We start from the raw sequence: 122500 nt of genomic DNA, 5'->3' as shown, positions 1-122500 counted from the left end.
ATCCAGCTGGTGTGGATAGATCAGTGAGCACCGCAGGCAACGGGTTAAGACAGAAACTGTGAACGCTGAACATAGTTCGGCTTTTTGCTTCAGCTACTCGCAGTGTGTGCTACAAACTCGCAGTCGGTACAAACGGTAGATACTGTAAAAGCTTAACTGTGTGCTCTTTGAGCTGTAAAAGTAATAAGGGTTGGGGACAAGACAGAACAGTGTGACTTAGCTTCATTGTGGATCATTAAAGGGTTAGCAGCTCTTCCACACTGTGTGGGTTGAGGCTGTAAGCACATCAGGGTCGAGGTTGTAAGCACTGACAGAGATGACTGGTGTCAGTTTTAACTCAGGACACAAGGGATTTCTCATGTGTCACTTGTGTGCTATGGAAAAAACTTCCGTCTGTCGTTATTTCTATGGAGGCAGAACACAATGTACCCTGCGAGTTTGTCAGAGTCGCAATGGCCAGCGTTAAAGCATGGTGGGTAAGGTGAAACTCAGTTAATGGGAAAAAAAAAATCATTGTGAAAGAGAAAAAAGTTGGAGAGCTGAGGCCTGAGATTACCACCGTTACAGCCGCTGGAGAGGAGCTATGTTATGGCCAAGCTACACTGTTCCCTGAGCTTTCACGGTTCATTATTATGAAGCCATGGTATTACACTACAGAGAACAGATACAGAACACACACAGGTACGATGAACCGCCAAGGTGGTAAACCACATCCATGTCCCTGCTAGCATGTACACAGTGTACACATATATACAAACACACACACACACACATACACACAGACACACACACACACACTGAAGTGGAAAACAGAAGAGAGGTAATGGTTTAGAGAATAAACACTTAAAGATTTGAGGGTAGAAGAAATTGAGAGATGACGAGGTGGAGAGGGTGGAAATGTACTGGAGTAGAATAAGAGATAGGGAGAATGTGGGTAGTAGAAAGAGAACAAAGAGAATAAGCAAGAGTAGGCAGAAGAGAGAGAGAGAGAGAGAGAGAGAGAGAGAGAGAGAATACATGCGGAGATTGATCCAAGAAAAAGTGGATTTCAAGAAAATAGTGGTGTGAAAGACCTTTACAATATACGCAGCATCAAGAGGAAAGAAGGAGCCAGAGAGACGAAAATTGACAGAAATGATAAAGAAAATCAAATGAATCCAATTACGTAAGGGGACGGGAGGGAGGGGGGATTAAAAGAGGGAATAAAGTGAGGCAAAAGCAGGCTACAAAAAAAAGAGACAGGCTGAAAGAGAGGTAGAGAAAGAGACAGAGAGAGGGAGAGAAAAAGAAAGCGGGAGAGGAAGATGATGGCAGTGATTCGTTGATGTTATCTTAGTGCAGGGAGATGTGTGTGACACAATCTCAAATTGGAAATCGCTGTTTCAATCTAGCCTCACTCTGTGGTTGCCTGCTCCACTGATAACGAGATAGGCTTAATTCTATTAAAAATAGCCCGGTGAGAGAGACAGCTGCAGCCCAGGCTGGGGCAACTCCAGGCTTACTCCTCACATGGTTACTGCTGGCCTCCTTACCAATCTCCCACCAGTAACCCTCCCGAATTAACTTTTATCTCCATCCCTACATCGCTATCTATCAACATCCATCTATCTATCTAATTATCCATCTGTCTTTCTATCACACCTCCCATCTGCTCAAATCTATCTTTCCCTCTCCTAGTTTAGACTTCTTCAGAAGAGTACTCAGAGGTGTTCTCCTTCTCACTATCCCTTGCTTTTTTTTTTTTTTTTTTCTTTTTTAATCTCAATTCCTTTCTACTGTTTGCTGTGCTGAGTTTTGTTTTTCTCTTATCCTATCTGTTTTCTTTTGTCATTTTGTCTTTCAGCATCTTTCATCCTGTCATCATCTCAGGGAACCTAGAGCTCCTCATCTGTCTCTGCATCTCCTTTTTTTTCTTTTTTTTTCTTTCTTTTTCTTTTTTTGCCGGTACCTCACTTCCTCTAAATGTTCCTCTCTCTTTCGTCTGCTTTGTCCAGGGCACATACTTGGGTCTAATTTCATCAGCCTCACAAAATTGAACTCCTAGACAGAAGCTTGACTGACAGGTCGTGTTATCTTACCTCACCAAATTGGACCCATGACATGGCAAAGAAGCTAAAACTTCCACCAATCAGATGAGAGTGGACAGCGAATGGCCAATCTGCACACGGATATGTATTCTCACTCTAGGGCACTGGAAGGAGGCTCATTAAATTAGCAGAGTGATGTTTCAGACACTGGCTTCCAACAGCAAACTCTTCCAGCTAGAAAATAAATAACACATGAAATGATAATGAGCTTTGATATTAGATTCCTAAGGAGATCCATAACTTGTCAGCGAACAGCCAAGAGAGATAAAGAATGAGAGACAAGGAGAGAGAACTTTCCACAAAATGGGGGGGGGGGTACAGGGCTGGGGAGGCAGGGAGGGTTGTGAAGGGGAGCCTGGGACATCTAATGTTTTGCTATCTCACACATTAGAGGATCGGGTTATTTCTCCCAGAAAGCTCTTCCATAAGAAGAGGTTGAAATGGGTAAGTGGGTTTACCCACATAAAAAAGTAAACACTGATGACTCCACAAGGGATGAAAGTGTCAGGCTAATGAATTAATCAGACAGTCATTAGTTTATATCTGCTGCAGAGGAGGCTAAGGCTGTTTTTATGGAGCGAACAGAGCGTGGAGACGGAGGACGATGCTCATTCAAGCGTTAGAGTGGTGCTGAGTGTGTGTGTGTGTGTGTGTGTGTGTGTGTCTCTAAGGGAGAGAGAGAGAGAGAGAGAGAGAGAGAGAGGAATGGGGGTGTGGACAGAGAAAAAAAGGGAAAGATAGTATATGTTGAGTGCTTGTTTCCATATTTTTTATTCCCCCTCACAAGCTGTGGTCATTTTTCATTATGTCAATACAGCTAGTATGCATTATCTGATGTAAGAGAATATGCGCTTAACAAAATATGAGAGAGTGACAGACAGACAGACCGACAAGTTGAGGACATGAGCTGGGTAATGCAGAACTGGACAAATAAGGGAGAGAAAGTTTAAGGGTAAGTTATGTAATCTCAGCTTTAATTCAAACCATTTCAGTCTAAGTCAGAGCCTTGGACAAGTCTTCTGAACGCTTGACTGAAGCCAAGGCAATGATTGGGAGGAAGATGACAATGAGAAAAACAGTGGGGGGGGGGGGGGGGGGCAGTTGGCATGCAGCCCTCTAACAAAGCGCTTCTCCCTTCTCTCTGCATGAGTCTCAAGTCCCCGAGGAGACAGCTGAACTGTTTCAAAGTTTTCACCAGGTGCATTTCCTCAAGTGACTTCACAACTTCTCCGACGGCTACTTCGATCTTTTTTCCCAAAGCGCATTGTCCTTTACCAAAAAAACAAAAACAAAAAACACCCACAGCTACCCACTACTCATCTTCTAGACCTATCCAAGCCCTGAATTTTCATAGCCATGCTGAGACTGTGACCAAGGTCACACCAAGCCAGGCTCTTTTCCAGCTTTACTCTTTAATTAGATGGAGCTCCATCAAACATGAGATCAAAATGGAGGGCAAAATCTCCTGTCCATGTAGCATTACAACATGATCTCATAAAAAAAAAAAACATGCACAAACATTTATTGTATAAGTCATCATGTGCTCACACTTATAACTGTATGAAATGTTGCTCAAATGGACATGTTATAAGTTACAATATTCAACCCTAATCCAGGCTCAAACCGTGATATTTCCTGACATTTTAACCCAACCTTACTTGGAGCATTTGCACTACAAAAAATACTTATGTTGGAAATAAAACCCTCAGAAAGGACCACGTTGCAGCTTTGACTGGAAAGATGATACAACTGCAACATTGTCAAAAACTGACATTTCCTCAAATATAAAATGGCTATTAACATTTGTTCACGTTTTTGTCATGCGTTTTATGAGGCCAGGAGGGTCAGTGGAGATACCCACTTTCTGCGCGATACTTACAGTAAAACGAAAGTATTCCAGCGTAAAACTGCTAGGGAATAGTGTATGAAATTAGATCTTGCTGAAATCATTTCCACATAAGACAGCAAAATTAATATCAACTCACTCTAACTCCACCAAACTCAGCAAACTGAAAAACAGCCGAGTCACAAAGTCAGAAACCCACAAAGCTCAAAAACAACCTCAGTCCAGTTCATTCTACTATTCAGATTTATGAAATTAGAGCCCAAAAGTGTTTCTTGATGAATGGGTTAACTGAAAAACTATGATCGACATTTTCCAAGTGTCTAATTTATCAGGTTAACCTGCTTCCAGGCGTCAGTGAAAACAGGCTACAATCAATACTTGGATTGATTGTAGTGGTGAGTTAGAGCATGCCCGCCTTTTATTCTCATTGTGGTGACATTCACTAACGATCAAGAGCACACATCTTACCCAAGACAGAAGACTACAAATTCCATTTACTTTTTGAAACACTATCAACTTTGTGTGTGTGTGTGTGTGTGTGTGTGTGTGTGTGTTTTCAAAGGTGAGATGCAAAGAACGCATACTTGAGAGAGGAAAGGGAGAGATGACAGACTGGAGTGAAGTGGCTAACCAGCAGCGCGACGTTCATGCGAGCCGAGAAGTTATTCTCAGGAAGCCAAGATGGAACACCGGTGGTTCAAAGTCAGTCGTTACAACGCTGAGGGGCCAGAGTTTAGGAGACATCAAACCGTGCAGCTGAATAAGGCTTTTGGCTTGGGTTATAGATAGTCCTATTTTTCACCACACGGGTTGCCTTTATTCCACTGACAGCGAAATGAATAGATTTGCGTAAAGACCCGAGAGATTTGCGAGTGAATTAATCCTCTCATTAAGAAAAGCGAAAAGTTAATTGCGGCGACAGCTGCGTTTCTCAGAGTTTACACGATTGACGTTTTAACGGCGTCCCTTTAAACGGAAAAAGCAATTATCAATAAATGCAGGGCAATCTTCACGCGATGAATTGAGTTGAAATGAGCTTTTATTCCTCTTTTCTTTTTGCTTGAAGCGTGTTGGCAGCACAGGCTTGTGAGTTGTCGTGTGAGGCATCACGAAACGAAAATAAACCACTCAACAGCACAGCGATCAAACGAAAGACACGAAGTTATTGGCAGATCAAAGCTGATATGACGCTTGGTGCTGATGGTTGATGAAGAACACGACGAGTTGAGCAAGGTAGACAGAGGCAGAAGCAATTACATAGGAAAGGGTTCAGCGATGCGCGGAAGAGGGCTAAGCAAGAACAGAAAAAAGGTGAGCTCATAACTATTCAGACATCATAAAATGGATTACGTTGTATCGCAGACATACTATACATTTCTGAAAGGGATGAGTTAGATGGACACAGAACGAGGGGAAATATGAGGGAAAGGAGAGTGAGGAAGAGGGATGGAGATTAATTGAGAGAGGGAGAGCCCAGTAGTGGGTAATAGGTACTGTTAGTGCCGATCAATTTCCCATCCGTCAATAATAGATGACGAGACTGGTGGGCTGATATTAGACGTGCCTGACAAACTGCAATACAAACTCCACAGGGATCACACAAACACACACAGTAACACACCCACCCATCCAACCACTCGCCTACACACACACAGTAACACACACAGACACACACACTCGAACGCACCAACAAACAACATTGATATCATCACGCAGTCATAAACACCAACAAACATAACACATTCATCTTCATTCTAATTCCCTTTCTCGCTTGCGCTCTCTCGCTCTCTCTCCCTCCCTCTCTCTCTCTCTCTCTCTCTCTCTCTCTCTCTCTCTTTCTCTCTCCCTAGAACTCTTGGAAGTCATACTCTTAACTCTTAAAAAAAGTTCCTCAAATAATCATAATGGTCATAAATTCTCTCTCTCTCTCTCTCTCTCTCTCTCTCTCTCTCTCATGCTGAGATTCACGCTCCACACATGGTGATGACAGCCCTGGCCTGGTGTCAGTGCTTTTAACAGTACAGCTGTAAATGTACCAGCAGGCATGTGGAAAAATCGCACAGTGACAGAACACGACAGAAACACTCCACTCTTTACCCGTATCCGTCAGGATCACCTCGCTCTTAAACCACATCTGTCACAAACACCTTTCTCCTTCACTTCCATCTGCCTGTATGTTTGCATATGTGTGGGAGTACGTGTATGGTCACATTAATGAGTGTGTGTGTGTGTGTGTGTGTGTGTGTGTGTGTGTGTGTGTGTGTGTGTGTGTGTGTGTGTGTTGTACGATGAGAAGACGTGTAAATATGAGATTCAACTTTGTGAAAGAAACCACTTTTGCCTTTCAGCCAGTGAATAGAACATCCATGACCAGAGGAATTAAAGAAGGGACCAATGATTTCATGTCTCACTGAAACTGTTCCTAGAAAAATACTTCAGAACAGTTGAAAGAACAAACTAACTACACCAGACTTCTCAATTTGGCCCAAAATTCATTTCAACAGTTAATTTAAAAAGTCAGTTTGCAAACAGGCTAACTAACTGTCCGTACTTCACCCTGCCTGTGTGTAAATATAAAATAAATGCAAGTGTTTGTGTACCAATAATGTAAGATCCATAGTAATTCACTATTACTCACTTACAGATATTGCTGTAACTAAATTACTATTTCTAAAAGTTATCAAGTCCTTCTTTACCTAGTAAGAGTTAAGGTTTCAAATTTAAATAATGCTGTTACAGGATTTAAAAAAACTGTAAACACAGTGGTTATTGCACAGCATCTCATTTCTGTAAATTAATAACTTCATTAATTAATATCATTACTTTATAATTACAGAGGGATTTGAATGCTGTGGTGTGAAATCCAGCTAGAATCTTGTGCAAATTCAGCTATGAAGTCTAACTAAAAGATTGATTCAATTTTTGACGGTATTTTAAAAGTCACAAGTTCCAAAAATAAGACTTAAAGCACAAAAACTCCCAAAACAGCAGAACTTTGTTAAGAATTAAAACCCAAAGACTAAACACAACAATAGAAATGTCAGTTGAGATAAAAAAAAAAAGAAAAAAAATCAAAAGCATCATTCCTGCAAATGGTGGAGAAAATCAAATCACTATTAAAATGATTTTTTTATGTCATCTTATAGTTTATGTCATGTTGTTCTCAGTCTTAAGTGAGATAAGAATTAAAATCTGTCCATAAATGAAGACTCACTAGTATTACTGTGCAACAGATTCATGTTATATAGAGTGCTATGAGTGGGTAAACTTTGCCACAGCTCCCAGTCTGAGCTCTACAGCACCGCAAATGCTGCCACTGTTTACACAGATGTTGCATTCAAATTGCACTACAGACACACACACACATATACCACACACACGCACGCGCACGCGCACAGGCGCACACACACACCCAAACAGAAACAGCACTAAGAGAGCTATATTTCAAAGAGAGCGATATCTTGTTCATGCTAGATCACTGAGTCACTGACTTGTGTGTAAACCCACACACACACACAGACACACACACACACACACACACTCACTCTCACACTCAGGCATGCGTGCACACACACACACACACACACACACACACACACACACACACACACACAAACACACACATACAAAAATTGAGCACAAACACACACATTTACTCTTGTGTAGTCAAACTATAAAACAATAAACCACTCAAAATATGTGCAATATCTCTCTGTTAAAGTCACCACCTATCAAAACATATCTATGGCTTTATAATCAATCCCTGTCAAAAAAAAAAAAAAAAACAGACTGTGAGACCAATAACAGGGTCAGGAGTAAAGCTACCAAACAATGTCCAAATACAAATCATGACAAATGTTTTCTAAAGCCTCTAAATACCACACAAGAACCTTCAGGCTCTTAATGTTTCCTGCAATCAGACATTCTGTGCACAACACACCACGGCCACCTCATCATCTAATCCAGTGGCCCTTCTTTTCTCACCACACGACATTTATTAGAATTTGGCCACCTGCCACCCTAATCACTAACACAATATCTGTTTCTCTAGATGTTTACATTAGATAAATGTAATAGCCAAGCACTCAAATCCGCTGGTCTCATTCTGCATCTGGTGGCTGGATATTCAGTGTCAGCTGGTTTGGTGCGACTTTGTGAATTGAGATGCATTGCCTGTGGAGTCTCCTACTGAACTGTATCTAGGAAGAACATCAGGAGGTCTGATCTTTCCTGGTGGGTGGTTTCTGTTTGCAGTGGTACCAGCTGGTTCCTTTTTTCTGCACAGTCTTTTCCACTTCTTTCAGTTCAAATAGTTCTTTCATTTGTTCCTTAAAATCAGTAACTACGACTACTGGTTCCCATTGAAGAGAAAATATTGTAGAGAGCAAACTGATTTCTCTTTCTTTGAACACTGGGGGCATACTTCTTTTTTTTTTAATTATTTCTGAGCTGTATCATTAACATGCATAAAGTAAAGTAAGACTTAACGAATAAATTGTCAAAAAAAAGAAAGAAAGAAAGAAAAAAAAGGAAAAACATGGCATGCAACAAGATTTGAGTGTGCCCTTTCATAAAATGATTCATTCCTGTCTCACTGAAGTATGCAACAAAGCTCTTCAAAAAAAAAGATCAAAAAATGAAAAGCTGAAATGAAATAAAAGATTATGAGATATGATTAATGCCTCACTGTTAGGAGAGAGTGAAATGACACCAAAGACAAAATTCTTGTGAAATTTACTTTGGCAAGAGGTGAGTGGAGAAGAACAAAAATCATACTCAAGTAAAAGTACTGTTAGTTTTTAAAAACATTGTAATTCCTTTGAAAGTTACTTTGACAAGCCGAGGTATGTTGGATCTGTAAGAGGTACGCAGACATCCAAAAAACTATTACATTTTGAAATAGAAGAATCAGATGGAAAATCCACCTTAGTAAATTACATCACTGATACAGTCTTGTGCAGTGGTCCCTAAAAAGTTGAATCATTTGTTACCGGCATGCACACACACACATACACACACACACACACACACATACACACATACACACAGAGCGAGAGAGAGAGAGAGAGAGAGAGAGTTTTCAACCGGCTATTACAATTAAAATCACCAGCTCAGCGTTCCCTGGACCTGAGTATTGATGATTCATTTTGCATTTTATCAAAGAAACAGGAGTGCCATTAAAAAGAGATCACTCAGCCACCAGGCACAAGGAGGCTCATTCTAATTGGCCATTCATCAAAAGGGTTCCTCAAGTAGATCCAGAGCTGAAATATCATGCATGACAACTGAACTGCAGTGCATTAATTACACAACTGATGAACCTGAAACACATATTGCCGTTCTCCTTATTAAACACACACACACACGCACACACACAAACACACACACACACACTCAAAATCCAATTCTTAGAAGAGAGGACACTTGAGGTGCACTCTTAGAGGTGCGGCAGTAAAGCTAAAACTCTTCTTCTCAGAATGATGCAAGTATGTAGACACAACCTGTTTTTTTTTTAAAAAAAGAAAGCAGATAACTCAAAAAGGCTGCAATGTATCTACAACCAGCAGATTTGAAAAAAAAAAAGATGGCCGGTGCATAGTTTTTCTTTTTCAAACATTTCCCGGAGTGTAACGCAAAGGTTACAAACAACGATGAGACTTGAGACTCTTCTATAGACTTGAAAGCCCGGTGCTTTAATCAACAAGGTCACTCAGTTGAGAATAAACCATCTTACGAATAACGAGACACAATGATTGGATTCACTCTGAAACGTTCGTGCTCTTTCATTTTAGGCAGCATGAGTACAATTTTGATTCTGAATGTTCCTCGCTGTTTCGGGAATTCCTGCTCCCTTCCGTTTCTGACACACTCTAACGAGGCAGTTTTCGGTCACATCCCCACAATCATGTTCGCCGCCATCTAGTTTTTCCCCTCCCAGGTGGCTGCTTCCGCTGACAATTCATTCGTCTTCCCAGGGCTCATTTTCTGTTAAAGCGCTTACGTGCAATCCTGTGCCTAAGGTTTTTTTTGTTTGTTTTTTTTTTCCCTCTGCACTCATCGTAAAAGCTCACGCCCTTGGCCACGGCCAGAGCACTGCGGTTTCCAAGGTTACACTACATTTCAAGGGTTAAAAACATGTGCAAACACACACATACTTATCTGGTGTCTCCTTCGGGCGCTAAATTGATGAGAAGTAAATCTTCAAAGTGGTAAACTGAAGCTTGCTTGGTGCTTTTGATGTGAGGATAATGATTTAGGTACGGCGAGAAACAACAATCCCATTCCAAATTGGAGTGCGCTTCCAGGTCTCAGATTGGAAAATTTCTGAGAAGAAATCCATGTTAGGGTTGGAGTTTTTTTTTTTTTTTTTTTTTTTTTTTTTTTATATAAGCTTGGTGTTCTGATTCAAGTTTAATGTAAGATACTAATTAGTGTCCCCAGTGGGGGTCTCCAAGGGGGTTATAAGTGATCTTCCTTTGAGAAAATTGAAGGCAAATTAGTGTGACTCACCTGCCAGCTGTTTGCCTTAGCAAGTGAAACAAGCAGGAAACTCAGAATTAGCATAATGATTTCTCTTTCAGCACAGTGTAGGGGGAAAAAATGCAAGCAGCAATTTGTGTCATGTTTACATCATCCAAATCAGGATATCATTTGAGCATGTCTCAGGATGATTTAGACGGAATCTCAGGCAGATGCAGTTTTGCCATTTTTTAAAATGAGGTAAAATGGTGACAAGTTGGAAAAGTCATTTCTTGTTTAAAATCTGACTTGACAGGTTTTTTGGGGGGGGGGCTGTTTAACAAATTCTGAAATCCTTGCGTTCTTCTGTGTGAAAATGGGTGTGTGTATGTGTCTGTCTAATAGCAAGAGACAGCATCTGTCATTCCGTTCGCCTTAGTGTGCTAGCCACTCTCTGCTAGCTCCTTTGGAGCTATCAGTCCATCACTGTCACCCAGTAATGCAGTGTGTAATACCAGTCTAAGTCTCCATGAAGCCAAAGAACTGACACATTGCACTGAGCATTTTAAAACCCACTCAACGTCCTGTAAGACACGCCAATTTAACACAGGAATAAGCCAATTATCTTTGTGGGGTAGGCAAATTTACAATAGGATTTTCACAATTCCTGTCGGACTCCTGTGTCAAGGGTTGAGCTTAGACACGTAAATCTCTCCCATGACCACACACACTCACACACACACACAGAGTCACAAACAAGAAGCACAACCAGCCACAGATTTCCACACAAATGCTGTGGTTACGTGTCATCTGGGCACCACATCCCTCCAACACTCACTGTAGTCTCTGGAGCAGGGCAGATTACTCTGCCATCAAGAGATCTCTCTAATGGAAGCAAGAGGGGTAAGTGTGAAGTGTGTGTGTGTGTGTGTGTGTGTGTGTGTGAGAGAGAGAGAGAGAGAAAGAAAGAGACAGAGAGAGGTGGGGGGAGAAGAAGAGGCATGTAAAACAAGCACCTACTGAGAGAGGCTCTGCCTTCGCCTACCGCACGCCATCCCACAATCCCCCATGCTCCCTTACCGTGGAGACCACTTCCCGAGTCTGGCGCTGATAGCCCTGCATCCCCCCACAGTGTGTTCAGACAAGGCAGAAAAACCAATCTGAATCACCTTATGATCATTAGACAGAGACACGCTCCTCCAACACACTGATTTTCCATTCAGCATCATAGCTCATGCACTGTAACTACTCTGTAATGGGATCTGCACCTCAGACTCACTTCTCTCGCACGAAGACTCCAGGGCTCTGTTGCTTTTCCACACAAAATTAGGGTGTTCAACGCAGCTACGTCTTTTTTGGGCACAATTTCATACATCCCTGTAGAACAAGACAATGCATGGGATGAGTCTCTACTTCTTCATTTTCTGTTATGGAAGGGCTTTGGCAAGGTAATCCTTTATTTGACACAAAAAATTCCCTAAATATGCTTAAAGAAGCCAATTGGCCTTTAATATCAAGAAAGAAAACAAGCTGTTCTATGATCTCAGAATGGAGACCCTTAGGGTAATAATGGTGTTTCTGATTCACTTTATTAAATGGGCTATCAAACAGGAGAGTATATGTTTATGTTAGGCTGTTCTTAAATGGATATCCATGGGGAGAGTGTATCTTAGAATGGAAGTCTTCTTTGTTTTACATAATTGTCTGCAATAAATGGCAGCTCTTTAGAGGAACTTATGTGGACAGAGGGACACTTAAGCTGCACTTCAGACCTGGGATTGTAATGACGTTACATAAGGGCACTTTTCTTAAATGAGAATCATAAACGTCTCAGCACTGCCAATCATGTAGCCCTCTCTCTCTCTCTCTGTCTATTTCTCTTTTTCTCTGTTTCTCTATTTGCCTCCGTCTCTCTCTTTCTCTCCCTCTCTCTCTCACTCTGTCTGTCCCCCCCCCCCCCCCCCCCCCCCCCAGTCTAAACTCTCTTTCTCCTGTCTACTCTCACGTCCTTATTCTCTCTCTTGGTGTTTCTCCTAATCTCTGTCGTTCTCCCTGCCTGTTGTTATTTACAGTAATGTCCAGTATTGTGAGTCTGTGTGTCTTGCCTGTCACAACACTAGCACCTCTTTATAGCTGCTTGTTCCACAGAACGGTTTTATCGCACATATAAGTCACTCAGTCAATGTGTTGTGTCTATTTCAACAAGGCATCCTCCATTTCAACCCCTCTCTCCTCTTTTCTCCCTCTCTCTTCCTTTATCTCTCTCTCTCTCTCTCTCTCTCTCTGTCCTATTTCTCCCAAGGTAAATACAAGCGCCCCTTGGTGTAAACAATTACAAGCTTATTGCTGACACAGACTGCTGTGCTCCGATTAAATAAAATCAGAGATCAGTTCTCATCCAGAGTGCGATCTCATCTCTTTTGTTTCGTTTTGTAGCACCAGACCTCCTCCACTGTGGTTCAGTGAAACCCTGAGTGGTGTTGTGTATATACGCATGCACATGCACACACATACACACACACACACACACACACACACACACACACACACACACACACAAATTTTAGATGAACACAACACATATGAAGTGAGCATTCCTGCAGTGTGTGTAAGAGAAATATTGTATGCATACTGATGCCCTCTCCTTTCTAAAACAAACACACACACACACACACAGGTAAACAGATGAACATGTCTATAAAAACACAAAGACAGGGAAGAGTATGGACGTCGTACACCCATAAAAATATACAGAGGTGTGCTGCGAGAATAGAGGCTGATGGAAATGCTTATGAAATGTATATTCAGCAACAAATACATGAAGAGTCACTCAAACAAACCTGCACAAACCTCTAGTGAAGGAAAAGAGAAGCAAAGTTTGAGTTGAAATGCATGGTTGTTTTAAAGCCCTTAAAGATTGTGTCTTTAGAGATTTGATGCACATCTGTAAAGGGGACCAGTGCTGTGTCCTCTGAGATTTAGACTGGCTTCCGAGATAGGCTGTGCAAAGCTTCAAAGAGACATCCAGTCTTACAAGTAAAAAACGGCTCTAACGCAAGCATATACACACATATAAAGATCCATGTGCTCGCACCATAGGAACACAAAGCAAATCTCTCCCCTCTCTCTCTCCCTCTCTCACACTAACTCTCACTCTCTTTCTCCCCCTCTAACACACAACAGTGCAGTCACAGATGTCAAAACACCCTTTGCCCACAATATGACACGCACAGTATTCACCGGAATGAACAGTCGCACATTTAAACCGTCAATACACACCACGGTACACACGGGATAAAATATTCGCCCCTTTACGACAAGCTATCGAAGCGACAAGCGCTGGGAACACTGGCAAGCGCGACCCTGTCATGTCATCGCACGTTCACGCAATCACCCTTCCCATCACACTTCACAGTTGTCATTAGCGATTTACAAACGAATACATTTAAACTGCGCTTCTGAGGTGATTCCGAGTGAATCATCACCATTAGAGGTTCACTGATCCACCGAGACATTGCGCATGCGGCAGGTAAAATATTTGCTTTGCACACACCGGAGTGCCAGTACGTGTCTGCCGCTACCCAGTGGTTCTCTTAACTGTGACAGACAGAAGTACGCGCACCATCTGCTCCAACTCAGTCATGTGGAAGACGCAGTGGCCCGTCTTTCCCCAGTGTGTCCGTCATCTTACTATGTTTTATGTGCAATACTTCAAGCGAATACAGTGCGCGTCACTTGGGACTCAGTAACTGACTTTCTCTGAGAGGCTGTCCTGATATCTAGAAGCAGACGATAGATAGGTTACCTCGTACACTTGGTAATACCGACACTTCGACAAGCTTCAATGGGAATTACCCGGTAAATGTAGACATACCCTTAGTTCTCTCAAAAACAACGTAAAACAGCCTGCTGTACACAGCCGTTGTGTCTGGAAGCATTCATGTGAAATTTGAACTAACGTCGCGTCGAGTCCCTCATTCATTCATATGCACGCAGACACACGAATACACATTTATCAACTATGAACATGCCAAAGAAACGTTAACCAACACGTTCAGTTAGAGAACCTACACATGGGTAACGAAAAGACTTGGTTTTAATGTTCGACATTGCAGGTAAATGTTTAAACCAAAGCTGAAAACATACCAGCAGGGATTGAAAATATTTTGCCCAGAATTTAAGCTCCGTGTTCAAGCGGTGCTTTGACGTCCCGCTTTAAATTCTGTCCCTGCCGTTAACGACCGCTTTGTGCGCGAGTGTGTATGTGTGAGCGCGTGTATGTGTGGTGCTCCTTTGAAATCGGTTTTAAAAAATAATACATTTTACCTTTTGATGGAGATCTGAGAGATAAGTGAGTGGAGTTGCTTGCCCTCGTTGGCTTTGGCAGTCTTCGGTGACACGAACAGAGTCAAATATGAACAAGAGAGACGCCGTTATCGCATCTCTCGCTCCCTCTCTTTCTCTCTCTCTCTCTCTCTTCCCAACTCACACACAAACACACACTCACTCTCTCACTCGCTCACGCTCTCCCCACCAATAATAAAACGACTGTCTTAAAATCCCTCATCACGTCTCATGCTCCGTGTCTCTCTAGCACTCTAGGAGTTCTCTGTCTCTTCGGAGCTTATCATAATGATCATGATGGCTTAACTGTAATAATAGCTCTTGTATAAAGACAGTGTAATAATTAGCTTATTATTATGATTCCAATACACCATATCATTATAGTGATTTGAGACTTTAGCTGGAGCAGCCTCCTCACTCAGTGAAATGGGGGCGAGAGAGAGAGGGAGCGAGAGAAAGAGAGAGATCTATGTACAACCATTAGAATAATAAGAGACTGTTCTTCCACCATTATATAAACACAGTCCGTGCAGGGCCAGCAAGACAACTAAGCTTGAAAGGACTGATTTATCCATCTGGGAGTGACTGTGTTGTGTGTGTGTGTTTGTGTCTGTGAGTCTGTCTGTGAGTCTGTCTGCGTGTGTGTGTGCGCGCGTGTGTGTGTGTATGTGTGTGAGTGAGTGTAATGCCTGAATGAGTACAGTAGCTGTGATTGTCTCCTATCTCTCTGACCCAGGTTGTCCTTGAACAGGGTCCCTCTCTTAAGATTGACATGGCCCTATCTGCACTCATTCCTAGCTAACTATAGCAACACTAGAACATGGAACGAGCAAATGCGGTCCTTGTTATACTCAATAACACACACACACACACACACACACACACACACACACACACACACACACACAGCCAAATCTGCAAGATCAGTTAATCTGTCAACACACAATAGCACACTGATACACAAAAAGCCAAGACAGACAGACGGGCATACGGGAGACGACTCACAGACGAGTAAATGAAAACAGAAACACAGATGTCCTCATCTTCTCTTCTCCTCGCCTGAAAAGCATGTCTCCCATCTCCACCTGTCTACCTGCGGCTGTCAGAGGCGACGGTGACTGTTTCCTCCCATAAGGCCTTCTGCCTTCATCTCCCATTGACATTTACCATTTGAAGTCCTGTCCTGAATTCTGCTTTCACCACATGTCAGACAAAAACACAAACACTATGACTTTCCAGAATGTTTGTGCAAGAGTGTGGGTGTGTGGATATGTTTGATCTACGGATGGTGAGCTGCTGAGAGGGTGACAAATTCAAGTTTTGTTTGTCTGTGTGCGTTTGAATGTGTGGGAGGGGTATGTATGATTTTTTTTTTCTTTTGGATGAGTGGGTATGTGAGAATTTTAACTTCCATCCGAAAATGCCCTTGTGTCACTGTCTTTCTCGAAAAGTCATCATCACACTTTCATGGTTCTCACAGCTTAAAGTTGAACTACTGACAGTGCGAGAGACTCAGGTGTTCAAAGAACAGAGACCTGACGGGAGATTTTGGGGAAACAGACAACGGTAGAGAGAGAGAGAGAGAGAGAGAGAGGGAGTGAGAGAGACTGCGAAAGAGAAAGAGAGAGAGAGAGAGAGAGAGAGAGAGAGAAACAAAGGCAGAGACAAAGAGAGAGACAGAGAGAGAGAGGTGAGATCTATCCAAGGTGTGAGAGAAGCATTCACCAGTTCTATATAGACCCACTAACCTGACAGTCACCTCTCTAGCACTCATTCATATAGCTTTTAAACCCAAAGGCCTGTGTACAGTCAGCTCCACGCGCTTCACTGTTGTGCCACTCTGCCAGGGCACAGAGTGTGAAATTAAAGAGGCACATTTCTGCACGCCAGAAAATAAATGGCACCCCATACTGTAGACTAATGAAGAGTATTTTCTGTTACAAAGGGACATTTTGCATGCTATCTATTACACTAACAATTCAGGGTAATGATGAAAATGATAATAATAATCATCATTAGCGTTGCCACAAGAACAATTCGAGACAAGATGACAAAGGATTTTACAGTTGTTAGCTAAATATTTGAAGAGACAGAACAAGACTAAATCTGCACAAAGAAAGACCAATGAATATGAGACACTGAAACAAGTGTCATATAGCCTTGCATTGGCATAACATTATAACTAAGCAATGGGATGTCTTGCTCATACAGTTTTAAGACAAATTTGTGACAGCGGAGTGGATCCCTCCGGGAGAGCTTGTTTTTATTTGGCTATATCAGATGCTTTGCTAATGCTCTCTATCTCACTGGCTGGCAGGGCCCAAAAGGGCTGTAATTTAAGGTGTATTCAAGGCCTCTGCTGCCTAGAATAAATTGCTATCTATTTTCCTGACATCTGGTCTTTTGGAAAGATCATTACTTTGATCTTTTAAAGGTTTACCAGAAAAGTGAGTCCTGTGTCTTGTTACCATTCCACTCTTTCTCATTCACTCACTCTCCCTTGTCTTCTTACTTCAAGTTTTTTTTTCTTTCTCTTGCTGAACACATCTTCTCAATACTCTTTTTTTTTTATTCTGCCCGTCTTCCTCGCGATCATTCCTCCGCCTGTCCTCCTGTCCCCTGTATCTCTATTCCTTTTTCCTCCCTACCATCTCTCCTCTCTCTCTCTCTCTCCTTTCTTTCTCTTTCTCTCTCTCTCTCTCTCTTTCTCTCGCTCTCACTCTGTGTCTCTATGTGTCTCTGTAAATTAACTGGGCCATTCTCCATTCTGTCATATAGCGTGGCTTAGCCTTGGGCCAAGTGGCTCTTTCTGTTCACTCAGAGAGGCAGAGTATGCGCAAGTATGGTTATGTTTATGTCTTTCTCACTGTGTATGTGGGCTTTTATGTGCATGTCACTGCAAGCTTAAGAATGAACATATGCATTGGTTTTGATATACTTGTATGCTTGTAAAAGCGTGTTTGTGTGGGAATAGGAAGTCAGCAGAAGGCTATGGCACATGAGTTAAGACCTCAGTTATATTCCCATGAACACATATTGTCTGGGTATGGTCAAGCACACACATATATAAACACACAGTCACATGCACTTCAGCACACCTATATTTCCCTTGTCTCCCTTATCTACCTCTCTCCAGCAGTCCAACCCTCCTCTTTTCATCTCCCTCGCTTTTCTCCTTCACCAGATGGCTGACCCATCTGCTCCCTCTCTCTCTGGTCCTCCCTCTACCTCTATCTCTCCTGCCACTCCACAGCTCTTGGAGTGGAGATCCTCTGTACACAGACACACACACACACACACACACACACACACTCAATATGTAGCTAATGAAACCTCTCCACATTGCCCCATGTCTAGGCATGTATTCACTTTCAGCATGTTTACTGTGTGTGTGTGTGCGCGCGTGTGTGTGCGCGCATGTTTGCGGTGTCCACATACCTCAACTACAACCTTTTTTCAACCTCTCGTTGAGTGGATTGTCATACTCTGAACACATTTAGAGCTAATATACTCTATGAGGTGAGGCTGACCTCCATTACTGTCAGTATGTGGATCCCAGTCTTCCTCTGAACACATTAGGCTTACATGTGTTTACAGGTAATTAGTGAGTGCAGGAGTTGCATGAAAGTAAGCATCAAAATACAACAAAACTGGCACGCATGCAGATACATATACTCAGAGTGCAAAGAAGTGAAGCAGAACGAACAGAGGAGGAATGACAAAAAGAGAGTGGTTGTTTGCGTGTGTGAGTGTGTGAGACAGAAGAAGGGTGTATTGCGGACTACAACATGCAGAAATATCTCTTTCTGAAAACTCTTTGCATTGAGGAGAAATCCTTGCCTTTTCTGAAGGTGAGATTTGTTTGAAATGTTTTCTTTAACTGGGTTGCCTGTGTTTGTCTCTCTCTTTATGTGTGTGTGTGTGTGTGTGTGCGCGCGCAGGTGCACGCACGTGTGTTTGTGAGTGTGTGTTACAGCTGCTAACAGGGATATACCTGAACACGGCACCTTGTACCTCAGGTGCAAATGATAGATACATGAAGGGACTCGTGGTGTTCCAGCCTTACTCATGTGGAATGAGGGCAGAAAAAAAAAAACCCAAAGCATCCACCGACGGAGTCACACAATAACTGGAATGGTACAGCAAGAGAATTTCTCACCAGACCACAATAGACCCCCCCCCCAAAACACACACACACACACACACACACACCACCCAGCCACCACCACCCCCCAATCTATACTATCCTGCACCTGAACACCAGCTGTGAGAAGCAGAGCAGAAGTAGAAAATGAGAAGGAGGGGGAAGGGGGGGGGGGAGTGCAGTGGAACTAGGGACCTCTTGCACCTTCATCTCTTTGAAGGTGTTGACACTACACTTAACCCTCCTCTGTCTGGACCGGCTCAGCTTGCCGTGCGGTGGCCCGCGCCGTATGGCGGTGCCAGCGAGATCCCAGCACAGGGGCAGATCTGCCAATTAATGAGATGAAAGCCAAGGCTGCACGGGCACGATCACAGCGAGGAATTACAAGACTCAGGTGAAACAAACACACCAATGAATTCATTAATCTAGAAATTAACCAGATGCGTGGGTGCCAGCGAGAGCTTCTGTGGTCGGCAAAAAGAGGAGGTAGCAAGATCAGTGTGAGAGATGGATAGAATTAGTGTGTGTGTCTGTGTGTGTGTGTGTGTGGGTAAGTGTGTGTGTGTGTGTGTCTGTTTGATTATTTGATTACACCAAATGGGAATAGTGACAGCAGCAACGAACCAGGGTTAGGAGCAACAGTAAACAACATATTAGGGCTTATTCTCTCCCTATTTAAAATCTGGCTGAGTGTGAAACATATTGCATACTCAACTGTGAAATACACCCACAGAAGGACGGCGCCGAGGACGATGGTAGGACCACGATGCCATTTTAGATCACTGCGTGTGAGCAATTAAAAAAACTTTTTGTGGGGAAAAAAAAAACGATACTTGAACTTAATATTCAGGAGAGTCATTAAAATAGGAGAGGATCGCGGTTTCAAACAAATTGACTTCAATATCATTTTTAGCCCCTTCTTTGAAGGAAAGCAGCTATTTGGAAGGGTGAGGCGAGCTTCTTCGATTTTGAGAGAGGTTTGGTATATTCTGTTCTGCGTTACAGATTTGCACATGTACAGTCTAAGACAATCTGACCACGGCACATTTCTGTGAGATAGCGCGCTTATGAAATCAGCTCAAGCCAATAATCATAAGTGTGGCTGAAGATAAAAGGTTCAGCGCTGGCCTGAGGACTTAGATCAAAATGAGCAGTAAAGGGCAAGAGTGGGAGTAACAAATTCAATCTTTTCACTGAAACTGAATTTGTGTTTGGTGTCTGGTCTGGGATTGCTGTTTAACATGTTTGTTGTTGTTGCTGCTGTTGTTTTTCCTTTTTTTTTTTTCTTTGACCTTAAAATGGAGAAGCAAAAAAAAAAGAAAAAAGAAAACCCACTTCTACAAGACGGTGACTTATGACTAGACGGTCTTGAAACAGAGTGGAATTGATTTATTCTTATTATTTTCTTAATTGTTACAACACATTTTATGTTACGTCTAAATATCAAAACATCTGTAAGGCGTCTGTAACATAATACCATGTGAAATAAAAAAACTTAATTCCTACACCTTTAGTCATATGAAATTTATGGCACTGTTCAAAGAAAAATGGCCAAAGGGATAAGTGAAAGGTTGAATTTACCATATATATGAAAGGGTAAAGTCAGGAATAAGTCTAGGTCATTTTAGCATTGTTCACTTAAGCACACTGGTAAACAGAAGCGGTGTGGTTAAACAGCATAGTAATTCTTAAGTAGCTATTAATCACCAATGTAATCAATACAAACTAGCTGTTGAAGTTTTCAAGAGGAAAATTCAGGTGAATCAAGGCATATTTTCATGCGTAGACAGTATGAAATTATTCCGACTTATAAATGACACGTGACATATGACAGTGATTTCACTGTCATATGTCACTGTTAATGAACTGTTAATGAACTGTTAATGAAATTTCACTGTTAATGAATATGCTCCTTGAGATTTTACCATTAATGAGTATTCTCCTTGGAATTTCACCACTATTAAACATTCTCCCTGGGATTTTACCATTAATGAATATTCTCTTTCGAAAACGGACAATCTGTGTCTTGAAGCCAACCAGAAAAATGAATAAAAAATTGCCCACAGACATGTTAAGGGTTTATGTGAGAACACTGTCACTCTGAGGTCCAGCCAAAGAGCTCATCAGTTTCAGAGGACTGTGTTATTACAGTTTAGACATGGTAGAGAGAGACGACAGAGAAAGGTACAAAAAATAACAAAGTGCAGGGTTCTATTTTTTTATCATTTAATATTTACATTAACCTTACTAAAAAAAAATGAAAAGTCAGGCTACTTAAGTAGCCTTGGAATTGATCACCAAATTAGAAAGTCATCCTCAAAGCATATCCGTTTTGGAAGCCAAATTAATTACTAGAGTACAGTTTTACAGCCAAATTACCATGACAACAGTAATGGCACAAAGCAGATGCAGCACTGATCAGAGGACAATGAGAGCAGTAAGGAGCAGAGGTTGCGGATGATGATTATAAACAGAGATGAAGACACACGACAGGATTTATATGATTATTAGGATAAAGATGTATGGATGAATATGTGGGCGATGTGGGGGTGCGGATGGGGAAAGAGGTCACTGCTTTAAAGGATCCGAGCAACCACCGAGTGTGCGTGCAGGACGGCTGGATTGAGAACCAGGCGTCACACAGTCACAGTGCCCTTGACAGAGAAAAAACACTCCATGAGCAGACTGCTGAAAAAGGCCTTGGAGAGGCGCTAGGGAAAGAGCACCAGTCAACTGAATCATCACCATCACAGTAATGAGCAGAGATTTGTCCTCAGCGACAGAGAGAGAGGCAGGGAGAGCAAAAGAGAGGGAGGAAGAGAGAGAGAGAGAAAGAAAGAAAGAAAGAAAGAAAGAAAGAAAGAAAGAAAGAAAGAAAGAAAGAAAGAAAGAAAGAAAGAAAGAAAGAAAGAAAGAAAGGACAAAGGAAGCATAAAGAGAACAAGAGGAGGTAAGTACACCAGACGGAAAATGTAAAAGGACCAAGGTAGGGAGAAAAAGGGTAAGGTAAGGACCCAGACAAGCACAGACAAAGAGATAGAGGCAAAATTGTAAGATAGCCCATAAGGAAAGCACGTGTACTTGTTTTAGATTCTGCTGCAATGCTGACAAGCAAGCATTAAAGTTTAGATCGCACCGGAGAAGGGACATGGGGGGAGGGGGGGGGGGGGGGGGGGGGGTTATAACACGGCTTGATGTTTGAGGGTCTTGTGTTCACAAACTGAAGGAAAGGGAGAGACAAGGGGAGTGTAAATACAAAGAAAGATAAAGAGAATGGATAAGTGGATGAGGCTCTTTGGCAAGGTGAGTAAGATGGGGTCAAATGAGTTCATGGCTGGAGGGACAGCAAAACGAGCTTTCAGGGTGAAAGACTAAAAAAAAAAAAGATGAGCCAAAATTAGGACTCCAATCCGCATAACACATTCCATTCACAACCATAACACAGGCAACTGTATCCGTAACAAGGTTAATTCATTACCCTAACGTGAGTTGCTTATTCTCATCCATCCAAAAGCAAAATCAAGGATAACAGGGAACCTTTTGCAGTCCAGTCTCATTGGTCGTGATCCGTTGACCTTGTCACTGTTATCTGCTCCTCTATCCCAGCCATAATAGTCGTCCATTACACTCACTCACAAGCCACCGGCATATCTGTCAGTCACGCCCAGCCCAGTGGAGTCACTGTCAATCATTGCCCTCACGTCCAGCCCACTGGATCGTTTGTCAGTGAGGCGGGGTCGGGCACATCCTTACTCATTACCCTCACGTCCCGGCTAAGTTGAATTACAAGTGCAGAGTCAGTGCTGAGGCCCAGTGCCGAGGGGGCTGGGCTTGAGTAACGAGCTCCGAGGCTTTAATTAATGCCTGGCCCTCCCCTCACTGACGGGAGGAAGATGGCATTGATCAGCCTGGGCCAGACCTGGAGGGAAGATGGGTGACGGGCCGAGGTCGCTGTGTGGGAGATTAAGTGGAAATCTACGGGAAGAGAGAGGACTACACGCCTCAGAGAGTCCAGTCCTGGCTGAGGCTGGTGTGCAGAGGCCTGGCTCTGAATGTCAAAAACCCCCACGGTTCTCCCAAAGACACTCCAAACAACATGGTCTTCAAAGAGAGAAGGAATAATGAAAGAGAGAGAGCGAGAGAGAGAGAGAGAGAGAGAGAGAGAGAGAGAGAGAGAGAGAGCGTTTCAATTCCATTTGCAAACATACATTACCATTGGGACCTACTGCTTTAAATGGTATGTCAGTGTATCAACAGCAGTCATGCAGTGGTGTAGCACAAAACTGGGAGTTGAGACCCCACAGCCCCATTGATCAACAAATGTGCCAGTCTCTTTGCCTTCGTACGCCATTACAGGTTCAGCACATCAAACGAAATATGTATACTTTACCTTACTTGCCTCTAACCTTGCTCACAATAATGTATGTCTTCAATTTAGAGAATTCCTCTACATTTTTTTTCACCTTCACTGATTCTGAGCCCTCAGTATTGCCAGTCCCAACAACCCTTCATCCACCGTTGAACCTTTAAAATAACTCTTCAAATTTACAATGGAAAATAATTTCTCAACATCTTTGTTAACACTCTTTGTTCTATCTTTGTTAACACTCACCTTAAAGGTAATTTATTTTGCATGACAATTATTGTTGAACTATTAAAATAATTGTGCCTGTCTGAGGTAATAAAAGCCACTGATATAGAAGTCATATTTGCATTTAAATTCTGTGTTTGTTCTTTAAGCCGAGAGAATTATCCAGAGTGACTTGTAATTGTCACTTTCCAAGTCAGTGGTCACACACCTTTAGGTCTCTGTGCCCAGCTCAGAACATCAGTGAACCATCCACCATTCACAAGCAAGCTTTTTAAGATAGGGTAATATGTTACTGTGAACAACCGATTTTCAACGTCCTGGTCCGCGATATTTTCATGATAACTCCTGAAAACTAAAGGGAGAGTACCGCAGGTGATAGTCAACAGACATGGGATTTTAAGTTGTCTTTAACTTCTCTTTGTAATGAGTAGGCCTATCTACACAGAAAAACGGTCACTGGTAATATAATTCCGAAGTGTCCTGTCCCTAATTCAGGACCATATAAACGCTCTGTGCATTCACTTAATTCCTGGGAATTTGCTGCGCCATTTTGCGCCACTTGTTTTGCCGTATAACTAAGAACCAAAGCATAAACGATGCCAGACGACATTACCGTGAGGTCGTGATCTTTGATTGTTCGTGGAAATACCTTGGCAGTCTTCAATTTAGATTGTCCACGCTTAATGGTGGAAAATCTGCTCTCTGTTCCCCAAAAGCCAGCACGACTTGCCATAAACAGTCCAATTTCTGTGAATAACACAGTCAATTATACGCTCCTCTTTGTCATTTATAATAATAATAACCGCAGCCACACCTTTTTAGCAGTCAGTGGGAAAGACCTTTGGGTTATCACAGTAATGAGTTATGGGTTTTTTTAACAATATCGGTCTTCACATGAGCATCATCAAAACAAGGAAACCCATCTCGCTTCTGCAGTTTCGCTGTTCTTCCACTGCTTTTCTGATTGGCCTGTGTCGTCACTGAAAACTGTACACTGAAGCTGCACGAAACCGTCTGAAGGGCACGAAATGCCACTGAAATTTTATCACAGCTGAGTCTGACCTGTAATTGAATCAGTTTTACTTTTACACTGTACCATTTTTTTTTTATTTTGCTACTTTATATCACAGCAACGCTAAGTCTTTCGTGACTACGTTTTCCTTATGACGATTAATACGCAAAATTAGGACGAGCAACTGCTACTGGACAAGATGCGCACACAGAACACAGATTACTTGTTTACTCTGCTTATTCAATCATTTGGATGGAAGTAATTACATTTTTTTTTTTACAGGCCGCAGATTATTGTTCATGGGGGGACTCCCCCTCTATCTCGGCATGTGCGCCTCCGTGGGCTCCACAAAACAACTATTTCATATGTCTGTTGTGATTATTTACATTCCATTATATGTCCATGTAACCTGTTTACATTAGTAAACAGACTGATCATACAGCTGAAATAGTAAAATCTCATTTTCATACTCCCACTATAGCATATAACACAGTTTGACGCAAGCACTTCAAAGCACTCAACTCCCCACAAAAGTCCACTTAATAAATTCTAACACATTGTCCACAACCCACCAACCATCCCCCCATGAAGTCCCTGTTCAAAAAAGTGCGATTTGTCGTTAAGGTCTGTAGGGCATGGTTGAGAGAACGAGCGAAGCCTTTTTTTCTTTCTTCCTTTTAGCGCAAAATGACCACGGAAGAGTGCATCACTCTTGGCTTTGGCTCTATAACAGCACTTCTGACCCCAGCACTGTTTGCCTCCCAGGGCTGCTGCTTCGGCAGCGCTGATAATAAAACAAACAGACGTGGTACATTTATACAGTCAGGTGTCATGGCCAGGGATAAACAGCTAGTCGTTCAGTACAGCCTCGGGAGACGTGCTGTACTAATGATGGTGCCTTCATCCACTCCACCATCCTCATCACCAGAGTACTATGTATTTGCAAAATATTTACACTTAAGTGTGTCTATTACCGCCGGTTGAGATCTTACAATCACCTACCCAAGGTTATCTATGGTGGACAGGTTTACAGAATCGTTATTTGAGCTCATATTCAGTGGAATTAATGACAGAAGAAATAGCTGCAAAAACATTAAGAGGAGGAAGGAACGGACGAGAGTAGGGCGAGCTGCACGCGACAGGAATGACAAGAGTGTGGCCGTCGTGCGTAGAGGGATGAAAAACAGCACCTCTCAGAATGAAAGGAGAGCAGCGGCCCCCTTGCGCGAGCGAGGGAGGGATGCGCAAGAGGCACAAGGCAATTATCCTCGGCTCGAGCTGCGCTGTTTGTCAGAGCTGGCGCGCGCTTAAGGACTCGACCATGGTGATTACACGACGCCTCGAGAGCCTTTGGGGTGGACACAGCCTTGCGCCGACAGTGATTTCCTTTGCCAAATTGACTTCTCATTTGTTTTCGATTTGGGAACAGCATCCAGAGAGAGAAAAAAATCTTTTTTATTCTCGCACACTGAATCGACACTACAGGTTTACTTGCGTATTTTCACTTTGATCAGTGCTTACACCTTCCAGAGGGAATAACACGATCTTTTATGAGAAACCCATATTTAAAATGCTCCACAGCCCATGGCCGTTTTTTTATCTCTCATGGCAACCTGAGCTACCAACCGCATTTCAAGTTTCAAGAGCAAAACATGTATGACCACCTGGCAGATGGTGGCACGTGGGTGAATAGAGGTTATTTTTTGACACTGTGAAAATCGTTTTCTGGCAACTTACTAAGTAACCAGCTGGTCTATCTCAAATCCTATTCTTTTGTTTGGCTCTGGTGAACATACATTTTCATATTCCAAATTCCAGAGACATACTGTGTTGCAAGTAGATTTCACTTCAGCCGTTGTTGATCCATTAGGCAAATAGCTGTGAAGATTATCTCAAGAATTTATTAGCGGAGAAAATGCTCCTTTGTGAGACTTTCAGAGACTAATTATGCACAAAGTAGCATCGAGAACACATTTACAAAGATGACTTAAAGGGGAAAAGAGACCTCCAAACGGTTGTATAGAAACATATAACACATTTTCTTAAAGAGCAGTATGCTTTAAATCACGCAAGAATAAATAATAATATTTATGAAATATTAGACACTGAAAACACTGACGGCTTCTCTTAAACGAGCGTAAACATTTTGAGGGAATCTACATGATCTTAAGGCAGACTGAAAAAGATTTAATACAGCATGCAAAAGATTGTCAAGTACACCTTTCATGTTTTCTTCAAATATTTTTACAATCCTAATGCTTGTTTGATGTAGCATATGTTTTATTAATAACTTAATCCCAAACTCTGATTACCACACTTGATTTGCACCATTGTTAGAAAAGAACGATTCACATCTCTTCATTCACTCAAAGCAATGCACTGGAAAGGGGAGCTCATTTACATTTATTGAAATTCCATTTGTTTTCCATCTGCTAACTAGCCACCTGTGAAACTAGTTTTTAACCATGGCTGGGGGTGCAAGGCTAAGACATCTCCCAATAGCCTTTCTTAGTGTTTATTCTTGGCTATAAAACCGCTGAGGGAGTACATGGAGCTCTGATGGGTCATTACATTGTAAAACAAACTGACAGAGCAGGGCATAACACTGGTATTGAGAACCTGAGTGTGTCCAAAAGGAATTAAAAAATAAATTTCCCTTCCAAAATAAACAAACATAAGACTTGACTGGTGTCTTGACTGCTTGAAAGTAGGACGATAAGGAAGCAGAACGAAGTGCCGGTCCAATTTTTTGCTTTTAACTTAGTTCAATATGTTGAATCCACCTCAATAATTTTTATATTCTTATTTATACTTTCTTATAAAATCATAAATGTATGAATATTAATAGGAAGAATCAGCAAACTTAACTGAATTCCCCTAGAGGGAACAGTGGCTTTTTATATCCAAAGAAGACAAAGTAGTGAAAAATTAAGAAGAAAGATAAAGGATGGGCAACTAGAAATTTTTTTTTTTTTTTTTTTTACAAACAGATAAATAATACATGCATGACAAAGACAATAAGACAAATGCTAAGAAACCACACAAACACAATACAGCTCAAAAACAATCCAGGGTTTATTGAGAGTGAGTTTTGGTTCCAAAATATGGTTTCGTGGAAGATGAAAGTAGAGCAGAAGCCAACTCCCACACTGCAGGATCAGGCCAGCTGGAATTGGGCTAGTCACGCTGTCCACAGGGATAGAGCGCCCCCACATCACTGTCAGACACACAGCAAGGAACTATAACTCTCTGACTGGAACTATAAATTACTACAAGAAATAACAACTGAGTGAACTGCACATTTGAAAGAAAAAAAAAATGAAATAATGGAGAATAACGGAAACTTTGTAATGTGTTATAGCGTAACTTAAACTGGGGATACACAGGGGCGTGTCCTTTCTACTACCTTTCAGCTGAACGAACCCCAAAATACTGCTCTCTAAACCTTTATTTCAGAAAAAGTTTTACAGGCAATACATGAAGTTTGGTCAGTTAGATTAGAGCAAATCACTACTCTTAAGGAACGTTCCAATAGCATTCTCAGCTTGCACCCTATGACTCACTCCCATCCTAGATCGTGCCATCCTTTCTAAGTCTGCCTCTCGTTCTCTTGACCCCACAGCCTAATCCCCCCCCCCCCAATCATCTCTGCCCACCCATCATCCCTGCCCACCCAGCTCTAGGCTTTCTGACTCTGGTATTCCTGATGCAGTTGCAGCACATCCTCCTGAGAGACTCTCTCCCAGCCCTGGCTGTGGACGCGGTACAGGTTGACCGTGCCTCCGCTGTAGGCATCACGATAAGTGGCCTGGTAGATAGCGCGACGGCCCAGGTCACAAGCCTCCTCGACGGTCAAGTCGTGCCGCAGGCCACTGTCCAAAACGCCGTAAGCGTACATGGAGCCGGAGCCAACCGCAAACAGGTCACCGCACACACGGTTGCCCTCTGAATCCACATAATATAAACCTGCAAAAAAGAGAGAGAGAGAGAGAGAGAGAGAGAGAGAGAGAGAGAGAGAGAGACAGGGTTCAACGTGTGGGCAGGAGAAGAAACAGATGCTGCAATATACTCACTTTTTTCATTCCAGCGTTAGAAGATAAAAATACCCTAACAAAAAAAAATTTTTTTTTTTTTTTTTTTTTTTACACTGAGGAAAGAGAAACATACCAACTTTAATTCATCAATAACAACCCCGAAGAGTAAGGTCAAATGCCTTCTAAGCAGTCTGAAACCTTGGAGATGAGGGGTGGTGTGAACCAATGTGAATACAGAAACACGATGAGAAGCTGAAACAGGTTTTCGGCAACATGACGGGGCTGCTGACCGGGCAGTCACACGAAGACAGTGTCTGCCCTGGGGCACTGCCTGAGGTGCAATAGATCATGCCAAAAAAACACCCAAATTAATTATTGATCCATACCTGGGGACCCAACCTCACATCCGAATGTGATGGAAGACAGGGATTATGCTTCAGAGGGATGAGGGGAAACTTGCCCGGCACAGTCAAACACACAGAATAAACCCACATTCACACTTGCACGCTGGCAGGCGACAGAGAGCTTATAGAGCTGGTAACAGGGCTAAAGATGAAACAATCTACAAAACTGAAGGCTTGATTAAGAATTTAAACTCTTAAAATTTTAACTGAATCAAATTTTATGATAAAAATATGAATCTTTTTTATACCATCTGATTAATGTTGTCAAACAGAATGACAAAACTGCTAATCAAACATATCAAGTAGAATATTCACATTGTGCTCTTGAAATAAAAAAAAAGAGGCCATTTTATTCCATCGTTATATGTTTAATCCATTCTCTGCGAAAAATCCACCGACCCAGAGGAGAACTGTCTCATCGTGTGATTCGTAAACTTTATAACCGTGGTCTGATTAGACCTTAATCCTATACAACCTTCACACAGAATATGTGAGTAATGAACCCACACAATGATCTGATGACATTTCATTTTTAATAAGTTAATATTACAAGACACTAAATGACAACATTTTGATCACTTGATTATACCCATTCCTAAAGAGGGTTCACGGAACTGCACGTTCCACAGGGTGACACACGCCCATGCACAAGTACAGAACGGTAATGGTGACTAGTACCCATCTGTGCTCCATCAGAGCCAGTGTGCAGATGGGAAATTAATGAGTGAGCAGCCCAGTCACACAATCAGTATCCAGCAGGAGATAGAGCAAGAGCAAGAACCCGAGTAGGTGCGAGAAACTGCAGGAAAACTCTGCACAGAAAAGCTGTACTCACTTAAAAACACCACCTTATTACCGAAGAAGAGACCGCTTTGAAAACTTTAAGTAAGCGTCAAGTGCCAAAGTCGGTTTCTCGCGCAGACGATTTAAGGACAGCCTATTACGCGCGGCTCTTTCTAAAAAAAAGTGCTGCGGGAGCTCACAATGGCTTTCAACTGGCAAATTGCCCTCTTTGTACGCATCGTTAGCTTAGCCTGATAATCGCCACAGCTTCCTGACTATGCTGCATAATTTGCCATTTTGGAACAGCATGTGTGAAGACTAAAAACAGGTTAAAATGCAATAGGATACAAACTGAAGCTCTTATCCTGAGAGGCAAACGAGGGCACTTCAGCGCCCAGCAAACAGAAGCGTCTATACATCTCCGACACACCTGGAGCAGCGTTACAATAAACACCCCAGCGCCCGCGGAGCCGGAGCGCGTAGCTGAAACGGCGTAATAGGTATGCATAGAGGGGAAGCAAGGTGACGCCAACAAAACGCCGGGAGAAAAAAAAAAACCCTGAATTTTAGACTCCTAATAAAGCAGGCTCGGCGAAGCAGTCGTAAGCGGTTCCAGAACGTTCCGAAAAGGCCGACTTCTTCCACTCGATCACCCAGGTGACAGGCAGTTTGGTTCTTCTAAAAAAAACTCTGAAGTCAATGTCTGCATGCGAGTGACACCTTTACGAGACAGAGGGAGGGGGTGCAGGGGCACACACAAAAGTGCAGCTGACTGCTTTCCTGATTGTCAGACATCGACAGGCAAGAGTTTGCGGTGAAGGCAGCCGCTGTAAAAGCAAAAAGCTCAATGATTTATCCGAGCCTACTATATGCACATCGGATCCACAGGTGGATAAACTGGGACAAATGAGAAAAAAATATATAAACTTCATTCATCTATAAAAGAAGGTCTCCTTTACAAAAAAAAAAGCAAAGATCTGCACATTTCTGTTTGAAAAAGGAAGCACGTTTGGATAAAAAAAAAAAAAAAAAAAAAGAACAGCAGAGAGAGAAGCTGGCTCAAAAAAGAAAAAAAAAAAAGAGAGAGGTTGTGGATGTGTTTTTGGAGTATGTAAATGAAGTACTTCAGATCACACATATCTACGCCGGTCCCCGTGTGCCATCGCTTGTCAGCTTGGCACGTGACTCGACTGACAGGTTGCTGCGTTCCTTCAGTCACAAACAGGTGTGTGTCTATCAGCTGCCTTCCAAAGAACACGCGCGTACACACACACACACACACACCCGCCAAGACTTCAGCGGCACTGCCACAGCATTAAATACCATTACAGCCGGATCTCTCTGGCACCCTTTGCTTTTACTTTATTAGATTTACTCCCCGTGGCAAATGGACACTTAATCACTGGCATAAGTGTGCTTGACATCCTTGTAGTCGTTAATGAGCTTTCTCTTGGTCAAGATTGATTAAATTTTAAAGACGTTTACTTCTCTATTCAATCATACCGCATTGTACCAGACAGGCCACGTTACGGAACTTTTTACACAATCATTATTTGCAAATTGATTGCCAGATTTCCCACATGTCATTTTGTGTGCTTGGCAGACTGTGGCCTTGTTTTTGGCCTGGGGATGGGGGGGGGGGGGCTTATTCACGGCTTGTTCTGCATAAACCGCATCGATTGAGAATTGCGGATTATGCATGTGGCCCGACTGTCCTAGGCAAGAGTTTGTGTCCATCATAGCACTGGTCCTGGCCCACAGTCACGGCCATATTGATTTCCCATTACAGTGTCAGTGTGCAGGGCCTCTTTAAACACATTGGCTGTAATGTAGAGTCTGTTACCAGACCATGTGCTGAATGTGTTGCTCCCAACAGTGACATGAGACAACATTGCCATCTGGTGACAGAGGGTGAAAAATGCATGGAACATGTTCAGTCCATGTGATATCTGAGCAAGCATGCTGAGTCACTTTTGACTGGCAAATAACTACTGCTTTAAGTTGTACTGGTTTTGGCCAGTATCTGAACATGTTTTGAGAAATTAATCAATTCAGGTGTACTGGCAAAGAAGGTCAGTGCCTGGATCATTCTGTATCTCTCTTGAACAACTGTGCATTAACACTTTAGTGACCATTAACATTAGTCTGACCTAAGAGGAAAGAAGCGTCACAACATAAAGGATGCTTTAGGTATCTTACATTGAGCATAAGCCCAAGTATAGGATAACAAGAGAACAGAAAAGGCTCCAAAGGGTACTGTCAAGTCCCCTCTGGTACTTGAAGGCAATAGTGGTGTCTGAAATATGTCTCAATCAGTCCTGCCATTTAAAATAAAAAAAAAAGTTTCTCCTGAAATAAACTCATTTTGTTACCGAACTCCTGAGACGGTTCAAATATATTAATAGTTAAAACAGTTCATTAGACAGACGTATGGTTAAGTACTTCAACTGCGATTTATATGAATGATTAACCGTTTGCTGGATATGCATGACGCTAAACATCCATGCCTGGAATAAAAGCAATACTCCTAGTAACGTGATTAACAATGTGTACAATACTGGCCCTCTATCAAGCCACTGAGAAAAATCCTTATGGAATATGTACCTTGAAGTCTAGAACAAATATTTTATTCTGCACTACAAACTGGTATGTGATGGCTTCCCGTTACAGCCTAAGAGTAAAGAAAATAACGCTAGGCATAATGTCAATTTTTGAGTTTGTGTATGGACATACAGTGTATAGGCAATGAGAGCCATATAAAACCTGAGAGGAAGCATGAATCACCAGGGTGTATACCATTTCCTCTTAGCTGAGATTTTTTTTTTTAACCATAGTATGATGTAATTTAAAAAAAAAACAAAAACAAAACAGTGTTATAATGTGAATTTAATATAATTACCTGGCCCCCGTTTGTCCCAACCACAGACCATTGTGCCCATACTGAGGCCCATGCCTTTGTACTGGTACACCATGTTTGCCAGCAGTTTGGAGGCGGCTGCTACGGAGATGCGCTCTTTGTTACGCAGCTCGTAGATGCGACACTGTCTGGCCAGCAGACGCTCCCAGAAACTGCAGTCTGCAGCTCCTCCTGCCATGGTGCCCAACAAGTAAGGGTTGATCTCAATCACCTTCTTCACCGTTTGAGAGGCGATGTAGGACCCAGCTGTCGCCCGTGAGTCCACTGCGACAATAACGCCATGTTGGAACTGAAATGAAAATAGTTATCGTGAAGAGTATTGTAGAGGCTGGATTACCGAATACGACACATAAACCCTATCTAATGCCTTAAGACAATACATTCTGGAAGCACATCAACTGTGGCAACATGTTAATTCACTACTTAAGATACAGGTTTTAGTAAAGGCAGCTCCTAAAACTGGTCAACTAAGTGAATGATCTGACAACCTGTGACAGATGTATGATTACGAGTGACTATATTGTTTCAAAGTAGCCTAATATTGGCATGTGAATATTCAACAGATTCCATTTTTACGTTAACCAATTAAAACGGCGTTTGTGGAATGTTAAAAAGAACAGATTCTGTAAAATAAGGTACAGCTGTAAGAGACTGACTATAATTCCAAACTCATGATGGGCTCCTTAGCTAATTTGTTGGCTATGCTAAACAAGTCATGGAAACTTCAAGAAAGTATTAGCAAACAAAAAAAGCTCAATGTTGCATTCTACTTTGCGAACATTATTTTGCATTAATTCACGTCATTCCGCAGCTATTGTTAAATAATCATAAAACAACAAACTAAGTTAGCTCCCATTGTTTTACACCAGACTCACTTTGAATGCTAAGGTGGTGGTTCCGTGAAGAAACTCGATTTTCCTCTCTGGACCATCCACATCATCAGCGAACGGTTTCACGGCGAAGTTAAGATTGTCTCCTGAGTTGGTAGCGAAGCCCAGCTCAGGCTGAGATAGCCCACAATCAAAGGCAAAAGGCCGGTCAAAGTGATTTGAAAAATCCGCAGACTCACTGCGCAAGATACTAGACAGCGCCATTTTCACACTGAACAACTGCAAGTTGTCTTCCGTTGTATTATACGTTCCTGCAAACTGCGAGGCTGTATAACTCGAGCGCCCCCTTGGTGTTTGGAGAACTGCAAGCCGGCTCATAAGGCAGGCAATTGGAATTCTGTGGATTTTTATGAAAATACGAACGATTCGTGCTGGATTTTCGTGAGCTTCAGTCTTCAAATTTGAGCACATGTTCAGCATAAAATTGGAGCTTTATCTGCAATCTGTCATACCAAACCTAAAAACGACCTCACCTCAAATTATCATGAGACACTGTGAAAGAGTCTCTGTGAAAGTGCTTTTGCTAAAATAACAAAATTGTAATTGCTGCGGAGTCAACACAAATTGTACATATATCTTAAAATTTGTGTTGTATGGAAGCAATAAACTCTTTTTGACATCTTGGAATATTTACTGTTTTATTTCATGTTATATTTCAGAGTATGCATCTCATAGAATTATGCATACTCTGTACATCTTTAAATTATCACACAATAGAAAAGCAATACTTGATTGCTCTTGCTATAAAAGAGCACACTTTATCTATTCCTCTTCACGCTCCGTAACTCTTCCCCAAACCAGTCCTTGTCCTCCTTTCTATCTGTTATTTTCTCTATTCTTCATATTTTTGTATTTAAAGCAGCTCACTCCCCATCCAGATATGGTTCTATCGAATTTCTTATGTTTTCAGTATCCCTGCCTTTCTTCTTTTTAGACCACTTTATCGCTTTTAATATTTAAGTCAAATTACTTTCCCATGTTCCCACCCTTCTGACTCATTAAACATTCATTGCACTCCCTTTAACTTTCTTCTCACATAAATCATAATAAAAACTCTCCACTCTCCCCTACTCTTTTCTCATTCTCTCGCTCGCTCCCCCCCCCTCTCTCTCTCTCTCTCCCTCTCTCTCATCTTTTCTTTTACTCTCTCTTTCTCCCTGTAGTACTCCTCCTTCACATCCTCCCTCTCTCTTCGGCTCCACCCGTGTGCAGTGATGTGGAAAAGGTCCACATTGTTCCCAGAGTACGCATCTCTGTGAGTGGCTCTATACACAGCCTCTCTGGCCAGTGACACAGCCTCGTCCACACTCATCTTCCATCTCCAACCGTCGTCCAACACGGAGTAAGCATAGGGCGAGCCTGAGCCCACTGATATCAGGTCCTCATTAAGCATCAGCCCATCACTGCACACATAGCACACCTTTGGGCCCGTTCGCCCAACGGCTGTAGCCTTAGGTCTGATCTGGTTCAGATCAGAGACAGCCTGTGATGATGTGCCATTGTAAGAACTTGAAATCGGGTCTTGTTGTGTCTGAACAGAAGTCTCGCTTTTTGAATCTCCCATGCCAGCTTGTGGCACAGATACCACAGATCTATTAGTCAGTCCAGTTGGTGTTTTGAGGTCACACGGTCCTTGATCCGTTTCTTTTTTATCCTCCCATCTAATCTTGTCTTGCACTCTTCCCTCATCTCCCTCTGCTGTTTCCCTGTCCCAGCCACACAAAGTTGTCGCCACACACACGTCCGTGCCTTTGAACGGGTGCAGCATGAGAGAAAGCAGCTTGGCAGCTCCTGTGACTGAGAGCTTTCGGCGATGGCGTAGCTGGTACAGTCGGATCTCCCGAGCCAAAATCCGTTCCCACAGCATGCAGTCAGCGGCGCTGCCTGACGTGGTGACCACTAAGTGGGAATGGATTGGCTGGATCTTGTGGGCAGCTGGGCAGGCAATTAGACCCGCACAACTGGCACGAGTATCAGCTGCTGCAATAACACCACCTTGGAACGCAAAGCCCAGGGTAGTGGTGCCATGAGACAGAGGGAACGGACGTGCGACGGCCGAAGAGGTGGGGGAGGAATTAGAGAGGAAAGACGACGCTTTGCCAAACTGACCTCGGATCTGTGGAGGTGGGAGAAAGAAGCGGAGTGGACTTCCTCCACACCTCTCAAGTGGTGTCCCCGAAAAGAAGTTCTTTTGATCTGAGGTGGTGGAGTACAGATCAGTGTGTTCAGTACCAAAGGGAAGGGAGAGTGAGGATGAGGAGTTCCACGGAGCTCCCAGAAGAGTGTCCAGATAACAACAGATGTCCTGCAGAGCCATTTCCTACTGCAGTGTGAAGGCAGTGCTGATCACTCACTTTGATTTGGTTTCCCAGAGAGATTCACTGTGCAATGCTGTCAGAGAGTGAGATCTCACTCTAAAGCAAAAGTGGTTCAACCGCCGTTAAACAAAGGCAGATATATATACTCAGGAGGCTGAGGCTATGCTGATGATGTGCAAGCATAGATGCATATACACACACACACACCCTAATGTGATGTCTCAGCCGATACTTGGCCTTACTGTGTGATATTTAATAGTTTGATTATGTGCAAATATGGAAGTGAATGATGCATAAAAGTGAAGCGACTCTTCAAGCAATGTAAAGTAAAAGTAGCTGGGCATCACACATCTTGTTCCTCAACACAGATACACATATTCTCTCACTCTATCACAACAGCCTGTATTTAAAGCCAAAGAATGAAATATCTTGTCTCATAATTGATCTGCAAATAGATTTATACAGAAAACTGTATAGACCTAAGGATGACCATAGATTAGCTTTCAGGCCATTGCAATGACTGCAGTGCAGGTATGTTCTTTGTAATATACAAACTCTGATTTGATCTGGGCACAATGGCAGCCCATAATGAGGTTTATTTGACTCTCTATATATTAAATGTCTTTCATGACAACAAAAGGATAGAGCCAATTCAACATTTAATTGTTAACTGTTTTGAGGCAGTACAGCTCAGTATTTGATAAGACTGATCAAAAGACAGCTTTAAAACCACATAAACTATGCACATAGGTGGAAGAACGGGGGGACTGCAGAAGGGTTAAACCATCCCCTCAGTGTAGGTTCAGTTAGGACAGCCAGGAGTTACAACATCTATGGATTTTCATAGTTGTAAGAGTAGCAGTCTCCATAATAAGCAAAGTAGCTTCGTGAGACTTATCCGCGTTATCACTTTCCCCATGTGGGGAAAACTGGAGCGTGTAACGTTACTCGGATACTAAGAAATTTCGCAACAATGTACTTGTTCAGGACTTGTAAGGATTGCAGTCATGTGGGCACAGGAGAGTGCAAAGAACGTGATTTTTGCCATATGAGAAAGAATAGATACAGTTAAACCCATTGATCTCCCTCTTTGAAATAAAATAGTATGTAAGGATAGAAAATCAAAGCGTGTAGTACAGTTCGTCTTCACCTCCCTGAGATATTATATCTCATCGCGCCGTCTGGTCTCGCGGAGAAAATCTCGCAAGACTTCGTCTGGCAAGAAACTAACGCATATTGTCGGCCATTTTGGCTCTAATTTAGAATTGACGAAAGGAGTTGGACTTCTCTCTGCACGAGCCAAGATGGCTGCAGTTTCTTTAAGGTTCAGTCCCTCTTTCATTCTCCCTCCGATCTCATTCTAAAACGATGGCGTCCGCCAGCACAGGGAGTAGGGTCTCATGCGGGAGAGATTTGAGTTGTGTACCTGAGGTGGCGGATACCCTCGCTGCTGTGGCAAAACTAGGGTGAGTGAAGCATTTGTCGCCATATCACTGGCATAAATGGTATAGGTGAGCTTTACAATACAGATGAGTTCTCACAATGAAGTCCTCCAGTCATTGCACGTGATGTCTTTGAATTTCTAGCTAGCTTGCTTGCTAAAATTGCTGGTGTACTTACAGCCGGTCTCCAAGTTGCTAAACACGTGTGATGACAACTACAGTTGTTAACGTTACCGCTCTACGTTAATGTTAACATTGAGCGGTAATATATATAGGTTAAATATGTAAAGTTATTCCTTATCGATATAAACACTTTATATGTATTGTTGATGTTGAATCACCTTGCTGGCCTAATAAGTAATTTCAAATCAGCTTTTTTCTCCAGTTTTGCCTCATTTCTTCTGTTACGTAGCAACTTGCAGTTAACGTTGGAAAAGTTGGCTAGCAGCCATCATCAGACGTATTTGGCTAGAACAACGAACGAACAAATACGAGTGATTTTTAATTATAAATTAAGCCAGTTTGAACAAGCCAAAGTCATTAAGACCGATTTACACAGGTCAGTTCCCTAGGATTCCGGTGCTGATGCAAAGTAGCAGCGCGCGATGGATTAATGAACGTTTCTGTGCTGAGATCATTTCAAGGGATCTACTGCTACGCGTGCTCTCACCACCTTCAAACATTGTGGAGAATAGTGCTACCTAGATTACATTAAACAGTCGAAGTAGATTGTTTTGCCACTCAACAATATATGTTCAGTGTTGTGTGTGTTCATTCTGTCCAGTGGCATTTTGACTGCTCGTAGCACTTCATAGTCGGACTTTGATTTTGATTCAGGTCAGAATTCGAACAGGCAAACCTACTCCCAGATCAGTGTAAAGGGGCAACTTCTCTCATACGCTTGAATTTACTCGTCTAGCATATGAAATTTTAAAAAGATGGTGTTTTGACTTTGATTGCATGCCTTAGCTCTGATTTTGTTTGCTCCTTAGATTTGACTTTTTGTGCATGCCCCTGTTCCATCCTCGGTTCCGAAGAGAGTTTGAGTTGGAACCCGCTAAGGCCCGACCGGGGGCCCAAACACGTTCTGACCTCCTGTTGTGTGGAAGAGGTGAGGTAGACGGAGCTGCACTAATACTCAGATTGCGTTGTAATACCAGAGTCCCAGCGGCTCACCCTTGATTATAATTTACAGGAACTGTCATTATAAACTGTTTTGTGGCGTAGATTACAGTGCATAAGCTCCCATGCTCTTTTGTATCATCAGTGTGTGCTGTTTTGCAGTTTGAGGGCTGTTAAATTTAATGAAGTGTCCTCTTTCTTTGCCAGACTGGAATACACTTATTGTGGGAAAACTGTCACCATGGATAGAGACAGACTCAGAGCTAACGATAGTGCGAAGGAATTCAGAAGCGGTAAGTCCCAGCCCGTGTAATGCTCAGTAATTATTTGCCTTGCGAACAGGTAATAAAACAGGTTTAATACATCTTTCTGTTCATAATGAATTTTGTATCCTCCCTATAGGCGCTGGTACAAGAGCTGAATTTCTGTGCCTATCTTGGGTTGCCAGCCTTCATGATTCCCCTGAAGGGACCTCACTGTGCCAACTTGGCACGAGTGCTGCTCAACCACATTCACACAGGACACCATTCCTGCATGGTAATAACCGTTATCTCAAACTGAATTGCATGGTCTCCAAATCAATTCCCTCTACATGGGTTTTGTCACTGATGTTCAACCCATCCGCAGACTAAAAATGTCATTCAGCTTCTGAGTAAATTCATACACTGACTGCTGACATTTTTGTGGTCGGTGATTTAACATCAGTACTCATCGTATGCTCCTTTCTTTTTATTTCCACTTAATCCCTTGTTAAGTGGTGGCGAGAGCACCATCGCTGGAGAACGTGACTGTCAATGCCTCATGACTGTTGATAGACCTCATAGATGATGCTTAATGTGTTTAATGCAATGCATGGTCTGGTTTATTTCAAAGATCACAGAACACAGAAGGCTGAAAAAAGTCTTTGCCTCTGAATTATTTAAGTGCTGTTCAGGACACGGAATTGACATGAAAGAGATTTTTTTTTTTTGTGCGTTTCAGTTTTGGATCCGGGTTCCTTTGATGGCTGCTGAAGATTTGCGTGACGACCTGATTGAGAATGAGCCTTGCGTGCAAGTGGATGATGGCAGTAATGATGAGAAAACCTGGAGCTGGTGAGACTCATCTTTAAGAGACAGTTTCTTTAATTTAATGCCCTATTATTAATTTATTACACTGACACACACAACGGGAAGAACATGTTGTCTTTGTACAATATTACCAATGTCAGTTATGTCTACGCATGAAGAAACAACGTGAAGTTTGTTACATGAATTACATGGCGATCATTTTTATTTAAAACTTTTTTTTTCAATTCATCTTCGCACAGCTATTTTTTTTTTTTTACTGAAAGTTCACCCGTCAACATCAAAGTGATGTGGATGTATGAGGGAGTCAGTGAAAGTTAGGCATGCTTATTTGAATATAATATTATTGTTTGCATGGTGTTGCATCAGTTGTCCTCCGCTAAGTGAACAAGCATCCAGCCTCAAGTTAATAACCGCGGCGGTAAATGAAGTATGTCCTAAATATTTCTGCGAATATGGCGCAGTCATTTCACAGTGAGTGAAGATGGCAAACAAGGCTGTTTGTATGTTTATGCTGCGGATGTTTGTATGTTTATGCCGTGCGTAACATCCTGATTGCTTTGCGCGTTTTTTTTTGTTTTTTTTTTCCAGGTGGCACTCTTTCAGAACACTTTGTGACTACAACAAAAGGATATGCCTGGGTAAGATGGAGCGTCTCAAACCAAAGTTATGCGTGCAAAAACTTTTATTTCACCAACTTCTGTTGCTCCTCCAGTGAACGGTAGTTTGGAGAAAAATTTGCACTTCTAATTCAAAATCATATTTCAAAATATGTTTAAGAATATATTGTACAATACATGGTGCCTGTTTGAGACTAGTTTCTTGCTTTACCGCATGTGTTAATATGGAAGAATAAATATGCAGGAGAGAGGAAAGTGTAAATGTGAAGTGAAAAGCTCATTATTACCACCCCCACTCCTCCCCCTCCCACCATGAAGCCGTTGAAGTCGGTGCGGACATTCCCTCTGACACGGTGATTGACAAATGGATGGGAGAGCCAATCAAAGCAGCCATTCTTCCCACCAGCATTTTTTTGACCAACAAGAAGGGGTTCCCTGTCCTTTCAAAAGCCCACCAGCGAATCATATTCCGTCTCTTCAAGGTAAACCTCACCCGGCTTTTCAGCTTAATTTTTTTTACGTTTGCGTAGTCTGAAGTACTTGAATGTTGTGACGGCCATTTTTTCTGTCTTCTTCAGCTGGAGGCTCAGTTTATATTTACTGGAACTAGTCGTCATAGCGAGAAGGACTTCCGCTCTTATCTGCAGTACCTCGAGTATCTGAGTCAGAACCGTCCAGCACCCAATGCCTATGACGTCTTTGCCAAGGGCTATGAAGATTACCTACAGTCTCCACTACAGGTGTGTCATGATTTCAAATGAGGTCTTATCTATTGTAATATTTATGCCACCGTTTTTGTCCTCGCGACGGAAGAGACACGGTTGTGTGTGCATATTTTTGGTGTTTTTATTTATTTGTTGTTCCAATTACATTCTTCGGTATCCGTTCCAGCCTCTAATGGACAATTTGGAGTCCCAGACGTACGAGGTGTTTGAGAAGGACCCTATCAAATATTCTCAGTACCAACAGGTGATTAGTCGCTCCGTTTCCCACAAATCTCCACACTCAGTTGTCACTAAAAATCTCTCTGTGGGGTTTTGCTTAGTGATGCCGTTTACCCTGAATATTTATGTCTACTGATAGTCTTTGTTTTGTTGTTACCATGCTGTTGTTATTTTGATAAGTAGTCTGTGAGTAGATTAGCTTTTTAATTTTTCTCTCTCTTTCTCTAGGCGGTATATAAGTGTCTGCTTGACAGAGTCCCAGACGAACAGAAAGACACCAATGTACAGTGAGTGGTTGCATCTCTGTGAGATTCTTTATCCTAATCTATTTTTTTTTAACTAGAAACTGATTTGTTTTTTCTTGCTTTATTGGTCGCCTCATAGATAATACGATTGTGTCCTGGAGTTTTATTAACATGATGTCTGAAGATTGGTTTTTTTTTTTTTTTTTTGCCGTCCTCCTGTCAGAGTATTGATGGTGCTTGGGGCAGGGCGTGGCCCCTTAGTTAATGCCTCTCTGCGGGCAGCGAAGCAAGCCGACAGGAAGCTGAGAGTTTATGCCGTGGAGAAGAATCCTAATGCTGTTGTTACGTAAGTGACGCTGAAACTCAGCCTCTCTAAGTACTTCATAAAAAAAAAAAAAAAGGGCTTATCTCGTATTATGTATGTGCAATCTGTCTCCTTTTTAAGACTATTAGAAATATTAAAAAGGTACAAAAAAAAAAGAGTGGGGGGGGGGGGGGGGGGGGGCGTAAGTATATTAAATTATTTATTTATTTATGTCCTTCCCGTGTTCCAGGCTAGAGAACTGGCGGTTTGAGGAGTGGGGTGATCAGGTGACGGTAGTGTCATGTGACATGCGGGAGTGGGCTGCTCCAGAGAAGGCTGACATCATTGTGAGTGAACTTTTGGGCTCGTTTGGAGACAATGAACTATCACCTGAGTGCCTTGACGGAGCCCAGCACTTTCTCAAAGGTAAATGCAGTTTATTATTATTATTTATTTATTTGTTTGTTTCATGTAAAGTTAATCACCACAGATAAAGTCACATAAGGAAAAGACAGTCATCACTGTCTTATGCTGTCGGACTACAAAAAGATCCAGATGGACAAAAAGACTGTTTACTGATGTAAAAAACCTGTTTACTTCACATAGTTGTTCATTGTTTTCTCTTGGACAACATTTTTACTCTCTCAATATCTTCTTCTCTCCTAGACGATGGAGTAAGCATTCCGTGCTCCTACACCTCATTCCTGGCTCCTCTGTCCTCCTCTAAGCTGTATAATGAGGTCAGGGGCTGTCGGGAGCGGGATAAGGACCCCGAGTGTCATTTTGAGACCCCTTACGTTGTCAGACTGCATAACTTTCATCAACTAGCTGATCCCAAGCCTTGTTTTACCTTCACACACCCTACCACAGGTAAGAGATTCACAACTTAACACACACACACACAGCCTGAGGCATTTTCTTTTATGGCTTCACGTACTCATACACCCACATTTCATCATCTGTAACAGATTTCCACCCTTACTGCCGCACAAGCCTTGTTTCCACTAACTGACCGTCTCCTTTCCTATGTCAGACATGAACAATAACAGGTATCAGTGTCTGCGCTTCTCCGTGGACTGTAACTCGGTGCTTCACGGCTTTGCGGGATACTTTGAGACCACGCTCTATGGAGACGTGATGCTCAGTAAGTCTTAATCACCCTTCGGAGAGCAATGCTGTTAATGGTTGTTACCGTCAAATCATGGCTTTTGTTCTTTTTTTTTTTTTTTTTTTATTACAGGTATTAGACCAGAAACTCACTCACCTGGAATGTTCTCCTGGTTCCCCATCCTCTTTCCTCTCAAAGTAAGATCAGATATGTCGTCCACAGATTGTATTTGTGAGAAGTAACATGTTACCGTATTCTTACACCACGTTATGCTTCATACAAAGATAAACGTAATTAGTTTTACAGTGCAGTTACAATAATGTATGAATGTAATATTATAAGGTAGTGATTTATTAACAGAGCTAACTCCTCCCGTTTATGTTTTTTCCCCCCACCCCTTGCAGCAGCCCATTCCGTTGTCGCGGGGTGATAACGTGAGCGTGCGGTTCTGGAGGTGTAATAATGGGAAGAAGGTGTGGTATGAGTGGGCCGTGACTGAACCCGTCTGCTCAGCCATCCATAACCCAGCGGGACGATCCTACACCATCGGCCTGTGAAACCAGTACAAAATGCAGTTACACTGAATTTTTTTTCTGTTTTTTTTTCTTTAATTTTGTTTTGACATAAGGTGAGCTTCCATAGTTTTCAGAAACATTTTATACCCTTTCTCTCACCCTCAATACTGTATTTGTAAGTTCACTGTAAGGTCAAATACAGAGACCTAAATTGAGACTTTGAGTCTTGCTGTTTAGGGTGGTTTACAGGTTGACAGGAAAGCTTTAGACAGATGGACCCTGGTTCAGATTTTTTTTTTTTAATTTGTCCAAGGACAGAGTGTACTTCAGATTCCCTTTGCCTCACCCACCAAATTCCTGATGTGGAGTTTGTGAATACGACTCCTACAAGTAATATTTAAAACTTGTGTGCTGTCTTTCCAAAAGAAATGGCCTTGTTTGCTGAGCTACAGAGTCAGACACCTCTCTCGGTAAAGAAAACAAAAACAAAGGCCACCCAAGCCAGAAGTCTGGACCCACGGACCGAGGACTTTCAAAAACACCATGAAATTACATCATCTCTGCAGTTAACAAATTAATCTCTGAAACAGAGGAAATGTTTGATATTTTTATTGTTTTTTTTTTGGTGTATGTTTTTTTTTGTTTTGTTTTGTTCTGTTTTTCTGTTGAATTTGTCATCAAATAACAGAAACACAAATAAAAAAAGAAAAACAAGTGTATGTTGTATTGCTGTGTTGAATTACAATTAGTGAGGACACATGCAGCAAAATTAATGGATGTGACCCCTCAAAATATAGTCGGTCAGCAATCCTGTCCTTTATATTGTCCTTTTTATGGAGTTACCTGAATGACCTTCAGTTCTCTTATGCATCAATCACTCTTCAAATCAGCATTGATTCAGTTTTTTTTTATTTATTTGAAGCAAAACATCAACATCTTAAAATGACAGTTTTTATGTACTTGTTTCTAATTTCAGTATCAGATATTACATATTGTCCAGATGGTGGTCTCTGCAGTGATGTGTGCTGTCCAGTAGGTGCCACTAGGTGCAAAGGACAGTTCAAGGTGAAATCCTTATTGGAATACAGTGAAATTGAACATTTGAAAACAGCCAAAAAATCTTATATATTGAAAATGAGCCATAATGATGGCTTTTGATCTGATAAACGACCATTAATGGGTCATAAATTTTGCACATCACTGTGACGAGTGTGCTGTGGCACCTTGGCATGTCTAATGAAGTGGGGATTTGAACTATATTTGGTCTGCACAGAGTCAAACAAACACAACCAGACCTCCTGGCAGGTGTGTGCTTATTACTGTTTATGACTGAACCAACCTCTACTCCATGCCTGCCCTTACAATCTCAGTCTTGTAAATCAAGAGCTATCCTTTTATTATTATTATTATTATTATTATTGTTAGTTTCTCCATTGGATATCAGGAACAGTGAAATGAATAACACTGCGCCCAGCAACACAGAAGCCTTCACTCATTACTACCTTATCTTAGACACACACATACACATTTAAGAAGACAGCCATGTATGTGAGGTGCTTATCTGTGTGATTGGGGAAAAGCAGCTTTATCTCACTCCCCGAACCACCCCCAAACATACGCATCAACACACTCTCATCTGGTCGTGAAGAGCAGCTTATAGTTCCATAATAAAACTAACATGATTACTACTTCTAAACCAAGATAATCTCGTGACTTCAATGCTTACATTCAAATATTTGCTTATGGTGTTGTAAACTTTTTTTGCAGTTTGGTGTTTGTGTGTGATAATTTTTTGTCATCAGGGAACAGCTGTGTTTTGTTCTATGTGTTAATGAGTGATAACTGAAGTAATTATAGAAATGTTTCATAGCACTGAGTGACATGTTGTGCCCTAGTTTCCCTCTGCCAATGAATGAAAGCAGATATTTGTCATGCTCGTAAATGAAAACCAGTTTTGTCTCTTGTGGCTAGACTGACAGTGAGAACAATTAACTAGATGTTATGCTACATATTTTAACAGGTAGCTCTAAAATTTCTGGAGACGCTGTGTTTTTCAACACGTTTAAATACCAGAAAGGTGTACTCGTCACATCCGATTCATTATCCAAAAAGCGAGCAATTGAAGCATTATTTCATTAAGATTAGTAAACCTCACACCATGGGAAAAACGTCTTTACAAATAAATTTACAAACGTGGTTTTGTAATAAATATTACGGAGCACAAAAGTGTGGTAAAACTATGCAGATTTATTCATGGATATCACTGGCAGTTTGCGTGGACAAACAAGACAATAACCAGTCAGAGGAGATACTTTGACGGGGAGTAGGCCTACTCTCTTGTCTGAGAAGAACTATTAGTAGGCTGAGTTCAGCACCTGTGACGTTCCCTGTGGCGATGGTATCTGAATTTACAGCATTAAGAAACGTGGAAAGATGGATCGAGTTTGGGTGTAGATTTCATTCCTCCATTCGGAAAAAAGAACATGGTCGGATGACAGCGGTGGGGAATGGATAGGAACTGCACGTTGATGAGATACAGGAAATACATTTCTTGCAGCCGAAGCAATACGACTGAGGGGAATAACTGAAGGAAGTTTGTTTTTGCAGCGAGTGTCTAAGTTTTCACAGGGGTAACAACAAAACCCACCTAAATCTACCCTTTTTTTGCCTCCTGTTAAACAAAAGAGGAAATCGTGTATATTTGACAGTATCATAAATTGCTGCCGATATGAAAGCTGCAATATTAAGGAAGAACAATCTAATAGTTAAATGGAGTCGGGCGAAATGAACTATGTTTCTCTTGCAGCAATTCATTACTTAACTTTTGTCTCATCAAAACTTTTGCGTTCGACATTAATAACTTTAACCGAGTTTGAGTTTGGTGCCTGTGACCGCCAAACCTCAGAATAGGGTACAGCCTCTGTACCCTATTCAAGGTTGAATTTGGACATATACGATGCATCGTAGTCGTCTTAAGCGTGGGAGCAGCTCTGTACCCGACATATCGAATGTGAACAAGGACTCTGGAGTGTCAGGGGTCGCCTTGAAGAAAGAGATTGGTCTCGTAAGCGCCTGTGCAATTATTTTGGGTAAGTCTTAAGACCTGGGGGGGACATGAAAGCTTTTGGACACCAGGTGGAACGGAGATAAATGCTCAGAGTATTCATGTGTGAAAATTTCATTTGCTATATTCTCTATTCACCTCCTGTATAGATTCTGCTCAGTGACCCGTGTCATTTTTTTCTTTTTTTGGTTTGCATTGTTCTGATATTCATTCGAGAAAATGGAGTTTTATCTCCACTCATGGTGTAGAAGAATGACATCCTACTTGTTCAAAAGACTTTAAAGTTGTTCGATTTTTGCCTAATAAGTTCCTCACATGCATACCCACAGTGATTCTATGGGTTTAGATTGGGAAGCATATCAAATGGCTGTCCTGCACTATCTGCACTCTTATAGACTTAAGCCATGGTTAATCCTGTGAGACCATGTGTGAGAGCAATGATGTTACTTTGTACCCTCATTACAGTACAAGAGACGGTTTGATAAGAGACACACATTTGTCGTGTTATGCTACTAGTGCCCCTAAAGGAGTTGAGGACAGGTCCTGAAGTTTAATGAAATTTAGGGCGATTCAGATGTGATGCTCAATGATAAGCAATGCAGATATTTAAGTAAGTCACTAAACAGGTTCTTATATTTCATTATAGGAAATTACCTCTTCTGCAATCTTTCAGCAGCTCCCCCCACCCCAAGTGCTGGTTTAATGCATATTAATCTACCATGGAGAGGCATGTGTGTGGGAGTTTGACCTCAATAAATTCACACTCCTGTCTCAGACCAGAATGCGGAGGGGGGGAGGAAATGATTTGACAGTGCAGTGAAATGTTCTCATAACAATAATGGTGCTGATGTAATAATTCTCCTTGATTCATTTCATATGTTTCTCTCTCCCTCTCCCACCTAACCTCTGTCATTCAATGACACGTAAATCCCTCCCACGTGACACCTAAATATGCTGACTTTTTCTGTTTACCAGGTAATATTATAGGGTCGGGGATCTTTGTGAGTCCAAAGGGGGTTCTGGAGAATTCCAGCTCAGTGGGCGTGTCTATCATTGTATGGATAATCACAGGAATCATCACTGCCATTGGTGCTCTCTGTTATGCCGAGCTGGGTGTCACCATCCCCAAATCAGGAGGAGACTACTCCTATGTCACAAACATCTACGGAGGCTTGGCTGGGTGAGAACAATACAGACCTTTAAAATATGTAACTGTCGTCACATGATCAGTGAAACACAGTTTGATTATTCTAATTTACTGTCTGTACGAGACAGAGAAAAACAAACCTATGTTATGTACCATCTGTATAGTATCTGGTATGTATTTGTAACAGGTTTCTGCAGCTGTGGACTGCAGCGCTTGTGATATACCCCACCACTCAGGCAGTCATTGCCCTCACGTTTGCCAACTACGTTCTCCAGCCCATCTTCCCCTCTTGCTTGGCTCCAGAGAGTAGCCTGCGTCTGCTTGCTGCTACCTGCCTGTGTGAGTATCTTAACTCAGATAACAAAGACCTCGAGCTAACATAATGGCTTACAACTTTGAACTGACGTGTTTCACTTTGCATTTGCATTTTTACTATGACATGATGCCATTTAAAGTGAGGGCGGAGATGGATGACCATTTTATTATAAAGGCACCCTACAGACAGGTCTCCAAACCCGACGTTTTCATTTTATAATATTATAGTTAATATTTTAATGTTCCGGTTGTTTTAACCCGCTTCAGCGATTGAGCACAATGTCATCTGTGTATGTTTGATGGAAACTTGGAAATTGGTTGAAAATGTCCAGCAGCCCTTATCTAGGCTATTTGTCATTAATATAATTTGTTCAGCTGACTCCTTTCCTGTTCTTGAAAAAGCTCAGGACATTATTATTACCATAAATAAACCCTGAGCTCATCTAACATGTTTTACTGCATTTCTTGGAAGTCATTCATGTCCACTTACATCTTTAAAGCACCTATTTCCTCATCACCTCTCTTTTCAAATTGCCTATTTTTTTTGGATATTAAAATAATACACAATCAGACATAATGATACAGTCTGAGAGAATGATGACATATGCCGATACGTGGAATGATATAATGATGATATTTCAGGGCGATTTCTGTGTCAGTCAAATCATAGAGAAGCAATGTTGAATGTGTTTAACATTTGTAGAGCTGCAGGGGTGCTGTGCTGGCCAGACAGCATTCTCACACAAGAAAACTTTATGACTGACAGGCCAGCACTTCAGTTCCTTACAATAGTTTCCATCTGCAAATGTCATCAAGCGAGTTTTCACTGAATAGATGTTGTCAGGAAACTGTTGTCTTGTGCTAAAACTGTTTCTCCCCATGACACAAATTACCTCTTGATTGTCTGAAGGTAAGAGTTTTTATAAATAGGTCACAATTATGTGTCCTGGTACGATGGAGAACAAGACTCAAGTTTATTTTTGCATATAATTCTCTTACGGTCTAAGAATGACCGCAATACTCCTATGGAGAGCATTGCTGTAATGATCAAGTACAGAATAAGAAATGTTGCCTCAATTTTATCACAGTGTTTCTTACATGGGTCAACTGCTTCAGTGTCCGCTGGGCAAACCGTATTCAGGATGTCTTCACGGCAGGAAAGCTGCTGGCACTTGGTCTCATCATTATCATGGGCATTTTACAGATCTGTAAAGGTGGGTGTCCTCCACCTTTGGTGTATGAACTCTTTTAAATGTCTTTTTTTGCTTTTTATTTTGTATACGCTCTCCATTTTTCCTTTAATTTAAACATATCAAAAGGCTTCTCGCAAAATATTTCTCAGTTTCGTGTGCCGGATCTTGAAATAATAGATCGTCGAGATTATTGTTTCTGTACTATTAATTTTATTGGTTGTATTATCAGACTAATGAAACAATGACGCCTGTGTTAGACCTCAATAAACCCTCCCAGATGTGAGGTATTAGTTCTACATGCACTGGTGCACAAAACGGACAAAATAAAAATATACAGCAAAGAAGAGCTGAATGTATGGAGCCAGGATAATGTAATTTTATTAAAAACTGGCCTATAAAAGCAATATTTACAAAGTGAGAATAGAGTCAGTTTATCAAGTGTTATTCAAGTGGGTTACAAAGTCAGCAGGGGTAAGAGCTCCATAGGTAAGTGAATTTAAAATATAGATAAATGGTTGGAGTCCTTTCCTGTGTAAGTTTGAGAGGTTTTATATGGTCAGATGAGAGCAGGAACTGAGAGGAGATTGGAAGATTTGCTTTCTAGGGATGTCTGTATATTATCCTAAACCTACGTGCTAAACCATTCCCTTTAGTTGGCTTGTTTTTTTTTTGTCTCGTTGTCTATCCACATCCAACAAATGGACAACAGAATGATCCTTCCTCCCTTTCTTTAGGTCATTATACTTGGCTGGAGCCAAAGAATGCATTTCAGCCGTTCCACGACTATGAAGTGGGCAAACTTGCCTTGGCCATCCTTCAGGGGTCTTTCGCATATTGCGGATGGAGCTACCTCAACTACGTCACAGAGGAGCTCATTGATCCACACAAGTAAACACCATTCACCATAATCTCTCATAAAGTAAGCTGACACTTGTAGCCTACTCAGGGCTTCTATAAATCACTCTCTAGATAAATGGGTATATAGGCTGAGAGCTATTTGACAGTAGTATTTAATGAAACAACACAATTTCAAACTTTATACACACTGTGGACTGTTCTTGCAGTAGTTTAATTCTTCTCTACAGGAATCTGCCCAGAGCAATCTTAATCTCTGTCCCCTTGGTGACGTTTATTTACGTGTTTACAAACATTGCTTATGTGACGGCCATGAGCCCTGTGGAGTTGCTGGCCTCCAACGCTGTTGCAGTGGTGAGTAGCCCAGTGCACATATTGTGTACCCTAAGCATCTTATTAAAGAATCCATCTATCAGACAATAAAGGGGTCCATTCATCAGTAATTTAATCTCTAGATGAATCAGTCATTTCATGTCTTTATTCTGCATCTGCATGAAAGAAAAAAACAGCATGCATCTGCATTTAATGAGTTTCCACACTTTTCTCTGCACACCTTTTCCTCTCTCAGACATTTGGTAACAAGTTACTGGGAGTCATGGCTTGGATTATGCCCATGTCTGTAGCTCTCTCTACGTTTGGGGGGGTCAATGGCTGCCTCTTCACGTCATCTCGGTCAGTTAATGTCATTCTACCCCCCTCTCTCTCTTCCTCTCTCTCTTTCTCTCAATGGTTTTATGGGAACATTGCTAGTATAATTCAAAATGAATGAATTCACTTTCAACTGTTTACCACATTGTTTTCTGTGAGTTTTCTGTTTCAGTCTATTACCCCAGTGTAATGTTCTATCTGCATTCTCAATCTGTGTCGTGTTCCCACATCAGCTCTTGTCTTCCTTGCTAGGATTTTACCGGAGTACATTTGTCTGTTGCATTGCGTTGTGTTGTGTATATATACATACGCATATGTATAATATTTATAATGGGATGTTCTCTGTTAGGTTGTTCTTTGCTGGAGCAAGAGAAGGTCATCTTCCACGTTTACTGGCCATGATACATATGAGGTGCTGCACCCCAATACCGGCATTACTCTTTACGGTGAGTACATAAAATTTACACTGAATGGTGGATCACTGTCTTTCAGTGAATTCTGTTGAAATGTCATTGTCATATTATTTAACACACACTGTACACTGTGATGTAATAGAACTAGTTTTGTCTATCAATTTGGCTTTTCCCTCAACTCATCTCCCACAATATTAGTTTCTTCAGAATGTCAGATGTCATTTTTGTTACAACACATTAAATTACATTTTTCCATAATTGAATGTACTGCTTTCACTCAGTGTCTTACAACTTTGCTGATGCTGTGCACCAGTGACATATACACCCTCATCAATTATGTGGGATTCCTAAACTACCTGTTCTATGGGGTCACTGTTGCTGGGCAGATTATACTACGCATAAAAAAACCAGACCTTGATCGGCCAATCAAGGTGAGCCTCTATTACAGTGCCTTCACCAAACATAATATACAAGCTTCATTTAGCAGCAGAGGTAACTGCTGAATCCATACAGCTGTTTTATACAGCAGACAAGAGATTTGTTTGTGAACACATGTAGAAGCGAACATTAGTAAAAACTAATGTTTACTGCAAGTAATCTAATTTCAGTTTGACAAGTAAGCAACATTTCTTTAATAGAAATAGCTACAAATGTTTAATATAAAATGTTTATTAAAATGTGTAATCGCGTTGTCTTGGTGTGAGCCTTTCTTATTTTGTAACAGAACACCCCAGTGTACTGGTGGTTTACTAAAGAAGGTTCTAAGGAATGCACCAGTAACCGTAGTCCGTAGGTTTAAACATCCCTCTGCAGAGTAGTGCCTCGGAGGAACCTACTTAATTAAACACATTATCCCAGGGGTACTACACTATAGCATCCTCATACCCTCCATCCAGGGTAGCTTAAGGAAAAGCTTGTTCTCAATGATTCTACCCTGGCAACATCATCGACAAATGAAGTGATTTGGTGCTGTGCAGCATTTTTGCTGACAAGTATATATGCCGCATAAAACTTGACTAGTGTTTCCTCTCTCCACTGTCAACAGGTGAGCCTGCTTTTTCCAATTACCTACCTGATCTTCTGGGCTTTCCTACTCATTTTTTCCTTCTATTCAGAGCCAGTGGTATGTTGCACTGGCCTTGGTATCCTGCTAACAGGCGTGCCGGTTTATTTCTTGGGAGTCTACTGGGAAAACAAGCCGAAAAAATTCAGCACCTTTGTTGGTATGCCAACATATTAAACCTGGCATTTTTAGCTTGCAGAGATAAGGTCATTTTGCATTATAATGCTTATGTTTTCATAACTGAATCATAAGAGCACTCCACTTAGCATCCCCCTTTTCCCATATCCAATCTCCACAGACAGGTTGACTTCCCTGTGTATGATGCTGTGTATGGTGGTGTATCCAGCGGAAGGAGGGGACAGCGACATGAAGAATGAATCAGATGAAGAGGAGATTCGAGAGGGCCAGTGATTACAGTGGAAAGAAGGGGTCATTTATAGAGGAGCGCAGAGATTATCAGGAACATCTTTGTGAAAAGGCGGACGGGTGTATTCCCTACTCAAAGTTGCAGAATTTCATAGTAATTCCAAAATCAGTGTTAATTAGATTGGCGTTTTCTTTGGTGCAATACTGCCATCTACTGGTAAAAAATGCAACATTAGCTGCAATGATCATGTAAAATTATATTTGTATCTCTAATAATATTGATTTTAGCTGTATATGTTGTGTGTGTGTATGTGTGTGTGTGTGAGAGAGAGAGAGCAAGAGAGTGGTCTTGTTCCTTTTTTTTTCTTTTTTTGGTGGTCTACATTAAAGGGTAATGTAGAGATATACATTATCTGTTCTCAACTTCCAACATAAGTAAACGAGTAAATGAATAGGTGAGTAAAACTTTTAACACGGGTAAATGACTGCCTCTAAAATTAAAAAATTATTGCTTTTTTCATATTGTATCCCGTTATTCTTCCCTTTTTCCTACTGGCCATTAACATTTGTCCTTAAAGTATTGCGAATTTTGAGTGTCAAGAAAATCTAAAGAAACTCGCGCAGTGGAAATTGGTTTATTTAAAAAGTGTATAAATGCTTTAATAATTTGTTAACTTTTAAATGTCGGGGTTTTTTGTATTGTAAATACACTCGCAAATCTGTTTATAAATGTTTATACTTTGACTTTAAAGAAAGTCTTTTATGTGAAATTCACTGCTTCTCCTTGGGAAGAGCCTCAGAAATAGGCTACGTTCCTATACCTAAAGAGGAATAAACAGACTTTCGACAAATAAAAAAAATGCATTACCAAGGTTCACGGTCTGAGCAGTTTCGCCAACTGCTTTGTCGCTTTCGAGAATGGAGTGAGTTCATCAAATGAGCAAACAGAACTGAAAAAGTGAAATGGAATTCCGTTATTAGCTGTAGATGACTGAGGACATAAACTCTTAGTCTATTACTTCATCTTAATAGTGTGATTTAACGGCTCAGCCACCTGACTACATAATTACATAGGTGTGTTGAAATTCTGTTAATATGTTGCGTATGGATGAAGCGTTGGAACATAACCTTTTCGTACTGAGTCACTCTCATCTCTAGCGAAGAACTGTGCTCAGTGAGTCAGGTTTCATTCAAGGGGCTGAACAGGGGATTGATTATGTTCACTTCGATAAGCATTCGAGGTGGCACTTATTTTGCTTCTGCAACTGATACACTACCATATTGCAGTAGTTCAGAGGTACGGGATAAGTGATAATGGTCACGCAGGAAAAGGTCCAAGACCTAAGCCAAGAATAAACTGTTTCAATTGCTCAACGACACACAGAGGGCGGTAGTGGCGCTGTTGTGGTTTTGAGTACATTACACCATACAGTATCCAAGCTAGATGTGCAATGGAACACCCTAGCAGATAGCCTAACGCTACCGCCCTTTCCTTCAGATTGTCTATAACACTTAAATTAAGTAAACAGATATATCAGACAGGATCGCGGGAACCGCACTTTATTTGAGCATCATTACTTGGAATTTACCTCAACCAAGGTAAGACGATCCTCGAGTGATACCCCCGTATGGCAACGTCACCAGCAAAATGCACGGGTGAAAGGATTCGTAGGACGATCTGTTTCTCCACTTTAAATGAACTAGAAAGCGGCTGTAATCTGCAGTGTTTGTCTGTGGACGGAACCACACTGTTGGGCTTCCTGTCAGACTGCTACAATGTCCAAGAGCTAAGATGAAAAATACGAGAAGTCATTTCGTCACAGCTCGCTTGTCATCGTGGTTTTCGGGGTGTAAACTGAGCAGCGCCATTGAATGCAGGGTTTTTCTTTTTCATTCTATTCCAAATGTTTAGTTACTTGTTTATCAGTTTGTTTTTGTGGTCAAAGAATGACCAGGAAGAACCCAGAATAGTCGGACATGTTTTTTTGAACTGTCATTATCATTAATTTGTTAACGTTACCCATATAGTGCATCTAAAAGTGCTTTCTTGACATGAGGTTTTGCCCACTGAAACATGGAAATGCACACCGTTTTATAAATTGCTTCATTAATACAACTACAGAAATATATTGAGTAGGAGCTTATCGTTAGTCTTTGATGGGAAAATGAATGGAAGCCTCATGGCAGAGGAAGTTACAGCGTGCCCAGGTGTATCATTAACCTCACTTGTACTACGGAAGTGCCTTTCTTGACCTAGCGCGATAACCGAGCTCCTCTCCATTCTTAACAATTCTTTCTCTCTCTCTCTCCCTCTCTCTCTCTCCCTCACTCTCTCTCTTTCTCTCTCTCTCTCACACACACACACCAGACATGACTCCTTCAGTGCGTCTTCAGGAAATGATTCGGATTATCCGAAGCGCTCGAACACAGGGCGAGGAACGAGGTGTTATTCAAAGAGAGTGTGCTGCCATCCGGGCACAGTTCCGCCAGGCTGACAATGGGGGTCGGTCTCACAACCTAGCCAAACTGCTCTATGTTCACATGCTGGGCTACCCTGCACACTTTGGTCAGGTAATGCACACAGTTTCAGCAACACTGTCAGCAGAACAGCTCTCACTGAACTGGGATGTGACAGGCTTCTTTTAGAGAACTCGTTTGCTTTTGGCTTTTGGCATATTCTCGTTTTTTTGCTGACATGCCAGTATCTGTGAGATTGCATTGTTCTCCTGTACCTCTCAGTTTCACAATCTAAACCCCTTTTTTGACTTGACAATGGCATTACTGTCCTGTCCCTCTCTGTTTACGTCTTACTCTATCATACCATCCTGTGTTCATGTCTCTCAGATGGAGTGTGTGCGTCTGATAGCTAGTCCGAGGTACAGCGACAAGCGTGTTGGTTACCTTGGTGCTATGATGCTCCTGGATGAGAAGCAGGATGCTAGCTTGCTCATCACCAACTCCATCAAGAAGTGAGCTTCGACTTATAATAATAATAAGCACAAACAGATGTAGATAATGATATTTGCTAAACAAAGCAAGGTTCAAGGAATCTCACACTAATATTTCTAATATTTACACTTTTTTCCTTTTCATTTTGCAAGAAAGTGCTTTCTTATGTCCTGTTAGAAAGTACACCGTAGACACATGGCAATTTTCATTTGAACTGAATGCTCAGAGACTGGGAAAATTGAAACAGTTGTGAACCGGTGTTAATCTGGTTCGAAACAGAACTCCTGTTATCTTAAGAAATTCTGATTGTTTATTTGGACCTTGCTGCTCTTGGAATCAGTAAAATGTCACTTGGAATAACAAACTGTCCTTTAAACTCAAGTCCATAATCTGTTATTAACATTCACGTATATTACTCTTGTTTGGCCAATGGCTTTAATTTGTTCCCTTTTTTTTCCCTTTGAATCTCAGTGACTTATCCCATAGCAGTCAGTATGTTCAGTCTTTGGCGCTGTGTACACTGGCTTGCATGGGCTCTTCTGAGATGTGTCGAGACCTGGCACCAGAAATTGAGCGACTCCTCAAAAGTTCTAACTCTTACATCAAGAAGAAGGTGTGTTCTTAAATCCTCCACGTTTAACTGCTTGCATACAGCCAAATACCTCATTGCTTTCATTAACCCTCTGGATGACAAACTGTTCTGTATGGTAGTTAGCTACGGCACATTTCATATTGTGACAGACCATAATGGTTCTCGTAGTCATTGCAGTTGCTTTTATATGTGTCTTTGCACATTGACAGGCAGCCTTATGTGCAGTCCACATTGTGAGAAAAGTCCCAGAGCTCGGCGAAATGTTCACTCCTTCTGTTCGAGCACTGCTCTCCGAGAAGAACCATGGTTAGTCTTTCTATTTGTCGATTTACATGTTTACAGCTCTGACCATTTTTATCTGTTTGTTGTTTATTTCTTTCTTAAAGTGTGTCTGTTTTTTTTTTCTTTTTGACGCTTATTTTGGTGGTGTTTATTTAATACGTGTTACTTTCTTAATTGCTGTATTTTGGCTCTTTCTACAGGTGTACTGCATGGTGCTGTGGTCCTGATCACTGAACTGTGTGAGCGAAATCCAGAAACCTTGGACGCGTTCCGAAAGGTAACGATCACATGTCTCTGAGTTAGCCTTGTAAAAGTTTATACAATTGTTTTCTGAGTTTTCTTGTTTTTTTTCTTGTTTTCTTGTTTTCTGTGTCAGTGTTTTTTATGTAAGTGTGATATACAATAAGCATTCCAGTCTTTGTCTTTCCAGTCATCCCCACATCAGTCTTTGCTCTGTGCGCTACATCTACCCTGTGATATTTGGAATTTATATTCAGTCCCTTTTTCATCTGCATAATTTCATAATTCTCTATATGCTCTCCGTCTCTCTCTCTGTCTGTCTCTCTCTCTGTCTGTCTCTCTCTCTTTCCCCATTGCTGTCTGTCTGTCTGTCTGTCTCTTTCTCTTTCTCTCTCTCTCTCTCTCTCTCTCTCTCTCTGTCTCTGTGTGTGTGTTCCTAACGCACACTATCTTTGGCATCAGGCTTGTCATGTAGATTAATGTATAAACACACTCAGTATGTGTGTGTGTATTTAAGTGTTTGTATCTGTCTGTGTGTGTGTGTGTGTGTGTGTGTGTGTTTTATTGGAGCAGTCTCATCTATCTCACTGTCTTGGCCTTGTGTCTCTCAGGCTGTGCCGGAGCTGGTGCAGATAATGAAAGGCCTGGTGACATCAGGTTATTCTCCAGAACACAACGTGGCGGGAATCAGCGATCCTTTCCTTCAGGTCAGCTTGGATCAGACTGGCGGATATTTCACCCTTAATTCAACTCTGTCAAACGGGTTATATTGCTGCTCTCTCTCTCTTTCTCACCTTCTATCTCTGAGTCCCTCTTTTACCATTGTTGGTCTGTCTGTGGTTCGCTCCCTTTAACCATTTATCTTACTGTGCTGCTGTCTGTTTCTGTCTCTCTCTCTTATACCTTCTTTTATTGTTCTCAGGTGCGCATTCTAAGGTTACTAAGAATTTTGGGTCGTAATAGTGACACAGCCAGCGATGCCATGAACGACCTTCTGGCTCAGGTATGCAAGGACGCAGATAAAGACATTCATACATCCATTCTGAAAGTATAATTATTTTGCAAGTAACTTATTTACACATTGTTAATCTGCTTATCCTTTATGCATAGGTGGCCACTAACACAGACAGCAGTAAGACTGCAGGCAGTGCTGTGCTCTATGAAACAGTCCTCACCATCATGGACATTAAATCAGAAAGTGGTCTCAGAGTGAGTCTTACTAGCCTCAAGTGTAATAATTGATTTTTACACCGTTATGAATATGTCTGAAGTATTCTAACAAAGATGTTGATGTTTGGTTTTGGGGGAATGTTAAGTTTTGTTTATATCCCAATGTCTTTGTTGCTCCAGGTCTTGGCTGTTAACATTTTGGGGAGGTTTCTTTTAAACAATGACAGAAACATCCGGTGAGTGCTCCAAACAGTTCCTTTTCTTATTATTTCTAGAACAAACCAGCCATGTCAAGGGAAATCTGCTTATAAACTGGTAAATATTATTGGGTTTAATCAAAGCCATGCTGTTCTGACGGGGTGCAGAAGCACAGGATTTCTTTCATTCTATTGTTGATATAGTTAGGTGTTCTTCCTGCTTTCCCTCAATGGTTTGACTTTATCTGGCGTCTCTCTGATTTGGCCAATCACAGGCGTCCCCTCAGGGCCAGTCAAGTCTATCAGGTTTGTCTGGTTTCAGCAGCAGTTTCCCTTGCAGTGACAGGGATACTATTACAGACTGATCGACATGTTCTGGATGCTTGCGGAGTTAAATTAATGGCTTACATAAGTCATTTTATTCAGTGACATTTACAAAGCTTCATTTTCTACGGCTGTATCAGTGGGCAGGGAATTAACATTTTCAATGGAGCGGGGAAAAGAAATCACCCACTGCAGCAGATAAATTATTACGAAATTAAATATGAAATTATTAACCACCAAACATTAAGCCTAAATGGCCGGTCGTAATATTGGTCGTGACAAATGTTTAATGATAGTTTTGTTGTATTCATGCCATTTACACATCAGTTGTGATCTATACAGAAAATCCTCCTGGAAAAAAAAGATTGTTTGTTATTCTTCATCCATTCTCATTTTCACTCAAACCGTCTCTCTGTGTGTCTGCCTCAGCTATATCTCCATGACATCTCTACAGAAGATTGTGCAAACGGACCACAATGCTGTGCAGCGACACAGGGGGACTATTGTGGACTGCCTTAAGGACCCAGACGCCTCAGTCAAACGGTACTGAGGGTGCCATGGAGACTGGTTATTCAGGGGTTTTATCGGAATTATTTTTTAGAACTGTGTACAGTGTGCCGTGTGTTTAAAATATAAAAGCTAAATAAAGAAATACGTTGATGGTGTGAATATATTCAAGCTTTGATGTAACTTAATCTGACGTTACGTCAATGAACTTTCCTGCAGTCGTGCGTTGGAGCTGTCCCTGGCTCTAGTGTCGGCTGCAAACATTCGCTCTATGATGAAGGAGCTCCTCACCTTCCTCTCCAGCTGTCCCCCAGAGCTCAGGGCCCACGCTGCCTCTGGCATCTTCAACGCCGCCGAGAGGTTCCGTCTGGTTTATCACTCTCTGTTCACTTTTTTTTTTCTTTTTTTTTCTTTTTTTTTTTTGGTCTCCAAATGTCCACACACATCTGTCTTTTTCTCTGGGCGTCAGTCTTCACATATTCCACTGTGAAAACATCTGTCTCTGTATCTCTCAAAAGTCTTTTAAAAACTGAGTCTTATCACTCAGCTTTGTACCTTTGGTCATCTTGCGTCCCAAAAAAAGTCTGTTTGCTTGTTTGCTTGTTTGTTTGTTTGTGTGTTTCTCTGCATTATTCCCTATGCGTTTGTGTCAGTGCGACAGGGCTCTGGTGCTGAACAGCACTCTGTGTCTGTGTCTCTCTGTGTCTCTGTCAGGTATGCCCCCTCTCAGCGCTGGCACATAGACACCATCCTGCATGTCCTCACCACGGTAAATACCCCCCTCCCCCCACTATACCACACTAAACTGGTCAGAAAATTACCATGACCATGACCAGTTTGGATGATTTTTGACACTTTAAATCACTACCATTGCAGGTAAATGATCATGTTAATCCAGAACCCATCTAAATGTGTTTTTTGTCAAATGCGACTCATGCTTACATTACGTTACATTATTTTTTTTTTCAACGTTATACACACTTTCGCAGGCAGGGGGCGACGTAAGAGACGAGACTGTGCCCAATTTGATACAGCTCATCACAACTGCCTCAGACCTGCACTCCTACACAGTTCACAAACTTTACAGAGCACTGGTGACTGACATCTCACAGGTATGTTTCTGAGAGTGTCTATGACACAGTTTACGCATCTCTGTGTTTACACTGAACTTTTTTTTTTTGTGCCTTTACAGCAATCACTTGTTCAGGTGGCTTGCTGGTGCATTGGAGAGTATGGAGACCTGCTCCTGAAAGGAGACTGTGAGGAAACAGAGCCTGCAGAGGTACAGAGGGTTTGGGGGGACAGAATTCATGAGAAAGGGAAGAACAGACTGACAGTTAGACATAGATGACAGTGATGCTTACAGCTTATAGCCAAACCCCTTAATGTTATTTGTTTTAGAAATGTGTAAGGCGTTTTATCGGAGGGAGATGGAAACTAAATTGTAAAAATGTAGCGGTAAACATGTCTATGTTTCTGTCGTGTGGCCAGGTGACGGAGGATGATGTCCTGGATGCCTTAGAAACTGTCCTTCAGTCCCACATGTCATCCCCATCAACCAGAGCCTTTGCTCTCACAGCGACAATGAAACTGAGCACACGCATAAGAGACAATATAGAGTATGTGTGGTAACAATACAGCTTCATCACCACCACACTGCAGTGCAAGTCACAAGTAATATTTTAGTATTTCTTTCTGTATCTCCATTCATATTTATTTAAAGACTGTCTTTTTCTCTCTCTCTCTCTCTGTTATTGTCTGTACAGTCGCATTAGAAGCATTGTCAGTATTTATGGCAGCTGCATTGATTTGGAGCTCCAGCAGAGGGCAGTAGAATACAACGCACTCTTTAAGAAATATGACCATATGAGGTACCAAACATGAGAAATTCCTGTTTACATTTTACATTTTAAACATCGTAGTGTACAACTGTGTGAATCTTTCACCACTGATATTTTGAGGATGGCTGTTAGTGTGTGCTCTCAGTGTTGTGACAGTGAAATTGTGCTCACAGGGCAGCAGTGCTAGAGAGGATGCCAGTTATTGACAAGAGTTCTCCAGGCCATACCAACGGAGAAATTCCTGGAGGTACTGTGAAAGAGCCAGAACAATTGAAACCCAAGCCACCTGTGACAGGGTTGACTCAACAACCCGCCAGCCAGGTAAACGTAAACATGTAATGCCCTGTTATGTTTCAGTATTACCGGAACATGTCTGTTCTGGCTGAATTTTATAATTTGCATGTAGCGTAAATTCTTTTATTTGCCTTCATTTCCCTTTTTCAGGTGTGTGACCTTTTAGATTTGCTGGGTGGAACCGACAAGCCATCTGAACCGAGCTTGGCTCCACCCACTACAGCTGCCACATCCACAAATAGTACAGTTGGGGGAGACCTGTTGGATCTACTGGGAGGACTGGAGCCTACTCCAGGTGAGAGAGGGTGAAAGAGTAGAGCTGAGAAATAATAGGGAGAAAAACAGCTTCTGTGCCCGCGTTTATTTTATCCAAAATATCCAACAAATTGCCCTAGAAAGGAGATAGAAACTATATATTTTGCCTTGTGTGTATGAAATGCATGTTTATGTATGTTTAACAGTACCTACGGTGACAGTGTATGAGAAGAATGGTGTGATGGTGAAACTACAGTGTGACAAACATACAGACACAGCTGTCACCATCACCCTCATCGCTTCCAACTCGACTGAGAATGATGTCACAAATTTTACTCTGCAAGCAGCTGTCCCCAAGGTCTGACTGACTTTTCTGCTGTACTCTCCATGTGTGCTACATTTATTCCGTTTTATTCATTTTCATTGATTTATGTGGCACTGTTTTCATGAGCTCACTTCTCTGGTATAGATCGATGTTCAGATGTTGTTCTCATATTATAAATATCACTCAGTCTGACCTGATCATCCGTTCCATTGTGAGTCAGTGCTTCTGTGCTTTAGTAAGACTGAAAAGATTGGGTTTCAATCAGCGCCACTTCTATCTTCCTCAGTTTGTAAAATGTATTAATTGTTGTCCTCTTCCTCAGAGCATACAGTTACAAATGAAGGCTCCTAGTGGGGATGTCATTCCAGCCCAAGGCATGGGTCATGTGACCCAGACTGTTCTACTCCACAACCCCAGCAAGGTGGGCTTTACCTGGTCACTCACTGACCGTGCGATGATTTTTTATTTATTTATTTTTTTTTGCAGACAGCTGTGTTATGCATTGCCTTTTTTAACATATCACTAATCTGTCTCCTCAAAGGCAACCCTGAAGATGCGGGTTCGAGTGTGCTACTCCAGTCAGGGAACAATGTGTCAGGACACTGTACAGGTTGACTCCTTTCCAAGCCCTGTTGAAAACTAACAAGAAACTGTCAATCATTCATCGCTTACAGACAGAAATCAGTCTGATCCAATTCTCAGTTGGCTCTCTAACAGATCAGCCCAAGCCAGATGTATACTCACATTATCTGGCAGTTGTCCACACTCTATATTATAAACACTCTATTTCTGGTTGACAACAAGCCTTCATAAACTGTTCTGTGCAGTTAACCCTCCCTGCAGTTTAATTGATTGGTCAAAGAAATTCAGCTGCACCCTCAGTATTTGTTTTGCAATATGCTCTGCCGTAATACCTCTTGAGTAAGCAAGGTCATTCACTCTATTCTCCTCACATGGACTGCTTTCCATTATATATTCCATCCCACTTAACATTAAGATCAGTTTGTACCAATGTGCATTCAGAGCAAGGCAGTTAAAGATTCTCTGGAAATTTTTTCAAGATATATGCAGTTAGGTTTTCTTGTTAGTTTATTGTTTACCATGTGACTGGGCATTCTGGGAGAGAATGTATAGATTGTTAACCTGTGCAGATGTTTTTGGAGGAAAACCATCCTGACATTACTAAAGGACCTTTGCAATCAATAATGTGTGATATCCATTATATCCGAAGTACAACAGCTACCATTTGTCAGTAAGCTTCATGATCAGCCCCTGCCATAAGCCTTACACTGCACACACTTTCCCATTGTTCACCTTGTCTATTATTTCTGTCCTTCATTTATTTTTTTATGGTTAATCAGAGTCTCATGATGTTCCTGAAAGTGTGTTGGATTTACAATTTTGATTTTTAAATGTGTGTTTCTGTGTGAGTGTGAAAATCTATATTTATGACTTGAGGCTGTATTGAGGCCTCTTGAGAACCTGCTAACATTATTCTTTTGTTCTCTTTATGTAAGAAGACACAGGAATTTAATTTTCTTTCAGACACTCTAATGAATATCAGATGACTGGTTGTACAGGTTGTGTGGGCCTACCACAAAAAGACCACACTTCCCTCTATCCACAAAAAAATAAATAAATAAATAAACAAACATAATGAGAGGGGTGGGTACAAGGAGGAGCATAGGGACAGGCGATTTATTGGATGAACTGACTACAATTGTATTGTCCCATCTTATTTTTAAAATAAACTTTGAGAAAACAGGCTTTGAAATCTCTGCTGTGAACCTGAAAACAGGCATTTTTTTTGTGCAACCAAAGCAAATAATCTCTTGTCAGTGACTGCTGAATTCATACCATCATCCATGTTGTCCTTCAGACAATCAATGTTTATTCACAGGCAAAATAACCAGTGCTCTAAACACTGTACACAACCAAAACACTGTACATTACCTCAAATCAAACAAAACTTCTCATTGTGACCATAACATAATCTACACAAGGAGATTTTTAAAGCAGAAAGTCCATTTGTTTCATGAGGTGTTGCTTTCAGCACCAAAGCCATTTGGCAACAACACGCTCTGCGTGGCAATGTGACGGGTGAGTGACAATCCCATGGCTGGCAAGATTATATAAGCAGGGGATGAACGCTAGGGTGATGACTGACCTCCCCTCCTCTGAGTGCTAAGACTAAATGCAGTACAGACCCTCCCTGGATCTTGTAGTCAGCAGCTGTTTTCTCATCATTCCTGTAAAGGACACAGAATGTGAGCAAGAAGTGAACAAGAAAAATTAGACCAACTATGACAAACAAGGAAATTGATTGCAGGAGAAAACATACAAGAGAGATACTTAGAATGTCAGCTGATTTAAAATAGAGGCAGAGTTGGGGACTTCATTCTGTTGTAGCTTACATTTGTTTTCCACTGTAGATGAGTCTTTGTTGCTGAGGCGGAATCCCTTCCTTTTCCTCCACCCTTTCTTTGATCCTCTCCACCTGACATGCCATAAGTGAAGGTAAAGATCACAAATCTTAGGAATGTTTTCTAACTGCCGAATTTGGTTCCTCAATAATCATTCGATAATTTCTCGACATTCAGTCTCCCACAAAAACGTGGCAAAGAGGTGTGATCGAAATACAAACACAAATTGTTCACAAACCTTGTCTGTGGGTTCAATATCGATCTCTATTTCTTTTCCAGTAAGTGTCTGTGAAAAAAAAGGACAGAATATAAGAATATACTACGGCCAAAAGGAACAATTAAATGGTTCTTTTGGCTTTGTAATGAGTGCGTTTGCACGTAATGCTAACGTTAGCTTTATCTCTTTACTTTAAACTCATTTGCGCAGATTGGTAAATTGAGAAGATGTAAGCTTACCTTAACTTTAATCAACATTTTGAGAGCTGCGCATCAACATGCAAAACTGAATAAATACGTGTGATAACTCGTCAAATAATATTCATACACCCTTGAGACAATACAAAAAGATTTAGTTAAATAAATTGCCTCTGCTCCTCCTTGTAGCTTCCTGTACAAGATTCTTTGAACTTCCTGTGTTACTCCCTGACATTTCCGTGCTGTTCGCTAACCATTCCATGTAATTTTGAATGTTCCATCAGGGGGACAATTGCTTTTCATCCCATTCTTTCACAACCGTGGAACAAGCGTTTGTCTTAAATGTTTCATTTTTAAAGATCGATTGCAGCATAAAGATTGATTGCATCAGTTTTGTCACCGTAGTACTATTATATTACACTGGGTTGAGAACAGTGGAAATATGTTTATTTCACTACTCAAATTGTGATTAACTTTATGAAACTACCGTAAACATTATAGTTTCACTGGCAAACAGCAATTCCCATCTCTCACGCTTATAATTTGCGTCTTTTATTGGCGTTCATCAGGTGAGGGTAGTTTCAGTTGTCAGTGGCGATGCGCTGAATGGTACAAATATTGTCTAGGGTTACCAGTGCAGGTGCAGATCATTTCAGTAATTTAAACATGGCCTGCGCGTGGCACGGTGTAATACTCTTGTCGGTTACGGTGGTAGTTTTGTCGAGTGACGGTAAACTTCTCTGAAATCTTGTTTATGTTAACCGCACACATATTCTTCACCGAAGACCAATCTTGCGATAAACTACGTAAAAGAGATTTATTTCTTTATTTTCCACAGATATCAAAATAAAATGTGGAAAAGACTCAGTAGAGGTTACATGGCCATTGAGCGAGGCTCTGGCTCAGGAGCCTTCCCGTCTTTTCCTTGGCAACTGTCATGCATCAAGCTATTCTCGTTTGGATGCCGGTGGAGGGGTGGCAACATTTCACTATCGATTAACCGATTGCCTTTTCAAACGAAGGGTAATGTATGCTTCACACCTTCTGTGGAAATCTAAGTAGGGTCACTGGCTGTTTTTTATGCCGTTTGTGAAGTTATTTCATACTCTACCTTAGTTCACAGGAAGTAAGATGATCTTTGAGAACCAGTTAACCCACAGGCCTCAAGCAAAGATCAAATCACCAGCCCTCTCCTTTCCGATTAAGTGTGTTTATGAAAGGTAGTGTCACTTTTAGTCTGCTTCAATGTAAGGCCATATGGAGGATTCTTTTTCATTTGCCTGTTAACATGTCTCTTTTTTTTTTTTTTTTTTTCCACATGCAGACCTGATGGCTTGGAGTCTCCATATCTGAAACCAGTTGGTGATATAAAAGGACATGGGGGGCTAGTCTTTGTCATGGGGCTTCTTAATAGTAAGCACATTACTGATTAAGGAAGGAAATGAGACTAATGGGCAATGGTATGAAGACTTTTTGTTTGTTTGTTTGTTTGTTTTTTGACCACTCAGAGGATCTAAATGGACCTGCTCTCTCCAACTCCTTTCCTTTTGGCTCTTTCATCCCCATCTGGTTCGCAGTAGAACAGGAAGCCCACCAACCACTAATCCTTCTCTTGGAGGAGTGTTTGGCCTCCACAAGCCCACATTTGGGACCAGAGAGCCAGACCTACCCAGTCATCACCAACAAGGGGTAGATGTGAATTTCCTTGCCTTAAACGGGATGAGTTCTGTGTGTTTGCAGGAAGAGTTTATTAAATATTGAAGTGATTGTCAAGTTATTGCTGAAAGGTCTTTCTTTTTATACTACCTAGATGTCTTGTTGACAGTGTGACTGGACACTCCAAGTTTCATCCAAGAACCGACTCTTCTTCAATATTACTTTTACTGCAGACCTTCAGGTTTGCGGTTGGAGAGGACGTGAGTGGAATATTACTGTCACAAACTTCCATCTCATTATGGCATAGCTGCGCTTGTTCCATTCCTGTCCATTTATTTTAGGTGTTTATCCATTGTAAGCTTTTGGCATGGGATCCCAAGGATCTGAATGAAAGCAAAAAGGCTTGCCATTACAACAAAGAACTTGGAGGGTAATGATTTTGTTGTTTCTTTAAACCTGTTTTGTTTTCCTCTTGTCTGTTGTGCTCACGTCCCTTTATCACAGATCCAAATTCTGTTGTGCTGTATTGCCTGCTGGGTAGTTATTTCCAAGAATATGATGCACTAAACACATTCTATGACTTCACAGATGGGAGCATCTCGATGACCCATTCCAGAATGGTCTCTGCAGGTGCTGTGATTCAACCTGTAGAAAGCGAAAAAGGAGAGAACTTGAATTTGGTATGTGGAGCTAAGTTTCATTTTCTGTAGACCATTTAAGATGTGTTATGGCATCTTCATTTTTGATGCTTGGTTGTGATAAACACATGCATCCACAGAACCCCAGGGTCTGGTTCAGAATGCTGTATTGGGACCACTAATTATAACTGAAGCATTGGACCAGGTGGACCATGACGCAAGCTAGCATCCTCCACTAACTTAAGGTTGGTGACCTTGTTCTATGAATTGCAAATGATTTTCTTTATAAATTCAAAGGTCTTTGGTATGTGACCCATCCTATTTTGACAGGAGCAGGTATTACCAAGTTCTGCCTTCAGCCAAGATGTTTGCATGCAGTAATGGTTTGAAGACTCTTTGGCTACTATCTTCAGTATTGGAGAACTGATTTAATGGCTCTCATTTTCTAGGGATGAAGTGACTGGTGTGGAAGGGATATTGTACTTGATGTGTCTGTGTATTCTGTTGCTTTATAATATTAACTCCATTCAAAAGCTGCAAAGACAATGTCTTTCCAATACCTGTCAAAGGCTGTGTCTATTTTTCAGGCAGTCTAGGGTGTAGGACACCTAATGGTGTGGTCATACACTGGATCTTAACTTTTAGACATCTGTGGATTACTAAACAAATAGATGTTCTGTGTGTTAAGGTCATTTATTTATTAAATAACATCACATTACAAATGGCTTATTGCTTTGTGTTTTTATTCATTTTTCATTTGTTCATATTTTTCAACATTGATTAAGCATCCCCCTCTCCCCACTTCATGCTACTATGTTCATTAGCCTAATGTTCATACATTTGTTTTTGCAGTTGTCACAGTGAGGCAGTGATGAGGTTTCTTTCCTAATTTTTTTTGCACCTGTGTATTTGAGCACTATAGACTCAGGAACAAAATCATAATCGGTCGATGAGTGAGCATGCTTCGTCCTCCAAGATCACCCAGTCTCCATAATCTTCCAATGTGTAAAATTGAGAATTGTGGATGTTAACTTCACATGTGACTATATCTCCAAATTTCTAAGAAAGGTTAAGCCCACAATGTCCATGATAATGGTTACCATGCACCTTAAAGTTAAATTTACAAGTTGTCATAGTAGCATACACTGAAACATTTCTCATGTTTTGCCTTGTTTACTCCAGTGAATATAGGAGTTCAAGTTTATTTAATCATTCAGTTGAACTATAGCTGTGCAGAAAGATAGTCAATATAGTTTTAGAATAACAAACGTGAAAAATGTCTGGCCCATATTATGATACAACACATTTTGCAGGGACGTTCAACTTTGTTCTTCCAGTTTAACCTGAGGATCATAGGGCACTTAACGCCACGTTCATGTCAAATAGTTTCACGTTTGTGCCCATTCAGTACTCGCGCATACTGGGATTTACACTCGGAACACGAGCGAGAGTCAAAGACGCAAGCAACAACCTGAAGATAAACCTTTAAGGAAGGAGTTATGACCGTATTTATGGGGTTTCTGTGTAAACGTGTCACATCCCTGTTGATTAAAATTCAAACAAATACATTGCCATTAAAAGTCTCAATCGAAGATTCAGACTTTGCGTACATGTTTATATAAATACAAACTGAGAAGATGTGGTATAATGCACACACATGTTCAAACAGGTAATATCCAGGGAAATTCATAAATTATTGTTCCATTCCCCATGGAAAGATTAATTAGAGCCTTTTAATAAAGAAGGCATCTGGTTTCACATTTCACTTTTCAAACCCGAAGTACATAAAGGAGAAGGTGATATGTCAGAAAATGTGCAAAGATAAAATGACTTATTGATAACATTGTTCTATGATGGAAACATTTGCTTATGATTTTAATATATTGAATGATTTACTAATTGGTATATTCATGGTTTAATTAAGTGCCCAGTTCTCAACTGGTGAGTTGGCTTCTGCTCCTTTAAGGCTAGATCAACAGCTGAAGTTCATTAGAATTGTTAGTACACTCTGTTCCAATTATTAGTCATTTAACAAGTTTCATGGACTGTTAGCAAGGGTGCATAAAAACAATCTGGTCAAGTTGGATTTCACTATTCTGTCAGGATGGCTTATTTTTTGCCTGGTGTGCTAGTTTTTAGCTTGGTTGTTTTTTCTGTGGTACATGGTGGTATGTGTTTTTTTGTTTTTTTTTTAAACAGTTATGAGGTAACTTTCTTGTTATCACAGTACTTTAATTAGCTTTTGATTTTTCCTTTAGCTGTCACCGTGGACTGCGGCACAAACTCCATCTCCCTGAAATGGGCTGAAACTCAGTCATTAATAGACCCTTCACTTCTCAGGCTGGGTGATTGTTCTCCCTCTAGTTTTTCTGCAAAGCCTGGGGGAGGAGGCGAGGCTCTGTTCCACGCTGAGTTCAATGACTGTAATTTCATGAGATTAGTAAGTTTTTTTCAATTAGCAGTTTTGACAGTCATGTTTCAGTTGTTTATGGGAGGTGAGTCGTGGTTTTTAGCTTGGCAACAATATTATGGACCAGTTATTGTTTGTGTTAAATGCCACTATGGACTTGATGGTGCGTGTGAGTAAATCTGATTTAAAATTATTTGTCATAGGTGACTGGAGATGAGCTGGTGTATATGAACAACTTGACTACTGAAGGAGACTTTGTCTTCTCTCATTTAGTTGTCTGTGCTTATGAAAAGTAAGCTGAATAATCCAACATTTAAGTATTTATGGTTTTACCAAAGGTGTTAAACTGAATATTTCAGAAGACAATAGCTAACACTATGCAGGGAAAACCTGGCAATCTTTCTTTTTTGCACCACCCTAGCTTGGATCAGTCTGTGTGGTGAAATTATTTTGTGCCTAATTTGTGTAGGCCCAGTGACTGGGGTCCACCCCGTTTTGATCCAGTGTTTTTTCATACATATGGTCAAGGGGAGCTGATCTTCCACATGGGATTAATGAAGGGTATGTACAGTACATGGTGACGTATGATGATGCTGGTCTTAAGACTCACCTGATCTTCTGAATGTTGTAGATGACTTCAGTGGCCCATCTCCATCTACCACATTCTCTCTGGGATCAGTTATCCCCATTGAAGCCTCAGTGGCACAGCAAGGCCATCAGCCTCTGCTGCTACTGATGGAGGAATGTGTGGCTTCCATCACCCCAGAACTTGGACCAGAGAGCCATTTATATCCGATCATAACCAACAAAGGGTAGGACTATATGAATGGCAAGGGGTTGGGCCATTTCATATTTAAGATGCTGAGTAATACTAATTTTCATTTTAAATGACAACTTGATCATTTTGTAGCTGTTTAACAGATAGCAAGAAGACAAATTCAAGGTTTCTACCAAGAAAAAGGGTCTCTGAGCTCAGGTTGTATCTCCAAGCCTTCAAGTTTGTTCTTGGAGAGGAAGTGAGTAGCAACTTCAATGAAATGTGTTGTGATGTGTAGGATGACTCCTAACCTTGGTTATATTTCCCCAGATATACATCCACTGTACACTTTTGGCTTGGGATCCAAATGACCTGGACAACAGCAAAAAAGCTTGCCATTATGACAAAACAAATGGAGGGTACAGATCAGTTTTAATAAAACACTGCGGTTGGCATGTTACCCCTTGCCCTCTTAAACACACTTATTTTGCAGGTGGGAGCTGCTTGATGATCCTTCTCAGAGTGCACTCTGCACATGCTGTGACACAAACTGCCGATCCAGAAATAGAAGGGACATTGACTCAGGTTAGTAGGTATAACTTGCACATCTTATTTCAATAATTGTTTCTAATTCTGTTCACTCAATTAAGACTGCCAAGTATCTTGTATTTGCATAGCTGGATGAAACTTCTAATTCACTATTTCAAAAGAATCTTTTTGGTGTGTTTTTACAGATTCCCAAGGGCTGAGTCAGAGAACTGTACTAGGCCCACTGACTGTTGTGGCAGAGTAAAGGTGTGACTGCCAAAGTGAGATGCTTCTGTAGCTTTGGCCCTCAGAAAAAAGAACTCCTTGTTTCAAACAGCTAAATCCAGGGACTTCCTGAGGATTGATGCTCTTGTAACAACTTAGTTATGACCTGATCCAGCTAATCAAGGCCTTTTAAGAGAATTCCTTCTGTAGCCAGTTGGGCTACACGGAGATTTACTACAAAATTTTATATTGGAGTAAATTTCCAGGAGGGGGATTTGATACCTTGACTGGCCTAATGTGTAATTCTTAATATGGAAGCACTAGCTATGCATGTGCATACCTGTTAATCTGTCTTTGAATAAAATTCAGTGTGGGTTCTTCTCGCTTTGGTCCTTATAAAATATAAAGGGCAAGTTTGAATTCAAACTGTTAAAGATTTGAAATTGTTTAAAACATTCAAAGTGTTGCATACTGTAGGGCTGTATTTCTTCTGTTTTGTAGTTTGTTTGTTTTGGGGGTTTTTTGTAAATGGTATTGTAGTGCAGTATTCCCCAATCCTGCCCCTGGAGGGCTCTAGCGCTACACATGTCTTGCTGCTCTAACATATCTGAAGACACCTGGCTCAGCTAAACAAGGGCCGGACCATTTTGTTGAGGATCTGAATTAGATGTGTTGGACTGAGGATAGCTACATCCAAAATATGCAGAACTTCTGGTCTCCTAAACAGTCTCTTGGATAGATGGTATATTTGCTTTATTAACCTTTATGGTTGGTGCTGTCCAAATTCAAACACACAGTGAACCTACTGCTACAGGACATGCATTGAACATAATTGGTGTCAAAGTTCTACATTAGGTGTGTGGCTGAACATCTCTTAGATCAAGAAGTGTCAGTATCCAAAAATTAGCAAAAATATGGATGACTGTCTTCATCTCTAGCAGACCCAATAATGATCACCACATGTATGTCGGGTCATTGAAGCTATGGTTTGTCGTTATAGTTGTTGTCTGAGATCTCTGAGGACACACAAAACCCTTTACATTTTACAGAGCTCATTAGTGGTACCATATAGTAATGCTGCAGTTTATCTTGATTGAGAACTTGTTCATAAGTTGGTAGAACCCACACTAATAAAATGATTAACGCTGTCGCCAAAAGACACCAATCAGGTCAAAATGGCATCATAAAAAGTAAATTAAAATTGTATATTAAAATTGCTGTACAGTATACTGTACAGTATATTAAAATTGCCTCGCCAGAACCGGTAAAATAACTAACAACCACGCACTAACTCCTGTGACACATTCATGCCAACTTTGTCTGGTGTAAGAACAGCACGCGGACATTTTTATCACACGTTCCATGTCTTCTCTAGTACTCTCAAAGGAGAAAGATGCTCAGATTTAATTAAACGAAGGTCCATAACAGGTTAATACAGTAACAAGCTTGTCCAACACGAAGTTAAGTTCTAACGAACAAAATAGGTAAGCTAACCTCTGCTTTGCTTTGCAAAAGTTTCGAAGTCAGAGCGAATTCAGCTAGCTCCCTACGACACTTCTCGGTTAAAGTGAGTTACATCTAAGTAAGCATCTTTAACTCAGTGCAGAGCCGTTGGAAGGCTCTGACTCAGTGGTAACTAACTAGCATAGCAAGGCTTAACTATCACACAACCGTTTTTTGATTACTTCAGTATGACAATGGTCTCATTTAGGTTATCTTAATTACGTCCAAATATACATATGAAAACATACTTTTTCAAATTAGTACAGCACCATAAAGTCATGTATGATATGTTACATTTGATGTTATATTTTGGCATGATAAATGTACCTGAAAATATACTCTGTTTGATCCCACTGTCCCATATACCGAGGTTTTGGGATGGAGTGGTTCCACTGTAACGCCTGCTTTCAGACATCTGGGCAAAACTTCGCTGTGTCCAGCTGTGGTCATATATTCTGCGAGAGATGCATAAATCTTAGTAAGGATATTTGCGCATCTCCTCTGATTTCAGTTGTACATTTATACTGAAGTTGACCTTTCTTAATCACGTTAGTTTATCTCTCCCCTTAGAGCAATGTTCTGTGTGTCACACCAACTGCAACTACCTTCCAATATCTGAGCAGGTTAGTGGTGTTAGACTCGATGTATTTCTAAAATAAACAGTGCTTTTTCTCTTTTTGACACTCCAAATTCATAATTATTTCCTCTGTCTCTGAAACCCACACTTATCATTTCTTGAGAAGATGAAGCCTCAAGAGCAGGTCTTTTTCAAAGACCCCATGAAACTTATTCAGACTCGAATGGAGCACATTGCACAGGTTGTAATACTTAATGAAATAACACTTGTAATATTTCATTTACATATTGTTCTTCATGAAAGCTACTGCTTCTTTGTGCTTACTCCAGTGAGTGTATATAAGCATAAATGTCCATATCCTCAGAAAACATAATGATTGTTATAACTGAAGCACACACCTTTACATATTTGCACACTAATACATTTCAAGCGTGGCATTTAAAGATGTATGTGTATGTGTATTAGATTGATCTGTTCCAACGCAAACAGAAAGAAAGAGTCATAGCTTTCTTTAGACACAAGTCCACAGAGCTGGAGAGAAGGCTTAAGGAGGTCAATGATCAGTGTTACAGGTGAAAAACAATTAATCCTATGAATCGTTTCAATAATCAACACTTTGATCCTACCCTTTAAAAAAAATTCTCTTTTTCTCCTCACATTCATGTCGAATTTATGTCTTACCAGACAAGTGTCGGAGCTGAAAAGAGAGAACGCAGAACTTCTGAAACCACTTTCTCAGAGGAGGTTGAGACTGCCAGTGAGCCTGTGTTGATTCTTGTGTATCACTTTATATGTTTTTTTTTTTTTTTTTTTTGTATGTCATCTCTTGTTCACTCCAGACTTTTTCTTAACTTGATGTGGACACCATTTCTTTCTTTACAGGTATCACCAGGGACATTTCAAACAAATGGGTAAAATGCTTGCACCATAATTAATGACCACGTGATTATTGGGTATTACTTATGTATGCATGTCTTTTAAGAATGGTTTGAGTATGTTGCATTAATTATGTCACATTAATCAAGAAATTCTGCTCCTCTCCCTCAAAAGAAACACTCGAAGGATGTCTCTTCCAGTGGCTGTTACATCCCCTGGTAAGAAGGGGCATTCATTTGCTTTTAAAAGAGGCAACGCTTTGTGAGACTGTCAAAATGTATTATATCAAAGAAACACTTACACTGTCTATACATCTCATGTTTCTTCTCTGCTCTTATATAGTTACTCCCCGTTCCCGAAGTCTGGGGTAGGTGGACCCCCCCCCCCCCCCACATGCTCTAACATGGTGCTTTTAGGTCTTAGCTTTGATAGTAATATGGATGAAGGCTCCTCAACCAGGAGTTCAAGTCTTCTACCCTATGGGTCTAAAAGCACAGACAGCCGTCTCTAACTCAGAATTTAAAATAAAATCCAAAGGCAATGAGAGTGAGATTATTATCAGTTTTTCTCAAAATGCATTGAAACTGTGGAATTTGTTTTGTTTTACATCTGACAGCCACAGCCAATCTGGAGATATCCTGGAAAGGTTCAGAGACATCCACTCAGGTCATAGCCTGGCAGTGAGTACCAACACTTGAATAGTAATATTTTCCCCTCACTATGTTTCAGCATTACAACATCATATTGTTCTGTTCCTGTGAAATGACTGAATATTTACACACTTCTCCTTGCATTGACCAGACTCCCCCAGGCTCTGCCAATTCAGGGTCCAGTTTTAATTCTTTGCAGGAACGTGGATTTAGTAAGTATGGTAAAATTGACATGTGTGGTCTGAGTTCTAGGGGTGGTGAAGTTTGAACACTTTATTAAATCATTTTATAATGTAATGCCTAAAAAGCAACAAGAAACACTATTTGGCTCTATGGGACTATCTTAAAGTATGTATTGTTTTATGAGGTTCTTGCATATTGCATCACTAACCATGTTGCCTTCACTTGAAGGGACACCCATCTCTGTAAACACACCCACTAGGTAAAGTATTTTTTAATTAATAAAGAATAACAAGACCTGGACAAAGAAAAAAAATCCCCATCATTCAGTGTCTCTGTACTCTCACGCTAGGTCAGGCCACATGACCCCAAATAACTTTCAGTTCCAGTTCATACCAGGGTCAACACTTCAGTCACCCCGCCCATGGCATGGACAGTACTCTGGTAATATTCTGTGTTCTTTGCTTCCCCTCTCTAACACACCTTTTCCAGCTTTCACTTTTGAGCTATTGGAAACTTTCCTGTCTGTTCAACATTTAAAATGTCTTAGTAGTATGCCTTATAACAGAACAATTTTTTTTTTTCAGCTGGTTCAGTAATAAACACATGAAATTACTAAGATTTAAAGTGAAAACCTGGCATGGAGAGCAGCTTCATCTCCATGTAAAGGGAGAGCACGTTGGACTAAATCTACATTGCCATAAACACACCATATACATACATATCCCTTTGTGAAGTAAGAAAAGGTGTTTGTGTTGAGATTTCTCTTTTATTCTATTAAAAAAAAAAAAAAAAACACCAACAACAACAACACTGGTTAAGGTCGAACTGCACTTTGTCCAGTTTATTACAAAAGGCAACTACAAACAAAGGGTTACTGATCTGTTCACTTTGTGGATCACATTTTCTTTAAATCCTTTTTAACTAGCTTTCATCTCACAATCGGGTAGAGAAAGAGACTTTGGTTCCAAATGCCATACTCACACAGCAGTGTCTAGTGTCGGTAAATGCAGTGTTGGTCTTCAATTTCATAGTCTATGTGATATAAGAACTTGTGTCCTATGTACAAAATTATATAAATAAAGTACGTTAATCCAGTGGAATGCAGCTGAACTGTTAATCCTGTCCTGAAGTATGCATATATGCTACAACTAAGTTAGAACATGCTCCACTAAGTCAGTGTCGCTGACTACAAAGAAATTTCCAGACTTGCCAGAGTCCGAGAGCAATGCCCATTTGCATTAATGGTTGAATTGGTTAAAAGAAAAATAAATCTGAGAATGCTTCAGTGTCTAGTTGAAAGCTTTCAGTAAGTACAAAAAAAGTTTCACAAAATAGACTGTAAGGCACACATTGACAGTATTAAAGTTTTCAATCTGTTATTATAATTTAAAGCAGAGCATGTAGATCTGTTAATGGGGTCGTAGTGTGAAGTTTGAGAATGGAAAATAATTGCAGACAGTAGCCTTTTTCATACTGGACATAAAAGCTCTCAGTACTCTGTCAAGTCTCTTGTATGTATAACTACTCTACAGTCACGAGTGGAGGATTAATTAAGATATTAAATTCTGTATTTGTATAACAACACGAAGAGCTACAACTCCAGGCTCTAGAAAATTGTCCAACGGTAATATATACAAAAAACATTTAAGAAAACATTAAAAATGAGAACAACCAGTGTACAAGAAACATCCCTGAAGCGCATGGACAAATTTAATCTGTAGGAGAAATATTAAGGGGAGGGATACAGCATATTTTCTGCAAGTACTTATTATAGCATTACTTAAGCTAGGAAGACTGATGTAGTCAAACAGTCATATTAGCATGTCTTGCAGTGCTTGCATAATATTGAGCTGGTAACATCAACTGTCATACTATACCTTTGGGCAAGTCCTGGCCCAACATTTTACAAATAACAGGGGAGACAGTATCTAACAGGAGACTAAAGGGTAACCAATTGTCAACATAGCCCCAAGGTCTTATCAATCAGTAACATTGAGCTCTGAATTAGTCATCAGTAGCTCACTATCTTGGGAAGCAAACCAGTCCCGCACCTGTTGATAGCTCATCTTTGACTTTCGACAGAGGGTATCCAGGTCCTTCTCCTGCAGTGCACCTATCTGTGTACGATACAACTCCAGTGGAGTAACATCTGGAGAGTCTTTTGCTGATGTCGGTGTGCTTGATCCACCATTCACATGTGACTTGCGTTTGCGGCTGCTGCCATTTTTAGGGGTCTTATTTGAGTCTTTGGCACCAGCTCCTCCTCCTCCATTTTGCTGTAGCGCTATCTCTGCAAGGATTTGGTCACGGACACCACGTACCCAACGTAATTGCCCGTTCTTCACAGCATAGCGTGTGTCCCCAAACCACTGGATGACATCTGCCCGGGGTAAGCCTGTCAGTTCCACCAACTGTGTATAGTCCTCACTCTTAGGCCATTGGCAGCGCAGAAAGTGTTGCTTAAGCACATCCAGTTGCTCCTTGGTTTTCCGTGGGCGGCCAGCAGGCGTTAGTGCACGGGAGGTGGAAGAGGGACTAGAAAGAGGTGATGAGGTGACTGAATTGTTAGCTTTGGCTGAGCGTGCGGGTTTCTGTGCTGAGCTGCTTTTAGTGGAAGTGCGTTTCTTAGGTGAGGCAGCAGAATCAGAGGGGGAGGGGCTGGATGGAGAAGGTGAGGCGGGTGCTTGGGGCTCTGGCTCTGGCTCTGGCTCTGTCACAGGCACGACGCAGTCCTTGCTCAACTCCTCATTCTCATTGTCCTCCTCTTCCCTGAGGATCTCACTCTCATCTTTAGGCTTCTCTTCCGAGACCTCCTCTGCAGATGTTTCACCCTCGTCAGTTCCAGTGGCACTCTCACCAAATGCCTCAAGGGTGTTGGACAGGAAAAGCTGGAAGAAATGGGAATGACTTGACCCACCGCTTCGCATCCCTTTCCCACGAATGCCTTTTCCCTCCCCATGAACCTTTCCTGTGACGCCGTTTTGCTGCTGATTGCGTGGCCCATGAGAAACGAGTGAAAGAGGCTGAAGCTGAGGGGCAAGAGAGAGAGGATGAGACTGAGGTTCACTATTTACTCCATGGGTGGTTGAGGGAGAGGTCAAGCCAGATCCTGCACGGCCATTCCTCTGCTGGTACCGACTGTCACTAAACCATTTCCGGATCTCGTTCCGACTCAGACCCGTCTCCTCCTGTAAGCGTCGGAGCTCTGCTTCGTCAGGCCAGTTCTCTCGCAGAAAGCTGCTCCGGAGTGCTGCCAACTGCGCTTTGGACTTTTTGTAACGTCCCTGCCGCTGCTGTTGGGAGGCAAGAGGAGACTCCAGAGAACTAAGAGAAGCTGCTACTGGTGTTGCAGCTGGGGTGTCCACAGGGTGGCGGTAGTAATACGAGTCCTGAGGGGGCGGGAGAGATGAACGGAAATGTGGGACAGCAGGGGGCAACTTCGCAGGCTCGGGTGATTCGTTTTTCGGTCTTTTGGATGGAAAACGTGGGGAGAGGAGGAGGGAATCCTCTTTATCGTCGTCATCCTCTACAAACTCCTCAGATCCATTCTTCCGTTTCCTTATCTTACTGTCCTCTACTTTGTTTACACTTACACGTTCTGGTCCTGCCAGCTTGCGACGTGTCTCCTCGATCTCCTCAGAAGCCCAGCTGATGCCATATTTAATCCGCTGTACCATGAACCACACTTTAACCTTGTCAAGCGGAAGAGCACAGAGACGAGCTAATGCGCTCACCTCCCGAGACGTTGGGTAAGGGAATACATTAAAGGCCTGTACAAGTTCTGGAATAGTGTCCAACTCCCGGGTCTGATCTGACTGAGTCCAAACCAACTTCAGCCCCTCTGACACCAGAGGAAGACAGACCACTGAGTTATGGTTGGTGCTAAAGCTTACATGCTCTTTCTCAGTGCCATTTCTGTCTGTCGCCCTATGATCAGGGGGACTTGGGTGAGACTTTCCATTGATGTTAGAGTGGTGAACTGCCTTTTTGGGGTTAGGACTGGCATGTTTTTCTTCTCGCTCTTTATTTGACTCTGCTCCCTTTGAAGATGGCTCCTTAATGTCGTCATCTATCCCAACCCCTCTGGTACTGTCACAGTGTGTCGCCATCAGAGATGTCAACCTCCTTTGCTCCAGCCTTCCATGAATAAAAAGACAAATCAAGATTAGTCAACTTATCTTAAATTTTTTGTTAGATCTAAAAACTGCTGCAGCATGTTTAATGAACAAAAATTCTTTTAATGAATTTCGCTTGTAACCTTAGCTCTTTGTTGTAGAAAATTAATACAGCATAACACAAATACGGTTATCATAAAAAAAAAAAAAAAGAAGTGGTCTATTCCTTTAAAGGGTGTCTGGTGTGTATGGCACAAAGGTTACATCTCACGTTTCTTTACAGGGAATGTGCAACTCAATTCAAAAATTCTGCATGTCATTAAATAGCGCATTGTCTCTTGCTGTTGACTTCTTCCAACCAAAAGTTTTAGAGAGGACAGATGTTACCCCTTCCCCCTTCTCACTACCACACTACATTACCCCTTTATGAAACTGGTCGTATACATTCCCCCCTGGATTGCACACCCATCCCCCACCATTTCCAGACTATGGGGGCAGACTTCATTGAAAAACAGGGGTGGGGTGGGGGTCTGTCGCTTTGCCCCTCACTTACCCCTTTCCCGTGCTTGTTTTGTTCTGCTTTTGCTCCTTTCTTGACTCTCTAGTTCTCAGGAAAGAGTTCAACAAACCTCCAGAAGGAGGCAGTGAGATGATGGACTTCTCTCTACAGGGGACAAGTTTAAGTTAGTGTTTATTGTTAACAAATATTAAACTTAAATATTTTATACTCAGTCATCACACATAACTTTTAGCATTACTCTGTGGTTGCCGATTTATATGGTATAAACTGCTGCAGATATATTGACATTCTTTTTGAGAATCTTTCTGAAATAAAATAGAAATAATATTACCTAGGCAGAAACTACTTTAGATTTATAGAGACACGTCTGTAGTTTAAAGCAAGTTCCCCAACCAATCCAGCCTACCTTTTCAATAAAAGCTTACTTGCATTGTCAAGAAAATAACCAAACATCACATTTAGTTTTGCACCAGAGGAACTGTTAACATTCATCCACATACCACATTGTGGATGAATGTTGTGACGAAAAATGTTCTTATCCCAGTATCATACGTAACAGGATTTAAACTGCCATTACTTTAGTGATTAGGTAGCCTTTGTTGCAATATACCATGTCCAAGGCGATCGTAATGACAAAAATATAAATACATTCACCGTGAACTTGAGCTAAAACTTCATTCACTTTGTGTCACGACCCGATATTCACTAATATGCTCCCGACAAAGCTGCAATTACTGTTATTTTTATTTATTTTATTTTTTGAAAACTAGCCTTACACTATAGTGGATTCTTAAGTGTTAACTACGTTCTAATTCTTTTATAAAGAAACTTAGTGGTCATGTACTAAGTTACCACGTTTTAAAAGCAAAAGAAGACTGGCTCCACAGATAGGTGAAACTTGCAAGGGGCATCTACGAGACACTATGATGTTTTCCTAACAGCAGAACTGACAGAAGGATATTTGTTCCCATTTTTCATAATTAGCTTAGCTCCAGAACTTTGACGCAGTTAAATGTGGGCTTTAAACTCGAGATGGCCTCCGAAGTACCCGGCATGCCATAACGTTAGATGGGTCAAACTTAATCTGTCCCTCCCTTCCAAACCACTCGCTTAGTTCATTTTAATTTATGTCCATGGTATTTCTGATTCAAAGGATGACGATACCTCTCCAGCCGCAACAATGTCCATAACAATGCCCCACAGCCTATACTTGTCCTTTTGTGTCGTAGTTAACTACTGGTCAAACTGCACTGGCGGTCTCACTTGGACACGCTTCAGCAGCATATAAAACAACTTAAATACAGCAGATAAATTTATTTCGTAAAATACCGTTAGGTCGGGAAAATCCACCTCGACCACCTTTCACCTCAGTGTGTAAACGTTTTAAGGACACAACGAGATGAAAAACAATGCCGTCCCTCTGACCCTTATAGCACTCGGCGTACGGCTGCCTCAAACGCAGCTAAAACCATCTCCAAATTCAAATTTTTTCAACTTCAACAAAACTCGGCAATATATTTTCGAGTCGAATGCGAATTGCAACTATTGACAGAAAAAAAGCTGGTTAAAAAATCACCTACCCTGTAAACACACTAAATGTGCGTCTTCGGCGTTAATACAACCGTCCTGTGGCCCGTTGAAGCTTTTGTTCGAGCAACCCTAAACTGTTGTCCCCTGTCCGGCCAAATGGAGGCTAGTCGGAGAACCAGGAACTCGTAGACCAGGCCTCCAATCTTCAGCAGTGACGGCGGTGAGGGTGCACCAATCCTTAATAGGACAGAGAGGGATTGGAGGAACCGCCGCAACAAGAACGAATTCAATCGTTGTCAATCAAAGTGAAGTTCAGCATCAAATTGTGCAAAGAAAGTTCAGAATCATGAAAAAAATATTTTGTTGTTCAACCAGATATGGCAAAGGCAAGTTTGCGTGCCAGACAAAACGTACAAAGCGTGATGTGCAAGGGGTAGAAAAAACCGTTTAACTAGCGAGAGCATTTTGAATAGATCTACTATCTTTTTTTTCTTAAATATATGTCAGTAAGTATCAAAGGGGATTAAATCATCATGTTTATTATTTAATCAAAATAATCAAATTCTTGTATTTATTATGGACTCAAGCCTTTAAATGAGTAGCGATCAACTTAATAGTGCAATACTGACACTAGGTGAGTGTAGCCGAGTGGTTATTAAAATTTTATTATTTTTCAGAATTTTTTCAAAAGTACAATATAACAAACAGACCTGCTCACAGACCCCTTTAAGTGTTTGCTAAGAAAAGCAACCATTTCATTTCCTCCCATGTAGTAGAAAAAAATAGGCTTTAAAGTGGTACTACTAGCACCAGTCTAGTGTGAATAAAACGGCTGTGGATATCCTTATATTGTTTCTTTTAAGCACATAAATTCTGTGTTGATTAGTTAGTTAGTCATTTAGTCCATTAATGTTTGCACCTGCACATGACTGAGGGTAGAGACATGTGTACACTAGTTTACTTGCTTGGAATGCTCTTAAATGTTAGCATGAAAAAACATTTGACATGAATCCCTTGAAATCTTGCCAGTCAGTCATGACTGTCTCCTGTAAAAAGCACCGAGAAAAAAATAATGTCATCATTATTTTTAGTATCTGTGTGTTATTTTGTGAGACGTCTCCCATACAAAATACATCTACATAGGTGTTAATGAATTCCCTCTCACTGGTCCCATGTTGGCAAAAGAAATATCAAAAGCAGAGAGATCTCAGAATTTCCCACTGGCCAGGGACAAAAGAAAGCGTGGCACTCTGATGAATGACGGGGTGATGGTGGAGAGCCAGGACAGGTATGGTACCTGTGTCAGGAGAAATTTCAGTGTGGTGTAGTCTACCACACTACGACCTAAGTTGAGAGAGAGAGAGAAAGACCACATGGAATTATTAAGTAATTTCTTATTTATGTGATGAACTTAATGTACCTAGATAGAAGAGCAGGTTGTGCATGTGTGCCTGCGTGTGAATGAAAAATGTACTGAAGCAATAAGTTTTCTGCTGATTTACATATTCAATGTATTTTTCTTTAAAACTGATGGACTAACTTCTAATCAACCCAGTCCACAGTATGCAGTTAACCTCATGGTTGATAAGAAGGTCATATATTATTGATCGGTGACTACACAAGCATGTTGAGTGCAAAAAAAAATGCAATGTCCTGTGACTAGCACTAAGACATTACCCTTGCTTCCAAAGTTCTAGTTTTCACTAATAGAGAATGGGCTGCTGTCTCAGAGCAGAAGTAGGCAGTGCCTCTCAAGAGCTGTAACATTTTTTTTCCTTCGACCTAATCTAATATGTCTGGTTCTCTTTCATGCAAGAAGTTTTCAGGATCCTGATTAAGTTAATTACATGTTCTGTGTTGCAGTGGAGAAAAATCTACATACACTGTGGCGATGAAAAAGGATGGACGCCTACTCTAAGCGCAGTTAGTATTTTTGTTGCAAACACAAGGCCACTGTAATAATCATTACCTGCTTAAGAACTGGAATTGTCTCACGATGAACAGAATTAATAGTTCAGTGACAGCCGAGCAATAAAGTCCTCATAAGCCTAAGTTATTGCTTCCTTCCTTCCTTTGTTTTGTTGAAGAAAGTGCAAGGTTTGACCATACTTGAGGGACAACTCAGTCGGAAGACTTGATGTAATCTGCACATTTATCAAAAAATGACAAAGTCCATCTTTGTACATCTCTAAATGTAATGTGCAAAATATACGTTGACTTACCATCAACATCTTTTAGCCCATAGCGCCTGGCCAGATCACATGTCATCAAAACTTTCCCAGTCAGCGACATGAGATTTCTATCTGTGTGACCATCAAGAAAGGCAAAACAAAGGCATTCACGTAAAGCTAGTGTCTAAAACAGACAGGTATTGGTACTCAGGATGACTAAAATCCTCATATTCTCATCAGTTGATTGAGATGTAAAATTTAATATACAAACATTTACACATAATATTGTCACAGTATCCACTAACATAAGACAGTTGTCATAGTTTTAAATGGTAGTTCATTTTATACACCAAAAGATCTTACCTTTGGCCAGTTCAACAATGCATTTCCCACTGAATTCTGGGGTCTCTCCATTAACAAATGCTTCTTTTATCTGAAAAGGTGACAAAGACAAATCCAGTTAGCATCAGTAACAACTTTCATCAGTTAGTTTGACCATCTATATCTTCAAAATTCCCTGAAAATTTTATCATAAGAGTAATGTTGTGCAGTTACCTTAGATTCGACACCTGTGGTTGACTCTTTTTGAAGGACAAATTGAGAAATCAATTCAGTCTGCACTGCCCCTGGCCACAGGCTGACTGAGACAACCCCTCTATTCTTCAGCTCTATTCCTGTGTCTGCAGCCATTCTGTCACACTGAGAGTGACATCAATTTAGGTCTCATATTACATAAGAAAAGGTAAAGGTAGAAAAAATATGAGGACGGTTGCAAGTGTAATTGCATGTTGAACCATACCATTTTGCTGAACAACTTAAATTCTTGTTCACTTTGTGTCAACAGCATGCCAAACTGAAAATGAGAGAAAAACTTCAGCGGAAATAGAAGATTCTTACTGCAGCTTTGCCGACTCCATAAGGCACATTGAAGAAGTAACGCAGTCCGCCCATGGATGAGATGACGACTATCAAGCCTGTACCGCGTGCAACCATGAGTCTCGCAGCATAAACAGCACAGAAATAGTGGCCCCTAAATGACAGGGAGATTGATGCCAATGTTTGTGCAACATGTTCCTAATCTAAGCTTTTGAAACAGTTCAAATATATTATGATATTTTCTTAAAAGCTAAGTAATAGTTTGGTGATCATTTCCAAAACTGCGTTTAGAGTTCCAGATACCATCAAAGTTCTTCAGTACCTGAGCCCGGTATTATTGATTGAGTCCCAAATAGCTGGATCTATCTCCCAGAACTTTTTCCCCATGTTTTCAAAAATGGCCTGTGAGCACAAATAGACAGAATACATTTAACAAAAATCACTACTTCATGAAATACTGAGCACTGCAGAAAGTTCAGTAATAGTGGTGCTCACACAAAAACGCGCCACATTCACCATAGAAGAGAACAGAATCCTGTGATCACACACACACACACTGTGAACAGTGAGCAGTGACTTTATCCTCTGCATTTAAACCTGCGCCCAGGAGCACTTGGGGGTTAGGTGCCTTGGTGCCTTGCTCAAGGGCACCTCAGCTGTGGATGTTTCCTGCCGGTTCTTTACCAGGCTTTACATAATATAAACATAAGATCATTGTTACTCACAAAGGATTCCCTCGGGCAGCTGTGGCCTAGAGGTTAGAGAGGCGAGACTGGTACCGAAAGGTTGCCAGTTCAAGCCTCCGAACCGGCAGGAAAACACGGGCGATATGCACGGCTGAGGTGCCCTTGTGCAAGGCACCTAACCCCTAACTGCTCCCTGGGCGCTGCACTGCGGCTGCCCACTGCTCCAGGTTGTGCTTGCATGTTCATCATCACTGCCTTGGATGGGTCAAATGCAGAGGTCAAATTTCCCCCATTGTGTGGACAAATAAAGTAAACTTAAAACAATACATTTAATGCATGTGATAAACAGATTTAAACATCAGATGTCACAATTCTTATACTTATAGATAATACTATGTCATAACCTTAATTTTGCATTCTAGTATTCTGGAAGAACCACAAAGATATCATCAGCATTTACATAATAAAACTTATATAAAGAATAAACTCTTTGTAATTTAACTGTTTAATGAATGCTATTCTGGACAGTGTTTAAGAATTATATTGCACTTGGACACCATCATTCCAGACAATCAGACATGTCAGACCGCAAGTTTTTTTCACGGTTTTCACCTAAAAGGAGGATGTTATGATTATTTGTACTATTTTATTCCTTTTGTTTTACATCACAACATTTTGACTGTAAACCTGCATGGAAGAAAAGTTCATGCAAAATGTCTTTTAAGTTCTTAAAGTGATTTAGTACCTGCACACCAGCGTAGGCATTGTTGACCAGGATGTCCAATCTGCCATTTTCATCTCGCTCAACTTGTTCAAACAGGCTCCTGATATCATCATCTTTTGATGAGTCACACACAACAGGCACACATTGGCCACCTCTCTCTCTAACCTACAGTGCAAAATATAAAAAGCAACAGGGCACAAAGATTGCAAATCAGTTAAACTCTAGTTCAGTTGTTAGTGATTCTTCCACATATGAACAGAATTGACCAAAAAATTTGGGACTCGTACGTAAAAATGAGACTATTTGAATATTGAAATATGTCTATGATATCAAATCTTGCTCTGTCCCCACCTCAGCAGCAGCCTGCTTAAGCGTCTTCTCCTGTCGACCAGTAATGTATACTTTAGCTCCAGCCTCTGACAGCTGCAGGGCAATTCCCTTGCCAATGCCCCGTGATGCACCAGTCACCACACAAACCCACCCAGAGAGTGCCATCTGCTAATGCTTTGAGACACACATATACCACATCCTTACTATTTTAACATGAGGAGGTTCTAAAGAGCCCCACCTCCACCAAAGTAATATTCACTTTAATGCATTTGATGTGACGTATTTAATACAACTAAGTAATGTATACAGGTTGAAAAATACGAGGCTTGTTTATCGAAAAAAAACCTCTTCATGAACAAATGCGCCATCACCCGACAATCTGAAGTCATTGCATTGCCTTTATCTCTTGATACCCGTTACATAAACACGCCGTATCGGTATCTCGGAAAAGATTTTAACAGGTTTACTTCGATCGACTATCCGACATACGTCAATGTTTAGATCGAATGATTTCTGGCGATTTAGTTACACTGTCACTGCAGTAAGAACATGCCGAGGAAGAACTGCGGCGTCACGTCCAAAAGGCACCACAACAAAACCATTAAGTTGCTACATTAAGGAACTTCGTATGACAAGTTCTTTGCGTTGTCCAACAGCTTCCACAATACAGTTGTTCACATAATTGGTTGCAAATTGTGGCAAAACGCAAAATATACACCTACCAACACAAAGCCTTCCCTTACGATAGAGCGACTCGAAAACGTGCTGTAACCAAAAGGGCAAAGTTTTATATAAATCCTTGATAAGCAACAGGAATGTTGCAGCGCTTTACCGTAATCTGTCCAGTACACGAGCAATGACGTTTACAAAATTTGCACTCTCACCGAGACTAGTTTGCACGGAGATTTCTGGACGGAGTAAACTGCCTTGTCATCTTGGGGAAGACGTGTCTCAAGGAAATCGATGAAACTGTGACAGTTGGGAACGTTGTGTAACATCGTCTGATTGCTGCAATGTTCGCTCTTTGGGCATGTTCTTATTAGCTGTGATAAACGCGTGTGTTCATAAGAAATAAAAAGAAGTATTTTTTCAGTCCGAACTCTAAAAAAAAACCTTTACGAAGAAATAACTTATGTTTGACCAGTGGTTTAGTTTAGGGTTAAAAAGTCGATTGTCACCTTTACCACGTGGTAATTCGGTGTGTTTCGTTCGGGATTCCTCCCTCTATTGTTCCCCTTTGTTGTTTCTTTTTTGCTGTTAATAGTCGACAATGGCACATCATACTCAGTGGACAAACTCTCTTTTAATTGAATGCAGATTTTGCATACAGGTGAACTGTATTACCAAAGTAACAAGGAAACGAAGAAACAAACAAAAAAAATATTCTCCTTGATGCACAACAGTACAGGTACCCGACATGGGTTTCAGTTGTCGTTGCATGTATGATTTCCCCGGAACAGATTGATGTCTGCCCGTTCGGTTGAAAAACAGAGACACCAACATGAACCCACATCTCGTAAATAACTGTCTCAAAAGTAGCGCATGTTTGGTCTGTTGAAATTAAAATGATTTAACAACGCAACGAAATTCGTCCACCTGCAGAGGACGGGATTGAAGAGGGAGTGCGACAAATTTTGCTTACTGAAAGGCGTTGGGTCCCAGTTCCTCAAGATAAACCAGGGGTTCCCAACCTTTTTTGGCTGGTGACCCCACCTTGATGTCACAAAACCTTAGCGACCCCATTCATCCACAACATAGACACGTTTTGATTTGTATGGACTACTTTGAAATACAATGTTACTAGTAAGAGTTCATTTTACACCTTTTATTTATCTGACCCTAGTTAATGAGACGGTTAGGCCTGCACATTGTGCTGTAACCTGTCAAAGTTCGGTAGGAGAGACAGCATATCTCATCTTTGCAATCACATCCAGTCGGGAACGGTACTTGGGCTTCATGCTCACAAGTGCATCAAATCTGGCCTCACACAAATACGTGCTTCCAAAAAGAACCAAGACTTTAATGTATAAAATTTAATGTATACATGTATTTTTGTATGGATCAGTTGTGAGATATTTCAGGCGACCCCACCTGTTGTCGAGACCCCAAGGTTGGGATACGCGGAGATAAGCAATTTTTCAAAGGAAATGTTTTGCGGCAAGAACGCATACAAAGGTGAACAACAGTAAGACAATTTTTCTGAGGAAGCGTATCTGTTAAATTAATTAGTCATTGCCGTATTGGATGTCAGTAAATCTGTCGAAACATTTCAGGTCGAAAAAAGCTTTATTAAAAGAGACGTGTACCACAACCGAATTCTTATCAGCATAATTAGATACTTTCTTTATAACCGGGCAATACGTTGAAGCGAATTGAAACAACAGACAGATGAAATAAGCAAATTTTACACATCCTCTTCGTGTGCCACCTCCACCCTGTGTACTGTGTTGCAAGTGTGTCTTTTTGGCAAGATAATGATCTTAAATTGCTTCATTATAAACTATTTTGTAATTCATAGTTCCTGTTTTTGAATAATAAACTAGTAACATGAGCTGACTACCGAGTTTTAGAGACTCCCTTTCTTTCAGATGGATGTCAAGTTATGTGTTGTACCACCCTGAATTGTGAATATGGTTAATATATTTTTAGCAGTATCGTGTGTCATTGAACAAGGAGTCTCATTTGTTCTCTGTTTGTGTGGATTTTTGAAATTCAGTATGAAACCATATTGTATCGTCACATTGTCTTTCAAGTCAGTGACAGGAAGGGGAGAATGAAACATAAATACATTGGAAAAAAAATACCAACAAGGATTTAGATCCATTTGAAATAATAATAAAGAATCTACTGCATCCGCCCCACAAGCAAGAGAGTTAAAAGATGCTTTTGAGATTAGTCTGTTGTGAAATAAGCAGGGCCATGACTTTTAGAAACAACAGCTATATAAAAGAGGACAGTACCACAGCGAGGACAGTGAGATGATAATCATGCATGCAGCTATGGGCTGGACACAAGGGCTCATCCTGTCCTCTCTCTTCTACTTGCTACACCAACTCACTTTGGGGCATGGTAAGCTGCTCTGCGTTCTGCACATCTCCATAATTGTCTACAAACACAAATAGCTGTATAAGGAGTTAATTTTTTTTTACGTATTTAACTTGAATATTAAGGGCACTTACGGCTGTGCGTGTTAAGAAGCAATGAAGAAAGGGTGATTGTCGATAGGCAGGCGAGTTAAAATGAGTAATATGGGGTTTTACGGTCTGTTGTTTTTGGGGTTGTCACATCATTTTGGAGTTGGTATTCATTTTGAGATCCAATCTGTCAATTATCTGAGGCTCTACTCTCTCAGACTGCCCTTCCCGGTATGTTAGAGTGGCACATCACGAGGCATCAGCTTCTTTTTGAAGGTTATACAAAGCATCATAGTTTAGAGATTATGTAGAGCTGTACTTTGAGTGTGGTATCAAATTTGGAAAAGGATCTCTATCAAACAGGTTTTAACATATTAAAATCTGTATATTTTCCCCCAGGGCTCTCTACAGTTAGAATTGGTGACATCCCTCTCAGTGACAAGACTGACTGGGCAGAAATTGAGCGTCTCTATAATCTGACGGTGAGACACACAGACAAGATCTAACACACAGTCACACACACACACACACACACACACACAAGCTTTAATTATACACTGACCTCAAGATGAAACGAAAGGCAATAACTATCTACAAGCATAAATTCTAGGTATCATTCTCTTTGTGGACATCTATATCTTTTGCACATGTAAATTTGTGTGTGTGTGTGTGTGTGTGTGTGTGTGTGTGTGTGTGTGTATACATGTAAATGTGTAAATGCTTTACAGGTATATGATGGTCCTCGAGCAAAAGAAAACAAAGACAAAATGATCACAGTTATAGAGGTGAGATGTTTCCATTTGTGTGCTTACATTTTATGATTTTGTTTTCATATTGTCATATCCAATAATATCTAAATTATATTTCCCTTCCAATGATGTCTGGCATTCTGAACTATATTTATATATTCAAACTGACTTGTTTTACTTTTTTCTTTAGACAACATACATAAATGTTTGTGATGGTAAGAACATTTTCTTCAAATGCAGTTCAAGTCGGATTTTACCACTGAATATCAATTAAATTATTAAATATAAAATTCAGTTATTCAGCTCATTTAGTAATAGCAAATCTATTGTCATTCATTGTTTCCTATATGTGAAGAAATAAAGAGGCGATTTAATAATACAGATGCCCTAAGCATGGCCCTAAAACCAAGCATAAATATGGACAAAATAATGTGTACATATACAATTACATCTCATAGTCAGATTGATTTATGAAATTTTAAGTCTCAATTCAATGTCACGGTTATGTATCAATGTGTGTTTTTGGCTTATTCAGGCGTCTCTTTGCGATCTAACTCCTGTTATGCAAAATTTGACAGAGCAGTCTCAGTCATAAATAATAACTCTGTCGTTCTTCTTTCCCAGTGTTAGAAATGGAATTAGAGGACTGTAAAGAGAAACTGAAATCTGCTTCAGGACATGGTGAGCAAATGAACCTGGATGTTTTGTGTAACTTTACTGACTTCAAGGGGCATAAAAATGAAATACCCCACTCAGCCTGAGCTTGTGCATTTATTCGGAAGCACAACTCTCTTAAACTCCACGAAGAGCAAAGCAGACGCAATGAAGAAAGCGATATCTACCGTTGAGAGGGACTGAAATAAAATATATATATTTTTAAAAAAAATACAAATCCAGAGAGTGGATGAATGTTTGAAAGACACAAATCTTTTCTTCCATCTGACTTCAGCCTGCTCCTTCTTTAGCATTCAGTTTATACTAGTTGTAGTCCAACAATAACATTCCCTTGAAAACCAGCTAAAAGTACATTGAAATCACTAAAGCAGCTACAAAGAAAGGGATCGCAAAGATGTCAACTCCACAGTGTCTACACTGTACAAACTTTCTGGATTAATCAAGCATTAATTTCAAATAATATTTGTTTAAAATAAATACTTATCATCAGCACTTTCAGAGTAGGATGTTACATGTGCCGTTTGCAATGTAAACAGAATTCTAAATGAATTAAGAAAGCCACGAGCTGATTTAGGGTCTATTCATATGTCAAATTTCAGTGTAAAGGTGACTTCCCATAGATTTTTATGTCTCAAGTCAGGTCAATGTATAGCACATACAGTACTTTTAGACTGGTTTTAATCAATTATTTTTGATTGTGTACCATACAGATCTTCACATTCAATTGCAAAAGATCATTGATGCGCTGGAAAGTCACGCCAGTGGTTCTGTTAAGGAAGGTATATGGAACTCATCACTGAAATGGTGCTTTAGTTGGCTGCATGGTTTTATATAGTATATGCTTTCTAATTCTATCACTTACCTAACTCCTGCTTAAACATCACTAATAAATTCTGATCTGCATGGTCTCTGTGGTTACACAAATAATGCTTTAACATATATTTAATTTTCCCATGACTCTTCTGTCCCCTTATTCCCTAAAACAGACTTTGTTCCTGCTTTACGCCAGGGACTCCCCTTTTTTGTATAGGGGCTAAGGCAGTGCCCTTTGCAAGAACTTGGCTTTGGCAAGTGTAGCACTTTATTTGAGCGCATACCCTTGCTGACATCAATCGTAGCTTAGCCAAGCCCAAACCCCCAACCCTCACATTGCACCTAACCAATTGAGCTACATTCCCTAAAACAAACAAAGTACTCTAATTCCATTATCTAACAACCCATTGCTGGGCCAGAGGGTGAGCTCTCACTTTTGAATCTTTGCTCATCACAAAGTTTCTCTCTACCTTAGCCAAAAGAAGTTTTACCTTGTCACAATTCTTGCTCTGTGGGAGTCTCGGGCCTGGAATCCTCTAAAGCTGCCTCATCACAATGCTTGTGTAAAAATAACTATACACGTAAAATAGAATAGAAAAGAACTGAATGAACATTCTTCAAGAAACCTATTCCCATTCTTATTCTGGCTGTATATTAAGGACACATAAAAAAATAACAATGACTAATTTAATCAATAGTGTCCTGATCGTTTTTATGTTATATAAGAGTGCTCTCCTAACTAACCTTTCTCTGCAGTTTTGGTGATTCTCAAAGAGTACATCAAGCTGAAGGGAGAGGAGATTGAATTTGCCAAAGATCCCAAAAAAACTGAAGGTATGAGCCAGTGCTATCTCTCTTTGTCTGTTTCATTCATCCCCTGTATTTTTAAGCATTTTTAAATCTCTTAGAGCTCACGGAGAAGCTGAAGAAAATGGAAGAAGAGCTGAAGAAGCAGAATGAGAAGGTCACAGAAGCAAATGATATTCTGCATCTGAGTAAGTCAAATTTAATGGTTCATAATTTATGCGGTTTAATATTTCAAATCTCAAACTGAGTGAATTTTTTTTTTAAATAAATGTCCCTTTTTCATGTAGTTTTTGAGATAACAAATCTGCAGGAAAAGATTCAAAACCTGCCGAGTGGAACTGGCGGTTCAGCAGCAGAGACACTTGGAAGTGAGTAAGGTCTAGTTTGAACTATTTCTTAAAGGTCTTACTTTTTATTTGTAAGAACAACAAAAGTTTTTTTTTCCACTATGTGATTAATTTATTCTGTATGTACATTATATTTTCTGAATAACAGAATTAAAGAAAGAATTGGAGAACAAAATGAAGGAACTGAGTACTAAGGGGAGCGATGTCGCCAAACAAGGTAAGCTTGTTAAAACTGAAAACTGAGGGATTTTGAAGTATAGGTAAAAAAAATTGTGGTTCTGTACTTGCAAAAAAAATAAAAAATAAAAAAAAAATATATATATATATATATTGCGCAGATAGATGTCAGCTGGGAATGTCATAACAAAGCAATTTTGAGATTTATTACATGTTTAAATCCTTTGAAGATTAAAGATTGAAAGCAAAAGCACATTTGAGCACTCTAATACATTCTGCTGTGGTGTGATTTGTTTTTAGTAAGATTTCTTGTTTATGCTTTCAGCTTTAAAAATATATCTACTGCAAAATGATGTAATGAAGCTACAGCTAGAAATAACACAGCTGAACAAAGCGAGGGTCCTCATTGATGGTGAGTGTGCATCATCTGATGATCTCCACAGAAATGTTGTTGTTTTACTCCAACTAACATAACATAACATAACATAACATAACATAATACTTTGAACTATTTGTTAGTAAGCCCTGAAATACCTTTGTCTTTGTCAGATTTGAAGCAACTGCTGCAGGAATTGAGAAGGCGCCGAGGGGATGCAACCAGTGGTATGGAGAGCTGCCCTTCAAAAATGACAGAAATGCCATGCCATAGACATCAATTTTGTAGCATCAACAGTCACATTGAGAATTAGACTGACTCAAGGATAAAAGATGAAAATGCATGCTAGTGCATTTATTTTACTGTTAAAATATCTCTTTAAATTTTTATGATATTAAAGACACCCCCCCCCCCCCAGGCCAAAAGTCTCATTTCAAGGGAATAGAGACGCTGTAGTAAAGAATGGACTTCAGTCTTTCCTTTTGAATTCTTAGAGGCAGAGATCCTAAAACTGGAAGGTGAAATGAAGGACATTCAACTACAACTGCGTGTTTTGGAAGCCAAAGTTTCTCCCATTGGAGGTACTGAAAATTTTGTAAATGCATTTAAGAGTGAAGTGAGCTGATGCTTTTGTTGTGTGTATGCCTGGAATATTTTGTTGACACAGATGCTTTCTCAAGCAGAAAAATAATTTTTGAGATCTTATTCATTTATTCTTTACCCTGCATTACTCAGGGAAGACAAGAGAGTGGCAGGAAAAACTGAAGGCACTAGAGAAAATGATATCAGAGCTGAAGACGGGGAAAGGTTCAGACCAGGAGCTGAGTAAGTAAAAGTGCTTAACATGACAAATGTATGAAAATGAATGAGAGGATGTTTATGTATGAATCTGGATAATTCTTTGAGATTCCCAAAGATGTTCCATGTCAGAACAGTTATTAATCAAATGTATTGTATTTTTTATTTCCAGTTTACAAACTTGTTACATTGCAGAGCCAAATGAGCCTCAAATGTTCATCTTCTCAGCTTGATGCATTCAAGAAACAGGTAGCAGTAGAAAGTGAGGCTGCAGGTGAGCTTTTTTTTTTTTTAATCACTGAAAAGCTCATTGTCTTGCCTTGCATCCAGAAGTGAAAACTGTATGTGCCTTATCACACCTGTGAGATATGAATTTAGCTACATGGGAGAATGATGGATGACAATTCATTTAGATCACTTATTAAATACACACTGCAGATACCTGTACATAATCTATTGTGACTAACCAATGAAAATATTTTAATGAAGTCCTATATATAGGTCAATTAATAAATTATTTGTAAATGCATGCAGGTGTTACTGAATAGAAAGTACACATGTCTGATAATATTCCATGGGTTGTAATATTTATCAAACATTAGCAATACAAGCAGAAGTGATTGCCAGAAAAGAAGAGACAAAGAAGCTGCAGTCTGAAATAGAGTGTAAGTCTAACTTATTTGTTTTAAATAAGCTTGTTTTAAGAACAATGCATTAGACAGATACCTGAACATGGTACCTGATGGGTTTTTTTTCCCTATCTGCAGCTTTAAAGAAGCAGCTGGAAAGTGGTTCGGGAGCATGCAGTAGCCTTGAGAAGAAGTACGAAGGTGAGATATGTAACAGTGTAACGATCTTTTTATGCTTTTCCAAAAGCATTAATTCGGTTCAGAGAATCATTCATCTGACTGAAGAAACTGAGAAGATAAAGAAATGACGAAAAACAAGGAAAAGTAGTGTTGGCTTCCAAAATATCTGGTGATGTATTAATATCTTGATAATAAAGTTGTGGTTTAACTTTAGAGTAGTTGTCCTATACGCATTTTGGAAATGTGGTGGAATTCTTGACTTACAAACCAGTTTACCTATCTACTCTATCAGACCTGCAGAAGAAGCTGAAAGAGAAGGAAGGGGAGATTGAACGGCTGCAGAACCAAATTCAAGGTGAAACAAGTCTCTACTAAGTCTGACCTACATAAAGTGTAGCTACAGAATATGAAAAAAGATATAGTAATTAATGATTATCCAAAAAAGACCATGATATTTATTTGCAGAGCTGAAGAAACAACTTGAGGGGAAGACCGAAGAGTGCAAAACACTTCAGGAGGTCACTGATGGTGAGATGCCTTTTTTTCGTGGTCTGTTGACAAACAAACTGAAATCAAAGAGGGCTTTAATTTAAAGTGCTGACTATGTAAGTTCTGTTACCATTAAAAGAAATCAAGTCATTACTTAATTTTTTTTAAAAAAGCTGGACTGTAAAGACTGTGAGTGATATCCATTTTGTTGTAACTGTTAAGATGATGGGTCTTTTTTATGCTTAACAACTACCTTTTGATGCATTCATTTACTCAGATTTCTTCCGGTAAAATAAATGAATAAATAAATAAATAAATAAATAAATAAAACGAGAGTATGAGGGATGCAAGTGATGAGAAATTATTAGGTTACATTACATAAATGAATTGCTCCACTGAATTCATCCAGTATGACAACATGGTCAGTATACGAAAGCGCTTCAATCGTATTTAAGTTTTTCAGAACGACAGCGTTTCATTATTTCTTGAGTTTCCAAATCCTGTCATGTTTACACAACGCCAACGGAATGAAAGATTCAAAATGATCATATTTGTGTTTAACAGAGTTGCGATCAGATTTTGAAGAAACTGCTAATAAGCTGAAAGACAAAATCGCCAGTCTGGGTAAGTGTAGAGGAAGATATTAAAGTTTTTACACCTTGCGGCATCCCTTGTTCGGTCACTTTTATGGACTACCACATATTTCAGGGTGGTAACATTCAAGACTTTATTTTCTGCACTTGCCTATACAGTTTTACAATTAGTTTCCCAGTTATTACAATTTGTTATAGAAAATTACCTATGAAATAAAATATGATAAAAAAGTGTTTATTATGTGACCATGAATAACAGTTATTCGATCAATAATTCAATCAGTCATCGATAATTAAACTGGTGAAAATAAACACAGATACATACAATTTTGCTCTATAGTATAGTTTGTTCTATAGTACACAAAGACGTTAATCCAATTCTGCCACTTTGCCCTTTCAGTTCTTGAACTTAAAATGCTTCATACTGAAACGGAGGGCCTGAAGAAGAGCATTGAGGCAAAAACAGGCAATATTGATGGTTTGTACCACAGTTCCTCTCCTCACTGTCTGTTAAAGACGCCTCAATATGGGCTTTCCAATGGAAAAAGATTTGGGGATGCGATTAATCATTGTCCTTTCATTATCTTAGGTCATGTGTAAATTAACTGTATTTTTGGCTAATGGTAAAGTGAAATCCATGGTCCAGTGGTTTGTTTGGTTTTTTTTTTTTTCAATAAAATTTGAATCCAAAAATGTGTATCCCTTTACATGCCCTTTTATGGAACTCGGTATGTTCACAGAGCTGAAGAAAAAGCTGCAAGCAAAGGATAAAGAGCTAGAAAGGGTCAAGAAAGAACTGGAAAAACAAGCTGGAGATTCAAAGAAATGTGAGTCGATGTCTGAACGTGTTGTCTTTATCATTAATGGCAGTTACAAAATAAACATCCACAAATATGTTTCTTCTAATGCATCACTGTGTATCATCTATCTGTGTCTATTTAACACACACTGTTTTGTGGAGACAAGTTCATTTCATAGTGAAGATCAAAGAGAACATTTGTGTTGTGCTAATACTAATTAGGATCAGCAGCTTCAAATTAAATTTTCATACGGTAGACAAGAGTAGCATCAATGAAAATGTTGCAATGTACAAGCACCCCATATTTCTTTGAGCACTGTGATAGAATCAGTATAAATAAAAAAATTGAACCACCACTATACAACAGCTTATTAGTTTCCCGCTGCACATGCAACACTGAAAGTAAAATTACTCACTATACCAAACGGGTTCCACTGCTCCGCGTGAATGTATAGTATGGCTCAGATTTGTGACCTGGAGTGCTTTTTTCCTCTTAGATATGAACATGATTGTGCTGATGAGAACACTTTGGGAGAAACAAAAGAAAGACCCCTCGCTAGACCTTTTACACGAGATTGCTGGTAAATACTGCATATCGACATTTACTTGCGTCTGCAGAGTATTTTTTCTTTAACTTTTCAGTCCTTGGATTTCTTCTAAACATATCCAGCTACACATTCTGTAGTACTATCAGAAGTAATAACAGATTTATCTCCCTTGACACAGAACTGGAAAAGAAATTGGATGACGTGCTTGATTCAATTGGAGAGGAGACTGACGAGCCAACTAAACTAAGTGAGTTAAGCAAATAGCTCATTAATGTGCTGCACATATGTCCTTCCTTCTGTTTTTTCACTCTTCCAGATTACATAAAGAATGAATTCAACATGTAGTCTAGTCGTTTGACAGCTTTCTTTCATTTTTCAGAAATTCATAGATCAGTTTGGTATCTGTTAAAACAGCTTTCTCGGAGGCTAGTATATCGCCAAGTCAGGCCTCATAACTGGCTAAAGTGATGTGTTTCTCCCACGTTAATATCAGAGAAAATGCAATGAAGGAGATGTGTATCTAAGCATGAAACGTACCAGAGATTATCATGATAATAATCAGAACCTGGTAATGGAACCAGAAACATAATAATCAGCACCAGACTGTAGTTTGAACATCATCTTGTCAAACTGTCTACACTATCCTCAGCTTTCTGCCTGTAGAGCCTGTAGAGCATTGGTTTAAATGTTTATTGTCAACTGTTGTGCTGTTTCAACATAACCGTAGTCAATTCCCTGATTGTTCCTTGCAGCAATACGGATTGTTAAATTAATGGATGAAGTGGCCAGACTGACAGAGGTACAGGCAGAAAGAGAGAAGAAATACAATGAAAAGATTGCTGGTGAGTAGCATAAATAATCTCCTTATTGACTCGTGAAAATATGTCAGTCGACTTCAGTCATCGCGCACTTAATAAACAACACAAAAGTGAGAGAATTCTTCAGAGCACTGAACAATACCTTTTTTTGTGACACTGTGGACTTTTTTCATGACACTCAGATCTTGAAAAGAAGCTGGAGGAAAAGAATAAAGAGATTATGGAATGGAAGTTGAGGGACTGTGGCGTTGATAAGCTAAGTAAGTCACACTATAACTTTACCAATAACTAAACGCCCTCATTTATTCCAGTCCATTATGTTACATTCATCACTTAGAAATACTTTTTTTTTTTAAATCCAACGCTCTGTGTGATGTCCTGGGCCTCAAGAAACACCCGAACACAATTCCCCATCCCTTGTGATATCCGTTCTTTGCTGCATAATCTGCATAAAACATATTATTTTTCCTATCAATCTTCAGCAAAAGAGATAGAACGATTAAAGAGGGAAAATGCGAAGATAGAAGCTGAACTAGAGAACCTCAAAGCATCCGCCTCCGCTGAGATTGAAGGTAAATGGTGTGACAGGTGTAGTACTCATTTGCTAAGAGAGAGATATGTATAGATGAAGATATACTTTTTATGAAGTCATATATAATTTGTCAAATTGAATCTCTGTCACAGAGCTGAGAAAGAAACTTGATGCAAGGAAGAAGGAGCTGACGGAGACCACTGCCGCATTGAGGAAGTCTGATGCTAAGAACGCAGAGCTGCGTGAGTCCACTTTTAATTCACCTGTATTTCTCAGAAATTCTAATTACTGATACAAATACAGTGCTGTATAATGATGCATACTGTTATTGCTGTTAAATTCCAATTTTGCTGACAATTTACCCTATTTATGTCATTTTAGTGTTTTTTTAAGCAGACAGTGAAAAGATATCAGTGCTTTTACATCATCACAGACATATATCAAATTAATTTATGTTTTCTGTGCACAGTCTCATGTCAGAGGGACATTTCTGACTATTGCTTCATGTTTTGCAGTTCTGAAAATAGTTAATTTGGAAAAGCAAATCAGTGGAATCGTAGCTGATTCAAATAATTTTAAAACAACAGCAGACAAACGAATCGCTGGTAAGGCTCACACAGCTCATTTACATATTGCAAGTTCACCACTCAACAGATGATGATGATGATTATTTATTAACTGGTAAATATATAATTATCATGAAATGCAACAACAACAAAAACAGTTTCCTCTTACATTTATATTGACCAACAATAAAATGTTACTCATGTTTGCATTGGCCTTACAGCCCATTATTTCAATATATGTGACATTTAAGGTTCATTGAATGATATTTAGAATTCTAGAATTACAGCTCAGCCTATTATTATGTTTACTTTTCAATCAGAACTTAAAGACCAACTGAAGAAAAAGGACGATGAGTATGCCGCACTAAAGGCCAAAAATAAAGGTAACATGATGCTGTGGTTACTGTTGTAACTTCCTTTTAAATAATTTTCAAAATTCTCATTTTGATTCGGTATTATCATGGGAACCTGTCAAAAGCTGGAACTCAATTTGAGATACATGCTCCGGAGAAATGCATGAACTAAAATATTTCTTTTGGCTTCCAGCTCACTCTTCACAGTTTTAATAATTCAGCCTAACTGGCATTGGACCTCACCTATCAATAAAACGTCATTGCATATGTTGAACTGATTTCAGGATTGTTGACATACATAATCCATTTGGAGCGGTTTTTGTTCCCACTTCTCTGTCAGACGTACAAAATGAATTGGACAAACAAGCCAAGGAACTGGTTGAGTTGCAAGAAGAAATTAAAGATAAGGATGAGGCCCTCTCCAAAAAAGAAGAAAAGCTCAAAGAGAAGGAAAATCTGCTTGAATCAAAACAGAAAAAAATAGATGGTGAGACCATTTCTAATTTGAAAATAATTGGAAATGTTTGAAAAAGAAATACTGCAAAAGATGGCGTTTGCAATGCACCTCTGTGGAAATGTTCTCACTACAGCTGTCCCCCTAACGCTTTACCATTTCTTCCCATTTGTCAGTCGATGCTGTTACAGCAAGTTAATTAATGGAAAGATTATTGCTAAATTTAATCCCTTTTAAAATGCACCATATTTTCTCTATGATAATGACTTGACATTGTTTTTGTTCGCATTATTTCATCAGAGTTGAAAAAGCAGCTGGGCGAAGAGGCAAAAGGGTGTGATGAATTGCGGGAGAAGATGAAGGAAAAGGATGATATCATCGCCAAACAAAAAAAGCAGCTTAAAGATAAGGAAGATGAGCTTGCAACAGCAAAAGAAAAAACAGACGGTGAGATTTTCTGTCATCTGTTATGATGATGAGATTACCTTTTACCTGGAAACAATAAGGAATGTCTCAGAAAGAAATACTTTAACGTTTTTCCAAACGTTTAAGTTGAAGTTTAGACGTTGGCGTTTCCTAACGCCAAAACATTTTCCCACGAAAAGAATAAGCATGTGTAGACCCTTGTCAATCAATGACATTACTGCACGATTATTGACACTGATAGTTCATTTCTAATGGAAACCCTCTTTTGCCTACATACATCTGAAGCTGCTCCAGGTCCTCTCTTAGATACTGACTTCATCTTCTCTGTCTTCTTTTTTTTTTTTTTTTTTGGTCAGAGGCACGAAAGGAATTGGACAAAAAAGAAAAGAAGCTTACTGAACTGAAGGAGGAAATTAAAGATAAAGATGATGTAATCTCCAAACAAAAACAGCAGCTCAAAGATAAGGAGGATGAGATTGCAAGACAGGGGGGAAAAATAGACGGTGAGATTTTTTTTGTAATACACAAACAATTAAAAATAAAAGCAGAAATAAACGATAAAGTACAAAGATGGAAATAGCATGCACCTGCTGAAAACAGTTGCCACTAAAATAAACTGTGTGTATTCATTTTCTTAGGAAAATAATTGCGTTTTATTTTTCTTATGCAACTTTGTCATAGTTTAGCTATGGATATTGACTGGTCATTGGCTCTGACTGCTCTTTCCTTCTATTTTATTTAGAATTAACAAAAAATAATGAGGGTCTTACGGAGAAACTCAAAGAAAGTGAAAAAGAAAAAGAGAAGCTGATAGAAGAATTAGAAGGTGAGATTTTACTTCTACCTGCAAAACAAAAGTAACATGTTAAAACAGTTGTGTTAATGAAGGACATGCATAATGAGACACATTTTCATTCATTCCTTGTACAGGCAAAACGAAAAGAAATAAGGTTGATCCTGGTAAGTATGTGAGGGCACTAAGGCTAAAAGTGTCTATTTTTGCCCATGTTAGCATATACAACTACCTTATATGTCATAAAACACTGCTCTTTTACAACAACGCAGGGCTGGGAATAACAACGTAATCATGGACTGTAAATGATCTGTTACTTTGGTTTTACTGAAGATATAACACATAAATATAAAAAATATATATATACTTTTATTGTGTGTCAGTGAAGTGATGTATGTGTATTTACAGTTAAACTACTGATCAGCATTGATTCATGAACAATACAGTAGGTTTTGGTTCTGTAGAAACTGAATTAACAGTTTTACCTGCTTCTCCTTTTGCAGTTGAAGTGATCTTAGATCCAGACACAGCGCACCCTAGACTCCAGCTTTTAGAGGATGGAAAAAAAGTAACTCTATTAGAGAAACCACAGCCAGTCTCTGAAAACCCGAATAGGTATAACATCGATTTGGGTGTTCTTGCCAAAAAAGGCTGTGACACTGGAAGGTGCTACTGGGAGGTTGGGGTGGAGGGACGGTCATGCTTTATTATAGGAATGGCCCGTGAGTCAGCTGGCAGAAAAGGTGCGATTCGTTATAACCCACGCATTGGCTACTGGACCATTGTCAAGCGTAGAAATGACCAATATTTTGCCCTCAACACTCCACCTGGTCGCATTACAGTTGACAATAAACCATCCAAGGTAGGAGTCCTGACGGACTTTGAGAATAATGAAATATCATTTTATGATGCAGGAACTAAGAAGTTTCTATACAAATTCCAAGGCACTGCACTGGAAGAGAAGCTTTTGCCATACATTGCGACATGCGGAGATAGTGATATTGATGAGCCACCATTTAGCATTGCGCCTATTGGTTCAGTTAAATGGCTAGAATGATTTGTGCTAGTAAAGATGATCACCCTAGAGCCGTACTATACCCCTGCTTCACATTATCTATAGAGCAGTGCAGTCATTGCTTCCACTAAGCCTTATTCTTATGTTTCTTTGACATTTTGTTATTAAACCACTGCATGTGAAAACCAAAAGGTTCTTGTAATTGTCTGTTCATCTTTGACTCATGTACACTAAGGAGACCAATTATAGGGACCCATACATTTGTCTATTCACTCTTAACATGTCTTTTATGCTGTATATCTACAAAAGTCTAGATAAGAATGACAAGAAGACACCGGCTAGCAAAAGGGATATTTATTTTCAGCACACTACAAAGTTTTCAGCACAAGGGTTATCACTCAGAAAAGAAGTAAGGAGGAGACACCATTTCTCGCAGTGAGATCCTTCAGCAATGTTTAATCTGTTCCCAGAGTTCTATCATTTCAACATCTCTTTTGTTAAGACATGCGCACAGGGCATGATAGCATGAAAGTTCATTTTCTAGCGTCATTGTGTTGACGACTGTTGACAGTTGTTTCTGAAAGCATACAGTTTCACTGATGCTTTCCTCAGGGCTTCAAACAAAGCTCTTTTATACCACAAGGCAAGACATGCCTAACTGCAGATGGTCTGTAAATTATTGATGCACAAAATATAGAAGTTTCAATTACTCTTGAATCCCACAACTCAATCATGTTATGATCCAAAACAATACAGTGCAAATATTCTATTGCATAAAAAAAAAAGAACTAAATACACAATGGTATTTAGTCCCTGCCTGCTGTGCCAGCCAACCCTCGATAGAAATGGGCAACAAAGATAGGGTCCTTCTCCTCCAGACTGTTTAAAAAAGCATTCCTCTCCTCTTCAGTCCATGATTCAAACCACTGAGTCCACAGTCTTAGCTGACATTCAAAGATATTAGGGGGGCGATCGTTTACCTTGAAAGCAGAAAAAGCAAGTGAGCTGAATAAACAAATAAGTGACTGAATGAATTAAAGAGACAATGAGAGATGCATGATTTTTAAATGCAACAATTTATTAGACAACTTTAAAACTATACAAACTCCCTTAGCAGCAAAAGGAGCCCCACTTGTAATGCTATTAATGGTTGATGAATTGTTGAAATGTGATACAATAATCTGATTTCACATCAGCACCTGTAATGTGTTGAGCTGTTGCAGCAAGCAGCAAACTTTTCCAGGTACAGCTTTTGAGATCAGGTCTTCCAGAAAATGTTTCCGTTGGACTACACCCCAGCCAAGAAACCAATTAAGCACACACCGTTGCTCTTGCAAAGTTGCATAGGAAAGAGGTACAAGATCTCTCTTTGACCCCATGCCTGCAGGGGCACTTGGCAGGCTTGAGGACATCATGTCCTGAGGAGCAGATAGGAAGTCCGTAACTGAAGTAGGATTTTCCAGTGCAGGCGTCATGGAAGATGGTTGTTCTTGACTTAAATTTCCAGATACCTGATTAAACCAAGCCATTCTCTACAAAATGGGAAATAGTTAGAACAAAAGGAGAATTTTGCCAACACTCTCAGTCGCTTTACCTCAGGCTATCTTGACAGTGACAAAGAACTATGTTTAGCAAGGCTGCCTCCCTGATCAGCTGTGCAGGCCAGGTAAACTTCGTTTTCATTTAAGGTTTGTGGTAGGATAGTAAGGCTTGCAGATTTACATTTCGTCCACGTAGTAAAAATATTTTAAGCATCAGTCTACATTTAACCAAAATGCATGGTATCAACGATACTGCTTCATTGGCAGTTAGAAAAGGTAGCAGAACATTTAAAACATTTTATCATTAACGATAAAGCCCGTTAACCTACTTCCTGAAACTGGTCGGATGCTAGGTAGTTAGCATGCTAGCTTAACAGTCTGACCGAACATCCAGCTTGCTACCGAGATCACTCAAAACTAAGTACTATACACATTAGAATATTTACTCACCTCCGTTTTTACGGGGCACTATTCACCTGCATGCCATTCTACACTGAACATCACGACGCTGTGAGTGAACACCTAAAAACAGCTTTCAGCTGTTAAACCATACTGACGTATTATCTTGAATGAGTTTTCCCCTCCCCCAAACTATACCCTGCTCTGTGCATTTTATTGTCCAATCATGACTATCACGCAGCATTTGGATTGCTGGAGCCCACAGCTGACCCTAATACGCAGCACTACCGATTTCACTTTACTGTAATTGTCTCGAAACATGCTATAATGCGACAACATTAAAGTAAAAATTAATAATAACAGAAACAGGCAAGGGAAAAGTAATTAAGGCCCCTAAGCTGATCGCTACCGTTCATATCACCCATTCCATACTCCTTTCTTATTCTCCTTTAGATTTGCTCGGAAAACTTGGGTATTTAATGCACAGCGAGGCGTCGATGCTCCCTCTATCAACTAATAAGTTACTTTAATTGTCACATTACAAAATAATATATATTTTACTTGTTTAAGTAAACCAATCGTTCGTTTTGCCCCCAACCTACATTAGAATTATTTATAAATTGTTACTCCAGGTTATACTACTGAGTGATACTTCAGGTTAGGGGTATTTGTAAATACGCGCTGGGTAATCTCAGCTATACACGTTAAAGAATAGTGCATTTGAAATCAGGATCAGAACTTGGTTTATTGCCAAGGAGGTTTACTCCTACGAGGAATTTTTCTTGGTGTGTTGGTGCACCATACAAATACAACATACAAAGATACAAATACACCACTAAAATACAATGAATAGTAACAAGTGGTGCAACACAAACAAACTTAAGAAACATCGTCTCAGAAGAATTAAGTATACCACTGAACTAACAAGGACTAACAGAAAAAAACGGTGCGGTAATAGCTATCGAAGAATGCCTTCTAACCCGGGTTAGGAATCCAGCACATGACACTCCATGATTCCAGGATGGTTTGCTCCGCCCTCTCCGGAAACAGTAGTCTTCTGACGTCAGAGAGAGAAGGCGTTGCGGTTAGAGGAGCTGGAGAACGAGCAAAGGCAGAGCAAGATGGCGGACCTCGAAGATGTTACGCTGGACGGGAGGCCGCTTCAATCGCTTCGTGTGGCGGATTTGAAAGCGGCCTTGGAGGAGCGTGGGCTTTCCAAGAGCGGACAGAAAAATGCTCTTATAAAGAGATTAAAGGGGGTGAGTTTGATTAATACCATGGCTTCCAAACTCGCTGCTATCTAGGACCAGATCAGTCTCTAGGCCGACTGTTGGTGGTGTTTGCTGGAGGTGCTCGATCAGTTCGCACGGTGTGTCACCACGGCACCTTTATTTGCTTGCAGTAATTTTTTTAAGTTTCCATGGCTGTGTGTTATATATCTTTGCGCTTTCTGGTAGAAGTGGTTGAAGCATCGAGACTGCTGTGTTGCTGATCTATTTATTGTGAACCGCTAGCTAGGTGCTAACCATTAGTTAGTTTAAGTTGTCGGCGAGTCCGCGCTTTGTGTGTTAGTTCACGATGGAGGCGGGGGGTTATGAAACGGGGACGCGCTTGTGAAGTTAGTAGGTCTTTTTTTCTTTATCAAGACGAACAACATGTGTTTTGTCTAGTTTGCTTACCGTCCTATGGTTAAAGTTAACTCGGCAAAGCCATGTGTATTTAAACATAACGATTGCATTCTGTCGGGGGAGGCTAGCATTGGGATGCATACGTTGTCAGTCGGTGCTTGACGACCATGCTGCTACAGATGCTTTACTGTAGCCGCCGTCTTCTTGGATCTTGTAGTTTTTCAGCCGTAATGAAAGATTTTATGAAGAAGTGTATACTGCGATAAGTGACAGCAGAGTCGTAGTGCTGAAGTTTAAGTTCTGTAATATTGTGGTATTGCGCACCAGTTTGTTTGTTTTGGGGACCCTATGTTTTAACAGGCATAAGCAGCTTCTTGACACCAACCTAAGGGCAGCGTTGCGTTTAAACGCCTTGTTTTCAAATTATTATCTTAAACATACTTAACCTGGATTGCAGTTTTTATATTTAGGTTTGTTTAGGCCTTTTACGTAGAATTTTCATTTATGTACTCCTTGTTTTCAGACATTTTGATTTGCCAGTGGTCAGGAATGTATCCTGTGATCATTTATTGAAAAAGACCTAATGCATCAGCCGCAGGATATCTTCAAATTGCTTACATGTTTTAATTCAAATCACCGAGGTGCCTGAGCATGTGTATTTGCTTTCTGAAACAGGCTCTCATGTTGGAGAACCTGCAGAGAACCTCAACCCACCACATTGGACTGCAGCCTAACTCTCAGGTGAGCTACCTTAGTTATTGGTTGCAGAGAGGAGGTTATAGCTTCTAGCTGGCATTGCTGCCTTTAGGAAAAGTCTCACAGATGAGTAAAATGATCATATAGACATGACATGGTTGCTTCTCTGTGTATTTTGTTAGATTGGTGAGGAGATGAGTCAGAACAGCTTTATAAAGCAATACCTGGCCAAACAACAAGAGCTTCTAAGGCAGCGATTGGAGAGGGAGGCTCGAGAGGCAGCTGAAACAGACGGTGAGTTTAAGTACTGTTGGGCAGAATGGCACAGCAGCCAGCATGGTTAATACACAGTGTGACAAATTTGCATTGTTGGTTTGGCCGCAAAGAGCCATTCCCAGGGTTTTGGGCTTATCAAATTCCATCTCTCACTCAGAGGCAGACCAAGAGGACCATGCTGCAGGCAACGACAGCACAACTTCTCCTGCCCCAAACCAGGTTAGAACCACATTAATTTAGGTCTTTGGTGTTGTGATAAATACAGGGTTAAATGTGCATGCTGATCAGAGTAAAAATAAGCAAGCTTAGTCTGAAGCTTATTTGTGCATGAGTTTAGATTCCCTCTTTCATTTTGAAGTGGGTGTCTCCATTCAGAGTGAATTTTAGCCTAGGACAAGGTTTAGTTTTTGTCTGAGAAAGTGACGCTTAGGTTTGGCATTCAGTACAATTATAAGCTGAACTTGTTTTGCAGTATCTCAGAGGGGTAGGTCTGTCTTTTGTCAGTGGACTGCTGCATGTCTAAAAATTTTGTTAGTATTGGATCAGAAGAAAATCTAACTGGACCCGAATCTCAGCTTCCATGTTCCTCACATCTCTCTCCACCAGGATGTTGCTCCTACGTTAGTTGACCAGCACAAGCCTCTTGCTCCTTCAGTGGGGGAGGGATATGGGGTCACAGCAGATGAGACTGAGAGAGATAGGCAGAGAGAGAAGGAGGTGCCTGGACCTCCCCCTTCTGCACCTACCTCTCTACCTGGTGCAGTAGCCTCCCTGTCTGTCCGTGTTGTAGGTGAGGGAGGGCCGACCTCCAGTCATGCAACGGCCAATAGCGATGATGAGAGTGAAGGGGGAGAAGACGACGAGGAAGAGGAGTGGAATAGGAATGTTCAGAGAGGCTGCCAAGCAGAGCTGCCTAGAGGCCAACCAATAAGGGAGAGATCTAGTGGCTCAAGGCAGCCCCCACAACACATCTCTCCTTTAATGTCTCAGCAGCTCAGGCAACCCACCCCGCCACCATCACCTCCACCAGAACTTTCATTCCCTCTTCCAGACACCCCTAAGCAGAGTCCACCTAGTCCGGTAGCACCCCCATCTAGGCAGCGGACTTCCAGCACCTCCAGCTCTGGCAGCTCTAGTAGTGACAGTCGTAGCAGCAGCCCAGATCCTGCAGGTGATTCCTCGGAACGTAGGCCGGGCCCGCTGACCTTGCTGGCCCGCAAGATGGAGTCAGAAGGGGCTTTTTCTGGAGTAGGGAGACGTGGACGTGAGGAATCTGAAGAATCTGAGGGTGGTGTCATTGCTTCAGTGTTTCCAAACAAGGGACACCAGGATGGAGCTGTGTCTGCCATTACACATACAGCTAATGCTACAGGAGTTCCCTACCCTGGCTCAATTTCGATCACCAATCAGGCAGTCTTAGGAACTTCTTTCCACCATAGTCAAGGTCCTGTGGGTATTGTAAGGACATCTATGGTAGAGGAGATGTATTTAGGGCAGCATGAAAATGAAAATATTTTGGACCAAGAGAGAGAAAGACAGCAAGAAAGAGAAAGAGAGCAAGAACGACTGAAAGCCCTTGAAAGGGAAAGAGAGGAGAGGCAGAGAGTGTTGGAGCGTGAAAGAGCCCTAGAACTGGAGAGGCTGGAGCATCAGAAGGCGTTGGAACGAGAAAGGGAAGAGAGAGAGCGAGCTCTTAAGGTGGAACGTGAGCGACTCGAAAGAGAGCAAGCTTTGGAGAGAGAAAGAGCTTTAGAGCAAGAGAGGCTGGAGAAGGAGAGAGCTCTTGAAAGAGAAAAAGCTTTGGAGAGAGAGAGACAGGAGAAGGAGAGAGCTCTTGAAAGAGAAAAAGCTTTGGAGAGAGAGAGACAGGAGAGGGAGAGAGCTCTTGAAAGAGAAAGAGCTTTGGAGAGAGAGAGACAGGAGAGGGAGAGAGCTCTTGAAAGAGAGAGAGCTTTGGAGAGGGAGAGAGCTCTTGAAAGAGAGAGAGCTTTGGAGAAAGAGAGACAGGAGAGAGAAAGAGCTCTTGAAAGAGAAAGAGCTTTGGAGAGGGAGAGACAGGAGAGGGAGAGAGCTTTGGAGAAAGAGAGACAAGAAAAAGAGAGACTGGAGAAAGAGAGACTGGAGAGAGAGCAAATGGAGAGGGAGCAAATGGAGAGGGAGCAAGCTTTAGAAAGGGAGAGACAAGAGAAAGAACGACAGGAAAGGGAAAGGGCAGTGGAGCGAGAGAGACAGGAGAGAGAGAGGGCTTTAGAGCAAGAGAGACTAGAAAGGGAAAAAGCTTTGGAACGAGAGAGACAGGAAAGAGAAGCTTTGGAAAGGGCGAGACAAGAGAGAGAGAAGACTTTGGAGAGAGAAAGAGCTCTTGAACAAGAAAGGGAAGAGAAGAGGAAGGCTATGGAGAGGGAAAAAGAAGAGCGGGAGAGAGCTTTGGAACAAGAAAAAGAGGAAAGGGAACATCTTTTGGAACAAGAAAGAATGAAGGCTCTCGAGCAAGCGGAGAAGGAGAAGGCTCTGAAACGGGAAAAAGAGGAGAAGGAGAGAGAGAGAGATAGCCGTCTCCCTCCGTGGAAACGTGGTCGTGACATTGGGGGGTTTTCCTACTCTGTGCTTCATCCTGCATCCCTCTCTGGTGGAACAGAGAAAGGTGTTTTAACGGAGGGTGGGGACTTAGAAGGTGGGGAGACCCAGAGTGGAGGAAAAGATACTGGCCATACAGAACCTTTCCCTCCCCAGTCTCCGTCTCTCACAACGCCCCTGTCCCCCCAGTCCTCGTCTAAGAAGTTCCGTTTTCTCAGAGATGCCCCTGTTATGTCTCTGCCACCATCAGCCACTGCGTCTGTGCTGAAGAGACCTCGCTACTTCTCAGACAGTCCAGTTCCATCATCTTCCTCTCCTCTTCACTCACCGACTAAATCTGGGGAACTTATTGGTCATGTGCCACCACAGATACCACCGAGACAAGGATCCGTTGTTCCTGCAACCAATGAGGCCAGTCAGCCAGAGAGCGAAGTTCTTGAGGCTGTTACTCTGATGCCAACCAAGTCTCAGAGGGAGGAAGGTGATGATACTGTAGCGTCGAAAGAAACTCCTGTCGTACAGATGGAGCAAGACAACGTAAGCATGCAAGGTGGTGAGTCTGGTAATTCCTCAGTTTTTGAAAAATCCAAAGGTGAGAAAAACCAGGAGAAGACTCCCTCTGCATCAAACCGAATGGAGGAGAAGGAAATTGAGAGAGGGAGGGAGGGGGAAAGAAAGAAAGATGAAAAGAGAGGGAGACAGTCATCCTCCTCTGGTGACTCTTCTTCGTCCGATTCTGACTCTGGATCCACATCATCCTCTCGTTCTTCTGCTTCATCCTCTTCCTCTCTGGAAAAAACCCGCTCCACATCAGGTGGCAGGAGGGTGAGTGATTTATAGGTTCTTCATCTCTCATTCTGTCTTGCTTTTTCTCGCTCTCATGTTTGAGCTTAGCGGCCGAACAACCGCAGAGAGATGTCAGTTAAAGTAACAGGAAGAAGATGATGGCAAGTCAGAAGCAGAGGGGCTAAAGGAGCGGTTCTGTACACCGTGCAAGTCATTTCAGCATGTTTAGTTCAGCTCAGCAGCCCTGTCAAATAGAGAGACAATCAGTGAAATATTTCTTTCAGTCTGACCTAGAGATGCCAGAGGAGATGGAATTTTTTTTTTTTGTATGATCGATCCATGTTGATTATGTAAAATAAATAAATAAAATGTGCTGATTTTGATCAGTGAAGTTTATTATAAAGATTGTGTAAGCTGATAGATTGCCTGTCATGCTAGTGTAGAGTAAGCATTTGGGCTCCCCTTTGCAAATATTGTTGAAGAAAATAAAATCTTTAATGCTTCAGGGCTAGATGTTTCTTTACCTCTGACAGTTTTCTCCTAACTATCACTTTTCATCTTGTGTCATTAATTTTTTTGTTTTACTACTTTCCAGCTAAAGTTTTTCAGTCTCAGAATGTGTGTGTACTTAAATTGAAAATAACAATGCATGATTTCATTTCACTTCTCATGAAATGCCTTTTTGCTCTTTAACATTTCACAGGTCCAAGTCCTCACTATTTCTAACTTTGCTTGCTAATTGCTAACTTTGCTTGCTAATCGTTTTTCCCCACCTGCATTGCATGGCATTCTCTGACTTCATCAGGAATACTCTTCGCATTCTATTCTATGTTCTAAAGCACCCACAGACCTTACAGGCATGCTATGTGGTTTTTTTGCTAGTCTGAAGAAACTGAGAGAAGTCAGTTACCTCAGGAGAAAGAGAAAATTTGCCAGCCAAAAGGATCGACTGAAACTCCTGAAACACACCAGCGCAAAAAACGAGGAGTTGCTGAGGAAGAGACCGAAACGAACAGCGAAGGAGTCAGCCAGACCAAGGTTCGTAAAAAAAGAGTCAACAGTAATTTGGGTGCTACTGAGCAGTGATGTCCAAACAAAAGATGATCAGTAACTGTGTTTGAGTAGGGACACTTTGTTTGTTCTGTTATTAAGAGTACACCAAGTTCCACTTTCAGTATCTTGACCAGGATTCCTCAGATGTTTCAGTACTTTTTGAGTAGTTGAATGTTCTGTTGCATCACATTTAACTGCACTGACAGCAGTCTTACCTGATGGGACACGGCAAGCTCGTACTGTAGACTGTGCAAAGGGTATTTCTTTGAAAATCTTTTGAATATTTTCTAAATCTCACTTTTGCATCCCCTCTTCTCATCCTGTGCATCTTAGAGGCCCTGCTTAGGACTGCCACCTGACAAGAGAAAAGATGCTGAAGAGGAGGAGACAAAGAGAGACAGTAGCAGGTCTGTTTTAAATAACAATCCATCCTACTCGGAGAGACTTTTTGTGAGCAGATACAATGCATGCACAAATAATATTTAGTCATTTTTAATGAGTTAATCAGAGTTTCAAAACAATAAACACATTTTCCCTCAGTGTGAATGTATCATTTGTACACGCACAGGAAGCCAATGCTTTAATGTTAATCGGAAGCCTCTGCGGCTTGGGGATTTATTGGGGATGGATATTTCTTTAATAACTGACGAGTTCAAATTTGAGTAGTTAGGGGGGAGGGGGTTGAAAATAGTTTGAATCTTGGTCCACATTAATAGAGACTGTATTTAAAAATTTCACCAAAAAGCATAGACTTCATATGTACATTTATATTTACTGCGGGTTTTCAGCAGGTATGCACTTTGACAGCGTCTGACATCTCTCTGTCATGCATCATCTTGTGTGGGGCTTTGCAAGTACATCAGCTCTGTGTAAAACTGAAAAGGAAAAAGTCTCTGTTTTGTCACTGTTTAAGTACACGATTTGTATATGCAGTTATTTCTTAAGGCAAACAAAGTATTCCCATTGTTATGGGGGATGAGAGAAATTTTCATTAACTAGTATTAGGATCACGTTTTAGGATGAAGTTGTCAGTTGATTGAAAACATGTAAGTTGTTCAGAGCTGGCTAGTATTGGCATCACGACGATCGGTTCATTGAGACATAGATTAATAAGACATTATGTTCATTACAACCGCTACGATACACTTCGGAATTGCCGACAGGCAGCCGATGCGACAGCCTTACGGTCGGTGGAAATGTGAGGCTGGGTCCTGCAGTCTGCCGTTCTGCCTTTCTCATTCAACATGGCTGTTCTGCGTGTTTTGTTTGACCGATAGCAGAAAGCTCATTCAATCATCCTAAATTTTTTTCCCTGAAGGACATTAGCATTGACTCTGATTGCTGCTGATTCCGGAGAAACATTTATGTTTGGGCTGGTCCCGACATTGTGCTTTACGAGGGGAATAGACGCGGGTGAGGTTGGAGAGAGCTTACTTATCGCTGCGCCGTGTCTTTTTCATTCGCGTTGGTTTATGCGGCGCTACTGTTTTGGAAGTATAAAGGAGGGGAAGTCACTGGGCAGCAGTGACGCCGCTCGTTTTATCAGCTCCGTCCCTTTTTTTGACTGTTGCACAAGGAATATAGAGAAACGCGTTAAAGTGTGTGACGCCTCACTGAGCAGCGCAAGAATGTTTTGTCGGCATGTGGTAATGCCTCATGGACTGGGGACTAATACTGAGGTCGGATGGGTCTTATCGTAAAGCATCCATAGTTGGCATGCCAACTTCATAGATAGTTTTTATACAGGCTTCCCCAAGCCAAAATATTGAAAGGGCAGTTGATTTATTTGTCAACAAGTTGTTTTGATTTTTTTTTTTTTTTGTAAGTGTGTGGAGATTTTTTTTTACTGTTGTAAAAACTATGTGGTGCAAACATTTAAATTATCAAGTGCAGTAATTGTAAGCTAATGAGTACCTTTTTAATTTCTCTCTCTCTTTCTCTCTCCCTCTCTCTCTCTCTCTCTCTCCCTCTCCCCTTTTAGTGAGGTGAAGGAAGCTGTCATGGCGGAGTCTGAGAAGGTTTCCGAGAGCAGTGAGGAGGTAAGACGATTGGGAAGTGCTGGGCAGACCCAATGCCATCACACTTCAAGCAGCAGGGCAGGGGCCTAGAGAGGTCCAACATGAGAGGATGCCTGGTCAGATGACCACCTTAAAGTGTGGATGTACTAACATATACTGCTAATAGTCAGCCCTCTTGGACAATGAAATTTATCCACATGCTTTTCTACACCCTATTCATCTCATCCATTTTTTCCTCACCCATCCTCTCACTGTAAAGAGTTAATCACATTTCTCAAGACATGTGGCTTTGTTTTATGTAGTAATCTAGATCTAGCATTTTTGATAACTTAAATACCTTTTAAGTTTTGTAATCCATACCTAGAGTAGAATCATTTTCCTTTATAGTTTAAGCTAACATTACATCTGGTTTTCTGAGCAGTAGTTGTTTTCTTTATTTGGGTTGTGATATGCAGCTCTCTGTTGCTTTTGCCCATTGCTGTCTAAGAGGTGTGGTCTGAGATTGTGCTGTTTTATGAACCTTTGCTGATGCTGTCCTAGACAGAAGCAGCAGGGGGCACTCTCACTCTGGCTGATGTTTAAAAACCCCTTGATTGCTTTGTTGTGAAGGTGATCATGCCTCTTCCATTGCCCCTAATGGTACCTGCATACAACTGCCACTACTACTACTCCTACTCCTACTACTACTACTACTACTACCACTACTGCACCTGTTCCAATACCCCCAAGCGGCAAGGCTATACCTGATAGGCCCCCGAGTCTGCACTACAGTGGAACAAACCAGGCCTTAATGGCCACCTTGCACTGGAGATGGCTCAGAGGAGATATTGATTGGACTAAGGAAAGTCTATATCATGAGATCATGGTCTCACGATAGATCGGGCGTTCTGCATGTCTTTGGCCACGCCCATCCTTTGGCAGCAAGCACTATCGCACCGTCACCTGAAATCATGCTCAGAGATGTACAACTCAGTCATGGACACTAAATCTGCTTCCAGCTTCAGTTTCGTTGTATTTTCAACCTCAAATCATGGACAGTTGTGTGCCAGTAAGGGTTCTCGAGTGGAACTTTGTGCCTCTTGGACATGTCACGCTAGAATGGGATATGAAAGTTACTTTGCTGTGTTCAAACCCGTTACAGTATTGGTATTGGTCCACAATGGTTTTTCTGGGAGAGGCATCTTGGACTCTTTTATTATTGATCTTGAGAGATAACATCTTTGCTGTTTCAAATTATGAACTCAGCATTCGCCTCTGTGGATTTTACTTTCCTTTTTCCAAACACACGGACAACCATGATGAATTCAACTTTGAGTTGTGTTTTTGAGCTGAAGAAGGGACTAGTCAAATGGTTCCCAATTGTTTTGAAACTCTGTTGATAAGGGAAGAAAAACTTTGAGCTTTACTGGAGAAAGATGGTGTTTTTCAGTTATCAACTTCAGCCTTTAAGAAGTGAAGGGTAAGGATCCACCAACCAAGCCTTACCCTTCTTTAAATGGAAGTTCATTTTCAAACCGTTTGAGAGACTGTTACTGGAGTTTTGGAGTCTCATGAGAGAATCTCTGTGGACTGTGGCCATCACTTATTGTCTGCCAAAGCCACTCAAGCTCCACCCAAACTGATCTGCATATGAGCCCTTCTGCCAACCAGCATTCAGATTTCCACCCAAACTTCTCAACTTCCTTTGATTGGACTGTTGTTGCCTAAATACAGTACATGCAGACGTGCGATTGGGCCATAGCCAACCCAGTGAAGAACAGGTGTCAATGGTACCAGGGAATAAGTAGTCACTCTCTCAATTTTATAGAAGTATTTTCTACTTTAAGAACTTAAGTTAGGAAATACATATGTATTGTCAATATTCCTTAACCCTATATTGAAGCAATTGACCATTTGCAGAAGAGTAGAGTGTATTATTCTTAAGGCTAGGGCAGGTTTCTTTTTAAAATGCATCAATTTTCTAATATTGGTCATTGCATTTGGCTGTGGTTAGTTCACTGCCATTAGAATAAGGCTTATCTGCCTATAACCTTCATAGACAGGAAGTCCCTAAGTATTCATTTACAGGAATTAAAACTGCAGTACAGCCTTCAGTTTGATGTCTGTCTGTGGGTTTATATGAGTGGATAGACCGCAGCTCCAAGTTTTTTAGATTTTTTTTGTTTTAAACTGTCATTCATTCATTAGAGGAGCCATGAGACCTATGGCTGTTTGCACATTCAAACTTAGCTACTGTAAGTTATAGTTTATTAAGAAAAACCCTCAATGCGAAGGTGAACTGGAGAAGCGGTCTCTCCCCTCACCAGTTTCCCATTTTTTTTTTTTTTTTATAGTCACCATCCTTATTGAAGACTTAATCTCTTTCTGTCTTTTCTCATGTTTTCTCTTTCCTCATTCACGTGGACTGTCCTTCCATGTCTCCCTGTCTCATATCTTCCCCTCGTCTGGGGTGTCTTTATTTTGTCTTTGTTTCAGAGCTCCACACCAAAGGCCTTCACCGCCCGTAGGATCTCCCTCGGCAGTGAGTATCCCTGTGTTTATTCTCATCCCACTTCATTCTGCGTGCTCTCTCTCTCTCTCTCTCTGTCCTCCTTTTTTTAATGAGCTCTAATGTGAACACATTCCGGAGGAAAGCAATGTCACCTTGCATGCTGGTGAGCGAGCCTTGTCTATCGAAGCCTCGCAGAATGGAGGTCACACAAAGTTCTTTTCTATTTAAAGTATTCAGGATGTGTGCTCAGGCTGAAAAAGAACCACATTACTTTCTCTCTGTCGACAAATGTATAACCTCTGTTGCTACGCAGCCTGATCCGCGGTTACTATGAGGATGTTGTTTTAGAATATGTTATCAGCCCCGGGAGTGAGATGATATTAGGTTCTACTGTTACAATGATCTTTCATGATTGGCTGCTCTCCATGCTCAGGCACTAAGCCTGTCCCTGGAGCCGTGAGCTCAGAGGGGGAGGCAGAGTCTGGGACTTCAGCAGGAAGAAAGAGAAGATGGGGATCCAGCACCGCTGTCACTGCCAAGAAACCCTCAATCAGCATCACTACAGACTCACTGAAGGTACAGATCACCACCTCTGCCCTCACCTTTCATCACCTGTCACAGTGCGCAGTCGACCCAATTTACATCTTGCTCTACTTATACTGTGAAAATCTGCGTGTTCTACCCAGTGGTGGAGATTAGGCCACTGTGGTCAAGTCAACCTGTTGCATGTTTTTGGTCTACAGCTGTGTTCTCAGGGAAAAGAAACGTGTTTTTGTAATGTGAAAGCATGTACAAACTTTTATTAACTCAGTCTACTTTATTTCCAATTTTTACTTTTTTCCTTTCTTTCCACACGTAGTCCTTGATTCCTGACATTAAACCATGCCTGGGCCAGGAGGCCGTTCTGGATCTTCACCCAGAGGAGACTCACCTTTCCGGGGAGGAGGAAAGCGGAGAGAGAGACAACCAGGACCTGAAGATCAGGCGCACTGTCACACAAGTTGGTGTTATTCTTCTCCACAGCATGTCTGCATGTCATTCAAAATGATAGATGACTTATCGCATGGTATCACCACCAAATGTAGTAGCAAACCTGTTGAGTTATTGGTAATGAATTGAGATTCCAGCTGTTTTCATGTACATCCCTCACGCAGGTCATCACATCTGAGACTCAAGAAAATGGACAGAAGGAGTCAAAGAGAGGTGAACAGGAGGAGGAAGAGGAGGATGTGAGGGAAACCATGGAGAGAAACCGCCAGGAGGAGAAAATGGACGGCTCTATCAAGATATCCATGGAGAGGAGGTCACCTTCATCTGGCCGCGATGTTGACATGAAGACAGGTGATTTATGGAAAATGAACAACTCTCATTTTCTGGTAAAACAGACCGTAAAAACTGCTGTGGTCTTAAGATCCAGTGCTCCTTCTGTAGAAGAACAGAAAGTTCCCTTATCTTGAAAGAGTTTTGCACAGTTTGACTGTTGTACGTCAGAGACTGGGACCACACAACTTTTGTAATTTTTTATGAATATAAACAGACGTTCGTGCCAGGAAAACAAGGAGAATAAGCTCAGTGTATTTATCTTTTTCTCTCCCCTCCCGCTGGCAGTCACTCCCAGTGACACACTGGTGCGCCGCTCCATCAGTCAACAGAAATCTGGCGTTAGCATCACTATCGACGACCCAGTTCGCACCGGCAAACAGACCTCACCACCCAGAGGAAAAGTCTCCAATATCATCCACATCTGCAACCTGGTAAATCATCTCAACAGAAATGCTCCAGAAAAAATCCTCGAGATTTGCATATCGATGCGCATATCGATAGTTAAACTGTTGGTTGTTCAGTCAGAAGTTTCCTGTGTAACTGCGTACCAATCGCTGTCTTGTGTTTTCCAGGTTAGACCTTTCACCCTGGGTCAGCTGAAGGAGCTGCTGAACCGAACTGGCACCATTGTTGAGGAGGGCTTCTGGATTGACAAGATTAAGTCTCACTGCTATGTCACAGTAAGACTCCAGCTACTCTACCACTTTGTTTCTGATTCATAAAAAAAAAATCTCGAGTCCCATTAGTTTCATCTCTTGGCCTCTCCCTTCACTTTAAGATGCCTTTAAGCCCTCATCTGTTTTTCTCAGACTAGAAGAGGTTGTTTTGTTGTTGTTTATGTTGCCTAATAACTTTTTTCCCCCCTCTTTTTTCTTTTAATTCTTTCTTTTTTCCTTTATATCTCAGTATTCAAGTGCAGAAGAGGCAGTTGCCACTAGAGCAGCCCTGCATGGAGTTAAGTGGCCCCAAAGTAACCCCAAAGTCCTCAGTGTTGACTTCTGCCAGCAAGATGAGGTGAGCAGATCTCAAATGTTGTTTCTCCATTTGCTTTTCTTTCCTCTGCTCGGAGTCAAAATCTCTTATCAAGTTTAGTTTTCCAAATCCATCCACTGCTTTAGTGTTGAACGATTGGCGTCAGAATGTGCCCTTATGACATTGGGCCTATGTTGAGTATAGGGATGAAACGGTCACAGGTTTCACTGTAAAATTCCCAGCGGTTAGTATTACCGTTTCATTACCGTTGCACTTTGGAAAAACTCCCGTTAAATACTGTCTAGCATCAACAAAAATTAGCAACAGTCTCCCAGACGCAGGCGCAGCGTGCATCGTGGGTTTGTTTTGCGTCAGTGAAAACAAAAGCCATGTAGATATTTTGCTGTGCAAACAAGAAGTGCACAGTGCTGCTAATTTTATTTGTGGTTTTCAATATAAAACTTGGTAAAATGATTTCAGTTTGTGTATCAGTACTTTTCGAACATTTTCGGCACGTTTTTAACAATACCACGATAGTACTGATAACCGTGATTAACTTTGGTCGCTACAATCGTGATATTAAGTTTTCATACTGTTTCATCTCTGGTTGAGTAGATATTTGACGTCTGTACGTTTCCCTTATTGTCAGTACCCTGAACTCTTTCCTGCTATTGTCTGTGTAATTACTCAGCTGGACTTCCATAAGGGCTTACTGACTGCGGAGAGGCCAGGTGAGGAGGAGAAGGGAGCGGCCGCAGCGGGGCAAGGGCGAGGTGCTCGGGGTGCCGCTCCTCCTCCTCCTCCTCCTCTAATGCCCGAAAGGGATCAGTGGGCAGAACGGGAACGCGAGATGGAGCGGAGAGAGAGGACACGTGCGGAGCGGGAATGGGATAGGGATAAAGTCCGAGATTTCAGCAAACCCGGCGAGGAGGGCGCCGGGAGACGATCGCGCTCCCGTGACAGAGAGAGGAGGCGCAAGGAGAGGGGCAAGAGCAAAGAGAGGAAAACTGACAAAAAAGGTGGGGGTCACATGATAAAGGGTTGAGGTTTCTTCACGTCTTAACAGGTATTTGTATTAACACGTGTATTAACGCGCACGCATTCTGTGGCTTTGAACATTCAGAGAAAGCCCCAGAAGAGCCTCCTGCCAAACTGCTAGATGACCTGTTCTGCAAAACCAAAACAGCTCCATGTATATACTGGCTGCCTCTTACTGAAGAGCAGGTGAGAGAGACACGCGCACTTTCCTCCCGTCGGAAAATAACGACAGGCTGCTGTTCGTTCCATTGCACGACAGATTTAACAAACTGCTCTTCAGTTATGTAATCACTAAATACCAAGTGGACAGGTTTATTAGTCTGTTTTTTTTTCTTTCTGTCCTCTAGGTGGTGCAGAGAGAGGCCGCGCGAGCGGAGAGGATGCGTGAACGCGAGAAGAAGAGGAAAGAGCTTCAAGAAGAAGAGGAGAAGAAGAGAGAGGAGGAGCGTAAAGAGCGGATGAAGGCCAATGCGAGCGCCGGAGGCGGTGAGGGCGAGAGAGACAGGGACAGAGACAAAGATAGAGATCGGGACAGAGAGAGAGAGAGAGACAGAGGAAGGGACAGAGAGAGGGACAGAGAAGGGGAGAAACGAAGGGAGGGTTACCGCAGGCCCGTGGGGAGCAGCGCCGCCGGGAGCAGGCGGTCACGCAGCCGTAGCGACCCCCCGCCAAGAGACAGACGACGCTAACGGGACAACCCGGAGGGGTTGGAACTCTGTGACGAACCCGCACCTCCTTCACTACATGTGCTGTTACAGCTCAAATGCCACCCCTGAGGACCAACGTCAAATTGTACGCGTGCACACACACACACACCACACACACACTCTCATACTCCCTCACGCATAGGGACCATTCTCTGGGTGGTGCAGAATCTCTCGTGTAGGCCGCTGTCTGAGTCTGAGGGTCGATAACTCATCTAGTGTTCATTTTCCCCAGTCTTTTTGGGCTTTTGGTGGGACTGACTGTAAAAGATCCATTCCTTCCCCTCCCTACACGTTTCTACACGTCGAGTGAGCGGAGCAGCTCGGCTCCTCCATGTTCTTTTTCGGTAGCATTCGAGGCTGTCAGCCCTTCACCTTCTCTCGCCTCAAATTTCCTGAGGTTTACCTGTTGTCGGGGGGGTGGGGGGGTTACCTGTTGGTTACCTTCTATTTTTTTTTTTTTTTTTTTGCTTTGACATCTAGATGTTGCCAACTGACAAAGATGCCTTCGGGTGGAACTTCTCCAAAAGCTTTGATGTGACACGTGTCAACATCAGGTTTACCTTGTCTGCATTCCTCTCTTGTGTTTTCTTACCTTGTTCCTGTCCTTTGTCACCCGTCCACCTCTGGCACTGTATGGAGAAGGGGGAAATGATATTTAACCTTTACACAGTTGTTTTTAATATTGTTTTTTAATCATTATTTTATCGTTTTAGTATGAAAGTTGAGTTTTGTTTTGGTTTTTTGTTTGGTTTTTTTTTTTTAATTTTTTGTTTACTCCTGTAAGTGCTGAATGTACAAATAATAAAAAAAAAGGTTATGTCTAAATATTGAGTGCTCGATTTATTCTTATTTCTAACAGATAATTTCTTTATTAATTAGCAATAACTATTACTCATGATTACGCAGAGATAAGAAAGAAACGGGCATGCAGTTGAGCATGCAGGCATCTGATGACTAAACCAAAGCTTAGATGATGTGGCAACAATTGCGAATCTCTTCATAAGTTATAATTTATTTTCCATGCATTCTGTGAAATGGTTTATACAAACATGTGTTTAGGTCATTGCACTGCAGTCAAGATGTTTGAGGTGGATTCTTCTGTCATTACCAAGGTTACGCCACAGGGAGGCAGAATTTTTCTAAACTCATCACATTGTTTAGACATTTGTGTCATCCACACACCAAGGTCAAATATTTATTTACTCATACAGGCAACGTACGGAAACGCTTGAGTAAATGACCAATACAAAATGTGTTAAAACAACTTGCTTTCTTACAGATGTAATTTTCCATAATGCTTAAGGTCATATTTATACAGCCGCCTGTCCCAAAAGAGTGGAAGAGGAGACGTGATTCGTGGGTTAGGTGCAGCTGGCAGGAATTTAACTGATGACCACCTCCTGAAGTTTCACAATGGACAGTAAGTGAGGTCATGATGAACAGGAAGTCTGAGTGAAGAGTATCAGTTATGATTAACTGTGGTCAAATATGAAAAAAAAAAAGGGCAGACAAGTGTCTGTGTCATAGCTGACTTTAACTGTCACCCTAGGATGTCACGACAGCTGGTGTTTTTTGTTTTTTGTTTTTTTTTGGTAAGAACAGTAGGTTGAGAAGTTCAAAGAGTGAGAGAGAGAGATGGTGGTTGAGTTACAGTGCATTAATTCCCACTACACCTAAAGGTGCAGTGATGTAATTCTATCACAGGTGGTGGCCAACTGAAGAGTGGAAAAAGTGCCATGGTTAGATTAGTCATCCTCCGCCCTACTTTTAACGAGTGGATGTGCAAGGGGTGAGGCATGGCAGCAGGGACCTACAGGATTAGGTGCTTGTTTCCCATGGTAAAAAAAAAAGTTCTTGCAGCCCTGATATGTTATTGCATGTGCTCCTCTGGTACGGTTTATACGGCGTAAGATAAATGGCAGGAAATACAAAGGCCTTCTTGAATGGTGAGATGTTTATATCTTAACAGGAGTGGTCTGTTGCAGGATAACAACATTCCCAGCCACAAGACGGTCAGTGAGACGTTTTACGAGCAAGAAATCGATGTCAGTCGTGTAAAATGATGTTAACAGCTCTCCCCCACCTTCAACAAAACACCAAATTATGGACTTTCTCATGGAGGAATGGTCTCACAATGTAGAATCTAGCCCAAAAGCACAGGGAAGGTATTCTGCCAGTTTGTGGTGGCCCTATGCCCTAGTAAGACAGACTGTGTTGGAGTTTCCTTCATTTTGGCAGTTCATTTTCGACATGCTAAATAGTCAGACTAAAGTAAATACAATAGTCTGACATGCAAAGCTTTTCCTAGCAGGTTAAAAGCTGGGAAAATTGAGCTATATTTCATGAGGTAATGATTCATATGACCTTATACCACCAAGACAGCTATTGTTATATTTTTCATATCTTATATCGTTGCTTGTAAATTTAGTTCTTTTAAGAGCTTTGCTGCTCAGATCTGGACCTTGTCTACCTTTCCGTCCTCACCCTTTCCTTTCTTTCTCTTGCTTATTGTGTACCATGTATCGCTCTTTTCTCCCTGTCTTGATCGTTCTCTCCCTCTCACTTTTCAACCCCAAGCTTAGGCTTAGACATCCTTCCTGCAGAGCTCAGCAGAGCTCCTCTGTAATTATTGCCCTGGTGGCTGAGCAGAGCATTTTTCCAACCTGATGCAACTCGGCTGGCCAGCTGAACTGGGTCGACCCTCTTGTGCCCACATTGACTTTCTGTGCTTAGCTCCAACATTACAAAGTCTGTCCTGTGTTAGACCTCACCAAGAAACACTGAAACTCTACTGATTTTTTTTTTTTTTTTTTTTGGCCTCTTCTGGTCAAAGATCATTATGTTGTAAATAAGTCACCTATGTTGAATCGTGCCAGCGATGGAGCTATTTTATATATTTTTTTTTGTTGTTGTTGTTGACTTTCTGTTGAAACTGCCAAGCGTGCTCGAATTTTGTGTCAGACAAATTGAAGACTTAGGGATTTTTGGTAGACTGTGTCGCAACACCCAGGGTGGACATGCATCTAACTTCTGCGTACTTAAGGAGGGACGGAATGTTTTGAGTGCCTTGTGGGGGAAGCAACGTTACCAACTTGGCTACTTTTGTATGTAGGCAAGATTGTAGGTTATGGTGAGGACAGACTAGCTTCAGGGGCACTATGTTCACATTTTGCCTTTCTGGTCTGGAGGGCACAGGCCCTGTCCACTTCCTGTGGCAACTCAGCTGGAGTGCTTGTATGAGCATAGGGGTGTAGGGACTCTTGATGAGTGAGCAGTAAAAACACGAGATTAGCCTCCGTAAGCAGACTGTCTCCCCTCCCTCTTCTCCTCAGTCCAACCGCAAGGTCCTTTGTGTCCAGAAATCTCAGTAATTTAACACTGGCCCCCAGCTCCACTTTCAAAGTATACCTCTGATGTGGCCTCACAGAGCTCCTTCTGACCCCTTCTCTCCCTCTCTCTCTCCCTCTTGACTCCCTTCTTCGTTACTGCTGAATAAAGCTGTAAAAACTCATTTTGTTAAATGTGGTGAATGCAAAAACAATTCTTACATTTGCGGTCGTGCTAACACAGAAAACCTTGAAAACCACTGGCAATCTGTTGTCTTACAATGCATAATTTTGACTTGAAAACATCTGTTGTCATATTTTATGCCATCTCTATGTATTAATGTCAATAATGTATTTACTCACCGTGGTGCTTTTCCATTTGCCATTGACTGTTTTGTACCCTCCGATGACAGGTCTGTTTATGTGAACCAGATGTGCTTTAGTGTGGTCAGATGGGGGCTAGGGGGAGGGGGGCAATTTTGCACTGTGCTCTACTTACTGAGAAAAGCTGAGGGGATTAGAAAAAAAAAAGTAGACATCAGAGTCAGTAGAGGGTGGGGGGGGGTTCAC

The 122500-nt window shown here is 41.0% G+C and overlaps 13 protein-coding genes across 15 annotated transcripts; 7 read left to right on the top strand and 6 right to left on the bottom strand.

Annotated features, from left to right (window-relative positions):
• Window positions 1-28122: 28122 nt before the first annotated feature.
• On the bottom strand, window positions 28123-33716 carry psmb5 (proteasome 20S subunit beta 5). Its single transcript, XM_030774471.1, has 3 exons — window positions 33497-33716; window positions 32604-32910; window positions 28123-28449 (listed from the first exon to the last, which is right to left on the bottom strand). The coding sequence occupies exons 1-3, from the start codon at window positions 33713-33715 to the stop codon at window positions 28163-28165; spliced, it is 813 nt and encodes a 270-aa protein (XP_030630331.1). The 5' UTR covers window position 33716; the 3' UTR covers window positions 28123-28162.
• Window positions 33717-33899: 183 nt separating this feature from the next.
• Window positions 33900-35828, bottom strand: psmb11a (proteasome 20S subunit beta 11a). The gene is made up of 3 exons (XM_030774637.1): window positions 35190-35828; window positions 34656-35042; window positions 33900-33968 (listed from the first exon to the last, which is right to left on the bottom strand). The coding sequence occupies exons 1-3, from the start codon at window positions 35826-35828 to the stop codon at window positions 33900-33902; spliced, it is 1095 nt and encodes a 364-aa protein (XP_030630497.1).
• A 1369-nt stretch (window positions 35829-37197) lies between these two features.
• On the top strand, window positions 37198-43831 carry prmt5 (protein arginine methyltransferase 5). 2 transcript variants are annotated; one of them, XR_004025280.1, is made up of 17 exons: window positions 37198-37295; window positions 38264-38382; window positions 38601-38686; window positions 38796-38930; window positions 39375-39487; window positions 40052-40101; window positions 40399-40562; window positions 40659-40820; window positions 40972-41049; window positions 41253-41311; window positions 41493-41615; window positions 41824-41999; window positions 42240-42443; window positions 42607-42717; window positions 42814-42878; window positions 43086-43309; window positions 43623-43831. XR_004025280.1 is itself a non-coding variant. In XM_030773944.1 (16 exons), exons 1-16 carry the CDS (start codon window positions 37198-37200, stop codon window positions 43236-43238), a joined length of 1896 nt encoding a protein of 631 aa, XP_030629804.1. In that variant the 3' UTR covers window positions 43239-43831. The 2 variants fall into 2 exon arrangements, 1 of the variants encoding a protein (XP_030629804.1); XM_030773944.1 differs by having other exon boundaries at window positions 43086-43831.
• Window positions 43832-46152: 2321 nt separating this feature from the next.
• Window positions 46153-52305, top strand: slc7a8b (solute carrier family 7 member 8b). The gene is made up of 11 exons (XM_030774636.1): window positions 46153-46285; window positions 47236-47440; window positions 47595-47746; window positions 48811-48936; window positions 49650-49803; window positions 50001-50124; window positions 50339-50442; window positions 50768-50864; window positions 51113-51262; window positions 51877-52054; window positions 52193-52305. Exons 1-11 carry the CDS (start codon window positions 46153-46155, stop codon window positions 52303-52305), a joined length of 1536 nt encoding a protein of 511 aa, XP_030630496.1.
• Window positions 52306-53829: 1524 nt separating this feature from the next.
• On the top strand, window positions 53830-61879 carry ap1g2 (adaptor related protein complex 1 subunit gamma 2). The gene is made up of 22 exons (XM_030773122.1): window positions 53830-53859; window positions 54629-54831; window positions 55105-55229; window positions 55681-55822; window positions 56011-56107; window positions 56284-56360; window positions 56935-57030; window positions 57246-57326; window positions 57434-57532; window positions 57674-57729; window positions 58444-58557; window positions 58741-58881; window positions 59236-59290; window positions 59511-59633; window positions 59714-59803; window positions 60013-60140; window positions 60288-60392; window positions 60536-60683; window positions 60807-60951; window positions 61118-61269; window positions 61559-61657; window positions 61778-61879. Exons 2-22 carry the CDS (start codon window positions 54631-54633, stop codon window positions 61877-61879), a joined length of 2376 nt encoding a protein of 791 aa, XP_030628982.1. The 5' UTR covers window positions 53830-53859; window positions 54629-54630.
• A 1225-nt stretch (window positions 61880-63104) lies between these two features.
• On the bottom strand, window positions 63105-64265 carry nedd8l (NEDD8 ubiquitin like modifier, like). Its single transcript, XM_030774058.1, has 4 exons — window positions 64116-64265; window positions 63898-63945; window positions 63651-63733; window positions 63105-63485 (listed from the first exon to the last, which is right to left on the bottom strand). Exons 1-4 carry the CDS (start codon window positions 64131-64133, stop codon window positions 63365-63367), a joined length of 270 nt encoding a protein of 89 aa, XP_030629918.1. The 5' UTR covers window positions 64134-64265; the 3' UTR covers window positions 63105-63364.
• A 474-nt stretch (window positions 64266-64739) lies between these two features.
• On the top strand, window positions 64740-66593 carry zp3f.2 (zona pellucida glycoprotein 3f, tandem duplicate 2). Its single transcript, XM_030774635.1, has 9 exons — window positions 64740-64803; window positions 64912-65096; window positions 65190-65293; window positions 65398-65486; window positions 65582-65762; window positions 65884-65989; window positions 66071-66159; window positions 66318-66409; window positions 66508-66593. Exons 1-9 carry the CDS (start codon window positions 64740-64742, stop codon window positions 66591-66593), a joined length of 996 nt encoding a protein of 331 aa, XP_030630495.1.
• A 1878-nt stretch (window positions 66594-68471) lies between these two features.
• LOC115812146 (zona pellucida sperm-binding protein 3-like) lies at window positions 68472-70327 on the top strand. Its single transcript, XM_030774634.1, has 9 exons — window positions 68472-68490; window positions 68626-68807; window positions 68981-69069; window positions 69247-69338; window positions 69409-69589; window positions 69688-69793; window positions 69865-69953; window positions 70028-70119; window positions 70269-70327. The coding sequence occupies exons 1-9, from the start codon at window positions 68472-68474 to the stop codon at window positions 70325-70327; spliced, it is 909 nt and encodes a 302-aa protein (XP_030630494.1).
• Window positions 70328-72168: 1841 nt separating this feature from the next.
• On the top strand, window positions 72169-74578 carry LOC115812145 (RING finger protein 212B-like). Its single transcript, XM_030774633.1, has 10 exons — window positions 72169-72268; window positions 72361-72413; window positions 72534-72608; window positions 72833-72939; window positions 73052-73124; window positions 73250-73278; window positions 73418-73461; window positions 73860-73923; window positions 74426-74509; window positions 74566-74578. The coding sequence occupies exons 1-10, from the start codon at window positions 72169-72171 to the stop codon at window positions 74576-74578; spliced, it is 642 nt and encodes a 213-aa protein (XP_030630493.1).
• An 820-nt stretch (window positions 74579-75398) lies between these two features.
• homeza (homeobox and leucine zipper encoding a) lies at window positions 75399-80453 on the bottom strand. Its single transcript, XM_030775913.1, has 3 exons — window positions 80292-80453; window positions 78745-78855; window positions 75399-78213 (listed from the first exon to the last, which is right to left on the bottom strand). The coding sequence occupies exon 3, from the start codon at window positions 78183-78185 to the stop codon at window positions 76056-76058; it is 2130 nt and encodes a 709-aa protein (XP_030631773.1). The 5' UTR covers window positions 78186-78213; window positions 78745-78855; window positions 80292-80453; the 3' UTR covers window positions 75399-76055.
• Window positions 80454-80876: 423 nt separating this feature from the next.
• On the bottom strand, window positions 80877-85851 carry dhrs1 (dehydrogenase/reductase (SDR family) member 1). The gene is made up of 9 exons (XM_030774029.1): window positions 85751-85851; window positions 85050-85202; window positions 84720-84863; window positions 83611-83690; window positions 83310-83442; window positions 82968-83111; window positions 82776-82845; window positions 82464-82544; window positions 80877-81585 (listed from the first exon to the last, which is right to left on the bottom strand). The coding sequence occupies exons 2-9, from the start codon at window positions 85191-85193 to the stop codon at window positions 81449-81451; spliced, it is 933 nt and encodes a 310-aa protein (XP_030629889.1). The 5' UTR covers window positions 85194-85202; window positions 85751-85851; the 3' UTR covers window positions 80877-81448.
• A 15587-nt stretch (window positions 85852-101438) lies between these two features.
• c5h14orf119 (chromosome 5 C14orf119 homolog) lies at window positions 101439-103202 on the bottom strand. 2 transcript variants are annotated; one of them, XM_030776057.1, is made up of 3 exons: window positions 103091-103202; window positions 102299-102631; window positions 101439-102079 (listed from the first exon to the last, which is right to left on the bottom strand). In XM_030776057.1, the coding sequence occupies exons 2-3, from the start codon at window positions 102626-102628 to the stop codon at window positions 101906-101908; spliced, it is 504 nt and encodes a 167-aa protein (XP_030631917.1). In that variant the 5' UTR covers window positions 102629-102631; window positions 103091-103202; the 3' UTR covers window positions 101439-101905. The 2 variants fall into 2 exon arrangements, with proteins under 2 accessions (XP_030631917.1, XP_030631918.1); XM_030776058.1 differs by having other exon boundaries at window positions 102299-102517.
• A 947-nt stretch (window positions 103203-104149) lies between these two features.
• acin1a (apoptotic chromatin condensation inducer 1a) lies at window positions 104150-119284 on the top strand. The gene is made up of 19 exons (XM_030776056.1): window positions 104150-104298; window positions 105343-105408; window positions 105546-105657; window positions 105803-105858; window positions 106246-107112; window positions 107236-109041; window positions 109885-110040; window positions 110389-110462; window positions 112037-112094; window positions 114549-114594; window positions 114998-115140; window positions 115424-115564; window positions 115719-115905; window positions 116173-116318; window positions 116460-116567; window positions 116794-116901; window positions 117551-117878; window positions 117983-118083; window positions 118245-119284. Exons 1-19 carry the CDS (start codon window positions 104161-104163, stop codon window positions 118584-118586), a joined length of 4983 nt encoding a protein of 1660 aa, XP_030631916.1. The 5' UTR covers window positions 104150-104160; the 3' UTR covers window positions 118587-119284.
• The last annotated feature ends 3216 nt before the right edge of the window (window positions 119285-122500 follow it).

Source organism: Chanos chanos, chromosome 5 (assembly GCF_902362185.1).
Source record: "Chanos chanos chromosome 5, fChaCha1.1, whole genome shotgun sequence".
Classification (NCBI taxonomy): domain Eukaryota; kingdom Metazoa; phylum Chordata; class Actinopteri; order Gonorynchiformes; family Chanidae; genus Chanos; species Chanos chanos.
The sequence above is the reverse complement of the archived record's forward strand: the minus strand, read 5'-3'. Positions and strand labels throughout refer to the sequence as shown.

What these genes read in the sequence shown, in the direction of transcription:
- prmt5 (XM_030773944.1), top strand. Translation starts at nt 37,198, where the DNA reads ATGGCGTCCGCCAGCACAGGGAGTAGGGTCTCATGCGGGAGAGATTTG. An exon ending in GCTGCTGTGGCAAAACTAGG is followed by an intron (nt 37,296 to 38,263) that starts GTGAGTGAAGCA and finishes TTTGCTCCTTAG; the next exon opens with ATTTGACTTTTTGTGCATGC. An exon ending in CTATGGAGACGTGATGCTCA is followed by an intron (nt 42,718 to 42,813) that starts GTAAGTCTTAAT and finishes TTTTTATTACAG; the next exon opens with GTATTAGACCAGAAACTCAC.
- ap1g2 (XM_030773122.1), top strand. Translation starts at nt 54,631, where the DNA reads ATGACTCCTTCAGTGCGTCTTCAGGAAATGATTCGGATTATCCGAAGC. An exon ending in CCAGACGCCTCAGTCAAACG is followed by an intron (nt 58,558 to 58,740) that starts GTACTGAGGGTG and finishes ACTTTCCTGCAG; the next exon opens with TCGTGCGTTGGAGCTGTCCC. An exon ending in TCCTGCATGTCCTCACCACG is followed by an intron (nt 59,291 to 59,510) that starts GTAAATACCCCC and finishes ACACTTTCGCAG; the next exon opens with GCAGGGGGCGACGTAAGAGA.
- c5h14orf119 (XM_030776057.1), bottom strand. Translation starts at nt 102,628, where the DNA reads ATGGCTTGGTTTAATCAGGTATCTGGAAATTTAAGTCAAGAACAACCA. An exon ending in AACAGCTCAACACATTACAG is followed by an intron (nt 102,080 to 102,298) that starts GTGCTGATGTGA and finishes TCTGCTTTCAAG; the next exon opens with GTAAACGATCGCCCCCCTAA.
- LOC115812145 (XM_030774633.1), top strand. Translation starts at nt 72,169, where the DNA reads ATGGAGTGGTTCCACTGTAACGCCTGCTTTCAGACATCTGGGCAAAAC. An exon ending in GTCAATGATCAGTGTTACAG is followed by an intron (nt 72,940 to 73,051) that starts GTGAAAAACAAT and finishes ATGTCTTACCAG; the next exon opens with ACAAGTGTCGGAGCTGAAAA. An exon ending in AGAGGAGGTTGAGACTGCCA is followed by an intron (nt 73,125 to 73,249) that starts GTGAGCCTGTGT and finishes CTTTCTTTACAG; the next exon opens with GTATCACCAGGGACATTTCA.
- nedd8l (XM_030774058.1), bottom strand. An exon ending in ATATTGAACCCACAGACAAG is followed by an intron (nt 63,734 to 63,897) that starts GTTTGTGAACAA and finishes ATGGCATGTCAG; the next exon opens with GTGGAGAGGATCAAAGAAAG. An exon ending in ATCTACAGTGGAAAACAAAT is followed by an intron (nt 63,486 to 63,650) that starts GTAAGCTACAAC and finishes TGTCCTTTACAG; the next exon opens with GAATGATGAGAAAACAGCTG.
- dhrs1 (XM_030774029.1), bottom strand. Translation starts at nt 85,193, where the DNA reads ATGGCACTCTCTGGGTGGGTTTGTGTGGTGACTGGTGCATCACGGGGC. An exon ending in CCACAGGTGTCGAATCTAAG is followed by an intron (nt 82,846 to 82,967) that starts GTAACTGCACAA and finishes TCACCTTTTCAG; the next exon opens with ATAAAAGAAGCATTTGTTAA. An exon ending in TGGGCTAAAAGATGTTGATG is followed by an intron (nt 81,586 to 82,463) that starts GTAAGTCAACGT and finishes CTCTCAACTTAG; the next exon opens with GTCGTAGTGTGGTAGACTAC.
- LOC115812146 (XM_030774634.1), top strand. An exon ending in CCACATGGGATTAATGAAGG is followed by an intron (nt 69,339 to 69,408) that starts GTATGTACAGTA and finishes TGAATGTTGTAG; the next exon opens with ATGACTTCAGTGGCCCATCT. An exon ending in CCGATCATAACCAACAAAGG is followed by an intron (nt 69,590 to 69,687) that starts GTAGGACTATAT and finishes ATCATTTTGTAG; the next exon opens with CTGTTTAACAGATAGCAAGA.
- acin1a (XM_030776056.1), top strand. Translation starts at nt 104,161, where the DNA reads ATGGCGGACCTCGAAGATGTTACGCTGGACGGGAGGCCGCTTCAATCG. An exon ending in TCACTACAGACTCACTGAAG is followed by an intron (nt 115,141 to 115,423) that starts GTACAGATCACC and finishes TTCCACACGTAG; the next exon opens with TCCTTGATTCCTGACATTAA. An exon ending in TCATCCACATCTGCAACCTG is followed by an intron (nt 116,319 to 116,459) that starts GTAAATCATCTC and finishes TGTGTTTTCCAG; the next exon opens with GTTAGACCTTTCACCCTGGG.
- psmb11a (XM_030774637.1), bottom strand. Translation starts at nt 35,828, where the DNA reads ATGGCTCTGCAGGACATCTGTTGTTATCTGGACACTCTTCTGGGAGCT. An exon ending in CAGAGGGAGATGAGGGAAGA is followed by an intron (nt 35,043 to 35,189) that starts GTGCAAGACAAG and finishes ACTTCTGTTCAG; the next exon opens with ACACAACAAGACCCGATTTC. An exon ending in ACTACAGGGAGAAAGAGAGA is followed by an intron (nt 33,969 to 34,655) that starts GTAAAAGAAAAG and finishes GGTCGTTTTTAG; the next exon opens with GTTTGGTATGACAGATTGCA.
- psmb5 (XM_030774471.1), bottom strand. Translation starts at nt 33,715, where the DNA reads ATGGCGCTGTCTAGTATCTTGCGCAGTGAGTCTGCGGATTTTTCAAAT. An exon ending in CCACCACCTTAGCATTCAAA is followed by an intron (nt 32,911 to 33,496) that starts GTGAGTCTGGTG and finishes TTTTCATTTCAG; the next exon opens with TTCCAACATGGCGTTATTGT. An exon ending in TTGGGACAAACGGGGGCCAG is followed by an intron (nt 28,450 to 32,603) that starts GTAATTATATTA and finishes TCTTTTTTGCAG; the next exon opens with GTTTATATTATGTGGATTCA.
- zp3f.2 (XM_030774635.1), top strand. Translation starts at nt 64,740, where the DNA reads ATGGCCTGCGCGTGGCACGGTGTAATACTCTTGTCGGTTACGGTGGTA. An exon ending in GGTTTGCGGTTGGAGAGGAC is followed by an intron (nt 65,990 to 66,070) that starts GTGAGTGGAATA and finishes CATTTATTTTAG; the next exon opens with GTGTTTATCCATTGTAAGCT. An exon ending in AAGGAGAGAACTTGAATTTG is followed by an intron (nt 66,410 to 66,507) that starts GTATGTGGAGCT and finishes ATGCATCCACAG; the next exon opens with AACCCCAGGGTCTGGTTCAG.
- slc7a8b (XM_030774636.1), top strand. Translation starts at nt 46,153, where the DNA reads ATGCATCGTAGTCGTCTTAAGCGTGGGAGCAGCTCTGTACCCGACATA. An exon ending in CATTTTACAGATCTGTAAAG is followed by an intron (nt 48,937 to 49,649) that starts GTGGGTGTCCTC and finishes CCCTTTCTTTAG; the next exon opens with GTCATTATACTTGGCTGGAG. An exon ending in GAGCTCATTGATCCACACAA is followed by an intron (nt 49,804 to 50,000) that starts GTAAACACCATT and finishes TCTTCTCTACAG; the next exon opens with GAATCTGCCCAGAGCAATCT.
- homeza (XM_030775913.1), bottom strand. Translation starts at nt 78,185, where the DNA reads ATGGCGACACACTGTGACAGTACCAGAGGGGTTGGGATAGATGACGAC.